Below are 144,179 nucleotides of genomic sequence, written 5' to 3' on the forward strand. Positions count from 1 at the left end.
AGCTTCCATGTGAAACAGTTGTAATATTTATAGTGCTTATTTAAATGCAAGAGTTTCAATCAATGTCAGTGTTTTCTGCCCCTCCCCCAAATATACTGTCATCCTTTTTCCTATATACCCTTCATAGCTCTGTCAGTCCAAAAGCCAGCCTTTTGTTTCTATGGGGGAAATGCTTGCTAAACAGCCAAGAGTAACAAGTAAATGTCTCATGTGGTACATCTTCATTAACCTCCCAGATGGCTCCACTGTCTCATTAGGTATGCCAGAGATGTTTCCTGCGGGAAAAAAGAGCCAACGTGAACAACCTACCATCCTGACATTCAAGAGAACCAAACACAATGTGACTAACTGTGTTAAAAGAATGGAAAACGAAAAGCCCATGTTCCAAAATACACTAGTGTACAATTTTTTACCATATAAAAGGAAGCTCTGATATGGAAAATGATGAACATCCTGCATTTGTTAATTAAAGAAGTATTATATTGAGTTCAATAACAGTAACTTGTTTTAAAGTGATGAGTCAACAATATTCAGTTCCTTCCTGGCCATATTCAGCCAGGTGCAGGGAAAAAAGGACTGTACTGGCAGCTGGACCATCTGTGTCCCAGACCCAGCGAGGTCACGAAGATACTGTTGGAATCTGGGCAAGAAAACAAGGCTGGCTGGACTTCAGCATATCCTCTATCAAACCAGGGGGAAGAGATGAGTGAGCTGGAGAGCACTTCCATTTCAAATTGGCTACAGTTCTGTTCTCTCAAATGACTTATTGAATGATTTGTTCCATTAAATACAAGGCTAATAAGTAGCTTCTTAAATTCCTCCAAAAGGTCATTTTTTCCCCATTGTTCCAAACTGGATCTACTAGATCTAATAGACTCTGAATTTTCTGTAAGTATTTTGTAATAATTAACATACCTATCTCTATTACATTCAAAGAGCTTCAAAGATACGCACAATATCACTGTGATCTCTTTTCATGAAAGTATTTCTTTGTTATTGCTAACCTATGAGACCAAAACATAAACCCTTGAAAATGGTCCTCCTTCTAAACAAATGACAAGATCTACACAGACCCAACTGAATGCTTGCAGTAGGGTTTTGGATCCTTAAATGTGAGATTTCTTAAACTATTTTACATTGTTCTCCTCAACACACATACACACAAATGTTACCAACAAATACCACAGTCGAATTTTTATCTTCTGCCAACTAAGATGGCAGTAAAAACTAGTCTAGATAGTCTTAAATAGCAGAGAGCAATGGGGATGTGCATTTGAGCCGTGTGCTTCATTCTTACAGTTGAATAAAACTATCCCTGGTATTCTGGAAAATGATAACAATATACTTCAAAATGAGTAAATAATGAATATTTCCTAGGAAAAAACAGCCCACAAGAACTAGAAATCATTCTACTTTGTAAATATTTTGGTCCACACCTTGGCAAATGAGATCAGTGGAAAGTGTTTAAAAAGATATCTTTAAGTCCCTGTAATGTGAGGTAAGTGTGATAAAAAGACTGAGTTATTATATATTTATAAAATAATAAATTATTATATTTGTAATTAAAATTATAATTATTAAATATTCATTAAAAATCTTAAAGAAAGGAGCCCTCAAAGGTATCATAATGCCCAAATTCAAGACAGTATTATTACTATCAAATTTATCATCTACAATGCAAGAAATTCATGATGTGGGAAACTCTCATGACTCCCATTGTTCACTCCCAAACTGGTTGGTTACATCCAGTCTCTTACACAGACTTTCAAATTCCATGGTGAAAGCAGAAACAGCTGCACTGGACTTTGTTCCTGTTGGGAAACTGACGTTTCTCTAGCAAGTGCCAAGAGCAGACTCAGAATTACAATATGTCAGACATTATCCAGAAGGAGATGTTCTAATTTTCCTATAACATCCAAATGCTATTCACAAGAAATTGCAAACAATATCCTTAAAGCCATATCACACAAGAGCCCAAGGGGGCAATTATGGCTGTCCAGATATTTGCTTGCTCCAGAATGTTCAGAACAGAATTAATAAAGCAGATGCTAAAATGACTTTTGTTCCATTCCACAATTAGAGTAACATTGTCAGAGTAACACTGGAGGTGGCCTTTTCAGAATTTCACGGCCTATATTGCTGGGGAGGCAGGGTTGCTCAAAGATGGAAGGTTCTCAGAGCAGGAAGAGGAAAAACACTCTGAGAGAGGTGGACAAAATGAGGAATAACCATGGATTCTTGGACATTACGCAGCTCTTTCTTTGGATCCCTGGGGAAGCTATGGGTTCTTGGACTGGATGGGCAGAGCTTGACTCAGGTTCACCATGAACAGACCCACGAGGAAAAGGGGATAAGCAAGTCCAGATGACATGACACCAGGATGTAGTACAGACCACACTCATTGAGGGTAAGCTACAATAAATGGAAAAAACACGCATACAGTAGTAACTATGAAACTGCAAAAATGTGAATGATAAAAAGAGACAGCACCATAAAGGAAGCCCACAAACTCAGCAGATGCAGTAACTAACACCTATAGAAACAGAGTTCATAACAGTCTGAAAAAGACTAGCTTAGATGTCATTCATATTTAGAGATGTGTGTAAGAATGTTTGAATACAGATATTAACATATTCAGATATGTATGTGAAAATAATTGAAGAAGAAAGTACCTAGATGGAAAATCCAGCTGAAGAATTCTACCAGGCCACAAGCAAAAGGACACAGATCTTACAAAATATTTTAAAAGTTTTCAGAAGGAAAACATACAATGATATATATGTGTAGAAATAATGTAAGAAAAGGTAAAATAAAAGCTTTGAGAGCTAAATAAAGATTTTAATCTTCAGATTTAGAGGGTCTCAAAAGTACCAAATTGCTTGAACAGGGAGGAAAAAGATCTTTTAGAGCAGTATTAGTGAAAAATCAGAATTCAAAGGGTAAAGCAAAAAATCCTAAGGTAGGGGGAGTGGGAGGGGGTGGGCATAGAAAAGATATATACAAAGAAATAAAATTCAGATTTCTGCAGACTTCTTAGCACAAAAGTGAAGCCAAAAGATAATGGATCCAAATCTTCAAAGTTATGCATGAAAATAGTTTTGGACTTAACCAAAGCTACTTTCATTTTTTAATATTTTGAACATTTGAAGATTAAAGAACTCAAAAGTCTATTTCTGCAAAAAAAAAAACTCTCTAGAAGATAAAACTAAGAGCTAGTTGTGAAACAGAAATTTTCTTAAAAATCAATGAACATGCCACCCTCCAATAACTATTCCTTCAAAATAAAAAACTTCAATATAACGTTGTTACTGAAAAAACATTAATAACATTCTGGAAATAAAACATAAACCCTCAAGTCAGGTACTGGCTGTGGGATGGGGGATGGAGGGCAGTGAAGGTGATAAGACTCATGTAAATAGGATAAGTAAGTTATTTGGGGGGGGGGGGGGAATAGATCTCAACTGGCTATCCCATGGTAAGAAAATGCAAGTTTTAACTGATATATAGAAATGTAATGGTAATCACTATTACACAAAGAAGAATGTAACTTCCAGAAATAATTGGTAGGGGGAGAAAATGAAGCGAACTTAATTAATTCCAAACAAAGATGGAAAAACTAAGAGTAACAATTATAATAAAGAATAAGAGAACAAGATAGACATAGAAAGATAAAGATGCAAAGAAAGAATTCAAACATATTAGCAATCATAGTAAAATTTAACAAGTTAAATTGGACTATTTAGAATTTAGAAATATTTTAGATGTTTTTTTAAAGTCCACCTATATGCTTCTTATAAGAAATCCACCTAAAATTCAGTGACAACAAGTGTTGAAAATAAGCAGTCAGAGAATTAATTCACTAGGAAAATGCTAATAAAACAAAATAGGCATACCACATAAAATAGAAGGCAAAAAACGATTAAACAGGGCCAAGAAGGGAATATACCGTATTTATAAAATACTCATTTCTAAGCAATAAGTTTTAAAACTGTATCCATTTTTATTTGAATATTTTGACATGAACATTTATATATATAAATTTGTTTACTATTTTCTACTTATATCTAAAGACACATTTACTGTTAAACACCATTTTTAATGCCATTGCATAATCAATGCAAATATCAACCTTGTCTCTAATACTGAACATTTAGGATATTTTCTATGTGTTACTTATACAAATAACAGAATAATAAACCATTCTAGAGATACTTTTTCTAAAATGAAAGAAAGAAAAAGAGGCAATGAACTGATAACCCAAATGATAGATGCACCAACCAACTGAACCTCAGACTCTCAGACCTTCAGACCATCAGACAGAAAGGGAAATGGATGCTGGTAACAGGGGAACTGTCTGATATTGTCCCTCCCAACACAGACACTTCTAAGGATTTTAGAACCACAACGTGCACGCCAACCGATCCACAGCTAACAGTAGACTCTGCTCTCCCCCGTTAAATCATCTCTATGAATGAGTCAAAAATAACCTGTTAATGTGTTGCAAACCTTTGTCTTCCCTCTCAGTATTTCTTTTAGTAAGAATGCTAACTCTGTAAAATAAACACAAGGCAAACATTAGGGAAGAAGAGCTCCTTAACTCAGGTATTTTTTTTTTAATATTTTTAATTAAAGTATAGTTGATATGTTAGTTTCAGGTGTACAGCACAGACATTCAGTATTATAGATTCTCTTCCTTTATAGGTATTACAAAATGTTGAGTATAGTTCCTTGTGCTACACAAATCTCCTTGTTGTTTATCTATTCTATTATATATAGAATAGATATAATATTCTATATATTATATCTATAACCAACCTTCAAAGGTATCTCTCTCCCCACCCCTTTTCCCTTTTGCAGTTTAGGAATTAAAATGAGGTGAAATGATAGCCTACAACCTTCTGGAAGGTCATATTTGGGATTCACAATGGTCCACAGAAAACTTTCCACATTGCGTCCTCACACCTACCCTCCCTCTTCCTTCTATTCAATATTCCTTCCCTTCACAGATTCAGAAATGGCCAGCAGGACTGCATATTTCTAAAATCAGAGGGACACAAATCTTTGTACTTTTGCATAGAGGATAGTCCATAAATAAATCACCACTGGAATAACAGAGCTGTAAGGGTCTTCCAAACAAGGTATGACACAATACTTAAAGCAGAAATGTGCATTCACAGTGATATACTAATTATTCTCTGTAATGAAGGAATGTTTCATAATAATGAAACTGCAATATTAACCAGTGCTACACTCAATATGTCAGCAAATCTGGAAAAATTAAGCAGTGGCCACAGGATTGGAAAAGGTCAGTTTTCATTCCAATCCCAAAGAAGAGCAATTTCAAAGAATGCTCAAACTAGCATATAATTATGCTCATTTCACATGCTAGCAAGGTGATGCTCAAAATCCTTCAAGTTAGGCTTCAGCAGTATGTGAACTGAGAACTTCCAGATGTACAAGCTGGATTTAGAAAAGGAAGAGAAACCAGAGGTAAAATTGCCAACATATATTGGATCATAGAAAAAGCAAAGGAATTCCAGGGGGAAAATAAAACATCTATTTCTGCTTCATAGACTACACTAAAGCCTTTGACAGTGTGGATCACAAAAAACTGGGAAATTCTGAAAGAGATAGGAATACCAGACCGCCTTACCTGTCTCCTGAGAACCCTGTATGCAGATCAAGAAGCAACAGTTAGAACCAGACATGGAACAATGGACTGGTTCAAAATTAGGAAAGGAGTATGTCAAGGCTGTATATTGTCACTCTGCTTATTTAACTTCTATACACTGCGTACGTGTGTGTGTGCATGCACTCAGTCATGTTCGATTCTTTGCACCCTATGGACTGTAGCCCAGCAGGTTACTCTGTCCATGGGATTTTCCAGGCAAGAATACTGGAGTGGATTGCTATTTCCCTTTCCTCTATGCAGAGTATATCAGGCAAAATGCTGGGCTGGATAATGCATGAGCTGGAATCCAAATTGCCAGGAGAAGAATCAGCTACCTCAGATATGCAGATGACACCAGTCTAATGGCAGAAAGCAAAGAGGAACAACAGAGCTTCTTGATGAGGGTGAAAAGAAGAGTGAAAAATCTGGCTTGAAACTCAACAATCAAAAAACTAAGACATGGCAACCAATCTCATCAATTCATGGCAAATAGATGGGGAAAAAATGGAAACAATGACAGATTTTCTTTTCTTGGGCTCCAAAATCACTGTGGATGGTGACTGCTGCCATGAAATTAAAAGATGCTTGCTCCTTAGAAAAAAGCTATAACAAACCTAGACAGCATATTAAAAAGCAGAGACACCACTTTGTCAACAACAGTCCATCCAGTAGACACATTTGGATGTGAGAGTTGGACCATAAAGACAGCTGAGCGCTAAAGAATTGATGCTTTTGAACTGTGGTGCTGGAGAAAACTCTTGAGCATCCCTTGAACAGTAAGGAGATCAAACCAGTCAATCCTAAAGAAACCCTGAATATTCATTGGAAGGACTGATGCTGAATCTGAAGCACCAATACTTTGGCCACCTGGTGCGAAGAGCCGACTTAATGGAAAAGATCCTGATGCTGGGAAAGATTGAGGTGAGGAGGAGAAAGGTGTGACAGGGGATGAGGTGGTTGAATGGCATCAATGGACATGAGTTTGAGCAAGCTCTGGGAGACAGTGAAAGACTGGTGTGCTGCAAACCATGGCACCATGAAGAGAAGGACACAACTTAGCCACTGAACAATACAACAACATTAACCAGGAAGGCAGAAAGTTTATGTTTCTCTGCTTAAATCTGCCCACTCTAGGTTTTTCCCTACTGTTTTCTATTGACCATACATCTCAAGTAATTATTATACTCATCTTACAGCTTCAAATGTTCATTATCCATTTTCTCTAAAATTCAATAAAGTTGTATGTACATACTCACCATTATGGAAACACTCACCTCAGTATCAATGACCTCCTCAGGTTCCAAAGAAGTGCCTCCTCTCACCCACCCCCATACCCTGCTCCTTTATCTCCTTCTGCTTAAGATCATACCCTCCATGAGAGTTACCCTTCCTTGAGATAATCAATCCTTTTACAGTGCCCTTGGCAACATTTCTTCACTGTTTCTCAAAAGATAACATCTGTCTTGATTGGTCTTCATTGTCTAGACTTTTTCTGGTTAGCTTGTGATTGACAGATTTGTGCTCAGCTGGAAACACCACCACCCTCTCTACTTCAGTGACCATTTCTACAGAAGGGCTCCAGGTCCCATATTTGGAAATATTTCCAGCTCTCCCTTCAATAAACCCTCCCTTCCCATCAAGCCCTTAAACAAATCACACCCATTCCCAGTTTTAAGTCTGTTTCACAATATATCTTCATTTGTGAGATACAGACCAGTGCTCAAAGCCCAAGTAATAAACAGCAGAAACTTACAGAAAGGAGGAAAGAAATGCCACTGAAGATCAAGAGCATGTGGGCTTCTGGGAAACCCGCAAGGCTGAGGGATTAAAACAGCTGTCAGCTGGCTGCCCTGACGTCTCCTCTGACTGCCCTGTGCCCGAGCTGCAAGGCTGGTGCCCTGGCTTTTCTGGTTGTTAAACATTCTAAACGTCACTCCTTTTTGCAAGCACATACAAACCTTACAAAAGGAATATGTCCTAAACAGTACACAATGTTTTTAACTATCAAGAATAAATCACATTAAACTGACCTGCACTTTTTTCACTTTTTAAAAAAGAGGTATTGGTGTATAGTTGATTTACAGTGTTGTTACTTCCAGGTGTACAGCATGTGGTTCAATCATACATAGACACATATTCATTCTTTAACAGATGCTTTTCCCATACAGGTTATTACAGAATATTGAGTAGAGTTCCCTGTGCTATACAGTTTGACCTGTACTTTTCTGATAGGTTTGGGCTTCCTCTGTGGCACTAGTGGTAAAGAATCCTCCTACCAATCCAGGAGACATAAGAGACGCGGGTTCAATCGCTGGTCAAGAAGATTCCCCTGGAGGAGGGTACGGCAACCCGTTCCAGTACTCTTGTCTGGAGAATCCCATGGACAGAAGAGCCTATGGACTATGGTCCATAGGGTCACAAAGAGTCAGACACGAATGAACCAACTTAGCATGCACAAGGCTGATATCATGAGAAGACTATACTTATGACAATTCAAAAATGAGAGCAGATAAATGTAGTCTAGATATAAAACTAATCCAATGGTGAGTAACAGTGGCTGCCAACCTGGCAAGAGGTTTCTGGTGAGATATTTTAGAATTTGGCCATGTGTCCTGCCAAGTTGATTGGTTATCTGTAATTTGAGTGAGGAAAATGATGACATGCAAATCAAGTTTCTAGATAAAGAAAAGCTAAAAAAAGATTTCTAACTGATTGAACGGAAGCCTCTGGATAAGATCTCACCTGGATAAATAATGAACCAATCACAATAAGACAAAATTCAAAAGAAATACACAAAAACCCTGGGATCCTAAATTTGGATTGTGGAATGCTTAAAAGGAATCCGTTGGCCTAACAGCAGGAGGGCAGAGCAGACAAAAAGGCCTTAGCTAATGGCAAACTGAAGTCATTTGTGTGAGCTAGCTGCCAAAAATTAGTTTGCTCTTGGGCCACAGTGAGAAAAGAGCAGGGCTACACCCTTTCTATTTAGCAACCAATGGTCAGAAAGAATCAACACTCAGCATGTCCAGGGAAGGTTGACCAGGCTAGAGAAGTAACTGTAGACCATGCAAAAGACAAAGAAAGAAAGAAGCAGTTTTAGAATACCATGTTCCACTTGTCTTCAAATCCTGGCAAGACTGGATTTGAAATGGAAGAGACTTTTTTTGTCCCTGTTACTCCTAGAGCACAGAATTAGGGCCAGTGCATGGACAACCCAAGGAGGAATTTTCAGTTTAACCTAAGAAAATCAGTTTTAATAAATAAGGATGTTTAAAGCTGAAAGTTTCCCATCCTTAACGGTATCTGGCATCAGATCATGTGCTCATTAGTTATGCTATTGGGAGAGATTAAGGCATCAAGCGTCATTAGTATAAACAACGTTTGTATCACAAATGACAATTACTTGTAAGGTAACTTCCAGCCCTATGATTTATGTTGACTATTGCGTGCATCTAAACTGAACCATGCTTCTAGAAGTAGGCTCATGCCACACCTCCTCCATGAAGCAAAGTATGACACAGACCAAATCTTCCCTGGCATCAACCTCCAGCATTAAACCATTTGGAGCCTTACTTTGCTTCCAAACTTATATTTGAAGTAGTTCATCTCCCAATCATACCATAAGCAACCTCAGTCTACCAGGTACCCAGGGAGCCAGGGAGCTTGCTGACTCATCACTCCCTCCCCTACCCCCCACCCACAGCACAGAATCAACATTTTTACAATTATCAGTAGCTCCTTTTTGTGAATGGGAAGAAAGACAATAACAGCTTTCTTGGGAGCTCTTGTCTCCCCTCTGCCCTTTTGATCTATCAAAATTCCTTGTTTTGGCATTTAAAACTTCCCAACACCCTAATAGGGGCTTCCCAGATGGCACAGTGGTAAAGAATCTGCCTGCCAATGCCAGAGACACAGGGTTCCAACCCTGGGTAAGGAAGATCCCCTGGAGTGAGAAATGGCAACCCACTCCAGTATTCTTGCCTGGAAAACTCCTTGGACAGAGGAGTCTGGTGGGCCACAGTCCGTGGGGTCTCAAAGAGTCAGACAAAACGACTGCACAACTGAGCACATGGGCAACTCCCCAATGAGGACAATGATCACAGAAACTGAAGCCCATTCTTGCAGCTTTTGCAGATAATAAAATATGCCTTCTTTCTTTCCCTGTTAGCACACGTGAAGAAATGGCTCTGAGAAAACAACCCCCGGGAGAAAGATTTTAAAAGAAAAAAGGCAAAATTTGAAATTGTCTACAGTAAAAGTAGACTTTATTGATTACACCAAAGCCTTTGACTGTGTGGATCACAACAAACTGTGGGAAATTCTTCAAGAGATGGGAATACCAGACCACCTGACCTGCTTCCTGAGAAATCTATATGCAGGTCGAGAAGCAACAGTTAGAACTGGACATGGAACAACAGACTGGTTCCAAATAGGGAAAGGAGTACGTCAAGGCTGTATATCGTCACCCTGCTCATTTAACTTATATGCAGAGTACATCATGAGAAATGCCAAGCTGGATGAAACACAAGTTGGAATCAGATTGCTGGGAGAAATATCAATAACCTCAGGTATGCCAATGACACCACCCTTATGGGAGAAAGTGAAGAGGAACTAAGGAACCTCTTGATGAAAGTGAAAGAGGAGAGTGAAAAAGGTGGCTTAAAACTCAACATTCAGAAAACGAAGATCATGGCATCTGGCCCCATCACTTCATGGCAAACAGATGAGGAAACAATGGAAACAGTGACAGACTTTATTTTTTAGGGCTCCAAAATCACTGCAGATGGTTCCTGCAGCCATGAAATTAAAAGACACTTGCTTCTTGGAAGAAAAGCTATGACCAACCTAGACAGCATTTTAAAAAGCAGAGACATTACTCTGCCAACAAAGGTCCATCTAGTCAAAGCTATGATTTTTCCAGTAGTCATGTATGAATGTGAGAGTTGGACTATAAAGAAAGCTGAGTGCCAAAGAGTTGATGCTTTTGAACTGTGGTGTTGGAAAAGACTCTTGCAAGTCCCTTGGACTGCAAAGAGATCCAACCAGTCCATCCTAAAAGAAATCAGTCCTGAATATTCACTGGAAGGACTGATGCTGAAGCTGAAACTCCAATACTTTGGCTACCTGATGTGAAGAACTGACTCATTGGTGCTGGGAAAGATTGAAGGTGGGAGAAGGTGATGACAGAGGATGAGATGGCTGGATGACATCACCAACTCAATGAACATGAGTTTGAGTAAACGCGGGGAGGTGGTGATGGACAGGGAGGCCTGGTGTGCTACAGTCCATGGGGTCGCAAAGAGTTGGACACAACTGAGCAACTGAACTGAACTGATGTATGGATATGAGTTGGACTGTAACAAAGGCTGAGCACTGAAGAATTGTTGCTTTTGAACTGTGTTGGAGAAGACTCTTGAGAATCCCTTGGATTGCAAGGAAATCCAACCAGTCAATCCTAAAGGAAATCAGTCCTGAATATTCGCTGGAAGGACCAATGCTGAAGCTGAAACTCCAATACTTTGGCCACCTGATGCGAAGAACTGAGTCATTAGGAAAGACCCTGATGCTGGGAAAGATTGAAGGCAGGAGGAAGAGGGGATGACAGAGGATGAGATGGTTGGATGGCATCACTGACTTGATGCACATGAATTTGAGTAAGCTCCAGGAGTTGATGATGGACAGGGAAGACTGGTGTGCTGCAGTCCATGGGGTTGAAAAGAGTCGGACACGACTGAGCGACTGAACTGAACAGTAAAAGTAGCAGAGTCTTACCCTCTGGAGAAGCAGGGCTAGGATTCTTCTTCCCTGCATTTGAGAAGATGGCAACCCTGTAATAATGGGATTCCTTGAGGACACTGTCTTGAGAAATAGATTGGCCTTGCTTAAGGATTGGCAACACGAAAACAACTATAGAGAGGAAGGAGAAAGAGGCTCTTCTTGCAGCTCTCTTTATGATACACGCTCATCTTTGTGGAAAAGTTGAAGATGGAATGAAGTGGAAAACATGCCCACATTTATTCTTAAAGTCATTAGTATTCGAAGCGTTTGAAAATATGAAATTATAATTGCTTCACTAGTCTTACTTAAACTGTTTTAGGCTCAAGTATGGATAACATGGCAGGTTTCTAGATAGGAGATATGAAATTCAACTTGGCAGCCTTATTCAAGATGATGTAGAAACATTTAAAACACACAAACTCATTGTACTACTCAAGCTTAGCATTTAATGATGTAATAGGTCTGGCCGAAAAATGTCCAATGTGAAATTACACTATCCAGCTAAAAATTTAAAATATTTCGAGGCACAGTTAAGGAAATACAGACGCATGAATGCCTCTCACTAGCCTATATTGGTAACTGGCCAGACATTCACTTAATTAACTAATTGAGAATTAATCAGAGCTCAAAAATATTTACATTTTTTTTCAAGGCTCTGACATGTGTAGTCTAAAAATAATTGATTCTGATTTTCCCAGCGTCTCCATAACTTCCTTCTCTTTTAAGCCATGATCACTTCAATTCAGTTCATCATGGGTTTTTGTTTAGTTTTTGGATAGGTAGACTATGTGCCTAGTCTAAACACTTTGTAGAAACTTACTGATATACATTATACATATAGAGTTCATCACAGTTTTGAGAAGAGCATAGACCCAGGGACCCCCAATAATAAACCTTCAGATTAGTGGGTATGGGAGCAATTAACATATGAAATCAACCATGACACCCTCTTTGAAACACTCTACTGAGAGCAGCAATGTACTAGGGTTAAGAGTTCCGTGATATGATACCAACCCTGACAGACAAAGCAGACGCAGTGAAATTTGCAAAGAGATTGTGAGTCCTGGAGGACAGGGATTGTGTCTCATTTTTGCTGCATCTCTAGGATCTGGCATTAATCCATGGAAAGAGCTGGAAAAATATTTGCCTAGTGGATGAATTAATGCATATCCTATACAGATACATAAAATTCTGGGCTACGGCCACACAAAGGTCTCTAGTTGAGGAGGCAACTGGATACTGAAACCCAGAGTTGCATCTGCCTGGAAACAAAGCAATCTTCTAACTTTCCAAGAGCCAAGAGAGGGAATAGCCAAGCTTCTCAGGTGGTGCTAGTTGTAAAAAATCCCACCTACCAACGCAGGAGATATAAGAGATGCAGGTTTGATCCCTGGGTTGGGAAGATCCCCTAGACCAGAGCATGGCAACCCAACTCCAGTATTCTTGTCTGGAGAATCCCATAGACAAAGGAGCCTGGCAGATTACAGTCCCTAGGGTTGCAGAGAGTCAGACACAACTCTAGTGACTTCACACATGCATGCATAAGATGGACTATCCAGGACCCTGACCAACAAGACCTCTACAATTGCTAAAATCTAGGAGCTCATGACAAACCACCTGCAGCTGCAGGTCGGACCTAAGGACAGTTCCAACTGCACCCAACAACCACTGGGGATTGTGCCATATGGCAAAGAATGCTGGCCTCCCAGACTCCATAATGAGTACTTAAGAGTCACAGGAGTTGCTCTGCAAAGCCTCTGTTGGCACCCCTAGAGCACTGCTAGCTTCAGGAGACACGCTCCCCTGCATCCCCAGCACCCCCAGCACAAAGTGAAGGGTGAAAGTCTGGGTTCACCTCTCCGCCATGACCCAGGCTGCCTGGAGGATATCCTCATCTAATGAAGCAGCAAGCTTTCCACAAGGTAGATATCCAAATCAGACGTGTGAACAAGATCAGAAGTAGCAAGAATATTACACTTGTGGTAATAACTAATTTGAGTACCTCTCCTTGCCAGGCACTGTGTTTAAGAGTTTGTGTGAATTATTCCACTGAACACTCTTGACCACAGCATGAAGTAGGTCCTTTGATCCTCTCTTAACAGATGGGCAAATTAAGCTTTAAAAGGTTAAGAACCATGAACAAGGTCACACAGGTGCAAAGTGGCAGGGCCACGACTACATAACCCCCCAACCCCGATCTCAGCTATAATCCTCAATGGCTTTACAGGATTAGAATACATAATATTCTTTTGGCACTCACAAGGAGTAAGAAAGTGATGTTCTGCTTTTAATAAAAATCACGCCTATCATTTTCACCAGATTTTACTGTCTCTTATTAGTGTGTCTGGTATTTCAAAGCACATCTCACACAAGTGCTTTGTGAATAACAGAAATGTAAATGAATCACATTGTAACATCATTATTTCTCATTTGTATTAGTATTCAAAATTAACATTTCATATGCTTCCTCTAAAAAGCATGTAGTTATGTATTATTTTTTGCATTATAAAGGTAATACATGTGTATTAAAAAATAGAGGAAACAAAGAAAATCAGGAAAGAAAATATCTATCATACTACCTCCAAAATGCAACTGTTAACATTTTGGGAACATACAATTCTGAGCTCAAAAATATAATATGATTACTCATGTAAACATGATTTCACTTATAAACCCATACTTAAGAATAAGAATTTTTTTCCAAGTGTTGAAAAGACCAGTGAATATGTTTTATATAATTCCCATATGGAGGCCAGAAAAGTGTGTTTAGGCATCATGAAAAGGAAAATACAATTTTCTTGAAATAAAAAGATCTGCTATCTCATTATTTCCCATGCACAGTAACATCCATCTTCAGTAAGCATTCAAGAATATTGTTATGGGAGTTTTGGGAATGAATGCTGCATTTCTCCAGAGACTAACTGCCTAAAGGGTTTTACTCAAACTGACTTCACCTCTGAACACAGATGGTCCAAGCTACAACTCTTCACACGATCCATGATGGTCTCAAATGGTGCTTTTCACCAAGAAAAAGAAAATGAAAGAAGACTTTACAATCACACCTACCAAGTCTGTTTTACTACAGGCTTTTCTGATAAGCAACCAATTTAGTAAGTTAGTGGTAGCCTGGGATGAGAAACCAGGTTTCCCATTTCCTGGTCCATAGCCTTCTTGGAAATAATGTATGTCTATTTATTTAGTACTTCATGTACCAATACTATTACTATTATTCAAATGGCAGAATGAAAACAACATATGACTTAGATTGTAGGTCACATTCCACATTGACAAACTTGCCGCCACTAAGTTATAAAAGAGTTTGAATAAGTTTCCATGTGCCTCCATATCTCATCAAGAGTTCTAAGAAACAAATCACCAGTCTAGGTTCGATGCAGGATACAGGATGCTTGGGGCTGGTGCACTGGGATGACCCAGAGGGATGGTATGGGGAGGGAGGTGGGAGGGGGGTTCAGGATGGGGAACACGTGTACACCCGCGGCGGATTCATGTTGATGTATGGCAAAACCAATACAGTATCGTAAAGTAAAAAATAAATAAGTAAATAATTTTTTAAAAAAAGGAAAGATAAAGAAGAAAAAAAAAGAGTTCTGAATCCCACATTTTCTTTTCATCCCTGCTCCCTCCTCATTCCAAAGGGACTTAAGTAGGAAATGTATGAACCACTCTACCTAAGACAGTTACCTTGGCATCTCTGCTCCTCACGAAGCCTCTTTCACTCTCTCTCATTTCAAACCTTAGTCCAGAAGTGCTGGCTAACAAGTGATTTCAACAAAGAAAAGAAAAGGAACTATGAAAGGATGGAAAGGCACTGTCAGAAAAAAAAGGAAAGTTCCCACAGAGTCAGGAGTCAGCCACATTATATTATATTATATTATATTATATTATATTATATTATATTATATATATGCAGGAGTCAGCTGCATTCTCAGGACCTTGGGTTTTTCTCTTCTCCACAGTGCCTCCCTCTGGGCTAACTTCTCCACTTCTTGCCAGAATATAAATTCAAATCAAATTCATCTCCTAATGGACACAGGTTGCTTCCATATCTTGGTTATTTCATATAGTGCTGCTATAATCTGTCAATGAATAAAGATATGGTCTACATACAGAATGGAATAGTAGCCATAAAAAAAATGAAATAATGCCATATGCAGCAACATGGATAGACCTAGAGATTATATACTAAGTGAAGTCAGGCAGAGAAAGACAAAGACCACAGGACACCACTTATATGTCGACTCTAAAAAGCATCATACAATTGAACCTATTTACAGAACAGAAATAGGCCCATAGAAACAAAAACCATGCTTACCATTGCCAAAGGGGGAAAGTGGGGAGGGATAAATCAGGAGTTTGGTATTAACAGATATACACTACTATACATAAAATAGAGAAACAACAAGGACTTACTGTATAGCACAGAGAACTACACTCAATATCTTATAATAACCTATAAAAGAACATATATACCTATATATACACATATATATATTTCATACGTATGCATAACTGAATATTGTGCTGTACACCTTGAACTAACATAATATTGGAAATCAACTACATTTCAGTAATTTTTTAAAAAATCATATTCAGCCCTTTCTAAAGATTAATTCAAGACGTTATGTTAAATGGCTTGAAAAGAAACACGGTGACATGACACAGCATGCCGCGCTTGTTGATTTTCATAAATTTAAATCAAAACTATTTTTGCCTTATACATTTTTTCACTTAAAAACAGGTACAAAGTGCTATTTTTATATAATAAATTTAAAGGAGCTTTCCATTTGAAAAAAGAAAACTGCCAATTGGCTCTCACTAGCCTTACTAAACTGAACAAAGTAACTTCTCTGAATCCCAGGGGACAAACTGGACAGACACTTCACAGTGTGATTATTGGCTGAACACTTGCAAAGAATGTTTCTCCTTTCCTTATCTTTAATATTGTATCTAATTCTGGGTACTGGTGAGTGCCTAGACAACCCCTTGAGTTGGAATCAAACTGCCTCTTCTTAATTCAGTAGAGAAATACAGCAAGGTTTAGCATTTGTAAAACATTCAATACTTTGTTTCATTGAATCACCTATAGATTTGAAAGTTACCATAAAAATATAAAATGTATATTCTGCGTGTTTGTTTTTATTTACCCTCGTTACATAATAAAAATGCAAAAGGCTACATTTCCAAAGAACATATTTAGAAGAACTTCCTATAAAACTCAAACTTCACTAGAAGTTTTTACTTAGAATTTAAAAATAAAATCGAATCAGTTCTTAATCTTTTCTTTTTGACACCAATAACTGTAAAAACAAACAGTTAACAGGTAACATAACACTGCAATCATGGCTACACTGACCTATATCAAAACAAAACAAGTCAAAACAAAAATTAAACAGTGAATCAAACACAAGAACTGGCAGGATTCCCAGAAGGTCACCAAACTTGGACTTGAAAAAACTGTCCATGTTTCCTGAAATTTTCAAAGATACCTCTGAGTTTTTCATTAGTAAAAGCCAAACTGCTAAAGTAATGGCAAAGAGGAAAAACTCAACTAGATCCTTAACCTAGCTACAAAAAACTTATCCTTTTCACAGTGGCTAGCTATATGTTTATTTTCTTACACTTAGCTATGGTGATGTCAGTGAATTTTCATTTAGAAAAGCTTTTCAATAAATAACCCTGAAATCAAACATCAAACTGGGTCAAGGGAGACAGGCAGGTCCATAGGATTCCTAGGGCACTTTATCTGGGATTATGTGCTTCTACCACATTATCTGATTTTTCAGAAGACAAGGCAGTTGAATGAAAAATGTACTGAGCAAAATACAGGAAGCCTGTTGTTATCTGGTGCCACCACCGACTGTTCCCGAGCTTTTAGACAAGAATGAGGTCCCCAAGACTGTTTCCCCATTTCAGTTGGACAAATTATAATATCCCTAAAAACGCTATGAGTGCATAGGGTTCCATATAGACGGGTTACACAGCTTCTCTTTTTCAAAGCACATAACAACTACATTTCACAATAAATTAACCCAACTGATTAACTTCTTAATCAGTTTGGGCATCAACACGCTACAGCTCTGATCTCAGGTGATTCCAATGTTTAGTCCAGTTTGGGACCTAGTGGGTGAAGCAGTCATTCTCCGAGTGTGGTCTCAGGCCCACAGTAGCAGTATCTGGGAACTTTTAGAATGTTGTTCAAAAGTTTGTATTATTTTCCAAGAAAGTTGAAGGACTTCATTTATTCAGAAACAAATTCTCTTCCTAGCTTAAACAGAAAAAGCATCAAATAACATAACCTGAATTAGCACTGCCTTTTCAGGATCTAACTCTCAGAGGTAAAAAGAGAAAAAGAGAGCATCAGCTTAAACCACTAACCTCCAAGGTGGAATGATAGGAAATACTTATTAAGCATTTACTGTTAGTAGAACTTTATGTTCGTTGACTCATTTACTCCTCATGATAACCCCCCTGATGTAAGTACTATTCCCCAATTTTAGGGCTTCCCAGGTGGTACCAGTGGTAAAAAAAAAAAAAAAAAACACCTGCCAAAAGCAGGAGACTTAAGAGGCACAGGTTTGGGCCCTGGGTCAGGAAGGTGTCCTGGAGGAGGGCATGGCAACCCACTCCAGTATTCTTGCCTGGGAAATCCCATGGACAGAGGAGCCTGGGGGGCTACAGTCCATGGGGTCGCAAAGAGTCAGACATGGCTGAAGCGACTTAGTATGCATTCACCCCAATTTTACTAAGGAGGAAACAGAAACAACGAAAGGTTACACAACTGGTCCAAGTTCAAACAACTAGTAAGTGACAGTCAGGACTCAAGGCTTGGCATTGTGGCTGAAAAGTGTATGTCCATAACTGTGAGATGGAGAAGGCTCAGCCACAGAGCCAATTCTCTTTTCATGAGACTGGATCGCTTGCCAGGAATAAATATTTCAACTTGTTTCCCACAAGAATGTTAATGAAACAAACTAAAGAGTTACTACTGCATGCTGAGAAATACAATCCAAAAATAATAAATACAAAATAAAAACTTATATCCCTTTCCTGTGATGTGTTTTGCTCACATGACTTTCCAGGTTGGCCTCAACGGTAAAACCGTCAACTTTGGAACAAAGTGGGCCATCAAAATAAATGGACTGAAATGAAGACAATAAGCACCTTTCTAAGTGAGCCAAGTTATAAAAAATAAAGGCAATTAAGCTCAGTTCTTTATGATTATCTCTGCTCCAGCCCTTGTGCCTGCAAGCGGAGAATCATGAAATCACCGTGGGGTATTAGCATCTTTCCAAACTGGCCACTCACTGGGCTGCCTCATCTTGTCGCTGACTTGCAACATCACAGATGCTCAGCTCTTGAGTTAAATTATCCAGGATACATAATTTGATTATTGAGCCTTTTAATTTGCTTCCACATGCCTTCATTTTCCCCATGAAGAGAAGTGCCTCTGATCTTCCCTTTCCTTGCCCAGAGCCACTCCTCATCTCATACATAGTAAGCCAAAAAGAAAACCCTACTTACATTGTTACAATTACATTTAATTTAATAACATTAAATTCTAATCATATTCAATTTAATAACATTACATTGTAACTTCCAAAGTATCCTAATGAAGACCTGATTTCCTGAATGGAGTAACCAAGATGTTTATGTGCTGAAACCTGTATTATATTTAGTCTTCTAGAAGTCACAGAAGACTGTTAACAGAAAGAGTACAATCTCTTACATTTAAAGATGGAAGATGAGTCCTAAAATTGCATCCTAAGTTGAAAATCTAATAGTCAACTTACCACTAAAATTAAAGGTGAATCGAGATGCATTTCAAAGCACAGAGTCAAGTGGCATATTTTTTGGAATTAATCCCCATTTTTTTTTTATTTACTAGAACTCTTTGGTTCTAAGAGGATCACCCAGATCAGTTCCAATCAAATATTGTAAAAGGAGTTGCTTCTTCTGTGTGTGGTTCTGAAGCACTGTGAAATTATTGCAGCTAAGAAAGAAAAGGACAGTTCAATGGCCTCACCTGCCCTTTCTGCCAGTTGAGGCTTGTCCTTGCTGTGTCCTCAACTTGCTCTCTCTCACATTGTCTTGAACAAACCTTGATGTAACTGGATAGGTTTCATTTTTTCTCTCTCAAGAACCTAGGAAACACCAGGTAGGACTTCTAAACTGATGTTCTTGGAAGCCACAGCATGCCAGGCCTACCATTTGAACTGTCTTTTATAAGGAATGATATTCTGGAGAGCCAGATTTAAGGCTGTTTAAATTTGAATGTGAAGATTATAAATTCCACCAGATGGTAAAACCTTTACTATACACAGTGAGTAGATTAAAAACTAGGCTGTTGACTTGAAGATAATCTACTAGAAAAAATTTTTTTCTAGAAAGTTCTATATAAAACATAGAGTAAAATTAGGAAGATAACTAGAGGATGTCCATATATTCAGATGCTAGTAAGAAGGAAAAACTAAATTCTAAGGGTGAGGCTGACACGTAAATACATGGAAATAAAAAATGTGACCATGTTCTCAACATAGTTTTCATTCGAAGAGTTTGGGGATTAGGTCTTTCTTTTCTTTTTAGTTGGGGTGTGTGTCTGTGTGTGTGCGCACATTTTGGACCAGTAAATATTTCATTGACTATGCTGGAAGCATTATTTCCTTTACCTCTGACAACAGGAGAACGGTGGCAGTGCGCATTTTGCAGATGAGGAAGGTGAGGCTCACAGAGTTATACCCCTGCCCCAGAGCTCAGAGAATCAGAAGAACAGATCTTTAACTTTCAGCTTAGACCTCAGATCGAGGCTCCAACCCCTCACCACAACCTGTATTCCCCCCAGTTCTCTAAACACAAGCTTGGAACCTGCCCGGGAAAGGTCTCTATACTTCATCACAAATTGGCTCTGACAATAGCAGCTTGGAAAGCAACTGTTCTCTGAGCAGTGTTCACCCCAGCACACATGTGCTAGGACCACAGTCACGCCTCTTCTAGCTTTTTTTCCAACATCAGATTTTCAGATCCATTTAAGCCTATTTGCAAAGTCATTCTATTTCTGTACTAAAGACTTAGGAACAGCTGGAATTTTTTTTTTCGCCAAAATTTTGAAATCTCAGATCTCTATTTAAAAAAAAAAAAGAGCCACTCAGAGAATTCAGAGACCTGCAAGGCTGAATTTCCTTGCACTCTGGAGAACTGGCATGAATCCCTGAAACCTCCAGTTGCTCATACCTCATATGAGTCCTGTAACGTGTACTGATGACAGGGATGATAGGGAGCAGCCCCATCAGGGGCCAAGCGTTGGTGTTATTGCAGCCAGGAGATTCTTAGGTGCATATCTTCTTTGGCTTCCTTTCAACTCTTAAAAATAGAAGATGTTTACTACAGGAAAACTAGCTCCAGGTGATGGCTAAGTCTCCGCCCTTTTCAGAATCCTCCAAAAGTCCGCGGCATTTTTTTTTTTTAATATGGGTAGAATCCTACTGATAAATATCTAAGATTTTCAGAAAGGGGGTCTGTTTCCTCCCTTCTCTGGAAGGAGATCCAAAGGCGTCTGCCCTTCCCTCCGCTGAAACCCGACCCAGAGCCCTCTACAGTGAGCCAGCGCTAGCATGACCTACAGGGTCCAGGAACACACAGAGGGCTGGTCCCTACCCCGCAGTTTCAGATGCAGATAGTCTGCGCCTCCCAAGCGGGCCCCCCGAGTTTGCATTTCTGAAAGTTCCCAGGGGAGGCTGCTGCTGCTGCCAAGAGACACCCCTTCCTTGGAGAAGCAGGTCTGTCACCCACTGGTTCCCAAAGCCACACCACCTGGCAGTCACCTGGGACGTGTGTAGCCCACTCCCACAGATTCCGATACAATTGACTGGGTGCTGTCCCGGCCCCGGATTTTTCACGCTCCCCTGATTGAGCCTCCAGGGCCGCAGTCTCAGAGAACCTGCGGGGCACCGCGCACAGCCCGCCACCCCGCGCTCGGCAACACGCTCCCGGCGCCGCACGTGCGGACACCAGAGCCCCTTCTAGAAAGACCGCGGCCCAGAGAGCTGAGCTTAGGGGAGTAAATCACCGCGCACCATCCATTTTCAGAGGCCAGAATGCTCCGAGCAGAAATCAGAGTCCAGAGAAGCTCCGGGGATCATGCGACCACCCAGGAACTTTGCGGGACAGATCCCGGCTCGCAGCCTCCCTCCTGGGCGCCGACTCTGCCTGCGGTTCACCCGCTGCCTCCGCACGCGCGGGAAGAAACTGCACCCCGCAGACGCGGGAGCTCCAGCCGGAGGTCCTCGGTTTGCCGTCACGGCAGGGACAGGGGAGAAGGGGCCGCCTTACCTGGCGCGCGTCCCTGCTCAGGGCTGCTGTCGCGGCAGCGGCGAGCCCCGCGCGGGCCCGGGGGTCCTGCCACCACCTGGGCCGGAGCGGGTCGGCCGCCCTCCCCTCCCGGAGCCCGGAGCCCGTCTGCCCCGGGCGGCCGGTGCGGAGCGCGCGGGACGCTCCCGGCCCCGGAGGCGGAGCCCGAGATAAGGTTCGCGCCCCCACCCGCCCCCTTTCAGCGAGCCGAGGCCAGAGGGTGGGTTTTGGATCCGAATCCCCAGTGCGAGCTGCCGGGGAACCCCGCTAGAAGCCAGAGGAGCTCACGTCCCGCTGGGACTGGGGAGAGGCGGGCCCGGCATTCCCGGGAAGCAGGTCAGGGCAAGGCCGCTCGGAGGTGGAAGGCGCCAGGGCGAAGCGAGGCGCGACCCGAGCGCATCCCTCGCGCGGAGTCAGGGAGCCCCAGGCCCGCCTCCCCGCGCTGCATCAGTCACCTGGTCCAGCGGCTGACCTGTGGACCTGCCTTTGCCCTAAGCCGCCGGAACACCTGAGGGAAGTTCGCGTTCAAATAAATAGGCAGTTACCTTGGAGCACTTAAAGGTGTCAGGAAAAGTCCGAAATAAGGTGCCTGACAAACGGACGGTCTGCGCTCTGCCCCCTTTAGTCCGTCCCACACCGGGCAGCCAGAAAGCCCTTTAACCATCACGGGCGCTCAGACCTGCAAGCGCTCTGGCCCTGGCTGACTCTCTCTCACCCGTCCCTCCTCTGATTGCTCATCCTGCCTGCTCCGCCCAAGACCTTTGTGCCCTCCCTTATCCGCACCACCTGATGCGAAGAACCAACTCGTTAGCAAAGAGCCGGATGCTGGGAAAGATTGGAGGAGAAGGGGAGAAGGGCCGACAGACGACGAGGTGGTTGGATGCCATCATGGGCTCGATCGATGGACATGAGTTTGAGCAAACTCCCGGGGAGATGGTGATGGACAGGAAGCCTGGTGTGCTGCAGGCCATGGAGTCGCAAAGAGTCAGACACGACTGAGCGTCTGAACACCAAACAAATCCACACCGGTGTGTTCTAGTTTCACTCGATTCTTCTTTTGCCTCCAAAGCTCTGCTCCAAGCGTTATCACAGGTGCCTTCATTCAGGTCTCAAAGGTCCCTTCCAGAGAGTCCTTCCTGCATACCCCCTCCAGAGAGAACCACCCAGGACCCCTGACCCTACTTTATCTTCAACAGATCACTATCTGAAGTTTTATGTGTTAGATGCTCAGGTGTCTTGCATTCGTCTCAATGTGAGCCCTTAGAGACAGGGAAGGCTCCTGTCCTCTTGCTCCCAGCTTTATCCCCCTCAGCTAGAACACTATCTGAAATATAGTAAGTGCTCAGTGAATCTGGGCTGAATGAATGCACAAATTAATTTCTCCCCGGGAAGAAATACTCTCATTCAGTAAGTGAGTCCTACTGAATTCAGGTCAAATAGGAAACTTGGAGTTTGGGGATAATCATCATTTCCCTCATTCCCTCCTTCATTTGTTGATCTGTTGATCTCTCTCCTACCATGTTCTATTTTCTCACAAAACACCCTATTGATGGGTCCATCTCCTCGCATCTTAAACTGTTGCTCTAGAATAGCTTGTTTGAACTTACTCTAGGCTCTTCTATCCCAACTCACTATATAATTATGCTCTTACAACCTCCTGAAATGCCCCAGCCAAGTTTACAAACAATCTCTTACACACTTGTCCCTGGGTATTTCCAGGGTCTTCATTCCAGAACCCCAGCAGATACCAAAATCCACGAATTCTCAAGTGCCCTATATAATGGCACATTATTTGCATATAAATATGCACATCCTGCCATATACTTTAACTCATTTATAACTTATAATACATAATACAATAAAATGCTAAGTAAATGTATTATAAATTACCAATGCTAAGTAAATGGGGCTTCTCAGGTGGTACTAGTGATAAAGAACCAGCCCACCAATGCAGGCGACATAAGAGATGTGGGTTCAACCCCTGGCTGGGAAGATCCCTTTGAGGAGACCATGGCAACCCACTCCAATATGCTTCCCTGGAGAACTCCATCCAGAGGAGCCTGGCTGGCTACAGTCCATATGGTCCCAAAGAGTCAGACACGATGGAAACAACTTAGCAGGCATGCACACTAAGAAAATAGTTGCAAACACACAGCAAATTCAAGTTTTGCTTTTTGAAACTTTCTGGATTTAAAAAAAAAAAACATTTCCTCTCTGTGGTTGGTTGAATCCAAGGATGCAGAGCCTATGGATACATAGCCCATGTCTCTACTCAATGGACCAGGGGTGCTTAACCAGACTGATTCAGGATGCTGGCGATGGGGTCTACAGATCCACAGCTTGCAGAAGCTCCTCTGAAGCTGTCCGAGTACATACTTTTTGTTAAGCACTGTTGCAAAGGCTTCACATCACTTCTTTCTTTTCCCTTGTGCTCTCTCATTAGCCTTTCACCTAGTCAGCCCCTACCATGTCCTTGGATAGTTTCTTACCATGCCCTTATCAACCCAGTATCCCATCTGTCCACTGGACGTCTTCATTTGCATGAATGACAGGCAGCTGGAATGAAATGTGGTCAGACTTGCATCCACTGTCTTTCTTGCTCTCCAAGACAATGTGCTCCCCCTTTCTGCTCCCCTGTCTTTCCCAAAGGCACCACCACGCATCCAATGAGGCAAGGTCAGACTTTGCCACTGTCTCTTCTCTGAAGTGCCTCTGACCTTCTTCCCATTGAAATGCTGACTTGGTTCCTACTGCACTTAACATCAGCTCTGAGCTCCTGAACCATCTCCAAGACACTCTCCACCCTCTGGGCTTGCCACTTCCTCCCCACCTCCTCATCCCTTATCACAGATCACAGGAAACTTCTGCTTCCCCAGACCCTCTGTGCCCAACTTCAGAAACTAAAGAAACTGTGATATATTTCATTTGTGTTAGTTTAAGCTGCTAAATTTGTAGCAATTCATTATACAGCAATAGAAAACTAACACAACAACTGTAAGCCCAGCTATTCTAGCAGAGTATGAATTTTCTGAGCTATTTACTTTGATAAATATATTTTAATATCTGATTAATATCATTTAGTTATCATTCCATAAAGATCTTATTTAGGAATTATTTCATTTTTATTTACTAATTTAGTACATTTATTTAATACTTACAACTCAACATTCAGAAAACTAAGATCAAGGAATCCGGTCCTATCACTTCATGGCAAATAGATAGGGAAACAATAGAAACAGTGGCTTTATTTTTTTGGACTCCAAAATCACTGCAGATGGTGTCTGCAGCCATGAAATTAAAAATGCTTGCTCCTTGGAAGAAGTTATGACCAACCTAGACAGCATATTAAAAAGCAGAGACATTACATTGCTGACAAAGTTGTGTCTAGTCAAAGCTATGGTTTTTCCAGGGGTCATGTATGGATGTGAGAGTTGGACTGTGAAGAAAGCTGAGCACCGAAGAACTGATGCTTTTGAACTGTGGTGTTAGAGAAAACTCTCGAGAGTCCCTGGGACTGCAAGGAGATCCAACCAGTCCATCCTAAAGGAGATCAGTCCTGAATTTTCATTGGAAGGACTGATGCTGAAGCTGAGAAACTCCAATACTTTGGCCACCTGATGTGAAGAACTGACTCATTTGAAAAGACCCTGATGCTGGGAAAGATTAAAGGCAGGAGGAGAAGGGGATGACAGAGGATGAGATGGTTGGATGGCATCACCAATTCTATGGATATGAGTTTGAGTAAGCTCTGGGAGTTGGTGATGAACAGTGGGGCCTGGTGTGCTGCAGTCCATGGGGTCGCAAAGAGTCAAACACAACTGAGCGACTGAACTGAACTGCATATTTTCTTTCAGACTGGCATAGAAATATTTAAATTTAATAAATAGAAACTGTGTGCCAAGTTTCCCAATTTTAAAAAAATATGAATTTCATTTTATTTTTATTTTAATATGTATTGATTTATTTGGCTGTGTTAGGTCTTAGTTGCAACACTTGAGATCTTCTGTTGCGCACAGGGGCCTCTCTAGTCGTGGTCCATGAGCTTCTCTCTAGTTGTGGCATGTGGGCCCTAGAACATACGGGCTTAGCTGCCCCATGGCAGGTGGGAATCTTAGTCCCCTGACCAGGGATCAAACCCAGGTACCCTGTATTGAAAGACAGATTCTTAAGCACTGAATGACCAGGCAAATCCCTCAATTTTTGTTTAATATTATTTAGTTATCATGAAAGTGAAAGTGAAAGTCGTTTAGTCGTGTCCAACTCTTTGCAACCCCATGGATTATACAGTCCATGGAATTCTCCAGGCCACAATACTGGTGTGGGGAGCCTTCCCTTCTCCAGGGGATCTTCCCAACCCAGGGATCAAACCAGGTCTCCCGCATTGCAGGCGGATTCTTTACCAGCTGAGCCACAAGGGAAGCCCTTAGTTATCATATCCCTCTGCAAATATTTTATTATTTCATTTTATTCAGTAATTTAATATATTTATTTAATATTTATTATGTTTTCTTTATTAAAACAGGGGTGTAAGCATTTAAATTTAAAAATTAGAAAAGTCTATGTTTGTCAAGTAAAATTTCCTGATTTTTGTTTGAGAACATTATTGTATCCAAATCCACAGTGTGGCCTCTTCCTCCTCAATGACAGAGATCTAAGTCATAGAGCCCAAAATTAGAAAACAAGAAACAGAGTCTCACCTTTGTCTCACCTCAGCTTCATACCAACCCAGGCTGTAGATTTAGGAGTTATGTTACAAAAAGACTGCCTGTAATTGAAATACTGCCATCTTAGGAATACCTTCTGCCTTCTGCCTTGACTCTTCAGGACTCACTTCTGCTTGAGGTCCAGAAAAATAAATCACTATATATTTGCTATATTGTTACATTTTAAGTGTCAACAACTAAAAGCATCTTTCATCCATCTACACCTGCTGAGCCACACACCTACCCCTAGGAGTCAATCTCGTGGAGGGTAAGGGCTGTGTCTATGCTTCTCACCAGCTCATTCCTATGGGAAGAATAAACCAACATTCACTACATGGAGGACTGGACCTAATAAGACAAAGGGTCCTGCAAGCAGGCTTACTTTCAGGTTTTTCCCTTCTGTGAGCCAATAGACCCTTTTTGCTTTCATTAAGCTCCTTTGGCTTGGGTTTCTGTTGCTGTCAACCAGAAGGGCCCTGACTTGAACCCCCAAAGCAACTCTGAAGGTGAAAGACACTTAGGAAAACAGAATGTAAACATAAAACTGTCTTGTGCCTTACGTCTCATCTAACTTTCACTGCTAACTATTAGTGCTGAATATCACAGCTTAGCACCTATAATGGGTATTTTTATAACTTCAGTTAAAAGTGCAAAAGCCCAAGGAAATTTGACATATATTCTAATTTCGCCAGTCTATCGGCAAGTCTTATTTCTGAAGGCTTGTTCTTAGATCCAACGTAAGACCCTCACACTGGCAAATAAAGATACAAAAACAAAAATTACAAGTATATTCAAAAGTGCATCCAAGTATACTCTAAAAGAATTTGGAGATAATTCCTCCATTTGATAGCTTCTTTCTCCCTTAATTTCAGAGTTCCAAGTTTTCCTGGACAAGAGGACACTGAAGGAATTTACGTTCCCCACGGTTTGGGTCACATTTCTTATATTTTTATCTTAGGGCTGAAAGGCAAATTCAACCCTCCTCAGATTTAAACCATAACACAGAAATGAGAAACTAGACTATTTCTAACCTGTGATTTCTTGTGAGGCCTCTTCCCACAGAAATTCTTCAAAAGATGCTTCATTTTGGCTATCCAAGTGGAGAGGGAAGTGGAGACGTGACTGGCCTCTGTGTCGGAGTCATTTATACACAGCCATCTTCAAAAGTAGGAGGAAGATCAATGCTTTGTTGGTTCATCCATCCACGATTGAAATGTATCTGAAGTGAAGACATATTTACTGGTTTTCCTTTGAGTTACGGTTAAAAATTGGAAATAGAGTCTTATCAACTAGGACTTTACAAGGCCCCAAATTCTTTTTAATTCAATGAATCTATTTATTTATTTTTAATTTTTATTTCCTATTGGAATATATTTGATTAACAATGTTATGTTAGTTTCAGTTGTACAGCAAGATGCTTCAGTTATCTGTATATATGTACCTATTTTTTCAAATTCATTTCCATTTAGGTTGTTATAGAATTTTTAGCAGAGTTCTCTGTGCTGTACACTAGTTCTTTGTTGGTTATATATATATTAAATCCAGTAGTATATATCTTAATCCCAACTCCTACTTTACCCCTCCCTCTTTCCCCTTTGGTAACCGTAAGTTTGTTTTCTAAGTCTATGAGTTTGTTTCTGTTTTGTAAATAAGTTCATCTGTATCTCTTTTTAGATTCCCCATATAAGTGATATCGTATGATATGTGTCTCTCTCTTTCTGACTTAATCAGTATGATAATCTCTAGGTCCACCCATGTAGTTGCAGATAGCTCTATTTAATCCTTTTTTATGGCTGAGTAGTATCCCATTGTATATATGTATCACATTTTTATCCATTCATCCATGAATGAACATTTATCCCTGAATTCTTAATAGGAATGGTTAGTAACAGGCTAGGATAGGTAATGAAGAGCTCAATTTCCATTAACTTTGAAGCTAATATATCAATATGTGAGAAAAAAAATTGTTTCAAGCACCAATGGGTGTGTGTGAGAAGGAAAGAGGGATAGAGAGAGAAAAGAAAAAGAGAATGGGAGAGAGGAAAAAGAGAGAGAATGGGAAATATTTAAAGATATTGAAGTTATTTAATATATTTTTTGAAAACTCTAAAAGTCCCAGTTCCTTCAGTTTTCTTAAGTGCTGTATTTTCATTTCTGTAGTCATTTTCTTAGTACCCCTCTGAGATTTCTTCAAGAGCTGCATATGTCCCCAAATCATAATTCATCCAGAAAATCATCAGTGATGACTCGCAGAAGACACCCCACAGTATGCTGCTTACTTTCAAAAACAATAAAAATCGGTCCTATACTATTCAGCTTCACAATTTCATGCTCATAATCCCTTGACTTATTTTCTGTCGTCATCTGACATTTATTATCCAACTTGCATTTTTTCTCCAGGTAAATGACTCAGCACTCAGCCTCTTAAATTTTAATTCTGTTTAATTCCAAATGCTTTTTTCTAAAGGTCACTTAGACCATATTTAAGAGCTATTTCATCATATGTCATATGAAAAATTAGGATAATGGATGAAATGATGTCTCTGTCTTTCCAGATCTAAAGAGCTTGAACTTCTGTTTCCTCTGTGGGGACTGTCACATTAGCGATACAATCATACCTTAGAAACTGCATTTTTTTCTTACTTCCCATGTTCTGTAAATCATAGCTAATTTAACAAACTATCTTCTAGATTGATCACTTTCATTTCAGAGTTTGGTATAAAATCCTTTTTTCCTAAACTTCTAGATTCATCATTGTCTTTCAAAGGGAGAGTGTGTGTGTGTACTTTTGTGGATTTTGTCCCAGAGCCCTGGGAAGATGATTTTTTTTCTTGAAGATGTATGTGCCTTCTTTATTAGAACTTGCGGTCATAAATTAGGCCGCCTGCCTGCATGACATCCTGTTGTAAGGAACAGAGGGAGAAATCTCTCCCTCACACTCTGCCAAGGTCTCCCTGGCTAAAATCATACTTGGGAAGCCTCCTGGGGTGGCGAGGGCGGGGTGGAGACTTGGCAGGCTGCACAGGGCCTCGGAGACGCCAAGTGACTCAGAGGAGCTCTGCCGGGACAGCCAGTCGTCTGCTAGAACCTGTGTACAGGAGAGACGTGGCTTCCCCCTCAGCCCTTCTGAAAGCTCAGGTTTGAGCACCTGCTGGAGCCTGAATTTGAGAAAGCCACAGTGCACCTGCTCACAGCGATCCGCACAGAAGGCCCAGCCCCACACTCACCGCGGCCGGTCCCTGAGAGGGGAGATCTGCACGGGCGCCCCCTACAGGCTGCCTGCAGACCTGCACTGTGAGGAGCCCGGGAGACCCGCTGCGCTCAGCGGAGGGAGACCCTCACCCAAGGCCCCATCCAGTCACAGAAGCGACCTATCTGACGACGCATGGGAGGTGATAATTCTGCGGCCTCCCTAGGAATTTTTTTCTGATTTTTTGAAAAGGAAAAGTTAAGGGCTCAAGAGTATTTTCAGTAGAGACTACTGCATTGGTTGCTGAATAAAGGAATGAGTTTCTCTAGATGGCAACCAGCCTAAGGCCAGGCTAAAATGATTAATGATATTTCTTACATGCAGAATCTAAAAAAAAAAAAAAAGATACAACTGAACTTATTTACAAAAGAGAAACAGACTCAGACTTAGAAAATAAACTTATGGTTCAGTTCAGTTCAGTTCAGTGGCTCAGTCTTGTCCAACTCTTTGCGACCCCATAAATTGCAGCACGCCAGGCCTCCCTGTCCATCACCAACTCCCGGAGTTCACTCAAACCCACGTTCATCGAGTCAGTGATGCCATCCAGCCATCTCATCCTCTGTCGTCCCCTTCTCCTCCTGACCTCAATCTCTCCCAGCATCAGAGTCTTTTCCAATGAGTCAACTCTTCGCATGAGGTGGCCAAAGTACTGGAGTTTCAGCTTTAGCATCATTCCTTCCAAAGAACACCCAGGGCTGATCTCCTTTAGAATGGACTGGTTGGATCTCCTTGCAGTCCAAGGGACTCTCAAGAGTCTTTTACCAATGGGGAAATGTGGTGAGGATGGATAAACTGGGAGATTGGGACTGACATGTACACACTGCTATATTTACAACAGATAACCAACAAGCACCTGCTGTACAGCACAGGGAACTCTGCTCAATATTCTGCAGTAACCCAAATGGGAAAAGAATTTTTGAAAAAGAACAGATATATGTGTATGTATAACTGAGTCACTTTGCTGTACACCTGAAACTAACATATCACTGTAAATCAACTATACTCCAATCTAAAATAAAAATTTTTAAAAACAATTTGTAGTAGATGTATTATATTACATGATACATATTAGGTATGAGGTAATGTGATATACCTTGATGTGCTGTAAAAAATAATAAAATAAAATGATTAAAGTTAATTAATTCAATGGTCTCATAATGCTTTTCAGTCCCAGTCCCTCTAAGACAGGCTGGAACCTAAACTTATGGTCACAAAAGGGGAAAGGTGGGGGGCATAAATTCAGAATTTGGGATTAAAAGATATACACTACTGTATACAAAATAGATAAATAACAAGGTCCTGTTGTATAGTGCTGGGAACTATATTCAATATCTTATAATAACCTATAAGGGAAAATAATCTGAAAAAGAATAAATATATATTATTCTATTTATATAACATATATATAGTACATGTATGAATCACTCCACTGTAGTCCTGAAACATTGTAAATCAACTATATTTCATTAAAAATACATTTTAAAAAATTGGATTCTCTAGAGCATAAATCAGTTTCACATTAGGACAGGTAAAATCTAGACTTAACATTTTGAAGCTTAAATATCCATTCTCCAACCAAATACCGTTACAGTGAGAGTCACTAGGCCCTGGGCATGGGCACAGTTCTATCCTTTTTAGCCCCCACGGGAGTGATACTAACAATGCTTCCCTCTTCATGACATGAGAATGTTCATCAGTAGAAGAAGAGGGTGTGGGCAGATCCAGGTGGAATTTGTAAGGCTGAGCATAAAATCAGTCATGCAAAATATAGGTATATTCATGTAGACCAGCAAAGGAGCCCTCACCTCAGATTTACACAGAATCAGATGCAGACCCTGATGAATCTTTTATTTCTCCTTCTCCAATAGACATTCCTGCTTGCAGTGACTGAGGAGCAGGCACGTTGTTTGAGGTTTCAGTACAGGAAGTGTTAGCAGTCGGGGCTGCGTTGAAAGGAGAGGGGGAAATGATGAAGGATGTGAAACTTACTCCCCAGAAAATCCTCATAACTAGCAAGGCTGGACTTGACTAATATTGCTTCATTATCAAACTGATGATAGTTTAAGACAGGGTGGTACAAAGATTATCTTTCCAAAAGCAAAATCTATGCAACTCTTGTATGCTTCCAGTGGGAGTAAAACTTGTTGGAATTTTCTGGAAAGAAATTGGTATGCATACATCAGGAGCCCTAAAATATTCATACCTCATATTGACAGAGTAATCAGATTTTTAGGAAAATACCTTAACCAGAAAAGTAGGCAAAGATTTCCATCAAAAGATCTCAGTTAAAACATTACTTATAATAGGCAAAATAATAACAAAGAAACAAACAGAAGCCCCCAAATTGTAGACTGATTAAACCAGAAGTCAGCAAAGATTTTTCGGGAATTCTGAAAGAGTATATGTATTAACTTTTGCAGACCGTGCTGTGTCTGTCCCAACTACTTCTCTGTCTTCGTGGCAAGAAAGCAGCCCAGGAAAGAAGTGGACGTGGTTGGGTCCCCATACACATTGCTAGTGGACACTGAAATGTGAATTCATAGAATTTTCAAATAGCAGGATATATTATTCTTTGATTCTTTTCAACAGTTTAAAAATGTACAAATCATTCTTAGCTCAAGGCTTTTACATAAGCAGGTAACCATATTTGCCGACTATGGTGGCTCACAGGTAAAGAATCCACCTGCGATGGAGGAGCTGCAGGGTTCAATCCCTGTGTTGGAAAGATCCCCTGGAAAAGGAAATGGCAACCCACTCCGGTGTTCTTGCCAGCAAATCCCATGGACAGAGGAGCCTGGTGGGCTACGGTCCATGGGGTCATAAAGAGTTAGACATGACTGACCACACACTCAGTTAAGCTATGGTATCATCATGAAAATGCTTTGTTTGATATTCACTATCAGTTAAAACTACACAATTTGAAAACTGAGGAGCCTAACGAGGGGAGAGGAAACTGGAAGATAATATGGTAAAGATTTATAGTATTTTATACTAATGGATTTTTCTAGATTGAAAGATTATGGATGATAAGGATGATCTTTCTCTTCATCTTATTTTTTATATTTTTGGAATTTTCTACAATACATGTTATTTTATGATTAAAAATGATATTTTAAGGGGAAATTTTTTGGCTAAGAAGATGCATTTTTTTCTCATTCTTTTAGACATTACTCAGAAACTCTGGACATGCTGAAATTCTTGACAAAGCTCACACTGTGTTTTAGGAATAACTTTTAAACAACACCACTTTTTTTTCAACAGAAGCTGACAATTCATTTATTTTCAGAGGCCTATGTCTTTTAAATACTTAGATCGTAGCCCCAAAGTCAGCCTGTCTCCCTCACTGTTTCACTTCCCTCCAGCCGTGAGCACCCTTCGCCTCTCCCCAGCGACTTCGCACATGCATGCAACCCCTGCTCCCAGAGAATTAAAATATCCATTCTTCATGCTGATACAATAACTTCACCTCCAACTTCTCACCTTGCCTGCATCCAGCCCAGCACCTCGGTTGCCCTCCTGCAGCCTCAGACTCACTGTTCAAAGACCACGAGCACGCCCCCCGCCCCACTCACCTCCAGATCTCCTACTCCCTACTCACGGTCAGCTAACAAGCAACCCCTTGTTTGCTCTGTCAGTACTGTGGTGTGTGTACCAGATAGCAATTCACTCTGCAGAACCTCTGGAAATAGCTTTATATTTATTTTAAAAGGAGGTTTGGGATCTTGCTATCTTAACTCAGTTGAATAATTAGCTGACGGGCAAACTTCAGGCATCCAAGCCAGCATTCCCCAAGCATATTTCACAAACACTTGTCCTGTGAGATATAGCAAAAGGGAAAAAAATCTGTGTTTAGATCATTTTGAGAGATACTGAATACCATATTCCCTTTTAAAGACTCACAGTTCTTACATATGTGTGTATATATATATATATATATATATACACATGTGTATATATATGTAAGAAAGTTTGGAAAAACCCAAACAAACTTTCTGGCCAACCTGTGTGTGTGTGTGTGTGTGTGTGTGTGTGCGCGCGTGTGTGTGTGTGTGTATGTGATGTTGTGTGCAACTCTTTGTAACCCCATGGACCGTGAGGGGCCCACCAGGCCTCTCTGTCCATGGGATTTCACAGGCAAGAATATTCATGTCAGTGTATGGCAACAACCACTACAATATTGCAATGTAATTAGCCTCCAATTAAAATAAATAAAAACATTTTCAAAAAAAAAAAAACAGAATACTGGAGTGGATTGCCATTTCCTTCTCCAGGGCTTTTTCTCCACCCAGGAATCAAACCCCTTTCTCTGTGTCTCCTGTATTGGCAGGTGGATTCTTCACCACTAGAGCCACCATATATGGCTTTGCAAAGTCCAAAAGTAAAGATTTGTATATAACTTTGTTCAATTCATTGTATCTCCAACTTATTTTCAGCCCCCCTTCACCCCACCTGGCCCCTTGCCCTTTGTTTTGATGGCGAACATATAAACATCCAATACATCCAGCAGAAGCAAGCACTCCCAAGGAACACTCTTGGGGATACTCTGCCCTGGCCAATCAGTTCAGTCGCTCAGTCGTGTCCGACTCTTTGTGACCCCATGGACTGCAGCACACCATCCCAGTCCATCACCAACTCCTGGAGCTTACTCAAACTCATGTCCATCAAGTCAGTGATGCCATCCAACCATCTCATCCTCTGTCATCCCCTTCTCCCGCCTTCAATCTTTCCTAGCATCAGGGTCTTTTCTAGTGGGTCACTTCTTTACATCAAGAAGAATGGCCAAAGTATTGGAGTTTCAGCTTCAGCATCAGTCCTTCCAATGAATATTCAAGAGTGATTTTCTTTAGGATGGACTGGTTGGATATCCTTGCAGTCCAAGGGACTGTCAAGAGTCTTCTCCAACACCACAGTTCAAAAGCATCAATTCTTCAGCACTCAACTTTCTTTATAGTCCAGCTCTCAAATCCATACATGACTACTGAAGAAATTAGCTTTGACTATACAGACCTTTGCTGGCAAAGTAATGTCTCTGCTTTTCAATATGCTGTCTAGGTTGGTCATAGCTTTTCTTCCAAGGAGCAAGTGTCTTTTAATTTCATGGCTGCAGTGACCATCTGCAGTGATTTTCGAGCTCCAAAAAATAAAGTCTGTCACTGTTTCCATTGTTTCCCCAGCTATTTGCCTTGAAGTGATGGGACCAGATGCCATGATCTTAGTTTTCTTAATGTGGAGTTTAAAGCCAAGTTAAAGCCCTGGACAACAGAAGAGCTGATTTGGAAAGGATAGGATAACAGGGTCTAGCATCCCTCAAGCCATTCTGCATAGGACTGTGATGGTCCCAGAGTCTGAGTCAGACCCATCCTGTCCTGGGGTCCACTGCACCCCCGACTACCTGAGGCTGCTGCCATCTGCCTTTCTACCAGGCCCCGAAGTGTCTTCAGCTGCCTCCTTCTCCACCTGCTGCTTTTCCTTCCGTCCGTCTCTGACTCCGCACCACACGAGCCATCTCTCTTGTACATTCCCATCATTGCTGAGGATTCACTCACCAATTGTGCATTTAAATTTAAATGTAAGTCCCCATTTAAGGGAAGCCAAGGCTTCCCTAGGCTGCTGCCAAAAATTAGCATATGTTTTCAGTATTTATGAGACATACACAGCTGACATTTTTAGAAAATTACATTCCATCTGCAAAAACATATGTATCCAACTGTGGTGAGATTAGATGTTCTGCATTTATTTTTCTAAGAATTGAGCACTCCCAATATACAGTGTTCTCTGAATGCACCCCATTGTTTCGTTTTTGGCAGTATCTCTCAACTATCCAATCACCAGGGACAGTTACACATGGACCCTTAAGTGAATTAATAACTTCTTAGAAAAACACGTACTTTCCCCAAAAGCAAGTTTCTCCAAAGGACACAGATGAGAATATTGTTGTTACTTAGGATTGTTTTCACAAAACCAATTTTGTCACATGGCAAATATGTGCCTGTTATAACTAGACTTTAAAGAAACCGATGGCCAGTTCATCATTTGTTCGTCATTTGTTGGTTTCCAAGACACAGTTTGATATCCTGGATTCGTTCTGGGCATTTTCAGGAAAAATCTCTTTATCAAGGAACATAAGCATGACATACGTCCTCACATGAACATTTGGATTCTATCCCAGAGTGTAGGCATGACCCACTGCCATGCCACCACACACACGGTGTGTTTCAAATTCAGCAACAGTGAAAAAGAGTTAGACTCAATAATATTAATAAGAGAGCTGAACAGAAGAATATTATTCAGGAATCTAGGGTTAAGCCAAATTATTTTTTATCCTCCCTCAGGAAATGACTCTATACCTGGTAGAGTTGTTCTTTTGTAACCAAGGACTTAAATCAAAAGATAGTATTAGGTAGAAATAACTCAAAGGAAGTTTATCACAGACAACGTGGAATCTGCAGTGAGGACTTTTAAGAAAGTGGAAGTAGAAGATAATTTTCTTCTCAAAGTAGCCCCTTTTTGGAGTGCAACCTTGCTTTAAATAATGAAAGCAAGTTTTCAAAGTCTATATGAAGTCTTCTGTTTTTTTAAACATCCTTGCCTTGCTTTTTAGAAAATAAGAGTAAACTATAATTCCACCACAAATCCAAAGATCAGCCAGTGGTCTCTGAAGCCACACCTCTCTGACTTGCCTCTGGCAGACTCAGCCTGCCTTGGTCCTGCTGTCGCTCACTCTCACCCCAGGTGTGATCAAAGTCCAGAAGCTAACAGTGCCACCAGGAAGATTCACCGCTGTACTAGTCAGGATAAGCTGGGAGACGCTGCAATAACAAACCAGACCCCAAATGTTGCAGGGCTTAACTCAACAAAGGATTCTTGTTCACATGCCAACCCTTGGAACACATGGTCTCTGATCCCTGTAACAAATGAGGAATGTGGGCTTGACCCTGCCTCGGCCCAGAAGTGACACAGGTCAGCTTTCACACATCACTATACAGAATTGCAAAACTAGGCAAGATCAACTTTACTGTCCTACGAAATGCAAACATGCAAAGAATCACTGCTGAATAAAACAGACATGAACCTTAATTATTAACGTATCCAGTTCCTCAAACCTCTTATCCTCAGGTTCACAAATACAGCGCTGCTTTCTGTCTGGTTTATATGTCCCATGCACTCAACATTTAGGTCCTGGTTTAAATAGGGTTTCTTCTGAGGATCCTTGAAGAACCCACCTTACTTCAACCTAGGCCCTCTTCTCTCATTTACTTTTCCCACAAGAATACTAGCTAGCATTTATCACCTACTCTGTGCCAGGAGGTCCTGTTCTGGGCACTTCTTACAATCCTCACAGTAAGCCACTGAAGTAGTATCCTACTAGTTTAAGTTTCCCTAGAAAACAGCCTGCACCCAGAGCACACCCAGTAGCCTATGCGTACGCTAGTGAAAGCACACTAGCATACACACCGTATTAGATGGGAAATGCCCGGGAAGCAGGAGGGTAAAAGAGGGTGACGGGGCAGGGAAAAGGGGAAACATATGGGGACTGGGATACCGAGTCGGCCACAGCTTACTGACAAGCTGGGTGCTCTCAGGAAATCAAGAGCTACTCAGGGAGACAGAGGAGTACAAATTGCTGTGTCTGTGAAAAGTCTGTCCCAGCTCCAAACAGACCAGGCAGCCGCTCTGCAGGACCCAAGTCTATCAGCAAGGCCACATCCGGGCTCCGTGCCTAACAGAAGAAGATCAGATGTCACCAGGACAGTTCCAGCTAGAAAGCAAGATGAAGCCATGGATCCGGTTGGTTCAGGTAACTGTAATTTACTTGCAGGTTTCGGAGAAAGACGCTGATGCTCAGAAATATAAAACTGAACAAGATGACACAGCTAGAGAGTAACAGGATGTGAACCAGGAAAACTGGCCCCCAAGCATGGAATCTTCAACCGCTAGCCTGCCGCAGGAATGCAAATTCCAGAAGAACAAGGGCTACTTCCGTCCCAGCACCTATCACAAATACAGAGCTCATCACCGTTGACACTCAGTCAACATTCATTGAATGAATGAATGAGCTGTAAATAAATGGCATTTCAAGAAAGCTTAAATAATTCAGTAAGAAGGAGAGATCACATTTTATTGGGGTGTTCTAGAAGGTTTCATGGGAGAAGGGATATCTGTGTCAGATAGTCCAAAGATTTAGAGAAAAGTCTGAAAATGGGACAATGGCCTTATTTGGAGATAGCAGGTTTCCTGAAATAGAGGACCGAGGGAGAAAATGGGAAATAAATCTTCTAAATTACATTGGTATCAAATTCTAGAGGCTTTGCCATCTTCAGGATGGATGGATGCTTAAGGCAGAGAGAAGTTAAGAATTGCATGTGTTTCAAAAGAAAGTTCCACTTGCAGCAATGCCCACAGCCATGGAAACTGAGAACCTTCCCAGGAAGTCCCCAAATCATGGTCCAATTAAGCCATGTGGTATTATGTACTCCAGGAACTCTCCATTGTTCACTCTGTTCTAGGCAAAAGTCCATTTTTTTTTTGTTACCCAAGTTTCTAAAGCTTAGGGTAGAGCTGTATTCTTGTTTTCTATCAGGAGAAATGGAAAACAGCTGCTTACCATTCTCTTTATAATAAGCTTTATACAATTCAAGCAGTCGTTTAAACATTTTCCTGATATTTGATCATTAACCCAGCATGCAGCATGAGAAACTATAAGAAATCAAATGATTGTGTTGGCTTCATAAAGAGAATCACAGACACACAATGATTTTTTAAAAATCTATAAAAGATGAAATTATATTCCTTTATGGGACCATCCTTCTAGTTATAATGTTTCCATTGTAATACATAAAGAATTGTCTTTATGATAAATGAAGTCTCTCTGGAACTGATTATAACACAGATGGAAAGCAAACTGGTGAAATAAATTTTTATTTAGAAGCATGAGCATTCCAGAAAAATCCACAAGTTCATACTGCCTTTATTTGCTTTCACATTTCCACTTAGTTAATGTCCTCCAGCATCTGTAGGAGATATAGAAATAGAATGGCCACAAGTCACCACCCACTACTCACTCCTGGTCCCACTGTTTCCCTCGGACTTTAGCCTCTTGACCACGTTGGAAACAGTCTCCTGGTTTTCCTTCTACCGCTCTGACTGCTTCTCCCCCATCTCCTGGGGATACTATTCCTTTCCACCCACCATTGTCAGAGCTCCTCCAAGGTCAGTTCTAGGCTCTCTCTCCACCTTAGACTGTCTCCCTAAAAGATTTTGTTCACCAGATTCATAAATATATATCTGCTTCAAGACCTGGCCTCTGAAGCACCAGTAACTAGATGCTAATGTAATGTTTCCATCCCAGTGCTTGCAAGAGCATGCAGAGCTCAACATACCTAACTTGAATATACGATAATGAACCCCCAGCCTCGCCCTACTCCGGGGTTCTCCTCTCATCCCTGTCTTCTTTACTCCATACACCTACTCTAGTAATCTACTCCACAGTCATGTCCCCAGCATTTCTAACCTGCCATCCTCTATCCTTCACCACCACCATGAGCCTCATCCAAGACACTGAATCAGGATGCTGAGTGGGACTTTTCTGCTGCCCAGGAATCATCAGTGGTTCCTAATGAATCATTTCCCTTCTCAGCACACAGGGAAGGGAAGGTACTTCTCATCAAGGGAGGGAGAGACTAGGAAAGACTCACTCAGAGTTTGGAGATGCTGACATGATGTGTTTATTTGAGCAGGAGAAGACAGCTGGGGTAAGATGGGGATAAGACAGGACTGGCAATGAAATTATCTTCAGGCTGCTTGGAAAAAGAAGGAATGTGTCATTTATCATGAGTCAAGTGAATGCCCCACAACACCTGATGGGACCGCAGGCAGCAGAAGCTCTGGGCTGCCCTGCCCTGGGCAGGTACCAAGAGGGGAGTTGGAAAACATCGTGAAATCACACAGGCTCCTCATAAGGACCCAGAATATGCTTGCCTTTCACACATGAGTCACCAGAGGCCAGTCAGTGTTGGTCCAAGAAGTGGAATCCAGCATCTCAAGGGCCATAGCAAAGAAACTATCCACTCCCCACCCCCACCCACAGAAAGGCCTGATCCAAGGACAGACAAGTAACCCCATGCCCCTGCAAGCTGAGTGTAAGGTCTAGTTCAAAGACACGTTACATGATCTATGCCAAAACCAATACAGAATTGTAAAGTAAAAAAAAAAATAAAAATAAAAATAAAAATGCTTTGCTGAAAAAAAAAAAAAAAAAAAACAAAGACACGTTACACACGTGAATGCAGGACGTATCATAGTTCCAAATCCCTTTGATGTTGTTTAGTCACTAAGCCATGTCCAGCTCTTTGGCAACTCCATGAATTGTAACTTGCCGGGCTCCTCTGTCCATGGGATTTGAATACTAAAGTGGGTTGTCATTTCCTCCTGCAGGGAATCTTCTTGACCAAGGGACTGCACCGTCATCTCCTGCACTGGCAGATGGGCTCTTTACTGCTGAGCCACCAATGTGAACGTCGCTCAGTTGTGTCCAACTCTGCGACCCCATGGACTATACTGTCCAGGGAATTCTCCAGACCAGAATACTGGAGTGGGGAGCCTTTCCCTTCTCCAGGGGATCTTCCCAACCCAGGGATCAAACCCAGGTCTCCCGCATTGCAGGTGGATTCTTTACCAGCTGAGCCACCAGGGAAGCCCCTAAATCTCTTTACTTAAAAAAAAAACCTCTATATCCAGTGGTTCCTATATGTGGCAGATAACACCATCCTAACTCAGTGAACAGCAGGCCTACTTCCACCTGTATCATTTAATAAGGTCTGTCTGGGCTTCTGCCTGGCACACTGGCTTGTTTTGTATTTTTTCACTCAACTTGTTGATGACAACACTTTAAGAAGCAATCCTCCCCTACATAGTTTGAAAACATGAAATAAAATGATTGATGTTACCTGGAGTCTTACAGTGCAAAACTTTTGAAGTAAGAAAATTAAATTTCATCTGCCAATGAGAAGAAGAGTTAAGCAAATGTATACAGCTAAAGTTTCATTAAAGGTGAGAGAGATGAATTAGGAGGTTGGGATTAACATATACACATTACTACATATAAAATGGTTAATCAACAAGGACCTACTGTATAGCACAGGAAACTCTACTCAATACTCTATAATAATCTAAATGGGAAAAAACATTTGAGAAAGAATTGATATATGTATATAAATAACTAAATCACTTTGCTGTGCACCTTAAACTAACATAACAATGTAAATCAGCTATAATACTGAATAAAAATTGAATTAAAAAATTGTTTCATTAAAGTCTAAATTTAATAAAAAGGGGATCTTCTCTAACAGTCACTTAAGACTTTCTCACAGTGCTTTTAACCAGGCAGTTTGATGCTGGATAACCAATAGCCTTTCCAAGCCTGTGGTTTAGCAAAGCATCTAGTACAATGATGATTTATAGCTTCATCAATGCTGATGACAAAAGATATGGTGAATTAGTCAATGTTATCTTAGGTCATGGTGATGCTTCCCACAAAGAATCAAAGTGAAACTAAAATTCCAAACTCTGTGGAGAGAAATCAACTTCATAAGTGTCATAAACATCTAAATTAAAAAATGTAAGCTTTTTAGAAAGTACTAAACCTGGAGCAGGAAGTCAGTAGACTGCAGCCCAGGAGCCAAATCCCGGCTGCTGTCTGTTTGTAATAAAGCTTTATTGAACGTGGTCCCAAATATTTATTTACATATCATCCACAGATGCTTTCACACCAAAATAGCATAGTAGGGTATTTACATCTGCCAAAGACTGGATGGCCGTCTATGCTTAGAATAGTTACTACCTGGCATTTTATATAAAATGTTTGCTGACTCCTGCTCCAGCTGCAATGCAGAATCTCCAGTTGTGTCCAGTTATGCCACTCTTTTGAAAGAAAAATGACCTAAGCACCTGAACCTTTTCAGGCAAGACTCATTTAGACAGGTAGATACATATATATATAATTACATATCCAATGGCACCCCACTCCAGTACTCTTGCCTGGAAAATCCCATGGACAGAGGAACCTGGTGGGCTGTAGGCCATGGAGTCGCTAGGAGTCAGACACGACTGAGCAACTTCACTTTCACTCTTCACTTTCATGCATTGGAGAAGGAAATGGCAACCCACTCCAGTGTTCTTGCCTGGAGAATCCCAGGGATGGGGGAGCCTGGTGGGCTGCTGTCTCTGGGGTCGCACAGAGTCAGACACGACTGAAGTGACTTAGCAGCAGCAGCAGCAGCAAGATACATACATAGTACACACATACATAGATGACATTCAGTTGCTAAGTGTAGCCCACCAGGCTCCTCTGTCTATGGGATTTCCCAGGCAAGAATGTTGGAGTGAGTTACCATTTCCTTCTCCAGGGGATCTTCCTGACCTGGGAATCGAACCCATGTCTCCTGCATTGGCAGGTAGATTCTTTACCATTGAGCCACCAGGGAAGCCCAAGGATGATAGATACATATATCAGTTCAGCTCAGTTCAGTCGCTCAGTCGTGTCCGGCTCTTTGCGACCCCATGAATCGCAGCACGCCAGGCCTCCCTGTCCATCACCAACTCCCGGAGTTCACTCAGACTCGCGTCTATCGGGTCGGCCATCCAGCCATCTCATCCTGGGTCATCCCCTTCTCTTCCTGCCCCCAATCTCTCCCAGCATCAGAGTCTTTTCCAATGAGTCAACACTTCGCATGAGGTGGCCAAAGTACTGGAGTTTCAGCTTTAGCATCATTCCTTCCAAAGAAATCCCAGGGCTGATCTCCTTCAGAATGGACTGGTTGGATCTCCGTGCAGTCCAGGGGACTCCCAAGAGTCTTCTCCAACACCACAGTTTCAAAGTGTCAATTCTTCGGTGCTCAGCCTTCTTCACAGTCCAACTCTCACATCCATACATGACCACTGGAAAAACCATAGCCTTGACTAGACGGATCTTAGTCGGCAAAGTAATTTCTCTGCTTTTGAATATGCTATCTAGGTTGCTCATAACTTTTCTTCCAAGGAGTAAGCGTCTTTTAATTTCATGGCTGCAGTCACCATCTGCAGTGATTTTGGAGCCCCAAAAAATAAAGTCTGACAGTTTCCCCTGTTTCCCCATCTATTTCCCATGAAGTGATGGGACCAGATGCCATGATCCATTCGTTTTCTGAATGTTGAGCTTTAAGCCAACTTTTTCACTCTCCTCTTTCACTTTCATCAAGAGGCTTTTTAGCTCCTCTTCACTTTCTGCCATACATATGTATATATATATACACACACATCCATCTATATACATATACGTATACACATACATGCATACATAGATGATAGATAAACAAACACATGCACAGATTATAGATACATACAAACATAGGTAGATCATACATGCACACATACAAGATAGACAGATAGATAGAGATACATATGAGGAATTTCTACCCACATGCAATATTTTTATTTGTAGTGTCTAAGAAAATGCATAATAAAGGATAGTGCTTTATTCAACTCAATTTAAGAATCATTTCTATTCCTTAAAGAATGTATTTGGTGAAGATTATCTCCATCAAATTATATCCAAGTAAAGGAAATAACTTCACCGTTGTTTTCCTTTGTGAAGTTCGCTTTCCTAGTTTCTATTGACAGCCATGTCTATATACTTTCTGTAACATACAACCAAGGCCTGAATGTACATATTTACTTCAAAAATACAGTTCGTTAAGCTTGACTTCAGTCTAAGGAACAAGTTATGAGTATCCTCTTCAACTCCTCCTGCAAATAGAGCTCTGGATTACCAATCTTGGCTTTCAATTCAGCACACATTTATATACACAAAAAATGTTTTATCCTTCACATATCCTAAAATATAAAGGTGTTATGAAAGCCACACAATGGCGTTCAAAATAATAAAAGTAATACTAGCCAGCACTGACTAGGCACTAACCATGGGCTGGTGTGGCAAAGACAGCCTGGCTCAGCATCAAACCTGCCTTCTCCTCATCCTAAGGACACAGCCTGAGTTCCAGCCAATGGATCGATCCTGGTCCAGAGAAACCTCTTGTTCATGAGATTTCCTCTTTCCTTTTGCACTGACTTGATGGAGATGAGCCTAGCAACCTTGGGAACCACCGCTGAAGAGGGGGGAACCCCCCAAATGGAAGAAACCTGGGTCCCTAGTCACAATTTGGGCCCTCAATCTTGCCAATCAAGTTTCCCTCTTTCAGACTTTACATGAGTGAGAAATTAACCTCTGTGATGCCTGGCCCATTATACCTCTGGAGACGTGTTTGTTACCACAATTGGCATAACTTTAACAGGCATTCCATTTAATCAAGAGGGTTTTATTATCACTACTGTATGTTACCAGATGCACTAATGATTTCTATTAAGATCAACACAGTAATTTATAAAAATATGCTAAATCATGTGGATACTTCACAACTGTGTAGCAGATTTCTTAAATGTCTTGAAACTCCTTGATCTTAGAAATCCACATGATATTTTTTATTACTTTTTGGGTAAGTCATTTCAGACATTAACTTTCCTTGTTAAAGCTAGAAAATACTAAATAAGTTCAAGATAAACACATGAACTACACCAATGCCAATGATGGTTTGTGAATTCAGGTAAGTTGTGAAGGTGATGAACAAAGCAGAGTCTTATATTTACACACCTGATAAGGGAATGACGTTTGTACTAATTATACAAAGGCAACAGAGATCCTACTCAAATGATTTTCAGTGAATTCTCATGTATTTAAATAATTCTGGTTGAAATGAAAGACCGCTGGAGCATCTTTTCTATGTTGGAGCATGAAAGAATAATGTTGTTCAAAGTGGCAAATTCTGTCCTCTGAGTCTGGATTCTATTTCACAACAATTTTGGATATTTGATGTGGCTTAGATTTCAGTTTTCCTTTGTGCATTTTCCATTTGGCAAACACAAAATTAAACAAGCCTGAGAAGCTTTCATCTTCCCTCCCCATTAGCCTTCTGACCACCACATCCTCCCCCGGGCATTAAGTCTGCCTCTCCACTGATGTGAGCAGGCTAGAATCAATGGAGTGATGTTTGAAAAACCCTGAAACAACTGCCGGGGGGTTACACTTCATGATCTCAGAGAGCCTCCTGGCTGACGTGGGCCTATGAGAAGCCAGAAGGGAGCAAGAGGTATGACGGGAAGGAGGGGGAGGTTGGAGAGGAAGAGAAAGAAGCCCTTTCTGGTAGGGGCATCCTTCCTTGTCCCCTCCGTTCAGGACATGCTGCCTACGGAGGAGCCTGTAGACTCTGCATCCCACTGTCCCCCACGATGGGCCAACTTCCTGATCACACCTGAGCAGCTTTCCCTCCCTGTCCCCCTGCCCCCTTCCTCTAGGTCTGCCCAGTATGAAATATACACACTGCACATGCATACCACTTTGTACATTTCACAGAACAATGAAAAGCGCTTTGCATTTTATAAGAAACCAGATGAAGAAACTAAGGCTGGGGAATGGCAGGGACTCTGCACACATCATGCCTGGGAACCACCTGAGCCTGGGCTAAACCTCCACAGCCCCCTTCTGACACCCGAATACCTTCAGTTCTCTAACCACCTCCTCCCTGGAGATGGCAATAAAATTCTCTGATCTCCCAGTCTTTAGATAGATAGAACATGCGGCAGAATGAAGTTCTCAGCCCTGAGCCAGGGATTCGTGGCAGTAAGAGGAGGGTGAGGGGGATCCCGGGGCTTGTTGGCAGCTCTGCTGGGCGCTGGCACCTCTGCCTGGGCCCCGGCTGTGGTTGGAATTGCCTGGAGCTGCCGCAGGGCCAGGAGTGTCTTTCTCTTGGCAGGGAGGCAGCGGCCGCTCCTCTCTGCTGCAGCCCTCAAGAGAACTATTCTGTGCCTGGTGCCAGATTTTATAACTTGGGGCTTGTGCAGGAAAAACACTGGAAATACTTATAGATGATTCACAAACCTCAGGTGCAAAATAAAAGCTGCACCCATTTAATTGTTTTAAAAATCAAACAAGATTCTCTTATCTCTAATTTCTGCTGATGAACAATGCTGTCTGCAAGCAGGCAGGCTCTCCAGAGACGCTAGCGAGACCAACAAGGGGCCAGGTCTCCATCCACTGGGATAGCTTTGTATCTGGTTATCTGAGTCAGATGAGAATTCTCCCTTTGTCTCTGAGATCACCACCTCGTTCAACAACCTAAATTCACGTTTCACAGCAATGAAAGGAAACCCAGCCTGATAAATCCCTTAGTCCCCTCAATGGTTCATTTAGACATGACACTCCTTCCCTCCTCTTCCCTTCCTTCCCCACCCCAGCCCCCCTCCTCCCTGTTAAACACACACACACATACACACACACAATGCAGGTGACATAAAAATGATTACCAAACTTGTCCTACAGTCCTTACCTTCCAAAGAATCTGTTTTACTTAACTACCAGCCGGAGTTAGCTACAGTCTTCTGTTTACTTAATCACTTTTTCATGGACTTGATGACTGTTTATTCAGAGTCCAACACACTCCAGGCACTCAGCTACGTCCCCTAATCTCCATCCCGCTTACCTTTCCTGTGAGGTTCATGTAAAAACGTTCTTTTTAATATCACTCATTCAACAGATATTGACTAAGCCCCAAACTATTCAGATAAGTTTGAATCAGTGGCACGGGACCAGGTTTTTATTGCTCTGTTCTTTCCAAGTTTCCCAACGCTTCTCCAAATGCCTGATATTATTGTGGATTCTTTTGCACAATTGACTGCATCTCAATGTAACTGCCACTTACAGAGCCTCCGGGTTTCTGCCAGGAACTAAAGTGGTCAGATGAAAAGCAGATCAAAGATAATCTCTGGCCTTGAGGGACTCAGCATTTGAGGTGACTGAATGCTGAATGAAGCCCAGTCAAAGGTCAGGGACACTGAAGGAAAGTGGAAGGGAAACCAATGTGCCTTGCACATTGTATGACCAGGCCAGGACCTAGAATGCATGATCTTACATATGAGAGAGATCATTCTACTGGTGAGGAAACTGAGTTTCAGCGGAGTGAAATAATTTACCCAGTCTCTACAAGGCAAATTTCCCTCCACCTCACCGTATGCTCTCTCCTATGATGCTTGTAACTCAGAGTCCCTGCCCTCTTGTGTTTCCTGCAGCTTTCACAGCCCAGGTGTCCCGGCTGGGAAGACTTCAGACACAAGACCACAGCCTTGCATGGTGAATCCAACAGAAATAAAGAAAAATTGAGACTTCATATATCTTTGAAGATAGTTACCTTTTCATGGATAACAACAACATCAAGTAACAGTTATAAAGTTGCATTTTTACAAAGCCATTTCACCTTTAATGCATACATGTTAAAAACTACTAAGATTTTTTTTAGTAGTGTGGTAATAGGAAAAAGCCTCTTGATGAAACTGAAAAAGGAGAGTGAAAAAGTTGGCTTAAAGCTCAACATTCAGAAAACGAAGATCATGGCATCTGGTCCCATCACTTCATGGGAAATAGATGGGGAAACAGTGGAAACACTGTCAGACTTTATTTTGGGGGACTCCAAAATCACTGTAGATGGTGATTGCAACCATGAAATTAAAAGACGCTTACTCCTTGGAAGAAAAGTTATGACCAACCTAGATAGCATATTCAAAAGCAGAGACATTACTTTGCCAACAAAGGTCCGTCTAGTCAAGGCTATGGTTTTTCCAGTGGTCATGCATGGATGTGAAGAGTTGGACTGTGAAGAAAGCTGAGAGCCAAAGAATTGATGCTTTGGAACTGTGGTGTTGGAGAAGACTCTTGAGAGTCCCTTGGACTGCAAGGAGATCCAACCAGTCCATCCTAAAGGAGATCAGTCCTGGGTGTTCATTGGAAGGACTGATGTTGAAGCTGAAACTCTAGTATTTTGGCCACCTGATGTGAAGAACTGCCTTATTGGAAAAGACCCTGATGCTGGGAGGGATTGAGGACAGGATGATAAGGGGACGAGAAAGGACGAGATGGCTGAATGACATCACTGACTCAATGGACGTGAGTTTGAGTAAACTCCGGGAGTTGTTGATGGACAGGGAGGCCTGGCGTGCTGTGATTCATGGGGTCGCAAAGAGTTGGACATGACTGAGTAACTGAACTGAACTGAATAGGAAAAAGTAAGGAAAAAACTTCATCCCCAATCACCACCAATGGGCTCATGAACCCAAGCAAGCATGTGAGATCTAGACATCAAGAGTGCTTTCAGAGTGTCATAAAACCAAAATGTCCAGTTCTGCTGATATTTTTTCTCATCATAGACAGTGAATGTTTTGCCATAACTGTACTAAGTTATCCATGTCCTTTATCGCAGGTAACCTCCTGCTGCCAACCTGTGGTAGCACCTCTAGGACCTGTAAATTGAGTAACTGCTTCTTGGTTACAGGTTGAAAAAATAATAAATGATAGATCCATAATATTAAGGATGTCCCCAGTCCTTGCACTAATTGAGTGTAGACTATGTGGAAATATAATATGGAAGAACAAATCTGACTCCATGTTATATCTGTTCCTTTTGCTTTAATCTTTATGCTCTGTTGCATGTGCTCACTCTAGCTGGCTCTGAACTTTCTGTAAAAAAAAATGTTGCCTATAGCCTGAAATATACAATATAGCCCATCATTCTCAGGGCTCTGACCTTTAAGGGTCCTTTCATATAAAGACTAAAAAGTTGCAGGACAGACAATAACATTCGTCTTGTTGGAGGTTTATAGGAACATCATGACCTGATCTACATGGACAGCTGCCAGAACACAGGATTCCAGCACCAAGAAGGTTGCAACAACTAGCTCTGCCCCTTCTTCACCTGGCCTTTAAAAGCTGAAACTCTCTGGGGAGTTCAGGTTTTGAGGGGCACAAGCCACCAGTCTCCTTGCATGCCCCCGTAATAAGCCTGCCTCTGCTCCAGACGCTGACAGTTCGGTTTGTGTGGTCTCACTGCATTGGCCACAAGAACTTGCCTTCAGTTACAGAAGGCTAGGCGGCAGTGTGAGCCAGATGGTGCCTAGTCCTGGAAGATAAACCTATAGTGAAATAATTCCCACACCCCAAGAAGAAGTTACAGAAAGATGGAGTAAAAATAGTCTGGGAATTCAAAAAGGAGAAATACTGAATTCTAAAAACTCTTAGAAAATCTTCTTCAACTTTGCTGTTGTTTTGGGAAATGACGTGTCCAGAGTGGGTTTTTAGGATTGCTATTTTCTAAGTGGTAAGTTTCCATTCTAAATATTTTGGAGGAATTCGAAAAGCTCTGGTGCCTTCAAATTACAGTTCCAGTCATGTCAAATAAGGAACTACTGATTGAGGCCATACACAAAAGTCTGGTCCCAGATTGGAGAAGCACCTCAGCAATTTTGGATGCCATCAAAATTTTGGTATTATAGATATCAGTGAGGACTTTGTTGGAACCCTGAAGAAAAGAAGAAAAATACTGGGAAATTTTAAGCTGGAAAAGGGTGAACAAGATACTAATTTCAGTTGGGAAATGGTGGCAAATTTTATTTAGATTTCATTTTCTCCAGCATTATTTTTCCATAATAAGAGAAAATCACTTTAAAGCAAATATTCCCAGGGATAAAAAGAAGATTGCAAACAAAGGTATGAAGACTAGAGCCATTTTTCTATTGTTCTGTTATTACAAAACATGTGTAGCCAGAGAGAAGAGTTCTGGATGCCAGATGCATGGTGAGTGTGTCCAGCACAAGCTCACGGTGGGAAAGCTCCTCTGTGGTCAGAGAAGCGGGCCCCACGTGAAGGCGCACGCCAGATGCACTGTTTGTATGTTGGATTAAATAAACCAGATCCAGACACTTGTTAGTTTCACACAATTTTCAAGGCTTCTCGGGAAATGTATAGGTTTATTTGAATGATCTTTCAGAAAAAGATATTTATTACCTGGACATAAATTACCCAGCTGAGAGGTTATGTTCCTCCAACAAAAATGATTATCCCTTAATCAGTAAGATTCCTTGCCACCCAAAACCATGTCACAAACTTGCTGCTGGGCAACTGAGCTAATAAACTCCAGTTCTTAGAAAATATTTGTCAATCACTCCCTTTATTAGTGTACAAAATAAGAATATGCTGTATCCACTTACTAGGCTACATAATAGCCTATCCCTTTTTTCCCATGGCTGTTTTTTCCCATGGCTTTCTCAGCATAGATGTACTTTTTTTGGATTAGTCCTTTTCATTTAAAACATTTTCAGTGTAGGCCAAAAAAACTTTGATTACCATTAGAGAACATTATGGAGATAAAAAATATATATTCCAACAATCATTGAATGTGCTCAAAATCTTTGATAAGTAATTTAGCAATCTGTGTAAAAGATCTTCCAAGAGAAATGTACATTAAGCCAGTAATCCTCCTTTTAAATAGCTATATGAAGGGAATCAGAATTTGCAAGATTTACATGCAAAGTTCTCAGTGTAGCATTATTTATAAAAAGTGAAAAAGTAAAGTCTAACAAAGGAGCATGAGTCAAAAATGAGTATTAACCCATTTACTGGAGTAATATATTATTATCAAATATTTAATTTCTTTCTTAACAAAGTATTTAATCATGGGAGAGGAAGAATAAAAATGCTTTTGGAAGCCATCTCTAAACTTGACAAAGAAGTATAGGCATGAGCCAAAGGCATACTTAAAACCAATATGCTAACAGTATGAAAGAGGTCTGTTATGAATAATTCTTCTTCAGCTCTTCTACCTTTTATAAGCATTGGGTTGGCCAAAAAGTTCGTTTGGGTATTTCCATAAGATGTTACAGGAAAACCCAAAGTTTATGGCTTACCCATAAACATGTACTATTTTTAGAAAGAAAGACATAGACCACAAGTAAATCATTTCTGTCATTGGTGCTTAGTGATAGAAAAATAGGAATAATGGTTGGTAATAGGTGAGAGGACCACAAATAATCAGTAAGAGCTCTCCACGAGACAAACATATAACACACAACAATGTGAGTAGTCCTCTCTAGGAGGAACCATGGTTTCAAAACACCTTGCTGAAGCGAGTGCCGTAACTCAAAAATGCCAATAAAAAAGATCCAGTCTCAGAACGGCAGGGCAGAACACACACACGCATGCGCGCACGCACACACACCTTCCCAGCTAGAGCAAGCTTGCCAATTATTTTTATTTTCTCAGTCAACAAATAATAAAGCTGTAATTACTAGGATGTGGACGCCTGAAGTTTCTTGTTTCTGTGCTGTGTGCGTGCTCAGTCATGAGCATACTCCCCATGGAGAAGCCACCAGGCTCCTCTGTCCATGGAATTTTCCAAGCAAGAATACTGGAGAGGGTACTGGAGAAGGTTGCCATTTCCTGGGGCTTCCCCGGTAGACAGCTGGTAAAGAATCCACCTGCAATGCAGGAGACCTTGGTTTGATTCCTGGATCAGGAAGATCCCCTGGAGAAGGGATAGGCTACCCACTCCAGTATTCTTGGCCTTCCCTAGTGGCTCAGCTGGTAAAGAATCCACCTGCAATGTAGGAGACCTGGATTTGATCCCTGGGTTGGGAAGATCCCCTGGAGAAGAGAACAGCTACCCATTCCAGTATCCTGGCAGGGAGAATGGTTGCAAAATGTCAGACTTGACTGAGTGACTTTCACTTTCACTTTGCCATTTCCTGCTCCAGGGGATTTTTCCAACTCAGAGATAGAACTCCTGTCGCCAGTATCTCCTGCATTTGCAGGCAGATTCTTTTACCACTGAGCCACCTGGGAAGCCCTGAAGTTTCTTAGTTGATGTTTAAAAGGAATCTTTATACTTGAAAGCATAGTCTGAAAAATCTGTTACTTTGGGATCCTCTTTTTTCCTCATCACCTGCAGCCAGTTGGTTAGCAGGACAGTGTGAGTCTGTCCCACAAGTGTTTACGGAATGTGGCTCTCTGTCTCCATCCCCAGATCCAAAGCTTTTATTCACCTGGACCAGGGCAACAGCGTCTGGCAATGGAGTCGTCCCTCCCCAGCAGCAAGCCCCGCCCAGTCTGGCACTTTCCTTCCAAAGTGTAAATCTCCTGACGTCCCTTCCTTACAATGGTTCTTCCTTGGCTTGCCGGTGGCTGCAGAAGGAAACTCATTACAATGGCAGCCCAAACCATTTAGAAGCTGAACTCCAAATACCTGCCCATCTTCCACCCAGAAGTTCCATCTTCTGGCTGAGATCAGCTCACCCTGCACCTCACCTACTCCAAATCACCTATCCTCCTCCAACTGTGGCTCACTTTTCCAAGTTCCTGGGACCTCAGGAGTTTCTCTCCTCTTTTCTTTGCCTTCAGACTGACTAACTCAGATTCACTCAGGGTGGTATCCAATCATTAATAATTTTTTACGGTCCTAGGTGATTCCAACGTGTAGCCAAACGTTAAGAACCACTGATCTGCTCTCTGTCCACCTCCATTTATTTTTGCATCTGTCTATCTCCCAAACTTTCCTCCCCGCTCCCTCACAAACTGAATCAATCCACTACAGGGACTCAACCAGTGGATATTTACAATGGGCCCTTTACATGCCAAGCATTTGCATCTTCACATCTAACTTCTTCCTTCTCCTCCTTTCTGTCTGCCCAGCACTTAACATAAAGCCTAGCACAGAATAAGAATTCAATTAAAAATATGTTCTACTTATACATGAAACATAAACAGACTCACAGACACAGAGGACAGACTTGTGGTTGCCAAGGGGGAGGAAAGTATTGAACGGCTGGGGTGAGCAGATGCAAACGATCACGAACAGGATGGGGAAATAACAAGGTTTTATACAGCAGAGGGAACTACATTCACTATGCCGTGATAAACCATAGTGGAAAAGAATATGAAAAAAAATGCGCGCGTGTGTGTGTGTGTGTGTGTGTGAATCACTTTGCTGTAGAGCAGAGATTAACTCAACACTGTAAATCAATTATACTTTAGTAAAATAAATTTTAAATGTGTTCTAATTCATTGAAATTGCAAGGGTTTTCCTCCAGCTTTTAGTCATAATCTTAAACACCCTCTTCTTAAAGAGCATCGTTTAGTAAAGATGTCAGGTTCTTGCTTCTTTTCAACATTATCCTAACTTTGTATATTTTAGGTCTGGACAGGATCTTAAAATCAAACGTCAAGGGATGGAATCCTGAGTTTTCTCTGAAGGCAGCATAAGAAATTCACAGTTTTAGAAACTGTAGTTTCCTAGTAGTTTTATCCTTGGCAAATGTCAGGATGAGAATTCTTCACAAATGTTTATATTCATTCATTTTTGGTTAGAACATAAGAAGAAAACAATATGCCAAAAAAGTGACTCTATTAAGTTAGTATAAAGTCTTCTCCGGTACCCATGAGATGTAGTATTTATTTTAGTTTTTTGATGAGGATGAGTGGCTTCCTTAGAGAAAGCTGGGATTATAGGGGCTTAAGAGTTAGCACTGGGGCCCGTCTTCTTGCCAAAGGTGGGTACCACGTTGACCACAGTGCCACTGTATCACACTCACCTCTTTGGCCAGGTAGGTCTTCTTCCCTCCTGTTTGGCCACCCTGTGAGCTGATGTCAGAGGCTCCACCCCACCCCAGGCTGTCTCAACCTCTAGGGCCAACCAGGAGAACGGTTTGAGCTTCTGGAGCGATGCCACGCTACCTGATCTTCAGCCCAGGGACCAGTCATCTCCTGCCAGTCACCTCAAGGGTGTGCCGCTCCCAGGCGTAGACCGCGCACTGCACATGCGCGACTGAACCGCGGCCACCACAGCGGCCGCCACGACGATGGAGGCGAAAGAGCTCATGTGACATCACATTTAGCTACAAATGTCCTCAGCCAGCACCCTCCTGCAGCTCCTTGTTCTATTTCTAAGAAACTCCAAGTGCTCCTCCCAGCCCTTCACCCCCTCCTCAGAGTCACACTACCTCCCTTCCTGGACCTCCTCCCTAGGATGCTTCTCACCGGGCACTCTTTGCAATAAAGCTTACAAATCTCCCAAACACAGCTTGCTTACTCTTTTCTTTCTGCAGTCCTCATCGTTTCATTTTTAACCCTCCCACAGTAAGGAAACAGGAATGCAGATACCTTTCGCTTGTTCCTAAGGCTTTTATGGGCTTCCCTGGTGGCTCAGCGATAAAGAATCTCCTCAATGCAGGAGAAACTGCAGACGCAGGCTCAATCCCTGGTTGGGAAGATCCTCTAGAGGAGGGGATGGCAACCCAGAACAGTATTCTTGCCTGGGAAATCCCATGGAAAAAGGAGCCTGGTGGGCTACGGCCCATGGGGTTGCAAAGAGTCGGACACATCTAAGCGGCTGAGCACACGTGCACACAAGGCTTTTATAGTGACAGTTTATTAACTGCAGATTTCACTAGATCAATCTGCCTCAGGAAACAGAAGAGTCAAAAAGAGCAAAGGACTTAAAGTGTTCCTTGAGAAGTCTTAATTAACTGGCCCATCAGAGATCTTGCTAGTGTTGTGGTTCCTAAATAGCCTGTCATATGATTTTTCCACAAAGTTTAAACAGGGCGTGTTCAAAGCAAGTTAGAGAAGAGGACATTCATGAAAGAGGAGCTGAGAAGTCAGTTTGACTCAAAGTGCATCTACATGCCTGAGTACCCTGCTACCACTGACTTTCAGTTACATGCACGCATCTATGTACTCTGACATGGGCACACATCAATAGCTGCACAACTGCAAACACATACACACATGCTTACACATACTCTCAAAGGTACACACTCATCTGCACACACACAGTGACACACACCCACCCCTGCCTGTGTACCCGTGCACACACACGTACAAGTACATACACTTACATCTTACCTGCCGAACAAGATTCTAGGTTCCATGAGGCTGGTACCATGGTATATTTTCTTGTATATAAGAACTCAATGCCCAGCTTAGTCCATAAGTACTCAACAAATACAAATTAACTCAAAATGCTTACACAGTTTTCTACACTGATATTCAAATAACTTCAGTCCAGTTCAGTCACTCAATCATGTCCAACTCTTTGTGACTCCATGGACTGCAGCACACCAGGCCTCCCTGTCTATCACAAACTCCTGCAGCTTACTCAAACTTATGTCCATCTAGTCAGTGATGCCATCCAACCATCTCATGTTCTGTCGTCCCCTTCTCCTCCCGCCTTCAATCTTTCCCAGTATCAGGATCTTTTCCAATGAGTCAGTTCTTCACATCAAGTGGAAAAAGTATTGAAAGCATCAGTTCTTCAGTGATCAGCTGTCTTTATGGTCCAACTCTCACATCCATACATGACTACTGGAAAAACCACAGCTTTGACTAGATGGACCTTTGTTGCCGCAGTTATGCTCTAGAGGTGGATGAACTTTCAAATGACTTGGCATTTGCTGCCTTTGAAGACACATTACCTGTCTGCACACCAGGCTTACCTGCCCAGGGGCCAGGAGAGAAAAGAGGCAGAGGAAGAGCCAAGAGAACCGCTGAAGCAGCAGCTGCTCACCATGGTCACAGCCACCCCTTCTCTATGGGGGGCCCAGTGTACCATGCAAGCCAAGGGTGGGGGGACTGGGAACCCCCAACGTCTTGGAGGAAATAGAAACCCATGCTCCCAACCCTGGGGGTAATGATGCAGGGCATTATGGGTAGTGATGCGTGTATGCAGGGCATTGTGGGTAGCGATGAAGTACAGGGATGCAGGGCATTATGGGTGTTGGCGAGCAATCCTGTTAAAGCTCCGACGTTGACATCACAGTACCGGTGCCACCACAATTGACACACCACCATTGCTTGGATGGAAATCCTCAGTATTCTTAACGGAATATATGGATGGTTATCATTTTCTGAAGTGACACAAACTCCATTCCTCATAAGCTATGGAACATCGGCATGTTATTGATGGTCTCCAAGTCTTGACTTTAGAGTTAACTAAACTTCCCTCAAAGGATTAAACGTGATATCTAGAGTGCCTAACAAAGCACCTGGCCCACATTAATAATAGAGGTGCAGCCAGTGGAAATTGTTCATTATTAGAATGTCTTCATTCATTCTCCCTGAAGTTAACCAGTCCCTCAATTCTCAAGGATATGAATTGAATACTACACTAGCAGCTAAAAGGAGGCTCATAGAAACTGATCAGCTTTCTCTCCACTTTCTACTGTCATTTTTTGTTACTGAAGTAGAGTCAATGTACAATACTGTCTAAGTTGCTAGTGTACAATATAGTGATTCACAAAGTTTTTTGATGATACTGTATTTATAGTTATTGAAAAATATTGTGTATATTTTATATATTTATCTATTTTTATTTTTATTTTATATATAGATTTATATTTTTATATTTATACATATTCTATCCCATGTTACACAATATATCCTTGTAGCTTATTTTATACCTAATAGTTTGTATCCCTTCCCCCTCCCCCCATTCCCTCCCCCTCCCCCCTTCCCCTCCCCCCCTGGGAATCAGTAATTTGTTCTCCATATCTGCTAATCTGCTTCTTTTTTGTAACTGTCATTCTTGATAGTGACATTAGAATGTTTGCCAACAACACACAGTGGGACAAAGCAAGATTCTGGGAGAATCTTAAGACTGTACACACACTAGCAAGTCTTGCACTACAGTTAACTTGAAAGTGAACTGAAAGTGAAGGTTGCTCAGTCGTGTCTGACTCTGTGACCCCATGAACAATACAGTCCACGGAATTTTCCAGGCCAGAATACTGGAGTCGGTGGCCTTTCCCTTCTCCAGGGGATCTGCCCAACCCAGGGATCGAACCCAGGTCTCTCGAATTGCAGGCGGATTCTTTACCAGCTGAGCCACAAGGGAAGCCCAAGAAAACTGGAGTGGGTAGCCTATCCCTTCACCAGCAGATCTACCTGACCCAGGAATCGAACTGGGGTCTCCTGCATTGCAGGTGGATTCTTTACCAACTGAGTTATGAGGGAGGCCCCTACAGTTAACTTCCAGGACCGAAAAAAGCAAAGCCTGCTTCTTCCCCTAACAAGCACGCTATGGGACTATTTTCTATCTTCTGTGATTGTCTGCAAATACTTTGCTCTCAAATTTTTTGTAGCCTCCAACATCTAGGAAATCCCACAGTAGATGCTCCATCAGTATATTTGAATGAGTAAGTAAACAGAAAACAGATAAAAATGAACTGGGTTGATCTTGCCACATCTTCTCGACCAGGGTTTCTCAACCTTGGCGCTATTAATATAAGGGTGAAATCATCCTTTGTTTGGGGAGTGTCTGTGCATCAGAGGTTGTTCAGAGCACCCCTACCCCACCCCCAATAAAGTCAACCCCTCCCTCCCGACCACCACCACCACTGTAAGAAAAAAAAAAACACTGCTCTAAAGCAGAGGTCTTCAACTTTGGCTGTATATTAGAATCAATTAGGAAGACTTCTGAAAACCCAGTGCTGAGGCCACACCTCAGACCAACTAAATCTGACTCACTGGTGTGGCATCTAGTCATCGGCCATTTCCTAAAGCTCCCAGAAATGTGCGTCTGAGAAACACTTTTGATTAATAGCTGCTTGCTTCTGATACTGTGGTCAGTGCACCCAGCACCTGGGCATCACCTTGAAGCTTGTGAGAAACGCAAAGTCTCAGGCCCTGCTCTGACCCACCTGTATCAGAGTCCAGGCAGGAACCCGAAAGAAACCACACCCGTTATTTGAACAGTGAGCATTTCATACAAAGCATTGTTAACTAGGTATAAGCTTACTAACTAGGTAACTGAAAGAGTAAAAATAAAGCTACAACAAATTAGGAAAACAGCAACCACAGAAAGTAGGAATACAATAAAGGAAAGAGGTTGGACTATGACAGCGAAGCTGCTTGGCTAGCGCCGGGCATCCCTGAAGGGCATAACGAAGTTCATGGCGAGAGCATGGTCAGACCTGGAAATCGGAAGTTGGTGCAACAGGAAAGAGCTGCTGCTGCTGCTGCTGCAGACGGAGGAATCATTGCAGGGTAATGCCCACGATGCCCACAGGAGCCTAACGACACAGGCCCCTGCTCCCCATCTGGTTTGGCAAGCTCCCTCTAGCGCCCCCTACTGGAGAAGCCTAGCTCGGACGCAGTTGGCAAAGCACAAGAGTCCAGCCCAGCCTCCCAAAGCGAGCTTGGCTGGACAGGTTTGGAGTTGCGAAACCATAGTTTAATCACAGGCATGTCCACTGATTCTGAATCCACATTTCAGCAAGATCCCCAGAGATCCCCGTGTACATACTAGAGTCCTGCTTTAGAGACGATCACTTCGTGTACCTACTCTGGCTTCTAGACAAGTTACCACAAGTTAGTCCATAGCTTGGCAGCAACACTGACTTTAATAGCCATTCCTTCCTTAATGCCAAGAATATAAACCATGACTTCACCACGGTTTATCATCTTACACATAAGGAGTATTTTCAGTAGGGGAATGGGGTGAATGCCGTCTCCGTGTTCTCTTAAAAGCTGTGTATGTTCCTGTCTGGTTTTCCCTGCTATTTCAAAGTATGACAAACAAAAGCAACTGTCAGCCCTTTGTTTCTTCACCCTCCTTTAAATGACGGAGTAAAACGAGAAACTTCAGTTGTGAAGTTAGTACCAACAAAACAGGGAACCTCAAGGAGACCTGGGGTCCTTGAACTCGCCAGCGGACCAGTGGTATAAAAATGTAAGTACGCAGGCATCTCAGCTTCTCTCTGAGAAAGCCCAAGGCGGGGGGCCTGCCTCTCCCAGCAGCTGGTGGATGTACCCTTTGGCCACGAGAGAGAGCAGGCGGGTGACCCAGGCCAGGGCTCGGCGCCCACACGGGGCACAGCTGGAGACAGTCCCCGGCCAGAATCGTCCTCCGTGGGAGCCTCAGCCTGTTCCCCTGGCGATGGCGTCACCCTGAGCGCAAGGGCTGGGCTGCTTTTGCGCGTTCCTGGTGCACGTCTGCCTCCTAGTGGACGTCCTGACTCCTAGGCTTACACGTGAATTGTGAAATCTAGCCTTCTCTTTCAAAACAAGTATTTCAGCCTTTCACCATATTAGGCTGTAGGTTTGTCATAAATAGACTTTATTATGTTGGGATACCCACTTTGGTAAGAACTTTGCTCACGGTTGGATGTTGAATTTTATCAAGTGCCTTTTCTGCATCTATTGAGATTGGTTACGTGGTTGTTGTCTTTTATTGACGTGGTATATGTATCACAATGATTTGCATATGCTGTAATTGTTCCTGAAAACTTCCAATCCTTCTACAAGTACATTAAAACTTACTTTAAAATTAAATATAAATATTAACACACCACCCCGTCTGGGCTAGTGTAATTGTATATGCATGCCTGTGTGCATACTAAATTGCTTCACTCATGTCTGATGCTTCGCAGTCCTATGGACTGTGGCCCACGAGGCTCCTCTGTCCATGGAATTCTCCAGGTAAGAATACGCAAGTAGTTTGCGATGCCCTCCTCCAAGGGATCTTCCAGACCCAGGGATCCAAATTATGTCTCTTATGTCGGTTGCATTGGCAGGCAGGTTCTTTGCCACATATTTAATTTTATACGAATGGAAATTTACAGGATATCTTCATGATGAAAGCACAGTTCACAAAAGTGTGAATGAAAACAAAATGACCTTTTTCAAATTTGTGAAGATTCTTCATAGTTTAAAGATATACTGAGAGAAGCGCAGTTCCATATATGTGTACGTGTTGAGTTTTAGTTCCAAACATTAAAAATTCTCTGTCAAGCTGAAGTAAAAATCACTGCAGATGGTGACTGCAGCCATGAAATTAAAAGACGCTTACTCTTTGGAAGAAAAGTTACGACCAACCTAGAGAGCATATTCAAAAGCAGAGACATTACTTTGCCAACTAAGGTCTGTCTAGTCAAGGCTGTGGTTTATCCAGTGGTCATGTATGGATGTGAGAGTTGGACTGTGAAAAAGGCTGAGCACCGAAGAATTGATGCTTTTGAACTGTGGTGTTGGAGAAGACTCCCGAGAGTCCCTTGGACTGCAAGGAGATCCAACCAGTCCATTCTGAAGGAGATCAGCCCTGGGATTTCTTTGAAAGGAATGATGCTAAAGCTGAAACTCCAGTACTTGGGCCACCTCATGAGAAGAGTTGACTCATTAGAAAAGACTCTGATGCTGGGAGGGATTGGGGGCAGGAGGAGAAGGGGACAACAGAGGATGAGATGGCTGGATGGCATCACGGACTTGATGGACGTGAGTCTGAGTGAACTCCGGGAGATGGTGATGGACAGGGAGGCCTGCCGTGCTGCGATTCATGGGGTCCCAAAGAGTCGGACACGACTGAGTGACTGAACTGAACTGAAAAAAAATAACGTAAAAAGTATCAATGATTTTGATTCCACGCTAGGCTTGTGGAAACACCTTGATGTTATCAGATTGTTTTTGTTTGTGTGTAGGGTGATTTCCCACACAAGTTTTATTAAGCATAAATTCTCAGATTTTTCAAGTTTTTTAAAACTACACATGACCTATGACATTTAGAAATCCTTTTATCTGAGTAAATTGGTTGACAAATATGTTAATTAAAATATTATATAACATCTAGGGAACTAGGTGGCTCAGTGATAAAAAAATCTGCCTGCCAATGCAGGAGACCTGGGTTCAATCCCTGGGTCCAGAAGATCCCCTGGAGAAGCGAATGGCTACCCACTCCAGTATTCTTGCCTGGAAAATTCCATGGACAGAGGAGCCTGGTGGTCTACAGTCCATGGGGTCACAGAATCAGACATGACTGAGCAACTAACATACTGGAAAAGAATATAAGAAAGAATGCATGTGTGTGCATAACTGAGCCACTTTGCCGCACTGCAGAAATTAAAACAACATTGTAAGTCAACCATACTTCAATTTTTAAAATAAATTTAAAAATAAGAATTTGGGGCCTCCTTGGTGGCCCAGTGGTAAAGAATTCATCTGCTAATGCAGGAGACACAGATTCACTCCCTGGTCTGGAAGATCCCACATGCTGTGGAACAACTAAGCCCATGCGCCCCAACTGTCGAGCCTGTGCTCTCAAGCCCAGGGGCTACAGCCACTGAAGCCTGCATGAGCTCATGCTCTGCAGCAAGAGAAACCACTGCAGTGAGAAGCCCGCACACCACAACTGCAGGTACCTCCTGTTCTCTGCAACTAGAGGAAAAATTTAAAAATAAATAAATAAAAGTATTTTAAAAAATAATTTAAAGTAAGAAAAAAAATATATGACACTCTTCAGAGAACAATATATGTGTAACTCACGATAACCATACATTTACTATAAAGAAACCAGAAGCCCTATATTGAAAGGAAGAAAATCCCAGTGTTATATCTCATAAATTTATTATTCATTTATGATAATTAATGAAGTAAAACATGAGATTATAGATAACTTCTAAAATTCTCATTTTTTTAAGGCAGCTTCACTCAATTACTAACAAACATAAAAATCCTGCTCTTGATTTAAAAAGGAAAATTGTCAGAAAAATTTAAGAATTGTTAAGAAAAACGTAAAAAGATTAGGAAGACATATGAAAGCAGATTATTTGAATTTTTAATTTTATTAAAATAAGTAAATGATGATAATTTCCAAACAGTTGGCTAATTACACAAAGTGCACTCAGGCATGAGAAACTTCTATAAAAAGGGAAAATGTTTCTATTGAGCTTGAACTATAACAGCTGAAATGTGCTGGCTCCTTTTGGAATTTACTCTGGCTCATTGCAAAGTGCATATGGTGGAAAGTCCATGTGGTGAGTCAAACTTAATTAAAATGAAACCAGGAAATTGATTTGAAATGGCAATTTAGTTGAACCGGAACTGGACCTCAAAGTATTTTGTTACTCTACCAGTCATAATCATTCCAAACTCCTATCTTCACTTTAGTAAGCTAAATAAAGTTATCGGTCCAGTTTATATTTTGATACTGAATCCTACAAGATTGAATTAAGTAGCAAATCTCTGCTATCTTTGTGAGTTTATAGTAATATGTGAGGGTTTATGTTTTTTACCCTTCCAATCAAATTTTTTACTCAATCAATCAATTCCACAGAACTAAAATTTTAAAAGGTCTAGAAAAAAATGCATATCAGATATACGGTTTCCAAACATTTTCTCCCATTTCATAGGAAGATATTAAACATCTTATATATTTTTTTATATTAAATGAGGATTTGTTCAATGGATATAAAAATTTCAGTTAAACTAGATGAATTAGTTCTGGAGATCCACTATATAACAGTGTGCCTATAATTGCTAATTGTATAGTACTGCATGGCATCCGGTCCCATCACTCCATGGGAAATAGATGGGGAAACAGTGGAAACAGTGTCAGACTTTATTGTTTGGGGCTCCAGAATCACTGCAGATGGTGATTGCAGCCATGAAATTAAAAGACGCTTACTCCTTGGAAGAAAAGTTATGACCAACCTAGATAGCATATTCAAAAGCAGAGACATTACTTTGCCAACAAAGGTCCGTCTAGTCAAGGCTATGGTTTTTCCAGTGGTCATGTATGGATGTGAGAGTTGGACTGTGAAGAAAGCTGAGCACTGAAGAATTGATGCTTTTGAACTGAGGTATTGGAGAAGACTCTTGAGAGTCCCCTTGGACTGCAAGGAGATCCAACCAGTCCATTCTGAAGGAGATCAGCCCTGGGATTTCTTTGAAAGGAATGATGCTAAAGCTGAAGCTCCAATACTTTGGCCACCTCATGCGAAGAGTTGACTCATTGGAAAAGACTCTGATGCTGGGAGGGATTGGGGGTAGGAGGAGAAGGGGACGACAGAGGATAAGATGGCTGGATGGCATCACTGACTCGATGGACGTGAGTCTGAGTGAACTCCGGGAGTTGGTGATGGACAGGGAGGCCTGGCATGCTGCCATTCATGGGGTCGCAAAGAGTCGGACATGACTGAGTGATTGAACTGAACTGAACTGTGCACTTCAAACTTTATTTGGAGTGTAGATAGATCTCATGTTGTGTTCTAACCACAAAGGGAGAAAAATGGGATACAAGGAAACTGGGAAGTGTTGGATGTCTATTATCTTGACTGTGGTCACGGCATGGCAAGTGTTGCCTGTGTCCAAACTCACCATGGGTTCATACAGTAAAAGCTATGTTCTTTCAAGTAGTCATGTGCGGATGTGAGAGTTGGGTCATAAAGAAAGCTGAGTGCCAAATAACTGATGCTTTCAAATTGTGGTGCTGGAGAAGACACTTGAGAATCTCTTGGACTGCAAGGTGATCAAGCCAGTCAATCTTAAAGGAATTCAACCCTGAATATTCATTGGAAGGACAGATGCTGATGCTAAAGCTTCAGTACTTTGGCCACCTGATGTAAAGAGCCATCTCATTGGAAAAGACCCTGATGCTGGCAAAGATTGTGGGTAGGAGGAGAAGGGAACGACAGAGGATGAGATGGTTAGATAGCATTACCAACTCAATAGACACGAATTTGAGCAAACTCCGGGAGATAGTAAAGGACAGAGAAGCCTGGCTGCACCATGTTCACGGGGTCACAAAGTCAGACTGAGCAACTGAACAGTAACAACAGCAAACTCACCAAATTGCATATATTAAATATGTGCAGTTCTTTCTATATCAATTATATTTCAGTAAAGTTGTTTTCAGGGGAGCCTGGTGGGCAGCCGTCTATGGGGTCACACAGAGTCGGACACGACTGAAGTAAATTAGCAGCAGCAGCAGCAAAGTTGTTTTAAAAAGGAAATAATACATAATATTCAAAAATTCATAATGCATCTTCAGAAGTCATTTCACACTCTTCCTTTTTAAGTTTACAGAAAATTGAGTAGAAAGTACAGAGAACTTCCATCTACCTCCCCGCTTCCTACCACGATACACACACTCACTCACTCACAGTTTCCACTACTATCAACATGCTGCATCAGTGTGATACCTTTCTTACAACTAGTGCATTATTGGCACATAATTACTATCTATAAAGTCCAGAGTTTACATTAGGGTTCATTATTTGTGTTTTACATTCTATGGGTCTAATAATACATTATGAATAACATGTATCTACCATTACAGTATCATAGGATGAGTTTCACTGCTCTAAAATCCTCTGCCTAGTCATCCCTCCCTGCCCTTGAATCCCTAGAAACCACAGATCCTTCTTCTGTTTCCATAGTTTTTCTTTTTCTAGAATGTCAGAGTTGTAGTCATGTAGTATTTTTAGACTGGCTTGTTTCACATCAGTTCAGTTCAGCCACTCAGTCGTGTCCGACTCTTTGTGACCCCGTGAATCTCAGCACACCAGGCCTCCCTGTCCATCACCATCTCCTGGAGTTCACTCAGACTCACGTCCATCGAGTCAGTGATGCCATCCAGCCATCTCATCCTCTGTCGTCCCCTTTTCCTCCTGCCTCCAATCCCTCCCAACTTCAGAGTCTTTTCTAATGAGTGAACTCTTCGCATGAGGTGGCCAAAGTACTGGAGTTTCAGCTTCAGCATCAGTCCTTCCAATGAACACCCAGGACTGATCTCCTTTAGAATGGACTGGTTGGATCTCTTTGCAGTCCAAGGGACTCTCAAGAGTCTTCTCCAACACCACAGTTCAAAAGCATCAATTCTTCAGTGCTCAGCTTTCTTCACAGTCCAACTCTCACATCCATACATGACCATTGGAAAAACCATAGCCTTGACTAGACGGACCTTTGTTGGCAAAGTAATGTCTCTGCTTTTCAATATGCTCTCTAGGTTGGTCAAACTTTTCTTCCAAGGAGTAAGCGTCTTTTAATTTCATGGTTGCAATCACCATCTACAGTGATTTTGGAGTCCCCCAAAATAAAGTCTGACAGTGTTTCCACTGTTTCCCCATCTATTTCCCATGAAGTGATGGGACCGGATGCCATGATCTTCGTTTTCTGAATGTTGAGCTTTAAGCCAACTTTTTCACTCCTCTTTCACTTCATCAAGAGGCTTTCTGTTTCACATAGCAGTATGCATTTCAGGGCTTCCCAGGTGGCACTAGTGGTAAAGAACATGCTTGTCAGTGCAGGAGACACAAGAGACGTGGATTTGATCCCTGGGCAGGAAGTTTCCCTGGTGGAGGGCGTAGTAATCCACTCCAGTATTCTTGTCTGGAGAATCCTGTGGACAGAGGAGCCTGCCAGGCTATGGTCCATAGGGTCGCAAAGAGTCGGACATGACGGAAGCAACTTAGCATGCACACATGCATGCATTTAAGGCCCCTCTATGTCTTTGCAGCTAGACAGTTCGTTCTATAACTGCATAATATTCTATTGTCTAGATGTATCTCAGTTTATTTATACAGTTATCTAATGGAAAATGTCTTGGTTGCCTCCAAGTTCTGGTAATTATGAATAAAACTGCTGTAAAAACCCACATACAGGTTTTTGTGGGGACATAAATTTTCAACTCCTTTTTAATTAATTACCAAGGAACATGATTACTGACGCATATGGTAAGAGTGGGCTGCCTAGGTGGCACAGCGATAAAGAATCTACCTTCCAATGCAGGAGATAGGGATTCGATCCCTGGGTCAGGAAGGTCCTCTGGAGTAGGACATTTTCCAGAAGTCCTGGAAACTTCCATGGACAGAGGAGCCTGGTGGGCACAAAGGGTTGGCCATGGCTGAGTGACTGAATACACACACACATATGGTAAGAGTATGTTTACTTTTGCGACTCACTGCCAAACTGCCTTCCAAAGAGGCTGTACCATTTTGCATTACTGCCATCAGTGAATTGGTTTCTGTGGCTTCGCATCCTCACCAGCATTTGGTGTCAGTTTTTTGGATTCTGGCCATTTCTAATAGTTATGCAGTGGCTTCTCATTGCTGTTTTAATTTATAGTTCCCTAAATGACATAGGGTGTTGATCATCTCCTCAAATGTTTATTTTTTGGGTAAAATATCTGTTCAGATCTTCCGCTCATTTTTTTTTAATGAAATTGTTTTTCTCACTGGTGAGAATTTAAAGATCTCTGTAAATTTTGGATGCCAGCTCTTTATCAGATATGTGTTTTACGAAGGTTCTCTCCCAATCAGTGGCTTACTTTTTCATTATTTTAAAGGTCCTTCACAAAACAGAAGATTTTAATATTAATGAAGTGCAATTTCAAACTGCTATATTAATTTGCTAACTAATGTGGGCGCCAGACACTTTCTAACTTTCAAAGGGAGAAGGGCATTACAAAGGGCCAAAATGACAACATACTTTGATTTTTTTAAATACTATATATTAAGTTACAATGAACTCAAGTTATGCAGAATGAATAAAACCCAGGATAACTAAAAACTAGTTCCTGTCATTCTCTGCCCTTCAAAGGTTGCTCATTAAGTTCCCCCAAACCTGCGTATCTCAGTCCCCTTCTACTCATCCCCTTGCCTTGTTTACTCTCTCCAGATAAAATCAGGTGAAACTTGAGATTAATTTTCACTGACCTTAAAATGTGAGCAGTAGCCAACTGACCTTGCAAAAATGGGCAGGTCCCTGTATGTGAGCCAACATACATATTTTCACTTTGCTTAATGTTCTGTCATATGGTGAAATTCCAACCTGGAAAAAGTGTAGCCAAGAATAATGAAGATATTTACCATGTTTTTTTCATTGATTGTGATTTCTTTTTATTTGACTTCATGGGCAACTGATTGTTATAACTCTGACCAAAGAAAACCAGTTCTTAGTTTATGATAATTTGAAAGTTAAAAACCTTAAAAAACAAGTGTGATTAATAACGATAATAAAATGACATATTGGAAAGTGGAAACAACTATACACAAAGAAGTTATGGTTCTCAAAAGGTCACAACACAGTGGACTGGTGGTATCTAAATGTCATTATTATGACTCAGAATGAGTCCTTCAAGCAGTTGAACATTAGGGTTTAAAAGTTGAGAGCCTCCTCATCATTAAAAAGTCTATAAGAAATGCTGGAGTGGATGTAAAGAAAAGGGAACCCTTACACACTGTTGGTAGGAATGTGAGTTGGTGCAGCCACTATGGAGAACAGTATGGAAGTTCCTTAGAAAACTAAAATTAGAGCTGATGTGATCCAGCAATTGCACTCCTGGGCATATATCCAAACAAAACTGTAGTTCAAAGATATTCGTGCACCCCTATGTTCAAAGCAGCAGTATTCACGATAACCAAGACATGGAGACAACCTAAACATCCCCCAACAGATAAATAAAGAAGATGTGTATATACATATATAAAACGTGGGATTACTCAGCCGCAAAAGAATAGAATAATGTCATTTTCAGCAACATGAATGGACCTAGAGATTATCATAACAAGTGAAGTAAGACAGAAAAAGACAAATATTATATGATGTCACTCATATGTAGAATCTAAAAAACAGTACAAATGAACTTATATACAAAACAGAAACAGATTCACATACATAGAAAAGAATCTTACGATTACCAAAGGGGGCACAAGGTAGGGAAGGGTAAATTAGGGGTTTGGGATCAGCTGACACAAATTACTGTATAATAATAAACAACCTGGCACAGAGAACTTTGTTTAATATCTTGTAATAAGTTTTCTTGGAAAAAAATCTGAAAAATATGCAGATATATATTTGAATCACCTTACAGTATACCAGAAACTAACTGTACTTCTGAATTAACTGAATTTAATTAACTGTACTTCAATAAAAAGTTGTTTGCTTTGGAAAAACACAAACTAGGACCTCTTCTTATAAATTCATCATCTTAGAGCATGGAGGGATCTTAAAAGTTACACAACTTCCTGAAATAACTTGTGTTCAAAGCTATTTTATTAAAGCACAAATTTATATACCATCATAGTTAACAGAAACAAATAATTTTCATCTGTCACTTGAGATAAAAGCTCATCTTATGTATTAATAATATTTGGCATGGATGCACCCAACATAGAAGGCAATAAAGCTGGCTTTTTGTCTCCAAACTGACACATTTTAACTGTGTGACCTTTAATAACTCATTTAATCCAGAGATCGCAGGGTCCAAACATAGAGCTGAATTAAAAGTGAAAGCGTTAGTCACTCCAGTTCCAGTTCAGTCACTCAGTCGTGTCTGACTCTTTATGACCCCATGAATAACAGCACGCCAGGCCTCCCTGTCCATCACCAACTCCCGGAGATCACTCAAACTCATGTCCATCGAGTCAGTGATGCCATCCAGCTATCTCATCTCTGTCATCCCATTCTCCTCCTGCCCCCAATCCCTCCCAGCATCAGAGTCTTTTCCAAGAGTTAACTCTTCACATGAGGTAGCCAAAGAATTGGAGTTTCAGCTTTAGCATCAGACCTTCCAATGAACACCCAGGACTGATCTACTTTAGAATGGACTTGTTGGATCTCCTTGCAGTCCAAGGGACTCTCAAGAGTCTTCTCCAACACCACAGTTCAAAAGCATCAATTCTTCAGTGCTCAGCTTTCTTCACAGTCCAACTCTCACATCCACACATGACCACTGGAAAAACCATAGCCTTGACAAGACGGACCTTTGTTGGCAAAATAATGTCTCTGCTTTTGAATATGCTATCTAGGTTGGTCATAACTTTTCTTCCAAAGAGTAAGCGTCTTTTAATTTCATGGCTGCAATCACCATCTGCAGTGATCTTGGAGCCCAGAAAAATAAAGTCTGATGCTGTTTCCACTGTTTCTCCATCCAATTACCATGAAGTGATGGGACCAGATGCCATGATCTTCGTTTTCTGAATGTTAAGATTTAAGCCAACTTTTTCACTCTCCTCTTTCACTTTCATCAAGAGGCTTTTTAGTTCCTCTTCACTTTCTGCCATAAGGGTGGTTAGTCACTCAGTCACATCCAGCTGTTTGCAACCCTAAGGACTGTAGCCTGCCACGCTTCTCTGTCCACAGAATTCTCCGGACAAGAAAACTGCACTACAGTATTGGGTTGCCATTTCCTTCTCCAGGAGATCTTCCCAATCCAGGGATCGAACCCAGGTCTCCTGCATTGCAGGTAGATTCTTTAGACTGAATTAGACCTCTATACTATTACAGTAAATATTTTTTAATATAAGTTTATTTATTTCAATTGGAGGCTAATTACTTTACAATATTGTATTGGTTTTGCCATACATCAACATGAATCTGCCATGAGTGTACATGTGTTCCCCATCATGAACCCCCCTCCCACCTCCCTCCCCATCCCATCCTTCAGGGTCATCCCAGTGCACCAGCCCCGAGCATCCTGTATCATGCATGGAACCTGGACTGGCGATTCGTTTCACATATGATATTATACATGGTTCAATGCCATTCTCCCAAATCATCCCACCCTTGCCCTCTCCCACAGAGTCCAAAAGACTGTTCTAGAAATCTGTGTCTCTTTTGCTGTCTTGCATACAGGGTTATCATTACCATCTTTCTAAATTCTATATATATGCGTTAGTATACTGTATTGGTGTTTTTCTTTCTGGATTACTTCACTCTGTATAATGGGCTCCAGTTTCATCCATCTCATTAGAACTGATTCAAATGTATTCTTTTTAACGGCTGAGTAATACTCCATTGTGTATATGTACCACAGCTTTCTTATCCATTCATCTGCTGATGGACATCTAGGTTGCTTCCATGTCCTGGCTATTATAAACAGTGCTGCGATGAACATTGGGGTACACGTGTCTCTTTCAATTCTGGTTTCTTCAGTGTGTGTGCCCAGCAGTGGGATTGTTGGGTGAAAAGGCAGCTCTATTTCCAGTTTTTTAAGGAATCTCCACACTGTTCTCCATAGTGGCTGTACTAGTTTGCATTCCCACCAACAGTGTAAGAGGGTTCCCTTTTCTCCATACCCTCTCCAGCATTTTTTGCTTGTAGACTTTTGGATAGCAGCCATTCTGATTGGCGTGAAATGATACCTCATTGTGGTCTTGATTTTCATTTCTCTGATAATGAGTGATGTTAAGCATCTTTTCATGTATTTGTTAGCCATCTGTATGTCTTCTTTGTCGAAATGTCTGTTTAGTTCTTTGGCCCATTTTTTTATTGGGTCTTTTATTTTTCTGGAATTGAGCTGCAGGAGTTGCTTGTATATTTTTGAGATTAGTTCTTTGTCAGTTGCTTCATTTGCTATTATTTTCTCCCATTCTGAAGGCTGTCTTTTCACCTTGCTTATAGTTTCCTTTATTGTGCAGAAGCTTTTAATTTTAATTAGGTCCCATTTGTTTATTTTTGCTTTTATTTCCAATATTCTGGGAAATGGGTCATAGAGGATCCTGCTGTGATTTATGTCAGAGAGTGTTTTACCTATGTTCTCCTCTAGGAGTTTTATAGTTTCTGGTCTTATGTTTAGATCTTTAATCCATTTTGAGTTTATTTTTGTGTATGGTGTTAGAAAGTGTTCTAGTTTCATTCTTTTACAAGTGGTTGACTGGTTTTCCCAGCACCCCTTGTTAAAGAGATTGTCTTTCCTCCATTGTATATTCTTGCCTTCTTTATCAAAGATAAGGTGTCCATAGGTGCGTGGATTCATCTCTGGGCTTTCTATTTTGTTCCATTGCTCTATATTTATGTCTTTGTGCCAATATCATACTGTCTTGATGACTGGCTTTGTAGTATAGTCTGAAGTCAGGCAGGTTGATTCCTCCAGTTCCATTCTTTCTCAAGATTGCTTTGGCTATTCGAGGTTTTTTTGTATTTCCATACAAATTGTGAAATTATTTGTTCTAGTTCTGTGAAAAATACCATTGGTATCTTGATAGGGATTGCATTGAATCTATAGATTGTTTTAGGTAGTATACTCATTTTCACTATATTGATTCTTCCAATCCATGAACATGGTATATTTCTCCATCTATTAGTGTCCTCTTTGATTTACAGTAAATATTCTATTCAACTAAAAATCATCACCAATCTATGAATGGAACATATACAGAGAAATTTTCTTACTTGTAACAGTGACATGAATTTTAAGCTAGATAAATTTTAGAATGCTAGCTTTAGATTTGAAAAAACAGAAATTGATTTTACTTCTTCCTTCAAATATTTAATTGGTATCCTTATGAATAAAATATTGTGACTCGTGTTCATTGAATGGATAAATTAGCTCTGGTTGATACTTAAAGACAATAACACAGAAAGAAATGGCAGAAAGACAGAGGTAACTGTCAATAGTATTATCACCATCCTCCTTCTCCAATCCAGCTAACCCGGATGAAGGGCCCTTTTATTGATATATTTTATATAAAGAGAAAGGTCATTTATAATCACTATGTACAGACAGAGATGAAAAGATAGTATTCTAATGTCCAAAAGGAGCATTTCATATTTTGATATTTTATGAAACCACATTGTATATGGCTTTATATTTTCTGACCAAACTTTCACATTCAAAAATATCTTGTTTCTCACTTCTACTGGCTTCACCTAATTCTTCCTATGAAAAATTTCCCCTCAAAATAACTCCTAATCCTGGGAGCTCTTTATGTGTCTTACACTGGATTATTTTGTCTTCAGTTCAGTTCAGTTCAGTCGCTCAGTCGTGTCCAACTCTTTGCAATCCCATGAACTGCAGCACGCCAGGCCTCCCTGTCCATCACCAACTCCCGGAGTTCACTCAGACTCACGTCCATCGAGTCAGTGATGCCATCCAGCCATCTCATCCTCGGTCGTCCCCTTCTCCTCCTTCCCCCAATCCCTCCCAGCATCAGAGTCTTTTCCAGTGAGTCAACTCTTCATATGAGGTGGCCAAAGTACTGGAGCTTCAGCTTTAGCATCATTCCTTCCAAAGAATTCCCAGGGTTGATCTCCTTCAGAATGGACTGGTTGGATCTCCTTGCAGTCCAGGGGACTCTCAAGAGTCTTCTCCAACACCACACTTCAAAAGCATCAATTTTTCGGCGCTCAGCCTTCTTCCCAGTCCAACTCTCACATCCATACAGGACTACTGGAAAAACCATAGCCTTGACTGGATGGACCTTTGTTGGCAAAGTAATGTCTCTGCTTTTGAATATGCTATCTAGGTTGGTCATAACTTTTCTTCCAAGGAATAAGCGTCTTTTAATTTCATGGCTGCAATCACCATCTGAAGTGATTTTGGAGCCCAAAAAAATTAAGTCTGACACTGTTTCCACTGTTTCCCCATCTATCTGCCATGAAGTGATGGGACCAGATGCCATGATCTTTGTTTTCTGAATGTTGAGCTTTAAGCCAACTTTTCGCTCTCCTCTTTCACTTTCATCAAGAGGCTTTTGAGTTCCTCTTCACTTTCTGCCATAAGGGTGGTGTCATCTGCATATCTGAGGTTATTGATATTTCTCCTGGCAAACTTGATTCTAGCTTGTGTTTCTTCCAGTCCAGCGTTTCTCATGATGTACTCTGCATAGAAGTTAAATAAGCAGGGTGACAATATACAGCCTTGACGTACTCCTTTTCCTATTTGGAACCACTCTGTTGTCCCATGTCCAGTTCTAACTGTTGCTTCCTGACCTGCATACAGATTTCTCAAGAGGCAGGTCAGGTGGTCTGGTATTCTCATCTCTTTCAGAATTTTCCACAATTTATTGTGATCCAAATCTTACCTTAACATTATTTAACATGTTCCTGAAATGAAAGTAAGCAGAGCTTTGGTTCTCACTCGTATTTCCCCTGTGGTTAAGAGTGCTCCTTAAAATAAAAATATTGTTTTAACACATATGCAATATCATATGGAAATATGTATTTCCACTTTGTAAGCTACTTTCTAAAATATGAATTAAAATAATAGAAAAATTAAACAAGTGTGGCCAACTTAGCTTTTTCTATTTTTAGTTGCCATGCTTTGTCTTTTAGTGCAAAATTCCACATAAGGCAAAGAAAAGACAGTAAATGTCAGCAAGATGATGGAGGAGCCAAAATGTGCAGGAAGCCAGCATGAATAGAAGAAATTCATTAGCAAATCTTCCCAAATGTGTTTATAAATAATTAAATTTTGGAGAAAATGATACAATTCTGGGATTTGCTTGAAAATCGTGAGGGTCAGGGTGGAGGAGGAGGAATGAGCACAGATGGAACCAGCACAGGCCATGGGGAGCCAGCTGTCTAAGCCAGTGATGAGTCCATGGGGTCTATTAGAGGATCCTTTCCACATTTATATACGTTTAAACTTTGTGGATGTAATAATCAAACTGGACATTTTCTCTCCAGATTGTCTTTTCAAAAAAACCTAAATTGCTCCCTCTGACATAAAAGCATAATAAAGTTTCAAAGTAATAAAGTCACACAAAGTTTCATACACTAACTTCCTTCATCAATAATGGCATTAATCTTTAAATATTCTGCTGGCATTTTAAAATGCATCAAGAGATATCCCTCCATCCTCAAAATCATGCAAACAGGCTATGGCTTCCAGGCCCACATTAGCTCAGTACACATTTGTTGTTGTTGCTGTTATTCAGCCACTAAGTTGTGTCTGACTCTTTGCAACCCCATGGATTGTAGCACTCCAGGCTTCCCTGTCCTTCACTATCTCCCGCAGTTTGCTCAAACTCATGTCCATTGAGTCACTGGTACTATCTAAAGATCCCATTCTCTGCTGCCCACTTCTCTTTTTGCCTTCAATCTTTCCCAGCACCAGGGTCTTTTCCAATGTGTTGACTCTTCACCTCAGGTAGCCAAAATATTGGAACTTCAGCTACAGCATCAGTCCTTCCAGTTAATACTCAGGGTTGACTTCCTTTAGGACTGATGGGTTTGATCTCTTTCCAAAACACATAGGTAACCAAAATGAACAGATCAGGGCAGAATTCTTTAGTCTACATTTGATTGGTAATTGATGAGTATTGCTCCAAAATCTGTTCTATGGGTCCACTGATCAACTGATTGGTGACTATTTCAATTCATGAAATTTTCAAAATTAATTTGCTGCATCAGACCCATCTTGGTGCTTCACTCAATCAGCATCTATCAAATACTTCATTCTTTAATTTTTTTGTTTGTCATATTTCATTCTCATTTTAAAATTTAATTATTAGGGTATGTACAATGTTGAATTCAGTTTCTGCTGTGCAACAAAGTGTTTTCAGTTATATATATATATATATATATATAACAACTCTTTTTTAGGTTATTTTCCCATATGGGTCATTACAGAGTATTGTGTAGAGTTCACTGTGCTATACAGTGGGTCTTTATTAGTTTTTTATTTTATGTATAGTAGTGTGTGTATCAGAGAAGGCAATGGCACCCCACTCCAGTACTCTTGCCTGGAAAATCCCATGGATGGAAGAGCCTGGTAGGCTACAGTCCACAGGGTCACCAAGAGTCAGATACGACTGAGCAATTTCACTTTCACTTTTCACTTTCATGCATTGGAGAAAGAAATGGCAACCCACTCTAGTGTTCTTGCCTGGAGAACTCCAGGGATGGGGGAGCCTGGTGGGCTGCCATCTATGGGGTCGCACAGAGTCAGACACAACTGAAGTGACTTAGCAACTTAACAAGTGTGTGTATGCCAATTTCTTTAATCAGCTCATTCCAAGAAACATATTTTGAGCCGCTATGATGTGAAAGCCAGCTTTAACCCAGAGATTAAAATCAGTGAGACTCACCTGCTGCTCTGAATGAAGTAGATAGGAAAACACATGGGAAACCATCTCCCAGGCAACGTGGAATAAGTACCCTGGCAGGGTAGGCTGAATAATGCCCCCTCCCAAAGATATGCACAGCCTAATCCCCAGAACCTGTGAATGTGTTACCTCACATGGCAAAAGACACTGCGAAGTGTGATTAAATGAAGGATTTTGAGTTGAGGAGACTATCTGGACTGTTCAAGTGGGTCCAGTGTTATCAGAAGGATCGTTCTAAGTGAAAGAAGTGCAACTGGGAAGGGTTAATTTTGATTCCATACTCGATCTGTTTCTGTGACTTTAATCCTTGTTTTTTGCTTTTGTAGTATACATAATGCCTTGCCTTGGGGAATCCTGCCCCAGCTCTGCCTGACCCTTAAGCCAAAATGCCTATGTTTACCTCACAGGGAGATAACCTGGTCCTGCCCACTTGTGAAGGACATTCTTAACTTCCTGGTGTGAAGAATGGTGCTGCTGTCCATATGCTGCTTGCCAGCATGGCTCAGAAATTCACATTTTGGGGGAGCCAGGATCACAGATAGCTGTGGCCACTTCACACCACCCATGAAATGTCTGTAAGGAAGTGAAATTAGCACACCCCTCTGCCCAAGGTTTGCTGTTCTAGGAGATATTCGCAAGCATTAAATGGTCTTATTTTGTTTCCTTACCCCTCCCCCATCTCTGGTCCATTAAAGAACCTGGCATCAAGGCCCCGACAAGATGGTTATTTTGAGACTTTAGTCTGCCATCTTCTCAGTCGGCCAGCTCTCCAAATAAAGTTGTAATTCCTTGCCTCAACACCTCGTCTCTTGGACTTACCAGCTTATCATGCAGCAAGCAGAGCGAGCTTGGACTCGGTAACCCAGGGAGGTGAGAATGTCAGGGCCAGAGAGAGATCTGAAGGCCCTACACTGCTGCCTCTGAAGGTAAATGGAGGGGCCACAAGCTCAGGAGCACAGGCGATCCCCAGCAGATGGAAAAGGCAAAGAAGGTTTACTCCTAGGGCCCCTAGAAGGCATGCAGCCCTGCCAACACCCTGCTTCTAGCCTAGAAAGACTCAATTTGAACTTCTGACATCTAGAGACTCCAGACCTAAGAACTTGGGATCTTAAATTTAAATTCTTTTATGCCTCTGTGTTGGTGGTAATTTGTTATAGAAGCACTAGGAAAGCACAGATAGAAACAAGGGTACTTGTAACCAGACAGGTCAGTGTTAGGACCAAACAGGCGCCATGACAGGCTTCAGGGGGCCAAGGTAGGCCTAAGTCTCCCTTACAGAGGGTCTGAGTTATTGCCAAGGAGGAGCTGAGATCATCCTCCACCGGCGCCAGGACTCGACCAATCAGTATACTCCCTGTAGCCTGGTCCAAGCTTATCAGGACAAGGACGAAACCCACTCCCCCCCACCCCCCCGAGAAAGCCCGCGTGCGTGAAAATCTAGCCAATTAGTAGATGCTAAGGAACTCTTGCAACCAATCCGCCCCTGTCAACTCCCTGTCTTTGTCTTAACCTTATAAATACTGCTGTGATTCAGGGCTCGGGGCCCTGTTCCACTCCATTGCGTTGGATGAAACTTGGGTCCTGGCTCAAGCTAGCAATAAATTTCCTTTTTGCGTTTGCATTGCTGTGGATGTCTTGTTCTCTCAATTCTGGGGATTGGGACCTTGGGCATAACAGTCAGGATCCTTTTTAGGGAGCTTAAATGGAGACAAGACAGAGTTCACCATTTCTGCGTCCATTAGATGTGTATGGTCTAGAGACCAACTGCTAACCACAGTGGCTATTTAAATTTAAGCTTCTAAAATAAAATTTTAAATCCACTTTCTCAGTTGTACTAGTCACATGTCAAGAGTTCAACCACTAGAAGTGGCTGATGGATGCTCTGTTGGATAGGATGCTGCTGCTACTGCTGCTAAGTCGCTTCAGTTGTGTCCGACTCTGTGCGACCCCAGAGATGGCAGCCCACCAGGCTCCCCCGTCCCTGGGATTCTCCAGGCAAGAACACTGGAGTGGGGTGCCATAGTGTTAGCTAAAAAAAAAAAAAAGAAAACACAACCTAAAAATTGAGAATTGTGTTTCATTTGGTGAACAAATGTGAGGATTTAAGCCCAGGATATAGCATCTCAAATAACTCTTGAGAGATTGTTCTGAAGAGGGAAAAGAGGAGCCAGGATATATCGATGTTTATGCCCCCAAAACCAGGTAGTCAGAACATCAAATGATTACTGTTAATTGAAGAATATATATCTCAAGTTAAAGAATTTAGCACTTTTCTGTGTCTGGGGAAATGTAAGAGTCTGAGCTCACTGCAATCACTCCTCTGACACGCACCTCAGCTGCCAGGACCAGCACCCTGTGCTCTCTCACCCTGAGTCTCCTCGGGGGCACCACTTGGGACAAGGCTGCAGCTGAATGCTGAATCGTGGACCTTCCCTGTTTGCATTCTGAGTTCCCCAGAGGGAGGGGGCTTCATGTGAGGGTTTGATGGCTGCAACATTCTTTGTTTGCTGATAGAGTGGGTGGCATCTTTAGCTCACAGTAGGCATGGAACAATTCCATCATCATGGAAAATTCTTTCAGGCCACCTGGCTTTAGATACTTAAGAGTGTCACTAATTTCTGTCATCCTCCGGGGATGTGACATCCATTGTACACATCCAGTTGGATGCATCATCCCAGTCAGGGTGGAGGGGACGGGACTGGGGTAGATGCAGAAGCTTCCGCTTGACTTTCAGTTACCTGTTAATCACACTCAGCCTTTCACTATCAGTTCTGCCTGCACTTCAGAATGTACTGGGGAGTTTTAAAAAACTACTAATGTCCACCCAAAGCAACTGACTTAGAATCTCTAGGAGAAACTTTGAATATTAGCATTATTAATGCTCCCTACATAACACCAACATCCATCCAAGAAGCCTGAAAGGCATGTGAAGGTCTGACAAGCAGGGAGACTTACAGAGCAGAAACAAATTTATCACAGTGCAAACTGTTCCCCATTATAATTTAAATAGAACTATTACAGTAATTTTATTTAAATATATGAAATCTGGTATTGGAAAGATCTTTCTTTTTATTCTTTTAAAAGTTACTTGGAGACTATTTACAAATATGTAATTGCAGCCAGAAAAACGTGTCTGACTAGTTAAGTAAGTTTTATGGCACAAACCTTACCATCCAATGCCAGGGGGTATGTCCAGAACAAATGAAGAAATATGTATTTGTTAATATATTTGTGGATTGACTATTACTAATATTTATAATGTTGTTTTAGAACATTTAAAGTACACCTATAAACATATATTTAAAGTATATAGTATGTACTTTTTTTTTTTTTTTTAGCAGAAATCTGCTTGACTGTTTAGCCCATAAGCACACTTTAGGAGTATACATTAAAAACATAGGTTTTTAACCTTGACACAGATGTAGCAAATTAATAGAAACTTAAGTCACAAAAGCCAGGAATAATAAACAGCTATCAACTTTTAAAAGACACGACATGGGTTTAATAATGAAATGCCAGTGTATTTTTAAAATACCATTTCCATAAAAACAAAACTTCCAAAAGTCCTAATGCTAACCCATCAAACAACAGTTCTGTAGAATACAATGGCTCTTTTCCTGGCCAAGATAAAAGCACAAAGATCGTGAGTGAAAAGAATAAACCAGAGAATACAATTCTTGGATTAGTGAGTAGGAACTCATTCCAGGATATGAGCTGCTTTTTTAGAACAATCGTTTGAAAACATGTGTTCCTGATATATTGATGGGAGTGGTCCAGATCAGAGCCGCTGGAAAGGGAAACACTTGGGACCCTGTGGTGCCACCTTCAATATTTTAATGCTTTCTCTAATTCCTCGTGAGATAAACAATGAAAAGGATAAAGAGCACTGAAAAAGATGTTGCTGGGATTCCTTATGGGGATTAAGAAAACAGTCTATTCACGAGCAAATGAGACCTTGACAGAGTAATTTTCCTTCAACTGGATCTCATATTTATGAGTTCTATGGTGTTTTGAAGACAGCAGTTACTTAATGTGGCTGTAGCTGTATTAATATATACATCATACATATATAAATATATGTTATATGTATATCTACACATATGTGTACATATATTAATATATTAATCATAATTATAATTAATGTATCACTAATAGCATTACCTTATATTACTGTTGCTATAATAATATCATATTTAATTAATGCAATTAGAGATTAATTATAATTAACATAAACATATACAGATATGTACGTATCTGTATATATACATATAAGTTTCCCAAAAGTAGAGTGTTTTTAAAAACCTTTGTAAGCAGAAATGGCATAAAGAAGCAACTATTATTAATTCATACAAAAAAAGTTTGAGTGTTCCTAGACCCCCCAAATAACCTACCAATTCATACAAAATAGCACATAAAAGGTAAAATAACACTACCATATAGTAAAAGCGGGAATGATATGAAAAAGAAATACAAAGCAGAAATAACATATACGCTGCGTGATTTCACCCACCAGCATTGGGAGAATAGCCAGCACCCTGGGAGGCTGAGCGGCGCTGATGGCAGGGTGTGAGGCTTACTCCTCGGAGGCTGGGGTGGCGGGAGGTACAGGACACAAGGCACAAGAAAGACAGGAAAAGGTCACCTTTTAACAGCTCACCGTTGTCTGAATCAATCGGGGCAGGCAGGTCGCTAACATGTGCCTGAGTTAAAGCTTGAGGCTCTGTCTGTCATGGCTGGTGTGGCCAGTGTGGACGGCTTGACACAGCACAGGATGCTTCCATGCCTAGCCCCGTGTGTTTTTCTAGCACACGATTCTTTGCATGCACAATAAAACTCCTGCAAACCTCCCTGAACATGCACGCCCTTTCAAAACTAGAGTCAGACTTACCTGCAATCCTTGCATCACTGGCAAGCCCAGCAAAATTGCACAGAGTGGTTCCTTTCTGTCCCTGGAAGACTTCATTTTCGGGCTGTTCACTATTGCTTTTGATTTCAGTTTGTGTCCTTTCCACATACAACTGCATCCGCTCTTCCTCTGTCAGATCTTGGTCAAGCGAGGCCAAAATCTCTTCAACATCACCGCCATTTCTGTTCACGCCAAGTGGAGGAAGAGCACAATTTTTGACAATCAGAAGACACCTATAATCAAGGTTATTTTCTCTATGGTATTTTTCAACACAGGAGCTAATGTATCTACTCATGTGGGGGACCCTTAAACAACAGTGGGGGTGGAGGCACCTAACCTGTTCAATCGAAAGGACAAAAATCCAAGTGAGACTTTATAGCACAGCCTTCAGATCCACAGGTTTACATTCTGCAGAGTCAACCAACATGGGATGATGTAGTATTATAGTAGTATTTACTGAAAAAATCTGCCTGAAAGTGGAGCCCCACAGCTGCTACTAAGACTTTACACCCTAGAGCTGTGTCCACAACAGAAGTCACTGCAAAGAGAAGCCGAGCACAGCAGCTGGAGCGTAGCCCCTGCTCTCTGCAACCACAGAAAGCTTGCATGTAGCAATGAAGACCCAGGGCAGCCAAAAATAAAAAAAATTAAATAATAGAATAAATAGTGGTCCAGAAGATATTGAAACTTAAGAATCTGACATTAAAAGAACCTGCCCTTAAAAACTAAAGTTTGACAAACATTTATTTGGACCTGTTAAGCATTGGGCTGAATTCTGACTCCACGCCCTTTAAGGAGCAAATTTTAAAAACAGATTAAATGGTAGATTAAGGGCAGAGGAATGGTCAGGATTCTGTTAGCACAAAGAAAGGATACTCAGCTTAATGTGACCTCAGGAAGACTTCTTGGAGGGAATGAAAATTCAACTGAGTGTTGAAAAACAAAGAGTTGGTATAGGCATCACTCTGCTGAGTGAAGATTATTGCTGAGGGTTTGAAGGGGTAGTGAGTTGTGGATAGAGAAAAGAGCAAAAAGAACTAACAGAATTATATTTGTAAGCAAAGAATTATTTTAAAAACTTTGCAAACTTGAAACGTGGCATACGCTATAAAGGTGACAGGAAACGAAGCTGGAAAGAAAGGCAATGACTAGATGATAAGGACTGTGTGCACTTTGTTTTAGAAACTGAATGTTCTTCTTTGCACTTGGTCACATTTGCATTTTAGACTATTCAGTCTAGCTGTAGCTGGAAAGATTTAAGTGGATCAGAATGGAAGCAGAGAGATGAGTTAGAAGGTTAATGCAAGCCAGCAATGAAGAAATTATGAACTGAGGTAACGGCAGCAGGGAAGAGAACAAGGGTCAGGCTGTGGTTATTTAGGTGATCGATAAACAGAAATTGGCGACTGATCAGATAAAGAGTGTGTAGAAGAAAAATGCTGGGACTTGTTCCCAGCTTTCTGCGGGGGTGACTGTTGCTATTTCTGGGTTCCTTTGAGTAAGAACATTTAATGAATGAAAACTTCCAAGTTCAGGTGTATAATTAGTATTGAAGTATCTGTTAGTGATACAGACAGATATATCCAGCATATACTCAATACACAGATCAGAAGCTCAGGAGAGGCATCAAGACGCAAAGGAAAGAAAGAGAAAGGTACTTGGAAGGTCTAAGAATATTGGTGGTAATAAAAAGCCAAATAATACATACTACATGAAATTGCCAAGAGAAAAGATCAATAGACAGACACCATTAGGGCACATCAATTTGATCGGGTTCAATCCCTGGGTCAGGAAGATCTCCTGGAGAAGGCAACGGCACCCCACTCCAGTACTCTTGCCTGGAAAATCCCATGGACGGAGGAGCCAGGTGGGCTACAGTCCATGGGGTCGAAAAGAGATGGACACAACTGAGCGACTTCACTTTCACTTTCACTTTCAGGGCACATCAGCCTGCTAACATGCATCTAGAGGAAAGAATGCCCTTGAAGAAATGAGGAAGGAAGAGTCAGGAAGAGACAGACAACAAAAATTGGTATCAGGGACACCTACGGAAGAGGGCTTTTCAAGGAGAGATTTGGCAAAAGCACCAGAGAAGTCAGGAAGGGAGCAGAACCCACATTCATCCATATTAGAAGACGAGGCCCACAGCACGCGCCTCTAACTGCTGTGACTGCCAAGCCAAGCACCGTGAATCTCCATTGGTTTCTCAGGATCAGTCAGGATGGGGTGGGGGAGGTTCAGCTAGGGAACAGCTGGCATGGTCAAAACACAGGGTGGAGGTGGGATGGGGGTAATCTCGGGCTTCAGAGTCACGCAAACCTTGTTTTGATTAGTCATACAACTGGCTCACGGGCAAGAGACTTGGGTCTGATCCTTTTGTCAGCAAGATGCCCTGGAGAAGGGAATGGCTATCCACTCCAGCATTCTTGCCTGGAGAATTCCATGGACAGAGGAGCCTGGTGGGCTAAGGTCCGTGGAGTCGTAAAGAGAAAGACACAACTTCGTGACTAAAGAACAATAACAAAAACAACAAACCCTTACAAAGATAGAAAGTTACCCTCTGATCTTCAGCTTTCAAAATTTGTAAAATTAAAATGAAATAATGAAAGCAGGGTGCCAACATGGTCAAATTCCAATGAGAACTCTTTCGGGATTACATACAGGGCCTTCTAACTATGTGTTAGGCTTCCCAGGTGGCTCAGAGTAAAGAATCTACCTACCAATGCAGGAAGTGTGGGTTCAATCCCTGGGTTGGAAAAATCCCTTGGAGGAGGAAATGGCAACCCACTCCAGTATTCTTGCCTGGGAAATCCCATGGACAGAGGAGCTTGGTGGGCTGCAGTCCATGGAGTTGTGTAGAGTTGGACACGACTGAGCATGCGTGCAACCAGCTGCCCTAGCATGGCAGAGCTCTCCCCCCTTCTCTTAAGGGCCCCACCCTTAGACCTCCCACCATTATGACCTCACTTAACATTAGTTACCTCTTTACAGGCCTATCTCCAGATATAGTCACACTGGGGATTAGGGCTTCAACATATAAATTGGTACAACAGGGACACAATTCAATCCATATCACAGCCATTCAGATCCCTGACTTGTACCAGCCAAGTTACCTTTGTAATCTGTTCACTGAGTAAGAAAGAGGACCTGAGGTCAGAAACGTGGAGAGAGACATTCTTATAGACCCTCCCCCACTTGCCTCTACCCTATTCGGCCCATTTTCTCCTCCTTTCCTGCTTTGCAAAGAAAATGCTCTGGAATCAATAAAGAAGGTAGTGTTTTAAAACTATTTTTCTTTTTCCTTAAAGAGAAAGAACATATATCCTCCTCTCCCTTAAAATAATGAATGGATTAATTTTCTTTTTTAATGTTCAGTTCAGTTCAGTTCAGTTGCCCAGTTGTGTCTGACTCTTTGCGACCCCATGAATTACAGCACGCCAGGCCTCCCTGTCCATCACCAACTCCCGGAGTTTACTCAAACTCATGTCCATCGAGTCAGTGATGCCATGTAGCCATCTCATCCTCTGTCGTCCCCTTCTTTTCCTGCCCCCAATCCCTCCCAGCGTCAGGGTCTTTTCCAATGAGTCAACTCTTCGCACGAGGTGGCCAAAGTATTGGAATTTCAGCTCCAACATCAGTCCTTCCAATGAACACCCAGGACTGATCTCCTTTAGAATGGACCGGCTGGATCTCCTTACAGTCCAAGGGACTCTCAAAAGTCTTCTCCAACACCACAGTTCAAAAGCATCAATTCTTCGGCGCTCAGCATTCTTCACAGTCCAACTCTCACATCCATACATGACCACTGAGAAAACCATAGCCTTGACTAGACGGACCTTTGTTGGCAAAGTAATGTCTCTGCTTTCCAATATGCTGTCTAAGTTGGTCATAACTTGCCTTCCAAGGAGTAAGCGTCTTTTAATTTCATGGCTGCAATCACTATCTGCAGTGATACCTTTTTTCTTGATAGCACCTTCAGCCTGCATATTAGGCTCTCTTCCTATTGAATAAGTGTGATGTACGATCTGGGTTGGACTTCCCAGGTGGCTCAGTGGTAAAGAATCTGCCTGCAATGCAGGAGACCCAGGTTTGATCCCTGGGTGGGGGAGATCTCCTAGAGGAGGGCCTAGCAACCCACTCCAGAATTCTTGCCTGGAGAATCCTGTGGACAGAGGAGCCTGGAGGGCTACAGTCCATGGGGTCACAAAGAGTTGGACACGACTGAAGTGACTTAGCATGCACATGATGTGGGTTCTGTAAAGAAAGATTCCCCGCCTGGGAGGGAGGAAGCTTCAATTCTAAGCTAAGTTCTATTGTAAATTATCTGCAGTAGACCAAGATTCTTCAAGCTTGGAGCTTGTTTTCTCATTGTAAAATGACCGGTTTGGATTCAACTGTCTTAAGATTTGTCCCCTTCCTTACCGTAATATAATTCTAACAACACTGACAAGCATTTCAGATTCAAAACACTCTGCTTCCATTGTCTTCAACACAGGATCTTCTATTAAAGTCTGATGGGCCTAACTTGTGACTTTCCTAGGTAAGACCTACATAGATATTGTTATATTATGGCACCTGGTGCATTCTCTAAATTGAAGAAAAGCAGTTTCGTTTCTAACTTGAAATGAGAGCAAAAGGCCGCTTTCTGTACGTGGCAGCGAAGTAACTGCAATCCCAAGAACACACCACTAGAGGGCAGTGCAGTGACAGCGATCCTCCGGTACTTGGTATTTCGTCCTACAGCGCATCACCAGTACACACGGTGTAATGGTCATCAGAGTATCTGAGCACTAGCTGTATTATGTGGTGTCCCTGCAACCATAGACTATATAACTAAAAAAAAAAAAATCAGTGCTTCTAGGAATTATTTAAAACCAGCATGATAACTGTTGTAGACATTTTGACTGCCTATAAACAAGGTAAACGCCTGAACAGTAAATTCCCTCAATTGACTTGTTTTCTTTCCCTCCAGATGTCTGATGATACAATACAGAAAAGCTCTGTTCTGTTTCTCTTTGAGGGCTTTTGCTTCACAAGGGCACTCCGCTATTCTCTGTGCAGGGAACCTTTGTCCTATAAAGCCCTGCCCCCTCCTCAGGCCCACCCTCCTGCCTCTTGGTTGGAATCCAGGACAGCAGATAACTCACAGAGGGGCCAAACAACCTGGAGAAACCTTGATACAAAGTTCCACTCAAACATGGCAAGGGAGACTGGCTGCACCAATGAGATGCTCTGGTTCTGAAATCTTCATTTAGAATTATGGTGTCATCCAGTTGATGGCAGGAATAGATATAAAATAAGAAAATGCAGTGATGATCTCTGGTTTCTTATCCTGATGACCCTTAGAAAGGCGCATCTTGGGACTTGCCTGGTGGTGCAGTGATTAAGAGTCCACCTCCCAACGCAGGGGAGAGGGGTTTGATCCCTGGTCAAGGGACTAAGATCCCAAGTGCCATGGGGCAATTAAGCCTGCGTGCTGCAAACTACAGGGTCCATGTGCCACAACCAACACCAACGCAGCCAAATAAATATAGAAGTAAATAGCTTTTTTTAAGGCCTATCCTTAGATCTGTGTTGGGCTTCCCTTGTAGCTCAGCTGGTAAAGAATCCGCCTGCAATGCGGGAGACCTGGGTTTGATCCCTGGATTGGGAAGATCCCCTAGAGAAGGGAAAGGCTACCCACTCCAGTATTCTGGCCTGAGAATTACACGGACTGTATAGTCCATTGGGTTGCAAAGAGTCGGACACGACAAAATGACTTTCACTTCCTTAGGTCTAGGTTGCATCTGGAATCTTTCCCACTTGCAAACTACTGTCCCTATTCCTCTCTAGAGCTGTACCTACCTTTGTTTACGATTTCTCTTCCCCTCCCTCTTCCCCTTTCTCCTCCCTTCTACCTCTTAATCCTCCCCACTCTGTTCTTGCATGAGGATCTGGTCAATTATCTGAGTTAGACCTAATGAATCATTTTCCCTTCCCCCCAAAAAAGATGCTTTAAAAATACACACATGGGACTCACGTTGCTAGAACCAATTTTCATGCTACATGTGGTCCGTTAAAGTGTTATTCTATTGCCACGGCAGGTCCTTGAATTGCGATGGAGTCTAGTGATAGCTATAACATTCTTGCATTTTCAAACAGGTTATTATTTTTCTGAATTATAGTTTTATAAAAAATACCAAGAGATTTGACATGAAGAGATCTGAGCAGGGGACTGGATTACAGAGTGTCCAAGTTTCAAGCCAAGTCTATTCACAGGGGCCCTAGCTTCTCCAGAAATGTCATCTAGGAGATAAAGACTACAGCCCCCAGATGTTTCTCACTTTCACGCTAGTCCACACTCCACCTCTAGGGAGTCATCATCTAAGGGTTCTTACCCTCATGGTTCTGGTGGCCTCTGCTTCAGGTAAGCAGATCCCAGCCATGACTGTCTGAATTCCCCTCTCCTGATCTCAGGACGGCAGTTTGTCCTGCAAATTCTGTACTCTGATGGATCAAGAAAAGCCACTGAAATTCAGCAATCGCACTCTGTGGCATATATCCAGAGAAAACCATAATTTAAAAAGATACATGCACACCAATGTTCATTGCAACACTATTTACAATAGCCAAGAAACAACTAAGTGTTCACCAACAGAGGAATGGATAAAGAAGACGCGGTGCCTAACCTCAGACGTGGAGAGGACACCCCCCTGATGGCAGAAAGTGAAGAGGAGCTAAAGAGCCTCTTGATGAAGGTGAAAGAGAGTGAAAAAGCTGACTCAAAACTCAGCATTCAAAAGACTAAAATCATGTATCCGGTCCCCTCAGTTCAGTTCAGTTCAGTTCAGTCGCTCAGTCGTGTCCGACTCCTTGCGACCCCATGAATCCCAGCACGCCAGGCCTCCCTGTCCATCACCAACTCCTGGAGTTCACTCAGACTCATGTCCATTGAATCAGTGAAGCCATCGAGCCATCTCATCCTCTGTCGTCCCCTTCTCCTCCTGCCCCTAATCCCTCCCAGCATCAGAGTCTTTTCCAATGAGTCAACTCTTCGCAAGAGGTGGCCAAAGTACTGGAGCTTCAGCTTTAGCATCAGTCCTTCCAGAGAAATCCCAGGGCTGATCTCCTTCAGAATGGACTGGTTGGATCTCCTTGCAGTCCAAGGGACTCTCAAGGGTCTTCTCCAACACCACAGTTCAAAAGCATCAATTCTTTGGCGCTTAGCCTTCTTCACAGTCCAACTCTCACATCCATATATGATCATTGGAAAAACCATAGCCTTGACTAGACAGACCTTAGTCGGCAAAGTAATGTCTCTGCTTCTGAATATACTATCCAGGTTGGTCATAACTTTTCTTCCAAGGAGTAAGCGTCTTTTAATTTCATGGCTGCAATCACCATCTGCAGTGATTTTGGAGCCCCCCAAAATAAAGTCTGACACTGATTCCACTGTTTCCCCATCTATTTGCCATGAAGTGATGGGACCAGATGCCATGATCTTTGTTTTCTGAATGTTGAGCTTTAAGTCAACTTTTTCACTCTCCACTTTCACTTTCATCAAGAGGCTTTTTAGCTCCTCTTCACTTTCTGCCATAAGGGTGGTGTCATCTGCATGTCTAAGGTTATTGATATTTCTCCTGGTAATCTTGATTCCAGCTTGTGTTTCTTCCAGTCCAGCATTTCTCATTATGTACTCTGCATATAAGTTAAATAAACAGGGTGACAATATACAGCCTTGACGTACTCCTTTTCCTATTTAGAACCAGTCTGTTGTTCCATGTCCAGTTCTAACTGTTGCTTCCTGACCTGCATACAGATTTCTCAAGAGACAGGTCAGGTGGTCTGGTATTCCCATCTCTCTCAGAATTGTCCACAGTTTCTTGTGATCCACACAGTCAAAGGCTTTGGCATAGTCAATAAAGCAGAAATAGATGTTTTTCTGGAACTCTCTTGCTTTTTCCATGATCCAGCGGATGTTGGCAATTGGATCTCTGGTTCCTCTGCCTTTTCTAAAACCAGCTTGAACATCAGAGAGTTCACGGTTCACATATTGCTGAAGACTGGCTTGGAGAATTTTGAGCATGACTTTACTAGCATGTGAGATGGGTGCAATTGTGCGGTAGTTTGAGCATTCTTTGGCATTGCCTTTCTTTGGGATTGGAATGAAAACTGACCTTTTCCAGTCCTGTGGCCACTGCTGAGTTTTTCAAATGTGCTGGCATATTGAGTGCAGCACTTTCACAGCATCATCTTTCAAGATTTGAAACAGCTCAACTGGGATTCCATCACCTCCACTAGCTTTGTTCGTAGTGATGCTTTCTAAGGCCCACTTGGCTTCACATTCCAGGATGTCTGGCTCTAGATTAGAGATCACACCATCATGATTATCTGGGTTGTGAAGAACTTTTTTGTACAGTTCTTCTGTGTATTCTTGCCACCTCTTCTTAATATCTTCTGCTTCTGTTAGGTCCATACCATTTCTGTCCTTTATCGAGCCCATCTTTACATGAAATGTTCCCTTGGTATCGCTAGTTTTCTTGAAGAGATCTCTAGTCTTTCCCATTCTGTTCTTTTCCTCTATTTCTTTTCATTGATCACTGAAGAAGGCTTTCTTATCTCTTCTTGCTATTCTCTGGAACTCTGCATTCAGAGGCTTATATCTTTCCTTTTCTCCTTTGCTTTTTACCTCTCTTCTTTTCACAGCTATTTGTAAGGCCTCCCCAGACAGCCATTTTGCTTTTTTGCATTTCTTTTCCATGGGGATGGTCTTGATCCCTGTCTCCTGTACAATGTCACAAACCTCATTCCATAGTTCATCAGGCACTGTGTCTATCAGATCTAGGACCTTAAATCTATTTCTCACTTCCACTGTATAATCATAAGGGATTTGATTTAGGTCATACCTGAATGGTCTAGCAGTTTTCCCTACTTTCTTCAATTTGAGTCTGAATTTGGTAATAAGGAGTTCATGATCTGAGCCACAGTCAGCCCCTGGTCTTGTTTTGGTTGACTGTATAGAGCTTCTCTGGTCCCATCACTTCATGGCAAATGGATGGGGAAAAATTGGAAACAGTAACAGCCTTTATTTGCAGGAGCTCCAAAATCACTGCAGATGGTAACTGCAGCCATCTAATTAAAGATGCTTGCTCCTTGCAAGGAATGTTATAACAAACCTAAACAGTGCCTTAAAAAGCAGAGGTATCAATTTGCTGACAAAGGTCCTTATAGTCAAAGCTATGGTTTTTCCAGTAGTCATGTGCAGATGTAAGAGTTGGACCATAAAGAAGGCTGAGCAATGAAGAATTGATGCTTTCCAACTGTGGTGTCAGAGAAGACTCTTCAGAGTCTCTTGGACTGCAAGGAAATCAAACCAGTCAACCCTAAAGGAAATCAACCCTGAATATACATTAGAAAGTCTGCTACTGAAGCTGAAGCTCCAACACTTTAGCCACCTTGTATGAAGAGCCAACTTACTGGCAAAGGCCCTGATGCTAGGAAAGATTGAGGGCAAGAGGAGAAGGGAATGACATGGATGAGATGGCTGGATGGCATCTTCGACTCAATGGACATGAGTTTGGACAAATTCTGGGAGATAGTGAAGGACAGGAAAGCCTGGTGTGCTGCCATCCATGGGGTCACAGAGTTGGACACAACTGAGAGACTGAACAACAACGACATTTATACACAATGGAATATTACTCAGCCATAAAAAAGAACGAAATAATATCATTTGCAGCAATATGGAGGGGGTCCCAGGTGGTACTAGTGGTAAAGAATCTGCCTGCCAGTGCAGGAGACACAAGAGAGACAGGTTCAGTTCCTGGGTCGGGAAGATCCCCTGAGGTGGGAAATGGCAACACATTCCAGTACTCTTGCCTGGAAAATTCCATGGACAGAGGAGCTTGGTGGGCTACATACTTTCCATGGGGTCACAGAGGTGGACACAAATGAGTGTACACACACACACACACACACACATGCACACCACAACATGGATGGGCCTAAAGATTATCGTATGAAGTGAAATAAATCAAAGACAAATATCATATGACATCACTCATACATGAACTACAATTTTTTTCAAAACCACAATGAGGTTCCATTTCACACCAGTCAGAATGGCTGCGATCCAAAAGTCTACAAGCAATAAATGCTGGAGAGGGTGTGGAGAAAAGGGAACCCTCTTACACTGTTGGTGGGAATGCAAACTAGTACAGCCACTATGGAGAACAGTGTGGCGATTCCTTAAAAAACTGGAAATAGAACTGCCTTATGACCCAGCAATCCCACTGCTGGGCATACACACCGAGGAAACCAGAATTGAAAGAGACACGTGTACCCCAGTGTTCATCGCAGCACTGTTTATAATAGCCAGGACATGGAAGCAACCTAGACGTCCATCAGCAGATGAATGGATAAGAAAGCTGTGGTACCTATACACAATGGAGTATTACTCAGCCATTAAAAAGAATACATTTGAATCAGTTCTGATGAGGTGGATGAAACTGGAGCCTATTATACAAAGTGAAGTAAGCCAGAAAGAAAAACACCAATACAGTATACTAACACATATATATGGAATTTAGAAAGATGGTAATGATAACCCTGTATGCGAGACAGCAAAAGAGACACAGATGTATAGAACAGTCTTATGGACTCTGTGGGAGAGGGCGAGGGTGGGATGATTTGGGAGAATGGCATTGAAACATGTATAATATCATATAAGAAACGAATCACCAGTCCAGGTTCGATGCAGGATACAGGATGCTTGGGGCTGGTGCACTGGGATGACCCAGAGGGATGGTACGGGGAGGGAGGAGGGAAGGGGGTTCAGGATTGGGAACACATGTACACCCATGGCAGATTCATGTTGATGTATGACAAAATCAATACAATAATGTAAAGTAAAAAAAAAAAAAAAACCTTCCAAAAAATATATCAAATGACATCACTCATACATGAAATATAATTTTTTTAATGATACAAACATATTTACAAAACAGAAACAGGTTTACAGATATCAAAAACAAACTTATGACTACCAAAAGGGATGTGTAGAGGGGAGGGATAAATCAGGAGCTTGGGATTAACACACACATAAAACTGTATATAAGACAGATAACCAACAAGGACCTACTGTAGAGTACAGGGAACTCCATTCAGTATTCTAAAATAACTTCTATGAGAATAGAAACTGAAAAATAATTAATATATACCTGCAACTCAATCATTTTGCCGTACATCTGAAACTAACACAACAACGTAGGTAACGATACTCCAATAATTTTTTTTTTAAGAGAGAAAAGCCATTGATTTTTGATTGTTCAGGTTTCTCCTGTTGCAAGAGGAGAGTAATGACTTCCAAGCTCTTTACAGCCAAGAACAAAAAATGATTTATTGAACACTCACTATGTGCCTGGCAAAGTGTCTCCTAAGTTTCCATAGCTTTAATTCTCCCCAAAGCGCCCCAGCAAACCACCCACTAGTGTAAGCCCAGCAGTGCCTCCTCAGGAGCAGCGCCTCAGCAACAGACCCCTCGATGGGCCCTCCTCATTTTAGGAAGATTTTAGTTCCTTACACACCAGTTAGTCCTGTCATAACTTGGAGAAATTTCAAAGCCCATGTGGATGACTCATCCAATACTCCAGACTCTTCACTCCTTGACCTCTCCCCCCTCAGCTGACCACTTCCGTTCTACTCTCAAGGCCCTCCACCCCCAAGGCCACATCAAAGGCACGCTTGCCATTGCAGATACTAATCTCTCCATCATCTCAATTTCAAACACTGCATTTCCTGGCCAGCCCCTCTCCAGCTCAACCCTCTAGTTCTTCTGCCCCCAAAACACTTCAGGGAGTATATGTGAACAATCCATTCATCTTCTCGCTCTCTCTCTCTCTCTGTCTCTTTCTCTCTCAAACATTACCTGGTACTTATTTCTCTTCCCCTCACTCCATCCACTGAAGCCAAACAGCCTCCCTATTACCTTACAATTCCTATAACTCGCCAATCAGGACCCGTCTCTAGGTTTCACATCTTCTGTTTCCTTTACTTGGAAATCTTTTTCCTTTAATATCCACATGGCTTGTACCTTCATTTCTTTCAGATTTCTGCTCAACTGTCACCTTTGAAAAGCCTTCAAAGTTTGCTAACTTTTCTAGAGAGCAATGCACTCTCCCCCAACACTCCACCCAGTTCTCTCCCTCTTCTCTGCTTTTTTTTTTTTTCCAGGGCATGAACATCTTTGAGTCATGCTGTACTTTTTATTTCTTTTTAATTATCAATATACACCCGTGAAATGTAAACTCTCTTAAAGTGGGGACTTTGGCCTGCTTTATTTATTGCCTTATTTCAAGTGCTACAACCATGCCTGGACAAAGGGATAATTCAATAAATATTAGCTGAAAGAAGACTAAATTTTACAGATGAGAAAACCAAATTTTATAGACTGCATATAAAATGGCTCATCAACTATGGGTACAGAACTGATTGAAGCTGCAAAACTTCTCGTTAAACATGGATCGTCATCACGACATAGTTAGGACTCAGCTGAATGGGCCTCTTGTGTTTCTGCATATCTTAACAAGCAAAGGCACCGGCTATCCGTTGTCCCAGACTCTTTTCAAAGATATCTGTATACTGATTAGTCGAGAAATTAGAGGTCCTATCTCCCTCCAGAACAAAGGGCAGGCATCCTTGTTGCCTACTATAAAACGTTTGGATTCCCTAAGTTCAGAGTTTCTCTCCTGTAATGAAACCTACCACACGTACAGGCACAATCTGGACCTAATGCATTGGTGCCTTGGAACTTTGGGCAACGGAATCTATGGCAGTAACTTGAGCGTGCTGCTTGCCATGCTGTGAGTTATAAAGTCCATTGTCTCTGAGCAGGAAGTCGTGTCTGTCGCCATCAGCAAAACTTGGCAAGCTGACTTGTGAGCTCACAAATGGCTCTCAGCCCAACAAAGTTATTAACAAGCCACATATTGCTGATTCCAAGCGCCCCACGTGCATCAAAGCAGTTTCTAGTATTGACTCTTAGAAACCTAAATTAACCAGATTAAATTTACCTGAATAAATAAGCCTAAGTTTACCATTTACTAAAATGGAATCCAACCCCTTGTTGGATTGGCTATAGATGAAAGGTTTGACCCTTTGCCTACGTGTATATTTAAGCCAAGGTGTCAGGTGGACCCCCAGCAATGTGTTGAGACACAGGTAAGTTTCATTCCTGACAGATAGTCCAAGGTGACCCTTGCACACTCACTGGACCACAGGAGAAGGGCAACTGGGCCCTGGTTCAGGCGTGTGCCATGGTGGCTGAAGACCTTCTGTCCTCATCCTGTTCGCCACATCCTTCTCAACATGGGATCTTTTTTTTCTGGTCCAGGGGCAGGAAAGCTCACTCTGCAAGCTCACTTCTAAATCCCTCTAGAATGGAAGAAGCTGGCACCTTTGTTTTCTGCCTGGCACTTTCCTCAGTGTAGTAGGGACTGAGCACAGATTGCTTGAGTTAAAGGAGGAAACCCTCAGAGATGAAATGGTCATGAACTGAGGGTTTCCTCCTTTATCCCAGTCAGCCTCTGGCTCATAGACTGGGGCAGAGTGAGGGCAGTGCATCACTTAGCAAGGCTCTAAGAGGACAAGCTCTCCATCCCCTGGCCCTGAGCAGGAGGCACGAGAGAGCCTAGCCACCTGGCCAGGAGAGTGGCATGGAGCAGAGGCCACGGCCACACCTGGAAAGGGGCAGTGAGACAGAACAGGTGTCCCACCACATCCAGACAACCGTGGGTGAGTGGCCCACCCACCTCTATCACAGTGATGTACTAATGCAGACCCCCTCTATATCTACGTCATTCTCCCAACAGACATCAAATGAACATTATTGTGACAACTGACAAAAACTGTAACAGAAAGCAAGAGTAATCTGGGGAAACTCGTGCTTCTGTTTTAATAGCACACTGGATTACATATGTTGCCTTTCATAATTAAAGTTCTTTACACATTTTAATGAAGTGCTTATATACAACACGAAAATATAATTAAGTCTTGAAACCCTGTGGATCTTTCTGAAAGTAACCAATGGCAATAACTTTGAAAAGTTGGATTTTTCAGTTAGCTTACATTTGTTATATTAAACTATAATTTTTAGTTCACACATAAGAATTTAAGCAACCTGGGAAATCATAAAAGCGCATTGAGTAGGAAACAACAGGATAACCACAGCTCTCTAAGTCAGAGCACAGCTGCAACAGCAGCCATGTAGTCCAAACACATCCATTGTTTCTCCCTTACATAAAATTTCCGCTTTCCTAATTTCATCAGGCTCTCAAGTACTGCCAGAGGAAGGATTCTAAAAGCTACACTAATTATAACTTAGTGGCATCACATCACAATGATCACAGTATAATATCACAAATCAAATGACAACCCTGTTTTTCTTGCTGATTGATAATCTTACATGAAGATCAGTTAAGACAATCCATGCTGCTGCTGCTAAGTCGCTTCAGTCATGTCCAACTCTGTGCGACCCCATAGACAGAAGCCCACCAGGCTCCCCTGTCCCCAGGATTCTCCAGGCAAGAACACTGGAGACAATCCATAGAATCCTTCAAAACATTTATTACTAGCAAAGTAATTATTTTGATTGTTAGGAAATTCTGAAGAACTCTTAATAAAATAACTCATCTGTTCAGTTAAAAGCACATCTTGATGTCTACTTGACCAGGTCAGGAGTGATGGTATGCAACAGAGGTCTGATTTAGTACTAAAATAGAGACTAGACAAGCACCCCTAAATTTATCCCCAGAGTTTCTGCCACTGGGCACCTGGAAACTCAACCCAGTGGTTATTAACAATATAGAAATGCATCGAACCTACTGGTCACATCATTAAGCTAGTAATTCATTTTCTATGACTCATAACTAACAATCAATGGAAAGAAATAGAGGAAAACAATAGAATGGGAAAGACAAGAAATCTCTTCAAGAAAATTAGAGACACCAAGGGAACATTTCATGCAAAGATGAGCACAATAAAAAAACAAAAATGGTATGGACCTAACAGAAACAGAAGATATTAAGAAGAGGTGGCAAGAATACATAGAAGAACTGTACAAAAAAGACCTTCATGACCCAGATAACCATATGGTGTGATCACACGCCTAGAGCACATTCCTACATCCTGGAATGCAAAGTCAAGGGGGCCTTAGGAAGCATCACCATGAAGAAAGCTAGTGGAGGTGATGGAATTCCAGTTAGCTATTTCAATTCCTAAAAGATGATGCTGTGAAAGTGCTTCACTTTGTATGTCAGCAAATTTGGAAAATTCAATAGTGGCCACAGGACTGGAAAATGTCAGTTTTCATTCCAATCCCAAAGAAAGGCAGTGCCAAAGAATGTTCAAACTACTGCACAATTGCACTCATCTCACACACTAGTAAAGTAATGACCCAAATTCTCCAAGCCAGGCTTCAAAAGTACATGATCCATGAACTTCCAGATGTTCAAGCTGGATTTAGAAAAGGCAGAGGAACCAGAGATCAAATTACCAACATCTGCTGGATCATCAAAAAAGCAAGAGAATTCCAGAAAAACATCTACCTTTGCTCTATTGACTATACCAAAGACTTTGACTGTATGGATCACAATAAACTATGGAAAATTCTGAAAGAGATGGGCATACCAGACCACCTGAGCTGCCTCCTGAGAAATCTGTATGCAGGTCAAGAAGCAACAGTTAAAACTGGACATGGAACAACAGACTGGTTCCAAATAGGAAAAGGAGTATGTCAAGGCTATATATTGTCACCCTGCTTATTTAACTTCTATGCAGAGTACATCATGAGAAATGCTGGGCTGGATGAAGCACAAGCCGGAATCAAGATTGCTGGGAGAAATATCAATAACCTCAGATGTGCAAATGACACCACCCTTGATGCAGAAAGCGAAGAACTAAAGAGCCTCTTCATGAAAGTGAAAGAGGAGAGTGAAAAAGCTGGCTTAAAGCTCAACATTCAAAAAACAAACATCATGGCACCTGGTCCCATCACTTCATGGCAAATAGATGGGGAGACAATGGAAACAATGACAGACTTTATTTTCTTGGGCTCCAAAATCACTGCAGATGGGAACTGCAGCTAGAAATTAAAAGACGTTTGCTCCTTAGAAGAAAAGCTATGACCAACCTAGACAGCATATTAAAAAGCAGAGACATTACTTTGTTGACAATGTTCCATCTAATCAAAGCTATGGTTTTCCAGTAGCCATGTATGGATGTGAGAGCTGGACTATAAAGAAAGCTGAGCCCTGAAGAATTGATGCTTTTGAACTGTGGTGTTGGAGAAGACTCTTGGGAGTCCTTTGAACTACAAGGAGATCCAACCAGTCCATCCTCAAGGAAATCAGTCCTGAATATTCATTGGAAGGACTGATGCTGAAGTGGAAACTCCAATACTCTGGCCACCTGATGTGAAGAACTGACTCACTGGAAAAGACCCTGATGCTGGGAAAGATTGAAGGCAGGAGGAGAAGTGGATGACAGAGGATGAGATGGTTGGATGGCATCACCGACTCGATGGACCTGAGTTTGAGTAAGCTCTGGGAGCTGGTGATGGACAGGGAAGTCTGCCATGCTACAGTCCATGGGATTGCAGAGTCGGACATGACTGAGCGAATGAACTGAACTGAATGACTCACAATCACGTGATTTCTAGAAAGTGACTTCAGGAGTACTATGAATCATCCTTGCTAACATCCCTAACTTTACGTAATGTCTTTAAGTCCTATTTTGTCTGCATTAAGCTGATTCATTGCTTTCCAGATGTCAGAACCCCTTCCTCCACTGAAGTCTGGAACATTTTCTCATTACATCCTCTATCCTCTGAAAACCGCTCAGCCTAAGCCACTAGCTTTAATGACTTCTCATCTAGAAAGACAGCTTCATGCCTTTCTCACATAGACTAAGCTCTGCTTCAGAGCAAACTTTGCAAAATGTTTCTGTTTATCTACTATGTATGAAAATTTTCTCTCCTACCCACCAATTTCAATATCAAATATGGAAAATAATTGAATAGCTGCAGACACTTGACATTCTGATTCAAAGTGTAACTTATGTTCTACCTTTAGGAGAAAATATGTTAATGTTTATTTTAGGGGTTTCACAATCTACCTCCCCCTCAAATTATTAAATTATTTCTAGATCTTTCAATAAATAGTAGGAAAAAATGGTAGTTATATAAGCAAGGTATATAAACTTCTCTTCACAGTAACAGCTGTAGTTTTATAATCAACTATTTTTAAAAATATGAGTTCTTTTCAATGAAAGTCTCAAGTATTTTTTGATCTATCGCAATTCAAATTTTGATACAACAATAGCATACTAAATGCTAGGTACAACACAAAATAGATTTTGCATGACAAAATTCCATGTGCAATTGTCTTTTCATTTGCCATCGGTTTTAAGACATTCCCAATCACAAGAGTGGTGCGGCATAATACAGCATTAATACTTCACCTACTCTAGACAACTCATAGGTGCTACAATTTATCAATCATTTGCTGCTTACAGATTTGTCTTTCACACTGCAGAAAAGAAATCACATAGAAACTCTACTTGTCATAGTTTTAAAAATTCTCAGCTGAGGAAATACTGAAATACTGAACGAATGTCAAGTCATACTGAAGCATTAATATGAATCACAGAACAATCAGACTTTCTTCAATTTGATGAAAGCTATATATCTGCAAACATATCAAAGGCAGAAATACTTTCGAGTCTAACAAAATCAATTTGCAGAACTGATGGCAGCTCTAAAAATTTTGGAATTATTTCCTTTAAATTTTTCAAATTCTTAAGAAAAAGTAGTTACTTTGTAAATATTGATCTCTATTATTTAAGAACATTTCCCCACCTGCTGTTTTCAGATATTGAACTGAAAAGCATGTTCTCAAATGTTAAGGAGGAAGAAAAATACTCACCAGCAAACTCTGCTCGCTGAGCCCACAGCCTATGTTTGCAGAAGGACAGCTACTCCACCATGATCATTTGGCCGGCTGAATCCAAATCCTCAGCAACAGCAAGAGTCTGTATTCAGGGAAATAATTCCAAAAACGAAGGGCTATTATAGTTCACAGTCTTGGATTAGGGGAAGAACAAACCTAGGTTCAGATCCCAGCCAGGTGGCCTAGAGCAAGTGATGGAACCTCTCTAATCTCAGCTTTCTCATCTTTTTTTTTTTTTCATATCCTATTTTTTTTTAATTTTACTTTATTTTACTTTACAATATTGTATTGGTTTTGCCATACAACAACATGAATCTGCCACGGGTGTACATGAGTTCCCAATCCTGAACCCCCCCTCCCTCCTCCCTCCCCATACCATCTCTCTGGGTCATCCCAGTGCAAGCAACATCTATCTACAAATTGCTCATAATATTAATAGCATCGGGCACAAAGTACTAGGCTCAATTATGAGAGCTATTTTCCAGGACTAAATGACTGCCTTTCAAATTTCTTTAACTTTAATGACTACTTAAAAATACTTTAAAAATGAAAAATGAACCTATCTAAAAAAACAGAAACAGATTCACAGACATAGAGAACAGGCTTGTGGTTCCAATCTAGATCTTTTTATTCAGTCCAAATTGAACAATCCAATTTTGAATAAAGTAGTGAAAGTGGTTTATGACTGATCTTTGGCTTATGACTGATCTTTGGGTCAATCAGTCTTTCTCTACTTAATATTATGTTATCTGTTTTTGTTTTGTTGTTGTTGTTGTTGTTGTTTCATAGATGCAGCTTATTGGATTCAGAGAATTTAATTCTATTCCTATTTTTTGAACATTTTTATCAGGAATGGATGTTAAATACTTTCAAATACTTTTTTCTGTGTCTGAGAGGATAACTTGATTTTTCTTTTTTAGTTTAATAATTTGGCAAATAACACTGATTGGTTTTCTAATGTTGAACCATATAGTCGTGATACATTTTCCTTTTTGTAAGTTGTTGCATTTAATTTGCTAAAATTTTGCATAAATGTTTACTTCTATGTCTATAAGGAATTTTAGTTTATAGTTTTCTTTTCTTATTATATCTTCATCTGGTTTTGGTATCAGGGTAATTCTGGTTGAGTTGGGTGAAAGAATAATTTGGAATATTTTAACCCTCTTCTGCATTCTCAGGAAGATTGGGTAAAATTAGGTATTATTTCTGCCTTAAATTTTTCTAGGATTCATTTGTGAAACTACTTAGACCTGAAGTTTTCAATGTAGGTAGGTTTTTAACTATAAGTTCAATACTTTTGAAGATATAATAAGGCTAGTCAGGGTATCTATTTCTTCTTGAGTGATCTTTATTGGAAACTTCAGAGAAACTGTTCATTTCATCCAAGCTGTTGAATTAATTGAAATAAAATTGTCCATAATATCTCTTTATTATCCTTTTGATATCTGTACTCTGTAGCTTCTATTAGGCTGTCACAGCTCTTATTTTTAACATGGGTCATATGTATCTCCTTTCTGTTTATCTTGATCAGTGTGGCTAAAATTTCATCAACTTTATTCAACTTCTCAACGAACTGGTTTTGGTTTTCATTCACTTTTCTTCATTGTTTAGTTTTCTATTTCATTGATTTCTACTCTGACATTTATTAGTCCCTATTTTTACTTAATGTGGATTTGCTTTTCTCTTCTCTTAATTTCTTAAGGTAGAAACTGAGGTCACAGACTTCAGACTTTCCTTCTTTTCTAGTATATGTACTTAGTGCTATGAAATTCACCACAAAGTACTGTTTTGGCAGCATCCCGTGAATTTTGATATACTGTTTTTATTTTCATTTAGTTCAAAATGCTGTTTAATTACAGTTTTATTATTTTGACCAATGAGTTATTCAAAGTATGTCATTTCATTTCTAAATATTTAGGGATTTTTGAGAGCTATCATGTTATTGATTTATAATTTAATTCCATTGCAGTTAGATAACATACTTTGAATGATTCAAATGCTTTTAAATTTATTAAGACTTCTTTCATGACTCATAATACAATCTATATTGTCAAATGTTCCATATGCACTTGAAAATAATATGTATCCTGCTATTGTTCAATAGAGTATCCTATACATGTCATTCTGATCTAGTTGATAGTCTTATTCAAAACTTTTCTATCCATTTCTGTCTATCTGTACTGTCAATTATTAAGAAATAGGTATTAAATTTTCTGCAGTTCTATCGGTTATATTTTGAAGCTCTGTTAGGTACACAAACTTTTAGAATTATTATGTCCTCTTTGTTCCACCTATTTTTCATTTCTGCCTTGTCTTTTTCTTGTTGTTTGATTTTCCTTTATGTTGTTGATTAGTTAAATGCTTTTTAAATTATTTTAGTCATTGCTGTAGTGTTTATAGTGTACTCCTTTAACTTATTACTATCTATTTTCAAATGATATACCACTTAAATCATGTAAGAATCTTGAAATAGTATACCTCTATTTCAATCCTCTCACATTTGTATATATTTTTTAATTATTTCAAGCGTTTTACTTAAATTTTAATATATAACATTACTTTACATAAAAGCCTTGCTATATATTACTTTATTGTTGTTTACCTAACCAATTATCTCTTGAAGATATTTTACAAGCAAAAAAATATATATATATAGCCCTTAAGAGCTAAATGAATTCAAATCGAGTTACATACTCCAAAAGCATTTAAGAATAAGTGATGGCTCTTCCACAAAAACCTGTTCCTTCTCCTTGGTGAGTTTCTTTTATAAAAACAGTTGATTTCCATTGTTGTGTTAATTTCTGAACAAAGCAATTCATACATATATACTCATATACATATTCTTACTCATATTGTTTCCATTGTGGTTTATCACAGGATACTGAACATACTGTGCTCTACAGCAGGGCCTTGTTTATCCATCCGATATATGATAGCTTGCATCTTGCTGTTTTCTATGTCAGTAATGGTATCATAATCAGCTAGCCTCCCAAGTGAGAACTCATATAATTTACTTAAGACACTCTCTGCCACACCTCCGCCCCTCACATGTAATGGAACACAGCCCTGTCCATTTATGAACAGTTTATGAACTGTCGGCCTCTGCCTTGAGCGCACACACACAGGGTGGGGTCATAACAGGAGCCCATGTGGGCCCCACAAGTTTAAGAAGGCTCTATCTGCCTGGCCTTTCACAGAGCAGCTTTGCCAGCCTCTAACCTGAACTCACAACAGCCACTCCGCCACCAGACCTCAGGCTCCTCTGTTCTAGATCTCCGGGTCCACTCCACAGACTCCCGAGCCTCCCTCCAGGCCGTGCTGTTCCCGCAGCGTCTGGCTCTCTCTCCCCACAGAAGCCTCCACAGCAGGGCCTCCTCCCCGTGTCCTCCCGGGCTCCCTGCCCTGCACATCCAGCCCCCAAGGCGCTCTCCCCACACCTGAGGTTTGCACGCTACTGACCTTTGACCAGCACTCCTTCTCCCCAGTAAACTTCCCCAGCCACACTCTGTCTGCTAAGAAAGTGCCTGCTTATTCTTTAAGGCATAGATAAAATCTCAGTCACCCACCGCCTGGGGTGTTTACTGTACCTATTCATTTACTTCCATCACCTGATATAATGTGAATTCCCCAGGATTAGGCACCATCTATTATCATTTCCAGTCTTTCCACCGGTCGGATGTTTGGCACTCTGCAGGTACTAAATTGCCATTTTTGAGTGAGTGAAATGTATACTAATTAGCTCATGGATTAGTGAATTCTACCCAGGAAAATATGTACGTGAATTGTAAAGACAGAAAGGCACTTGCGAGGCAAAGGAATAGACCCTATGGTAAAGAAAAAATGTTGAAAAGTTATCAAAAATAATCTTAGAGAGATAAACTGGAACAAAAGTATAAAAGACTATGAATGGTATCTTGTAATCAAAGTGAATTTAAAAAAAAATTATTTCCTGGCATTAAATCAAATGCTATTTCCTAGAGCAATTTTACATTATAAACTAAACATTAATGTAACCAAAAGTCATCACAAAAATATAGTCATGGTATGAAAAAATCAACAGTTATTTAGATACCTATTGTGTTGGCCAAAAAATTCATTTGAGTTTTTCACAAACTGTTTTAGAAAAACCCAAAGGAACTTTTCGGCCACACTGATATTTGTGCTCAGAAATTCTTGTAGACTTATATTCTTGCCTGGAAAATCCCATAGACGGAAGAGCCTGGTAGGCTACAGTCCATGGGGTCACAAAGAGTTGGACACGACTGAGCGACTTCACTTAGCACTTAGTACTTTGACAATTAAGGTGTAAGTCTCCCTCTCTTTTCAAACTTTATCTCCTGTCACCTTTATCCTCAGTATCAGAAGGCTTTGGCTTATAATTCACAAGGAGGCTTTCTGATATAAGATCTCACAACTTCAACCCTCTCCTCACGCTTAACAAACACATCCTCAAGTCTACCTGGTCTTCATCCATCTTCATCTGGGTAAAAAGTGGAACTTCCTCTTGTCCAGTGATAATCTCTCCATTCATATTTTAAGTCCCAACTCTTCTCAATTTGTCAAGGACCTTCCTCTGTCAATCAAGTGATTTGCTTCCTGAGCCTCCAGCCTTTTCCCTTCCTCTTGGCTCCACATGGTAGGTGTAAGGGGAGGAAGAGACACCTGTGCTTGGAGCGTTAACAGGATGGGATGTAAAATGTCGGTTTGGGAATGGAGATCTGAAAGACTTCATTTACAATCATGCAAATGGAAAAGGAGTTAGTGAGTGCAACACGGAACTGAGAACTTGGAGCAGATCCTGCTGTGCACCCACTGCTAGAGAATAAAGAAGGCAGAGGGGAAAGTAAAACAAATAAAAGGCAACCAGCCAAGAACATGAAATCCAACGGTGGAGAGCTTCCAGAAGGCTGGTTGGTCCCCAGTGCCAAACAACACAGAGAGATTTTAAATGAAGGAAGTAAAGGCAACCCAGGAGAAGAGAAGCTACTTATATCTATGAATCCTGACAACATTCAGATGTAAACTCCAGTTACAAATTCTTCACTGTCATGATTCCCGGCTGTGAGTTAGCTTCTCAGTACACGCGTGCTCAGTTGTTCAGTCGTCTCCAACTGTTTGCGACCCCATGGACTGTAGCCCGCCCACCAGGCTCCTTCTGTCCATGGAATTTTCCAGGCAAGAATACTGGAGTGGGTTGCCATTTCTGGCTCCAAACATTTTTTAAAAGTGCCAGAGAAGCATCACCGTACTCCAAGAGCCCAGTTTCAGCAGAGTCATCAGACCTCAAAGGACTGCAGTAAGTTGCTTACTGAGAACGGCCCTTTCTCTACACGATCAAATTTGGATCTTCTCTACTGTTTGCAGAATTACTCACATTTTCTAATCCTTTTTCTCTCTTAGAACATGGGTCTCGAAGTCCTGCCACCATTGCCTCAGCAGCATTTCCATCATTTGTGAACTCTAAGAGTTTAAATAATCTCAGCCTGGCTAACTAGGAAACTCATTAACATGTGTAGTTCAGTTCAGTTCAGTCTCTCTGTTGAAACCGACTCTTTGCAGCCCCATGGACTGCAGCACGCCAAGTTTCCCTGTCCATCACCAACTCCCAGAGTTTACTCAAACTCATGTCCATCGAGTCAGTGATGCCATCCAGCCATCTCATCCTCTGTCATCCCCTTCTCCTCCTGCCTTCAATCTTTCCCAGCATCAGGGTCTTTTCCAGTGAGTCAGTTCTTCATATCAGGTGGCCAAAGTATCGGAGTTTCAGCTTCAGTATCAGTCCTTTCAATAAATATTCAGGACTGATTTCCTTGAGAATGGACTGGCTGGATCTCTTTGCAGTCCAAGGTACTCTCAAGAATTTTCTTCAACACCACAGTTCAAAAGCATCAATTCTTCAGCTCTCAGCTTTCTTTATAGTCCAACTCTCACATTCATACATGACTACTGGAAAAACCATAGCTTTGACTAGACAGACCTTTGTCAGCAAAGTAATGCCTCTGCTTTTTAATATGCTATCTAGGTTGGTCATAGCTTTTCTTCCAAGGAGCAAGCGTCTTTTAATTTCATGACTGCAATCACCATCTGCAGTGATTTTGGAGCCCAAGAAAATAAAGTCTCTCACTGTTTCCATTGTCTCCCCATCTATTTGCCATGAAAGTGATGAGACTGGATGCCATGATGCTTGTTTTTTGAATGTTGAGTTTTAAGCCAGCTTTTTCACTCTCCTCTTTCACTTTCATTAAGAAATTGTTTAGTTCCTCTTCACTTTCTTCCAAAGGGGTGGTATCATCTGCGTATCTGAGGTTATTGATATTTCTCCCAGCAATCTTGATTCCAGCTGTGTTTCATCCAGTTCAGCATTTCGCATGATGTACTCTGTATATAAGTTAAAATAAGCAGGGTGACGATATACAGTTTGACGTACTCCTTTCCATATTTGGAACCAGTCTGTTGTTCCATGTCCAGTTCTAACTGTTGCTTCTTGACCTGCATACAAATTTCTCAGGAGGCAGGTCAGGTAGTCTGGTATCCCCATCTCTTGAATTTTCCACAGTGTGTGGTGATCTACAAAGTCAAAGGCTTTGGCCTATAAAGCAGAAATAGATGTTTTCTGGAACTCTCTTGCTTTTCCTATGATCCACCAGATGTTGGCAATTTGATCTCTGGTTCCTCTGCCTTGTCGAAATCCAACTTGAACATCTGGAAGTTCATAATTCATGTACTGTTGAAGCCTGGCTTGGAGAATTTTGAGCATTACTTTGCTAACAGATAAGTGAAATTGTGCAGTAGTTTGAGCATCCTTTGACGTTGCCTTTCTTTGAGATTGGAATGAAAACTGACTTTTTCCAGTCCTGTGGCCACTGCTGAGTTCTCCAAATTTGTGGCATACTGAACGCAGCACTTTAACAGCATCATCTTCTCATACGTGAACTCCACAATTGCAATTCACTGCTGAATAACCATTGACAGGAGAATGTTGGGTCCCACCAAAAAAAGATACCCCACATCCAAGGGCAAATGAGAAGCCCCAGCAAGATGGCAGGAGGGGCAAAGTTGCATTTAGAATCAAATCCCATACCTGCCAGAGACGCTCGGAGGGTTCAAACAAAACATTGTCACGCCAGGACCCAGGGACCCCACAGAAACTGAGCCAGACTTTAATCTCCTGCAGAGGTACAGGTCAGCAGTCACTGGTTGCAGGGGCAGGGGCTCTGGATGCAGCTACCTGGGTCACCCAGCCTGTGGCATAAGCCCTTTTGGAGGAGGTCGCCATTAATCCCACCATAGAGCCGCCGAGCAGACAACCCACAAACTGTAGAACAATTATACCAAAGAAATTCTCACACTGTTAAGAAAGTTCTAGGGCCCTTTGGCAGACCTGGGGATCTGCCAAAGGGACTGAGAACCCACAGGGAACTTGACTTTGGAGGCAAGTGGGATTTGATTACAGAACCTCCACAGGACCAGGAAAGCAGACTCTTGGAGGGCAAAACAAAACCATGTGTGCACCAGAACCCAGGAGAAAGGAGCAGTGACCCCACAGGAGACTGACCCAGACTTGCTGTGAGTGTCCAGGAGTCTCTGGCAGAGGCGTGGGTCATCGGTGGACCGCTGCAGGGTCCGGAACACTGAGTGCCGCAGGGCACACGTGAGACTTTTTGAAGGAGGTTGCCATTATCTTCATCACCTCCACCATAGTTTGGTCTCAGGCCAAACAACAGGGAGGCAACAGATCCCCGCCCATAGACAGAAAATTGGAATAAAGATTTCCTGAACATGGCCCCGCTGATCAGAACAGGACCCAGTTTCCCCCTCAGTCAGTCTCTCCCATCAGGAAGCTTCCATAAGCCTCTTATCCTTATTTATCAGAGGGCTGACACAATGAAAACCATAATCACAGAAAACTAGTCAAACTGATCACTTGGATCACAGCCTTGTCTAACTCAATGAAACTGTGAGCCACGCCGTGTAGGGCCACCCGAGAGGGACAGGTCACGGTGGAGAGTCTGACAAAACGTGGTCCACTGGAGAAGGGAATGGCAGACCACTTCAGTATTCTTGCCCTGAGAACCATGAACAGTAGGAACAGCATGTGTAGTGAAGTGAAGTCGCTCAGTCATATCCGACTCTTTGCGACCACATGGATTGTAGCCTACCAGGCTCCTCTGTCCATGGAATTTTCCAGGCAAGAGTACTGGAGTGGATTGCCATTTCCTTCTCCAGGGGATCTTCCTGACCCAGGGATCGAACCCAGGTCTCCCGCATTGTGGAGAGACGCTTTACCATCTGAGCCACCAGGGAAGTCAGGAGAGAGCAAAATTAACCAAGATGGTGTGTAGAGGCTCTCCTGCCCCACGTTTTGTAAATAATGACTGTGTAACTCACCAAGACAGCATGATAAACATTTTACCCACCTGTGACACTACGATTAAGACAAGAACGGCATCTTTGGTCCCCATCCATATTTCTTGCATAAAGCTCCTAAATCCTTGAGATGAGAGTGACATAAATGTTTTTGTTATGTGACCTTGAGGAGGCACCTAAGGATGGGGGCTGGTTGCCAGAAGAAGCAACAATGTGATTAGAGCACTGGCACTTCATAGTCCCCTCCCCGACCTCCATGGAGGAGAAGCGGGCAGGATGTTGGGTCATTCGCCAAAGGCCAGTGATTTAATCAATCATGCCTATGCAATGAAGCCTCCATAAAACCCCAGGAGGACGGGGCTTGGGAGCTTCTGGTTGATGGACACATGGGTACCTGGAGAGGACATGCGATCTCTGAACCCTTTCCCCATACCGTGCCTTGTGCCTCTCTGTCTGACTGTTCTGGAGTTATAACCCTTTACGATAAACCAGTAATCCAATAAGTAAAATGTTTGAGTTCTGGGAAGTGCTCTAGCAAAATGATCACCCCCATGAGAGGGTCATGGGACCCTCTGATTTACAGTCAGTCAGAAGTACAAGTAACAATCTGGACTTTGAATGGGCATTCGAATTCCAAGGAGGGGCTGAGAATCTGTAGTTGGTGTGTCAGAAGTGCAGGTAACAATCTGGGCTTTCAACTGGCCATAGAAATGCCTGTGGCAAAGCAGTCTTGTAGGGCTAAGCCCTTCACTTCTGGATATGATGCTCTCTCCTGGTAGACTGGGTCAGGATTGACCACAACCCAGCTGTGGTTCCTGGAATCGTTGGTTAATGTGGAGAAACCCACCCTTGCATTCATAGGAAATGAATGATAAAACTGTTGATCTCTGGACAGTATTGCTATGTAAGGAGACAAAGTGAAATGCCATACGTAAAACATTTTTTTAACCTATTAACCTGATACTCAAGGAAAACATAATAATTTTGAGTTACAGTCAGCCTTATTACTTCTAGACCTTGATTCGGTGGCTTCAGGGAGCTGTACAGAGCAAGAAAATTGTGAGTTAAACAGAACCTACGATGAAGTTGAGTTGCTACCCTTGGAAGAATGTCCGCATGGCCAACAAGAAGCTTGTCATGCAGCATCAGCTTATCATTTGGTAAATGATAGAATCTATTCCTCAGTTTCGTAGGCTCAGCCGGATTTGCTGATGTGCCAAGAGTGGGTCATTTCCTGGTACAGAGTAGCGCCAACCAGGCTCGCCAGTAACTGACTCAGAAATGAGCCCGTCTGAGAGTTGTAATAAAGATCGCAAGCCCCACATGGGTTGGAATACAAGTCAGTGCGATCAGGACCTCTTCTCCCTGCAAAGTGTCTCAGCATCTTCTGCTGAAGATAAAATGGAAAACAACCAGCCCTTTAGATAAATCTGAACTTGAATGTTGACCCACAGCCTGCAGCCATCTGCCTGGGAGGCCAAACACGATATCTACAATCAGCAGCCCAGGAAACCAGCCTGCCCTGAGTCAAACCTGCAGGAAAACCCAGACTGCTATCGCTAGGGACAATGCAGGAAGCCAAACAATAACTTTGGTAACAACCAGCCCCAAATGGCCAGACTTATTTAAGAACTGGTAGCTTTCAATCCCAGACCAACCAAAGAAAGATAAATACACTCCGTAACCAATCACACAGGATGCCCTGCGTCTAGCAAGCCTGCCTACAGCTTCCCCTTGCCCCAGCCTCCAACCAGGGCACACCTGAAGCCTTCCCCTGTTCCCACCGTGAAGCACGACAGCTCCTCTGTCTGCCCTTGAGTCTCTGCCAAGATGTTGGTGGCTGACTCCTTTGCTACCGTGAGATCAGAATAAACCAGATTCACTTTTCTCATTTGGTTGGTCTTAGTTTATTTCCACAGCTTTATGGATAAGCCAGGTGAGCTGCCCATAATGATGTCTGCCAGGATACCTGGTCCAGTCTGTTCCAAATTGCTCAGGAATGCTGAAAGATGCCTCCATTCTGGAGTCCTAAGAATAAAATAACAATTTCATCTTAACCACAGAGTTTAGAGACTGCCTGGTTGTTGATTCCTTCCATTGTCTATTTGATCATGATGACAGTGATGACAGTGATGAGGGCAACAGGGATGATAGCTGCTGCTGCTGCTGCTGCTAAGTCACTTCAGTCGTGTCCGACTCTGTGCGGCCCCATAGACGGCAGCCCACCGGCTCCTCCGTCCATGGGACTTTCCAGGCAAGAGTACTGGAGTGGAGTGTCATTGCTTTCTCCGGGGATGATAGCAGCTGCTGCTGCTAAGTTGCTTCAGTCATGTCCAACTCTGTGTGACCCCATAGACGGGAGCCCACCAGGCTCCGACGTCCCTGGGATTCTCCAGGCAAGAATGCTAGAGTGGGTTGCCATTTCCTTCTCCAATGCATGAAAGTGAAAAGTGAAAGTGAAGTTCTTCGGTCGTGTCTGACTCTTCGTGACACCATGGATTGCAGCCCACCAGGCTCCTCTGTCCATAGGATTTTCCAGGCAAGAGGGGGTGATAGCTAGCATCTATCAAATGCTCTTAGGTCCTCTGATGGGCACTTGCATCACATAATTAGCTCTTAAAGTGCTTCAGTCCCACCTGAGGACACGTGAAATACAAGCTCTCTGCTCCCTCTGCTGACTGACTCACTCTCCGGCTGATTCTGATGCCGCTGAAGTGTATTCTTTACAAATGACTCCATTTTGTTCCCTTCTACGGCTGAGTAATATTCCTTTGTGTGTGTGTGTGTGTATATATATACAGTTCAGTTCAGTCGCTCAGTCGTGTCTGACTGTTTGCAACCCCATGAACTGCAGCACGCCAGGCCTCCCTGTCCATCACCAACTCCTGGAGTTCACTCAAACTCACGTCCATTGAGTCGGTGATGCCATCCAGCCATCTCATCCTCTCTCGTCCCCTTCTCCTCCTGCCCCCAATCCCTCCCAGCATCAGAGTCTTTTCCAATGACTCAACTCTTCACATGAGGTAGCCAAAGTACTGGAGCTTCAGCTTTAGCATCATTCCTTCCAAAGAAATCCCAGGGCTGATCTCCTTCAGAATGGACTGGTTGGATCTCCTTGCAGTCCAAGGGACTCTCAAGAGTCTTCTCCAACACCACACTTCAAAAGCATCAATTCTTTGGCGCTCAGCCTTCTTCACAGTCCAACTCTCACATCCATATATGATCACTGGAAAAACAATAGCCTTGACTAGACAGACCTTAGTCGGCAAAGTAATGTCTCTGCTTCTAAATATACTATCTAGGTTGGTCATAACTTTTCTTCCAAGGAGTAAGCGTCTTTTAATTTCATGGCTGCAGTCACCATCTGCAGTGATTTTGGAGCCCCCAAAAATAAAGTCTGACACTGTTTCCACTGTTTCCCCGTCTATTTCCCATGAAGTGATGGGACCGGATGCCATGATCTTCCTTTTCTGAATGTTGAGCTTTAAGCCAACTTTTTCACCCTCCTCTTTCACTTTCATCAAGAGGCTTTTGAGTTCCTCTTCACTTTCTGCCATAAGGATGGTGTCATCTGCATATCTGAGGTTATTGATACTTCTCCCGGCAATCTTGATTCTAGCTTGTGTTGCTTCCAGTCCAGCGTTTCTCATGATGTACTCTGCATAGAAGTTAAATAAGCAGGGTGACAATATACAGCCTTGACGCACTTCTTTTCCTATGTGGAACCAGTCTGTTCTTCCATGTCCAGTCCTAACTGTTGCTTCCTGACCTGCATACAGATTTCTCAAGAGACAGGTCAGGTGGTCTGGTATTCCCATCTCTTTCAGAATTTTCCACAGTTTCTTGTGATCCACACAGTCAAAGGCTTTGGCATAGTCAATAAAGCAGAAATAGATGTTTTTCTGGAACTCTCCTGCTTTTTCCGTGATCCAGCGGATGTTGGCAATTGGATCTCTGGTTCCTCTGCCTTTTCTAAAACCAGCTTGAACATCTGGGAGTTCACGGTTCACATATTGTTGAAGCTTGGCTTGGAGAAATTTGAGCATTACTTTACTAGCGTGTAAGATGAGTGCAATTGTGCAGTAGTTTGAGCATTCTTTGGCATTGCCTTTCTTTGGGATTGGAATGAAAACTGACCTTTTCCAGTCCTGTGGCCACTACTGAGTTTTCCAAATTTGCTGGCGTATTGAGTGCAGCACTTTTACAGCATCATCTTTCAGGATTTGAAACAGCTCAACTGGAATTCCATCACCTCCACTAGCTTTGTTCGTAGTGATGCTTTCTAAGGCCCACTTGACTTCACATTCCAGGATGTCTGGCTCTAGATGAGTGATCACACCATCGTGATTATCCAGGTCATGAAGATCTTTTTTGTACAATTCTTCTGTGTATTCTTGCCACCTCTTCTTAATATCTTCTGCTTCTGTTACGTCCAGACCATTTCTGTCCTTTATCGAGCCCATCTTTGCATGAAATGTTCCCTTAGTATCTCTAATTTTCTTGACGAGATCTCTAGTCTTTCCGATTCTGTTGTTTTCCTCTATTTCTTTGCATTGATCACTGAAGAAGGCTTTCTCATCTCTTCTTGCTATTCTTTGGAACTCTGCATTCAGATGCTTATGTCTTTCCTTTTCTCCTTTGCTTTTCACCTCTCTTCTTTTCACAGCTATTTGTAAGGCCTCCCCAGACAGCCATGTTGCTTTTTTGCATTTCTTTTCCATGGGGATGGTCTTGATCTCTGTCTCCTGTACTATGTCACATACCTCATTCCATAGTTCATCAGGCACTCTATCTATCAGATCTAGGCCCTTAAATCTATTTCTCACTTCCACTGTATAATCATAAGGGATTTGATTTAGGTCATACCTGAATGGTCTAGCAGTTTTCCCTACTTTCTTCAATTTAAGTCTGAATTTGGCAATAAGGAGTTCATGATTGAGCCACAATCAGCTCCTGGTCTTGTTTTTGCTGACTGTATAGAGCTTCTCCATCTTTGGCTGCAGAGAATATAATCAATCTGATTTCGGTGTTGACCATCTGGTGATGTCCATGTGTAGAGTCTTCTCTTGTGTTGTTGGAAGAGGGTGTTTGCTATGACCAGTTCATTTTCTTGGCAAAACTCTATGAGCCTTTGCCCTGCTTCATTCTGCATTCCAAGGCCAAATTTGCCTGTTACTCCAGGTGTTTCTTGACTTCCTACTTTTGCATTCCAGTCCCCTAAAATGAAAAGGACATCTTTTTTGGGTGTTAGTTCTACAAGGTCTTGTAGGTCTTCATAGAACCGTTCAACTTCAGCTTCTTCAGCATTACTAGTTGGGACATAGACTTGGATTATGGTGATATTTAATGGTTTGCCTTGGAAATGAACTGAGATCATTCTGTCGTTTTTGAGATTGCATCCAAGTACTGCATTTTGGACTCTTTTGTTGACCATGATGGCTACTCCATTTCTTCTAAGGGATTCCTGCCCACAGTAGTAGATATAATGGTCATCTGAGTTAAATTCACCCATTCCAGTCCATTTTAGTTTTCTGATTCCTAGAATGTCAACGTTCACTCTTGCCATCTCTTGTTTGACCACTTCCAATTTGCCTTGATTCATGGACCTGACATTCCAAGTTCCTATGCAATATTGCTCTTTACAGCATCGGACCTTGTTTCTATCACTAGTCACATCCACAGCTGGGTATTGTTTTTGCTTTGGCTTCATTCCCTCATTCTTTCTGGAGTTACTTCTCCACTGATCTCCAGCAGCATATTGGGCACCTAATGACCTGGGGAGTTCCTCGTTCAGTATCCTATTATTTTGCCTTTTCATACTGTTCATGGGGTTCTCAAGGCAAGAATACTGAAGTGGTTTGCTATTCCCTTCTCCAGTGGACCACATTCTGTCAGACCTCTCCACCATGACCCACCCGTCTTGGGTTGTCCCGCGGGCATGGCTTGGTTTCATTGAGTTAGACAAGGCTGTGGTCCTAGTGTGATTAGATTGACTAGTTTTCTGTGAGTATGGTTTCAGTGTGTCTGCCTTCTGATGCTCTCTTGCAACATCTACCATCTTACTTGGGTTTCTCTTACCTTGGGCATGGGGTATCTCTTCACGGCTGCTCCAGCAAAGCACAGCCGCTGCTCCTTACCTTGGATGAAGGGTATCTCCTCACTGCCGCCCTTCCTGACCTTCAATGTGGGATAGCTCCTCGAGGCCCTCCTGCGCCAGCACAGCCACCGCTCCTTGGACGTGGGTTGATCTTCGCGGTCGCTGCCCCTGGCCTCGGACGCAGGGTGGCTGCTCTCAGCCCCCAACCCTGGCCTCGAACGCGGGGTGGCTCCTCCAGACCGTTGCCCCTGACCTCGGTAGCGGGGTGGCTCCTCTCCGCCGCGCTGAGTGCGTCGGCTGTCGCAGCCGCTTATCACATCTTCTTTATCCATTTCTTTGCTGATGGACACTTAGATTGCTTCCACATCCTGGCTACTGTAAACAATGCTGCAACGAACATTCGTAGACGTGTGGATGGACCGAGAGACTGTCATACAAAGTGAAGTCAGAAAGAGAAAAACAACTATTGTATATTAATGCATATATGTAGAATCTAGAAAGATGGTTTAGATAGTCTTCACAAAACAGAAATAGAGACACAGATGTAGAGAAAAGTGTATGGACACGCAGGGTGGCAGGGGTGGGATGAATCAGGAGACTGAGGTTGATGCATATACGCCACTGTGTCAAATAGATTAACGAGAACCTACTTTATAGCTCAGGGAACTTCATACTGTGTATATATACACTTCATAAAACCTATATGAAGTATAAACTTTATACTTTACAGATCAGCTTTTCCTAATGGAAAGGAAATCCAAAAGAAGCAGGAATATATGCATGTGAATTCTTTCTTTCTTAACTGTGCCACACAGCACCCGCTATCTTAGTTCCCTGACCAGGGATCCGACCTAGGCCCATCAGTGAGACTGTAAAGTCTTAACCATTGGACCACCAGGGAATTTCTTACCATGAATTCATTTTAATTCATATTATTCTCAAATGAAAACACTGAGGCACAGGGCAACTAAGTAACTCGCCCAAACTCCTACATTCAGAAAGGGATAAAGGCTGAATTCCCACCCCGGCCATCAGATTCTCTAGTTATGCAGAAAGATATAAAATTTTTTCCACTTTTCTTAAATAAATCTATGTGAACACTATTCCCTGTGTGAGATTTTAAGAAATTAAAATAGCAGAAGGGTAAATACAAGAGGAAAATATTCTATTAAAGATTTTTTTCCCCCAGAGCCCTGAAGAAGCCTCAGGGATTGTTTACATTGACTTTGCCCATTTTCCCCCTCAAGGCTCTATAGCAGTGAATTACTGAAAAACACAAATTGAGATCAGTCTCAACCAAATGAGGTCACTCATGGGAAGATACTTTGTAAGGAGTCCTGAAGATTCAAGTTACTGCCATTATTGTTAGCAGAACCAATAAAAGCATCTGTAAAGTGATCTCCCTGTGACTGATGCTGCATCTGCTCAGTGCCAGGAGGCTGGTCGAGGCGGGAGAAAGAAGTCTGTCAAGCCAGTCATTTGGTTCTGTCTAGTCCAAAACAATGGATAGATCATTTTTCATCCAATTATTTCAGCAAAACTCAGATGGCCTCCATTGCTTTGTCTGGATGTTTCTGTGTGTATATCTCTGTGCCTGTTTCCATATTTAAGTTTTCCAGGCATCCTCCCCAGCTTCCTTAACTGTTTCGTGGAACTGTTCTGAGTTTGATCTGAGCTTTTTTAAGAGGTTTGTCTCATTTCATCTTCTCTCTCAAGCATGCTTAACAAATATTTTTTAAACATTCTTGGATGTTTTTCCTGACCCAATTGTGAGTAGATGTGGCAGTACTGGGCATCCACAGTTTGCAAAATGTCCTGGGCAGTGAACCTCTTTGTTATTTAGGATGAGCTTCTCCGGGGCTCTACTGAATTAATAATAGAAATAGCATAGCATTAACATTTATGTGAAAATTTGACAGTGCATATAACACTATCTCACATTTCATGTACTTTAAGCATGTATTTTGTCCAATTCTATCCTAAATGAGTGTGTATAATATTGCATTGGCCAAACACTTCATTAGGGTTTCCCCATAATATGTTATGGAAAAACCAGAGTGGACTTTTTTTGCCCAAACCAATGTAATATGTAATGTGCTATATAGTTCACACATTTTTGAGTAAAACTTTTGAAATTAAAAACTAACAATAACAATAACAGCTACAACAACTGATTGAAGGTCTGAGATGTTCCAAGATCTTCCAGCCCTTGCTTCTACCCTGTAAGGCTACAGGATGGAAGGGTTCTATTAAAAATAAGACAACAGGCCCAAAATGGAGTCACTTATGCTATGCCCAAGGCCGACAAACTGAGACTTAATTACAGTTTTGGTTCTCCCAAAAATGGAATCTTAAACCAGTCAATCAGAAATCACTCCATCAGTTCCAGTGAGGTAACCCTCTGATAGACCCTGCTGTTTTTTGTTGTTGTTTTTTTTTTTGTCTAGTGTAACTTTCTTGTTCCCCCTTCCTTCTGCCAGAATTGAGCTCTATCTAGACCACCTCAGTGTTGGTTATTTTACTTCAACTTATCCTAACATCTGTATTATTAATCCCATTGACCTGAGGATGAAACTCAGCCACGCACCCTGCAGTCAACTGCTCCATGGAAGCAAGCAGAGGAATCCTGGGAGGAGAGAGTTAAGCTAACTCACTGGTGAGCTGACCACTTGGATACCACACTGACAAGATAAAATCAGTGCACACGCCTTGTGTTTCCCTCTATAAAATATTTCACATGTATAAGAATTTACTTAGCAACTACACAACAATAGCAACAATAAGATTTTTGCCATCCAGCATATGTATCATTTTACAGATGGGAAAACACTCCAGTGTGGCTTGGCAGTAAATACGGTAGGTAGAAAATAGAAACTTAAAATTAACATTGCTGTCTCCTTTTAGTGAAAAAAGAAATGGAGACACAGGAACTTTGCATGAGTCAGACAAATATCATATGATATCACTTATATGCGGAATCTAAAAAAAGATACAAATGAGCTTATGTACAAAACAGAGACTCACAGTCATAGAAAATGCTATGGTTACCAAAGGAGAAAGTGGGAGGAGGGATAAATTAAGAGTTTGGGATCAACATATATGCACTACTATATATAAACTAATGGTAAAAGAACCTGCCTGCCAGTGCAGGAGACATAAGAGACACGGGTTCGATCCCTGGGTTGGGAAGATCCCCTAGAGGCGGTCATGGCAACCCACTCCAGTATTCTCACCTGGAGAATCCCATGGACAGAGGAGCCTGGAGGGCTACAGTCCATAGGGTTGCAGAATCGAACACAACTGAAGCAACTTAGCACACACACATATATAAAATAGATAATCAACAAAGACCTACTGTATAGCACAAGGAACTACGCTCAATACCCTGTAATAACCTAAATGGGAAAATAACATGATACAGAGTAGATATATGTATAATCGTATCACTTTGGTGCAAACCTGAAACTAACACAATATTGTAAATCAACTATACTGCAATATAAAACTTCTTAAAAGAATAGAAATAAATAAATTTTAAAAAATTAAAATTAAAAAAATGATACTTTGTAAAATCAAATCTTCTGCAAGTTAACGAGAGCAGTGGAACAGTGATCTGAATCTCCTATCTTCCACCGGCATAATTTTGCCAACACACCACACTGAGAGGCCTGCACCCCTGGGATTCCTATTTTCAACTCTCTGTACATGTGAACCAGGAATCCTGGAGAATGTTTCCAATTATAACCTTCCTGGGATCCAAATCAGTTCCTCAGCAGGAAAGAGGTTCTCCTGAAGCCTGGGACTGTGGGACCCACTGCAGACAGTCTAGCCTAGAGCTGGCAACTGGGATGGCTTCTCAAGACAACAGGAAAGTGATGCTGCCCTTCTGTAGACTCACCTAGGAAGCATCTCCAAGGCTAAAAGGAAGGATTTCCTTTGAAAGTAATCATCATCAGGGCCACCCAGAGAGACAGGGAAGGCACTTCAGTTAAAGTCACTAGATGTCTGTATCTGATCTTTGAGATCTACAATTCTGGGAGTTCTATAATGCTTTCTGTCTTGAGGAGTGGAGGGTCACTGGTGCCAGGCAAGAATCAAGTGCCTTCTTAGTCTGTCATGCTAATAACCTCCAGAACCCCTGATTACAATTAATGCCAAGCTTTGAAAAATTGTACTTTGCTTGCATATGGAAGCAATAACCGTCAGCTTCCATCACAATTTAAATGCTGATGCTTAACTCTATCTTTGACTACATTCTGTTCTTTCTCTTTTCGTTCACCTGCTTTTGCCTGCGACTCTTAACTCCTTTGCTGGGATGGAGGTAAGATGGCCTTGGCCCACCTCAGGTGCTTCTCTCTGATTCAGGAGCAAAGTCAACTTCACAATAATAACCAATGAGAGACACTCACACTGGACTGTTGATTTCAGCCAGTTTTCATAATGAAGAGTAACTCCAATTTCAGAGTTCAAATTTGTTGTCAAAGTTCTCCTACATTTTAATTTTGTAGCTCAAATTTTTCAAGCAAAATACATTACTCAATATTATAGACATAAAAATTATTTTTTCTGTACTCATTGGCATGGAACAACTGAGTTCAATGTCTTTATTGTGTATTTCATCAATGCAGTGTGCCAGCCATCATATAATAGTGATGTGTGTGTTAGTCACTCAGTTATGTCTGACTCTTTGTGACTGCATGGACTATAGCCTGCCAGGTTCCTCTATCCATGGAATTCTCCAGGCAAGAATACTGGAGTGGGTTGCCATTCCCTCCTCCAAGGGATCTTCCTGGCCCAGAGATTGAACCCAGTTATCCTGCATTGCAGGTGAACTCTTTCCCATCTGAGCCACCATAATAGTGATAGTTTCTTAAAACTTACTATTATAATGAAAACATGAAACTCTGTTTCCAGAACTAGTGTTTCCAACTAATTCCAATTACAATTTTTTCTATTTTCTTTCTTGGCTGTGCTATACAGATAAGAAAAAGGAATGTTTCAAGAGAAAATGCCATGTAAAAATGTTCATAAAACTAAATTCTTCAGATACTTAAGTAAAATCTAAGTAATATTCATCTAACTACAAAACAAGCTTTTCTTAACATTAATGATTAACAATGTGTTACCGTATGTATATTTACATAACACACTAAGAATCCTATAGTTTGTTTATAGTAAGTTGTACTAGAGATTATTTGTTAAGCAAATTTCAAACCCATTCATTTATCCCACACATATTTTTTGAATATTACCAGATGCCAGGTACTGTTCTGACTCTTGGGATACAGCCAAGAACAAAAAAATTCCTCCTTTAGGAAGCCTGTTCCACTGAAGCCTATTTTTAATGTTGTCCTTTGCTTTTTAAATTTCTAGCCTCTTTCTTCCAGTCCAGAAGCCCCTCCAAAGCTGGTGTTTCAAAGGCTCTGCAGTGGGCTGCTTTTTCACACAGTTCAAGAGGGTACACAAACTCAGATGCCAACTAAGCCTCTGTAGTTGTACAACCCATTAGTCCTCCAGGTGGAATCAAGCGTAGAAGAGCCCACCATTGTGCTGGAAGTGTATGGACTGGGATCTACCTAATTCTTGTGCCAGCATCTGATGCCCACCTCCCAACTGGCTTCAGTGATCCTCACTTCCTGGTATCCAAGACCTTGGGTCAGTGGCTTTCACACTGTGATCCATAGAATGTGAAATTAAAAGACTCTTGCTCCTTGGAAGAAAAGTTATGACCAACCTAGACAGCATATTAAAAGGCAGAGACATTACTTTGCTAACAAATGTTCAATCTAGTCAAAGTTAAGGTTTCTCCAGTAGTCATGTATGGATGTGAGAGCTGGACTATAAAGAAAGCTGAACACGAAAGAATTGATGCTTTTGAACTGTGGTGTTGGAGAAGACTCTTGAGAGTCCCTTGGACTGCAAGGAGATCCAACCAGTCCATCCTAAAGGAAATCAGTCCTGAATGTTCATTTGAAGGACTGATGCTAAAGCTGAAACTCCAATACTTTGACACCTAATGTGAAGAACTGACTCATTTGAAAAGAACCTGATTCTGGAAAAGATTGAAGGCAGGAGGAGAAGGGAAAACAGAGGACGAGATGGTTGGATGGCATCACTGACTCAATGGACATGAGTCTGGGTAAACTCTGGGAGTTGGTGATGGACGGGGAGGCCTGGCATGCTGCAGTCCATGGGGTCACAAAGAGTCGGACACGACTGAGCGACTGAACTGAACTGATGGCATGACTTCCAAGGCTGGATCATGAAAGCATTGCAGCTTCTGCCTGGTTCCTTGAAATTCTCACTCTGGGAAGCCAGTCACCTTGATGTGAGGACACTTAAGCAGCCCTGGGGAGAAGCCACATGGAGGCGAACTAGCCCCTGCCTCTCCCACTGAGAGCCACGACTAAGCTGACAGCCGTGAGCACCTTGAAAGTGGAACCTCACCCTGGGCCCAGCTTTCAGATGATGGCAAGCCATTGTGACACCTAACAGCAACTTCATAAGAGTCTCAAGTCTGAACCATGCAACCAAACTGCTCTCAAATTGTGAGCTCTCACTGTCATGAGGGATAATGAATCATTTATTACTGTGTTATGCCACTGGATTTGGGGGAGGCTTTTACACAACAGTAGATAACTAAGACCCAGGGTTAGTATTGGTCCTGAACGCTCCCATTTTCCCTCCCCCAATGAAACCTCTGTTGAAGTGTATCTTCTCCCCAAGAGAGCAGGAGATGCTGTCTGGTGTTAATAAAGAGTTGATACCATAAAAAAATTGATATCAATCCTAAAGGAAATCAGCCCTGAATACTCATTGGAGGGACTGATGCTGAAGCTGAAGCTCCAATACTTTGGCCACCTGATGTGAACAGCCGACTAATTGGAAAAGACCCTGATGCTGGGAAAGATCGAGGGCAAGAGGAGAAGGGGACGACACAGGATGAGATGTTTGGATGGCATCACCGATTCAATGGACGTGAGTTTGAGCGAGCTCTGGGAGTCGGTGAAGGACAGGGAGGCCTGGTGTGCTGCCCTTCATGTTATCACAGAAAGCTGCATACCACTTAGTGACTGAACAACAGTGAAAACAGTCATAGGCTAATAGAGGTTGTTCAGCTCAGTTCAGTTCAGTCGCTCAGTCATGTCCGACTGTTTGCAACCCCATGCCAGGCCTCCCTGTCCATCACCAACTCCTGGAGTTCACTCAGACTCATGTCCATCGAGTCGGTGATGCCATCCAGCCATCTCTTCCTCTGTCGTCCCCTTCTCCTCCTGCCCCCAATCCCTCCCAGCATCAGAGTCTTTTCCAATGACTCAACTCTTCACACGAGGTGGCCAAAGTACTGGACCTTCAGCTTTAGCATCATTCCATTCAAAGAACACCCAGGACTGATCTCCTTTAGGATGGACTGGTTGGATCTCCTTGCAGTCCAAGGGACTCTCAGGAGTCTTCTCCAACACCACACTTCAAAAGCATCAATTCTTCAGCGCTCAGCTTTCTTCACAGTCCAGCTCTCACATCCATGCATGACCACCGGAAAAACCGTAGCCTTGACTAGATGGACCTTTGTTGGCAAAATAATGTCTCTGCTTTTCAACATGCTATCTCGGTTGGTCATAACTTTTCTTCCAAGGAGTAAGCGTCTTTTAATTTCATGGCTGCAATCACCATCTGCAGTGATCTTGGAGCCCCAAAAAATAAAGTCTGGCATTGTTTCCACTGTTTCCCCATCTATTTCCCATGAGGTGATGGGACCGGATGCCATGATCTTCGTTTTCTGAATGTTGAGCTTTAAGCCAACTTTTTCGCTCTCCTCTTTCACTTTCATCAAGAGGCTTTTGAGTTCCTCTTCACTTTCTGCCATAAGGATGGTGTCATCTGCATATCTGAGGTTATTGATATTTCTCCCGGCAATCTTGATTCCAGCTTGTGTTTCTTCCAGTCCAGCGTTTCTCATGATGTACTCTGCACATAAGTTAAATAAGCAGGGTGACAATATACAGCCTTGACATACTCCTTTTCCTATTCGTAACCAGTCTGTTGTTCCATGTCCAGTTCTAACTGTCGCTTCCTGACGTGCATATAGGTTTCTCAAGAGGCAGGTTAGGTGGTCTCTTTCAGAATTGTCCACAGTTTCTTGTGATCCACACAGTCAAAGGCTTTGGCATAGTCAATAAAGCAGAAATAGATGTTTTTCTGGAACTCTCTTGCTTTTTCCATGTTCCAGTGGATGTTGGCAGTTTGATCTTTGGTTCCTCTGCCTTTTCTAAAACCAATTGAACCCACTCTAAAGTGTGCTAAAGCATATTCATACTATATATTTTTCTAATAAAACACTTAGGTTTCTTTTTCTTTTTCTTTTTTTTTTTTTTGGCCACACCACTTGACAGGTGTAATCTTAGTTCCTGACCAGAGATTAAACCTCCACCCCCTACAATGGAAGCCTGGAGTCAATCACTGGACCAGCAGGGAAGTCGTGCAACATCAGTATCCTTAAAGAAATCTTTCAAGTTAACAAGCATTAGTTGTCTCCCTGTATAAGTCACCGGGCTGGCCCTTCTCCAGGGTGCCCAGTGAACTTAAAAGGGCTCTTCCGTTTAGCACCTTATAAAGTAATGAGGGAGACAAAACGCCTGAGCTGAGGCTGATAGCACTTGAGGAGGGAGCAGAGAGAGGAAGAAAAGTGAGAACAAGCCCAGTCACATGAACTGAAGCCCATGCCCGGTGCTGCTATTCGGTGGGTGGTCTTTTGCAATCCTCTGATAACAATAAGCACTCATTTGTGGAAAGTCTACCATATGCCAAACACTTATATTTGACCCAGTTTAATCTTCACAGCCCAACCTGTCATCCTTTGGGCAGACGAAGAAACAAAGGTTCTGAAAGACGAAGCAAGTTTCCCAAGATCACCTCGAAAAGAAAAGGCAGAGTTGGGTTCTGAACTCACACCTCTGTGATGTTGAACCCAACACTATCCCCACAGCACCTTGATGAAAAGGAGCAAATTTCCCCGGGACTGAGAGCCTGCACAGGCCTGATCCTGCCTCTTCCAGGGCCACTGAGGTCACCAATCTTGCCTCCAAATAATGCCATTAGGATGTATTTTGACAGCTTAGTTTTTATTTCAAAGGAACCAGTGTGTCTTTAGACAAATCAATTCCAGGAAGAGAGTTTTGGGAAAATGTTATGGTAACATAATGGCATCTAAAACTTTCCAAGGGAGAGAGAAACAGTCAGAGGAGGCCTGGGGGCCTTTTGGTGAAAACACATTTTTCTGTGGCTCACGTCTACCCTCCGTCTTCTCTCTGACTGACTGAGTCAACTCCGGGCAGATTCGAGCACCATGTGTGTTTTTATCCAGCACCATTTACTTTTCAACACTTTGATTTATATTTCAATAATTTAGCCGAAGCATTTGGGTGAAAAATGAGTAGGACTGTTTTCTTTATCTACCGCCTACTTCTTTATACAACCTTGGACAACTCAGATGCCCTGGATACACCAAGCTGAGGGGTGACGGGCCTGAGGTGCCTCCTTCTGCCCCAGGCACTTGGTCCCCTTCCTGGATTGAAATATTCGCAGCACGCTGAGTACAAGTATGCCCTACAGGGCTCGGCATTCCCCTGTGAACCACTTAAGGAGCTAGAAATCCCACACCAGGTTTGATTCCTGATCCAAAAAGCCCATGCAGACGTTTGAAGGCCAAGCACAGCCAAAAATAAATAAATGAAAGTTTAGACTGGTTAGGTCAATTGCAAAGATTCTACCCATGCCTCGGGGCTTCCCTGGTGGCACAGATGTAAAGAATCTGCCTGCAGTGCAGGAGTCCCAGGTTCAATCCCTGGGTCAGGAAGATCCCCTGGAGAAGAGAATGGCAACCCACTCCAGTATTCTTGCCTGGAGAATCCCATGGACAGAGGAGCCTGGAGAGCTATAGTCCATGGGGTCAAAAAAGTCAGACATGACTGAGTAACTGCCGGAGTCCAGCCCTGGTGGATCCAGGGTGATTCGAAAGTGGGGACGTAGTTGGCATCCTTGGAAATAACTTATTTAATTACAGATAGAGAGGGATTAGAAAATTAGCAGAGAAAAAGAGGCTGAATAACTTGGTTTACATGGAATACCAATCACCACCTACGTAGGCCGCAGGTGTCTTCCCATTCTCCCGAAGGAGAAGAGGCACTGAGCACCCCCCACCCCGGTCTGATCTTAGAAGCCCAGGCAAAATTAGCAGGCTTGGTGAGTACCCATGCACCAGATGGGAATTTGGCCAGAAAACAGTAGGAGAGAAAAAGATGCTGAATAACTTGGTTTATGTGGGATACCAATAAAATTCCAAGACAAGGAATTTGCACCATCTACTTTGGGCCACCAGCGCCACTTGAATATCAGAAGCTGCCCCTCCTTGGGCTCCTTCTTGCGTGGGCTTGAAAGCTGGGACAAGTAAGTAGACATGGCAGGCACCCACGCTCCAGATGGGAATTCAGCCAGAAAAACAGGGAGCAAGAAAGAACGACATGGGGGAATCAGTCTTTCCGGAAACTGATCCGAATTTTTTATTTTTAGGTTTGCTTGTATACCTTTTGTTACACATAGGGATGAGTACAGAGTCACGTGGGAGTCAGCAGTCCTGACCTTTATCAAAATCAGGTGCTTTACATAAAAAAAGGGCTTAGGGATTTTACATCATCTTCTGGCCATGAGGCCTGCTTACATTTATGACCCTTTCTTTCTGATAACCAAAAAACTTATTTTTTCCAAGGGTGTTTTTTCTTAAACCAGGCACCACCCTCCAAATAAAGTTGCATTCCTATAGGGTGAGGGTGTAGTGAGTTACAATCAAGAAAGGAATTTATTTAACCCAAGGTTAACATGATTAGTCTTAAAGGTTAATACTTATTTCTCCTATATGCTAGTTATATTCATTATAAGAGCAGGGAATATGGAGATTTAGCAGCAAACATCAGCCCAACAGATGAAAACCCTTCACCAATGTTCCCCTTAAGATCTATTTAGTCTTAAGATAGTGATAAAGTTACATTTTTACATAACAAGGACACAGTGATTTATAACAAAGTATAGTGATCTATTACAAAAGAGAAAATTCATTAACTCAAAAAGTCTAGTATTGCTAACCTTAAAAACTACTATATTTCCTTTTCTATATTCCAAATACATTGATTAATATAGATGGGAATACCAGACCCCCAACCTGCCTCTTGAGAAATCTGTATGCAGGTCAGGAAGCAACAGTTAGAACTGGACATGGAACAACAGACTGGTTCCAAATAGGAAAAGGAGTATGTCAAGGCTGTATATTGTCACCCTGCTTATTTAACTTATGTGCAGAGTACATCATGAGAAACAGTGGACTGGAAGAAACACAAGCCAGAATCAAGACTGCCGGGAGAAATATCAATAACCTCAGACATGCAGATGACACCACCCTTATGGCAGAAAGTGAAGAGGAACTAAAAAGCCTCTTGATGAAAGTGAAAGAGGAGAGCAAAAAAGTTGGCTTAAAGCTCAACATTCAGAAAACGAAGATCATGGCATCCAGTCCCATCACTTCATGGGAAATAGATGGGGAAACAGTGGAAACAATGTCAGACTTTATATTTTTGGGCTCCAAGATCACTGCAGATGGTGACTGCAGCCATGAAATTAAAAGACAGTTACTCCTTGGAAGAAGTTATGACCAACCTAGATAGCATATTCGAAAGCAGAGACATTACATTGCCGACTAAGGTCCCTCTAGTCAAGGCTATGGTTTTTCCAGTGGTCATGTATGGATGTGAGAGTTGGACTGTGAAGAAGGCTGAGTGCCAAAGAATTGATGCTTTTGAACTGTGGTGTTGGAGAAGACCCTTGAGAGTCCCTTGGACTGCAAGGAGATCCAACCAGTCCATTCTGAAGGAGATCAGCCCTGGGATTTCTTTGGAAGGAACGATGCTAAAGCTGAAGCTCCAGTACTTTGGCCACCTCATGTGAACAGTTGACTCATTGGAAAAGACTCTGATGCTGGGAAGGATTGGGGGCAGGAGGGGAAGGGGACGACCGAGGATGAGATGGCTGGATGGCATCACGGACTCAATGGACATGAGTCTGGGTGAACTCTGGGAGATGGTGTTGAACAGAGAGGCCTGGCTTGCTGCGATTCACGGGGTCGCAAAGAGTCAGACACGACTGAGCGACTGAACTGAACTGAACTGAGGTGCCTAAGGATATGGAGGCCTGGCGGCAATCATTGACTCAACAATGAGAAAAGCCCTATGCTAATTAAGATTCTCAAAATACTCCAAACTCTCTGTGCTGTTTATGGTTGAGAGGTAGTAAATAATCATGTGCATAGTGGCAGGAGAATGGATAATCCTGTCACACAAGCTAGTTGTCAGCAGAGAGGTTTGACTTGAGACACCCTTGTCACACCCAGGGCAGGGAATTAGCAGCAATTATTGGCACAACAAATGAAAAACCCTTCACCAATATAATTCCTAACCAACCCACTATACTAATAATTTCTAACTCCCCAAAAGAATTTGCCTTTAGTAAGTCTAAAACATCTCGTGCCTCGCAGGTTGGGAGGCTGTAAACAATCACATGTGGCCAGATGAACCTATACAGGTGGGCTAGATAACCTTCAGAGGAGTTCATAAGTTGAAACACTCTCGTCACACCCAGGAATTTTTATTGACTTGGAGCTCAAGTTAACTCCTTCTCCGAGAGAAATGGTGCTGGAGGAGAAACTCCCGTAAAGTCAGAGGTGTAGGTGAGAGCATAAAACAGACTCTGGTTTGGGGGGTACATGCTCGGAAACAGGGGGTTTCCTGAGGCTTGATCACACCTTTGCGTATGCCAAGCCTCCTTCCTTATGACCTTTGCCATAGGTGGAGTTCCTCAGGCTGGCTCCTGGCAAGTAACCAACACACACACCCATGCCTCTATCACTAAGAGAGGAAAGACAAATAAGAGTTTTCATTTATAGTGTTCCTTCAGGAGAAAAAAGTGCCCTGCAGCAGAGAAAAGGTCAAGGAATCTCGTCTGAAGAAAAGAAGTTAAAAACACTCTATTTCTAATCCTTGGCTAGAGCACTAAAAAAACAAGCCTTAGACAATAATCCATTGCCTTGATAATTACCCTTTTAGTAAGACAGGAACTCTCCTGTTGAGAACCTTAATATTAAATACCCAGAGAGAGTAAAATGGATTGAGGTAAAAAAGGAACTATAGTGCCTTGAATTTCATGCTTTTTGAAGACAGAGCTTGGTAATCCACGAAGACCAGTCCCCCACCAAAGTTAACCACGGAGACTGAGCAGCCGAGTCATCATAAATCAAAATAACCTTCAGAAAACAAACTCAGTGCCTAAAGCCATAATTATCTCAAGTTGCATTCTTGCCAGCAAATGGTTTTTGACCAAAGAAATTGGAGATGCTAAGGGTTATCCTCAAAGTGCCAAAAGATATTCTTATAGGATTAAAATTTTCAATCATCAATCAGAAATAAAATAACTGAAAATTTCAGGACAATTTTTTTTTTTTTTAGCTGCACAGGCCTTCTTTGGTTGTGGTGAGTAGGGCTCCTCTCTAGCTGTGGTACACGAGGTTCTCACCGTGGTGCCTTCTCATGTTGCAGATCACGGACTCTAGGTGCATGCATTTTAGTAGCTGTGGCACACGGGCTTAGTTGCTCTGAGTCTCATGAAATCTTCCCGGACTAGGGATGAAACCTGTGTCCCCTGCATTGACAGGCAGATTCTTTACTAGTGAGCCACCACGGAAGTCCAGGATAGTTTTTTAACTTTCATATTTAAAAATGTGGAGAGGGGGAGCATAGTGATCATTTAGCTGAAGTGCAAAATTAATATGCCATCTTCCGAATTAACCCATCATATTTTACATTATTGTTTATATTTCGATTTAGCTTGTATTTCATTTTGTGTTTTTTTTTTTTCCATTTTTTTTCCATTCTAATCAAGAAGCATTTCAGTGTTAAACAACCCAGAAATCCACTCGAGTTGGCACTAACAGGCATTTTATCGTAAGGAATTAGACGTCTTCTGGAATCGGGGACTGGCTGGGGTGACACTGGGAACTAAGTAAGACTCTCTCCGTCTCTCGGGACCAACTTGGACTCTTTCCTCAGGTCCTCTCTTCCTTCTCTTCTTTCTTTCCGCCATGTAGACAAGACACTTCCCGTACTACTCAGCCACCGGCCCTCAAAGTCTGCTCAAAATGACAGTTCCCCATCTGAGGACACATGGGCACAGAAGCCTCGCCAATTCAGAACTTGGTCCCAAATTCAGAATCATCAAGAGAGGGAGTCAGACTGGCCTGCTAGGTCCTGAATGCACTTCTGCTCCACTGTGGACTGGGGGGCTGGACGGGATGCCCTGGAGCCCCCGGCCCACCCCCAGCCTAGCAGGGATAAGACATGCGATGAACATACAGACAGGTGGGAGGGTCCTGAGAAGGGCCGGCCATGGAGATGGAGTAAGGGCCGTCAGCCCACAAGAGCGCTTGGCTGGCAGAACATCAGCTGGCCGTGGAGCAGTGACCGTAGTTTTCTCAAGAAGTGCTTGTTTTTATCGCTCACAGTGTGCCACATGCCGCCTCTCACAACACAGACACTGAGCAATGGATACTGAATGGACAAACAGAAAAAGAAGCTAGAAACATTTCAGGGAAACACTGCCCAACAAGAACACTGCTAATGTTTCATTTTAGTTTGTCTTCTGGACCTTTCTCAAAGGGCTTTAAGATCTCAAAGCTCTCCCCCAGATGTGCTCAATTAACATCTAGAAGAAGAGGTTGTAAACAGGACAGGACATGGACCAGAACTGTATTCAGAGTTCCCCCCAGTTGGGCTCAGTTTCTACAAGTTAGTAGCCTGGACCAGAGAGGCTGGCACGGGGCCAGATGGTTGGTGGGGAGGTGGGGGTCAGGGGTATTCCTGCTTTGTTCTCACATCTGGGACATCTAGCCAGAGCCCACCTGGGTCCAGATTTCTTTCTTGGACAACAGACATACTTGCCTAATGTCGTATTAATTTATTAATAAATTTTAAAACTTTGGAAATATAATTTTCTATAGTCAGAAACAGAGTCACAGACATTGAAAACATACTTATGGTTATCAAAGGGGAAAGTGGGGTGAGGGACAGATAAATTAGGAGTTTGGTATTCATAGACACACACTGCTATATATAAAATAGATAAACAACAAGGACCTGTTGTATAGCACATGGAACTATACTCAATATTCTATAATAACCTATATGGGAAAATAATCTGTAAAAGTATAGCTATTTCTCTCTCTCTCTCTTTCTAGATATATATATATATATATATACACACACACATATATATGTATATATTTATATATAAATTTGTGTGTGTATCTGAATCTCTGAATTGTATACCTGGAACTAATACAACATTATAAATCAACCATATTCCAATATAAAATAAAAAAATTTTTTAATGACACAGTGTGATATTGGCCATGAAACGTTCACTCTTGCCATCTCCTGCTTGACTACATCCAGTTTACCCTGATTCATGGACCTAACATTCCAGGTTCCTGTGCAATATTGTTCTTTACAGGAGCAGACTTGACTTTCACCACCACACATCCACAACCAAGCATAATTTCTGCTTTGGCCTAGCTGCTTCATTCTTTCTGGAGCTACTAGTAACTGCTCACTGCTTTTCACCAGTAGCATTTGCTGGTGTTCATATCTCTTTGCCTTTTCGTACAGCTCATGGGGTTCCTGCATCATGCATACTGGAGTAGTTTGCCATACCCTTCTCCAGTGGATCACGTTTTGTCAGAACTCTTCACTATGCCCTGTCTGTCTTGGGTGGCCCTGTATGGCATGGCTCATAGTTTTATGGAGTTATGCAAGCCCCTTTGCCATGACAAGGCTGTAATCCATGAAGATGGTCAATACTGAAACCAGATTGATGATACTCTTCGCAGCTGAAGATGGAGAAGCTCTATATAGTCAGCAAAATCAAGACCTGGTGCCAGGAGCCAGCATGGGGAACCCCGCCCGTGACAAAGGTCATGAGGAAGGGGCCTGACATGCAAAGGCAGGAACAGGCCTCAGGGGTCCCCCTTGGACTTTCTCGAGCATCTACCCCCAAAAAACCAGAGTGCCTGTCTTACTGCATTATACTTTTCACTCACTCTTCTGACATTAACAGGGGCTATCCCCAACCACCTTTCTCTGGAAAAAGTTAACTTAGAGCTCCAGTTAACAGTCTCCTGCATATAAAAGGAGTGTTTCAGCTCAAACCCCTCTGATGGCTCTCTAACTTGCCTTACCCGGACTTTTACAACTATGTACATGATTGTTTACAGCCCCTCAACTGTGAGAGGCACGGGAAGCCTAAAACATAGAGCCTTTCAAAGAGTTAAAAGTTATTAGAATAGCGCTGGTGTAAGATTTCACTGTTGAGCCAATACTTGTTTCTAAGTTCCCATATCCCTTATCCACGGTGCACCTGGGAGTGCATTAGTTAACATAGTTGGAATGTAAGAAAAACAACAGTAGCCTTGAATTTAGCCACATCAGACCTTTGAGCTAATTGGTTCTTTCTTGTAACTCACTGCACCTTTACTCTGTGAGAAATGTAACTCTGTTTGGCATTTTCTGAGGCTGACATAGATTAGAAATATAAAGAAAAAACACTTTGAGGGAAAATAAGTTTTGTAGTTGAGCAGCCTTTATCAAAAGAGGGTCATAAAATGCTCACAGGCCTCCAAGGCCAGAAGATAATGTAGACAACATCATTTGTGGGAAAGGTTTGCAGAAAAAATCCTGGTTTCGATAAGGGCAAAACTGCTGGAATGTTTGGGCTGACTCTGTATGACCTTGCATCTTTCATTTCCCTCTATGTATAAGGCAAGGTATAAAAGTACCTTTTGAAAAATAAAGTGTTGGGCCTCACTCGCCAAAGAAGCTTGGTCACCCGTGTCCTTTTTTTCTTTCTTACTCTTTTTTTCAGGCTGATCCCTTGGAGCATAGAGGCTCCCTGCGTTCACTTATCTGCCCGGGTTTCTAAGACCTGAATGGGAAGACGTTCTGCGTCTTCACTCACTCGGGAAACCGGGAGGGCACCTGTGGCCTCCATGAACAGGGCAAGCTCCTTGTCTCAGAGTTTTATTGGCTTTCTATGTAAACCAAGGAATATCAGCCTCTTTCTCTCCTCTATTTTCTTATCTACAATATTCTTTCCTTATCTCTCTCTAAATCATCCACTGATGCCATTTCTCCTTTGGGTTTCCCTGGATCCTGCGGGGGCTGGATCCCAACAACCTGGAGCTGACTGTGGCTCAGATCATCACTCCACACTACAAAATTCAAGCTTAAATTGAAGGAAGTAACGAAAACCACTAGACTAGGCTATTCAGGTATGATCTAAATCAAATCCCTTATGATTATATAGTGGAGGTGATGAATAGATTTAAGGGATTAGATCTAGTAGCTAGAGTGTCTGAAGAACTATGGATGGAGGTTCTTAACATTTTACAGAAGGCAGTGACCAAAACCACCCCAAAGAAAAAGAAATGCAAAAAGGCAAATTGGTTGTCTGAGAAGCTTTACAAATAGCTGAGAAAAGAAGAGAAGTGAAAGGCAAGGCAGAACTCAACTGAATGTTCAACTCAACTGAATGCTCAACTCAGCTGAATGCAGAGTTCCAGAGAACAGCAAGGAGATGTTAGAAGGACTTCTTAAATGAACAATGCAAAGAAATGGAGGAAAACAATAGCATGGGAAAGACTAGAGCTATCAAGGAAAGATTTCATGCAAGGATGGGCATTAAAAAGGACAGAAATGGTAAGGATCTAACAAAAGCAGAAGCGATTAAGAAGAAGTGTCAAGAAAACACAGAAGAACTATACTAAAAGGGTCTTAATGATTGACATAATCACAAAGGTGTGGTCACTCACCTAGAGTGAGACATCCTGGAGTGTGAAGTCAAAAGGACATTAGGAACCATTAAAACAAACAAAGCTAGTGGAGGTGATGGAATTCCAGTTGAGCTATTTCAAATCCTGAAAGATGATGCTGTGAATGTGCTGCACTCAATATGCCATCAAATTTGGAAAACTCAGCAGTGGCCAGAAAACTGGAAAAGGTCAGTTTTGGTTCTAATCCCAAAAAGGGCAATGACAAACTGTGCTCAAACTACCACACAATTGTGCTCATTTCACATGCTAGCAAGGTAATGATCAAAATGGCTTCAAGCTAGGCTTTAAAAACTTCCAGATGTACAAGTTTGGTTTGGAAAAGGCAGAGGAACCAGAGATCAATTTGCCAACATTCGTTGGATCATATAGAAAGCAAGGGAATTCCAGAAAAAAACATCTACTTCTGCTTCATTGACTACCCTAAAGTCTTTGACTGTGTGGATCACAACAAACTGTGGAAAATTCTTAAAGAGATGGGAATACCAGACCACCTTACTTGTCTCCTGAGAAACCTGTATGCAGGTCAAGAAGTAATAGTGAGAAGTGGACAACTGACTGGTTCCAAGTTGATAAAGGAGTACGTCAAGATTTTATATTCTTACCCTGATTATTTAACTTATATGCCGAGTACATCACGCAGTGTACCAGGTTGGATAAATCACAAACTGGAATCCAGATTGCCAGGAGAAATATCAACATCCTCAGATATACAGATAATACCCCTCTATGGCAAAGTGAAGGGAAACTAAAGAGTCTCTTGATGAGGGTAAAAGAGGAGAGTGAAGAAACTGACTTGAAACTCAACATAAAAAAGTAAGATCATGGTACCTGGTCCCATCACTTCATGGCAAATAGAACGGGACAAAGTGGAAGCATTGACAGATTTTATTTTCTTGGGCTCCAAAATCACTAGGGACAGTAACTGCAGCCAGGAAATTAAAAGATGCTTGCTCCCTGGAAGGAAAGCTATGACAAACCTAGATAGCATGTTAAAAAGCAGAGGCATCACTTGGCCCACAAAAGTCTCTAGAGTCAAAACTATGGATTTTCCAGTGGTCAGGTCCCAACGTGAGAGCTGGACCATCACATCGACTGAACACTGAAGAATTGATGCTTTTGAATTGTGGTGCTGGAGAAACTCTTGAGTGTCCCTTAGACTGCAAGGAGATCAAGCCAGTCAATCCTAAAGGAAATCAACTCTGTTCATTGGAAGGACTGATACTGAAGCTGAAGTTCCAATACTTTGGCCACCAGATGCAAAGAGCCAACTCATTGGAAAAAATCCTGATGCGGCAAAAGATTAAAGACAGAAAAAGAAGTGGACAGCAGAGGATGAGATGGTTAGATAGCATCACTTGAGCAAACTCTGGGAGAGAGTATAGCACCCAGGAGCCTGGAGTGCTACAGTCCATAGGGTCGCAAAGAGTCTGATACAACTTAGCAACTGTACAACAACAATAATAATAATTTTGTGTAGTCAAACTTTAAATGGCTATGGAACTGAAATTCATTACTTCAACATTCAAAAAATATTTACCTAATATCCACGCTGTCCCTACTGGTGGCTCAGATGGTAAAGAATCTGCCTGCTATGCAGGAGACTGAGTTTGGTCCCTGGATTGGGAGGATCCCCTGGAGAAAGGAATGGCTACTCACTCCAGTACTCTTGCTTGGAGAATTCCATGGACAGAGGAATGTGGGGGCTACAGTCCATAGAGTTGCAAAGAGTCAGACACGAACAAGCGGCTAACACACAATACCCACCCCGCACCCAATTAACCACACACCACCTGTCAGAAACGCATCCATGACAGCACAGGCATGCAGCTGATATCGTAGCAGGGATCACGGATTCTACACGAAGAGCCAGCTGCCCAGTTCTACATAGAGAGCTGATGTGTGATGCAACTTTAGAAGCTGTCCTAAATTCCCTTGGGGGTTTATTGTATTCGCTGAAGACCACTGCAAAAGAAAGTGATCCACTTCATAATTATTTTTGTAGTGCAGTGACTGATGCTAAGAAAAATACAGGAAAAAATATTCTGAAATGAGGATGGGGGAAATTTATGTCATTTTATCATTTCTCTTGTCTTTTGCAGCCCCTCCTGAGGGTTGGCCCAGTCACTTACAACTGCATAACCCACAGGAAAATAAAACTGAGAAAATCTCATCTTTCTGAATAGAAAAAAAAAAAAAAACAGTCAACGGGGAGCTGGGAGCTGGAGAGTGTGGCTGAAATCTGAGGGAGGAACCCTCTCATTTTGTACATGAGCTGACTTGAGAAAAAGAGTATACCAGCCCTCGATAATTAAGGCATACATCTAAGGAATCATTTCAATAAGCCCAGATTCTTGCCTCTTCCCATATATAGAAAGGCACTGAAATCATTAACTTGAAATAATTGGTTTTTTGTGTGATTGTAATCTTTGACATTTGACTATATGGGATTTTTTTTTCCCCCAGCAAAAAACTTGCATATCTTGGCTCCTCTCTTACCTCCTTGGACCAGCCCCTCAGAGCTCTGAGAGGCTGTACCCAGCCTATAATCCTCAGTAAGGTCCCGAATAAAGCATAGTTCTCAACTTTGAGATTATGCTTCTTTTCTTCAGTCAACACCCTGAACTCGAGCTCTATCCATGACCTGGCTGAAGTTGGGTTTTTCATTTCCTGGGATTCTTTATTTTACCTAAGAGAGCCAGTGTGTGAGGACACAATAGTGAGCAAACCAAACCACAGTCCTGTCTTCAAGGAGCTTGAAGGACAAGGTGGAGACAGGTAAGGAAGTGTAGTTGACTTCAGGCTGTGTTTTCTCCATGCAGACAGTGCTAGGAGCCACGGGAGAGGTGCCGGGAGGGCTTTCCAGAAGGGAAGCTAACAGACCATTAGGGTCTGGACCAGGGAATCTCAGCCTCAGCGCCATCTACACTGGCTGCTTGACATTTCCGTGTTGTGAGGCTGTTTTGTGACTTACAGTGTTGTCCAACCCAAGTTCGTACACCCAACACACAATAAGCAGAGAAAGGTTTGGCACAGGGCCCATCAAGAATGGGCAGTTCATGCTCTAACAACCTGAACTCCCCAGTGGGTTTCAGGAAAATATTTTTAAAGGCCAGGCGAGGGAAGAGGGCATCCCAGAGTGTGTGATCAGCTCATGCACAATTCTCCGAACAATCGATGGTGAGGTCTCAGGGCCATGTCACAGGAGTTAACGTTATTGATCCTCAGGCTCCAGTAGGTCTGGGGGCTACATGTTCACGGTCATCAGTTAGTTAATTTCTTCCTTTCGGTGAGGGTTTTAGGATTTATAAAGCAACTCAGGATGAGCATCCGATCCTTGGTACTTTCAGCGGGAGCTAAAGATTCTGTGACTGCCGTGTGGCTGACTTACTGTTTAAATTCTTACCGGTTCTTCTGTCCCATCTGTTGTTTTTGTTACTATATGTTCACATCCTTTCCATCATTGATTCTTAAGCCAGGCTTTTGTGACTTAGAGGAGGCCTGGGAGACTACAGCTTTTCTGCAAACAAGGGGCAAGCCGAGGTCATGCGGGAGGGGTCTGTCCTCGGAAGGCCCCACGGGGTCCTACTTGGTTACAGGGGGGCAGTCAGCAGCATCTTGTTCTCTGTCCACTAGAGGGCAACAGCACCGCCAGCACCACCACCGTGAAAATCAAAATTGCCCACAAACACTGCCAAGTGTCCCCCAGGGAATAAAGACATATTGCTTCTATAGGAGTCTTCACAATGAGAAGCAAGGGCTGAGCTGCATGGAATGTGCCCATATAAAACAACCGCTTTGTGGAGTAATAATGCAATTTCCTCATAAAAGGTATCCTTCGAGGCCAGAGGTTAGCAGCTAGCACTCCTCAAGCAGTACCTTGGAACCACAGCAGGAAATGTGTTGACACGTTCTTATGTCAATGGGATGGTTTCCTAAGGCACCAAGTCCTACTATGAACCACTTCTTTTTAAAATTTTGTTGCAGTATAGTCGATTTACATCGTTGTGTTAATACCTGCTGTACAGCACAGTGATTCATTTATATACTTAAGCATATGTATTAGTATATATAATACATAGATGTGTAAATATATTTTTTTCTGTTTTGATTTATCACAGGATAAGGAATATAGTTCCCTGTGCTATGTGGCAAGACCTTGTTGTTTATCCATTCTGTATATAATAGCTTGCATCTGTTAAACCCAAACTCTTGACCCACCCCTACCCCACCATCCCCTTGGTTACCGTCAGTGTGCTCTCTCTGTCTGTGGGTCTGTTTCTGTTTCACAGGTAAGTTAATTTGTGTCGTATTTTGGATTCCACATGTAAGTGATAACATATATTTGTCTTTCTCTTTCTGAGTTCTGTCCTTCTCTTACTTCACTTAGTAGTTTCACTTAGTAGGACAATCTCTAGGTCTATTCATGTTCCTGCAGATCGGTTCATTCTTTTTTAAGGCTGAGTAATATTCCACTGTATATATGTACTACATCGTCTTTATCCATTCATCTGTCAATGGACATTTAGGCTGCGTCCATGTCTTGGCTATTGTGAAGAGTTCTGTTACGAACCAAACGTGATCCAGAAGCACTCATGGCAACTTTGATGATTTTATTTCAGGATTCAGTGGGAAAATCTTATGGAACACCTCTTTATTTGCCTTTCAGAATCACAATCAAAGGCTGCTTATTTTTTATCAGAGATTTCACAAACTCTGCAGCATGGTATGAAAATTTTCTGGGCCCTCTGAACATGTCACTCACAATAAGCATGTCTCTTTGTAAACAGGGTACCTGACATCAGATGGGGTGAACTGATCCAACCACTTTTCATTGCTTCTGGTTACTTCAAGGCAACTATCCTTCTTATAAAGTCTATTTTATGAGTTTTTAAATCTTCCTTCAAGGCTCTAGCTTCACGTATTGATCAGTAAGTCAGAGAAAACAATCCCTACCTCATAGGGGTATAATAAGGACCAAAGGGTACTAAACCATATGTTACTGATTTGGAAAAGCAAGATTTCCCCATGTCTGAGCATCACAGAATGGAAACGCACCTCACGATCTACAGTATCTTAGGTCACCACTGGGGAGGGAGCAGCCACAATCCAGCTGGCATTGCCTGTCCACACATAGATTTGCTGTTAACCCTCGTAGCATAACTGGTAACTCAATCTCCAGTTAAAAGACCACCTCAGAACCATCTGAGAAAGGAATGTGGGTCCCAGCTCTTCTCTGATCACCTTCTGCCGACACTTAAGAAAGCACCACGCCAAACCTCGCTGAATAGGTGTCATCATCATGGAAGGAATTTCCAGGGGTCATAAGGAAGCCTCTCCGAAGAAATGCTGAGTCATCCACATGCTCAAAGGTACAGAAGACAGTATCAGATAGAGAAGCAAGAACCTCAGTTACTCAGAGTAAAAGGTGACTCAATAAAAATGAACTCTGAATGCAAAAAGCAAAGAAAATAAAACTTTTAGAAACTCCTTATCCCACTGAATTTGATTGTATTTTCCTTCTTAGATGTACACAAGAGCGAAATGACTCAATGTTCAGCTAAGTTCAAAACAACTCTTTCAACATTCACACAGCAAAAACTCTATGTGATAATAATACATTTAGTAATGCTTGAATTGCACATTTGTTTCTTTCTTGGTGACACATAAAATGATGGTTTATATCATCTTTATCTTTGATTTGAAGGAACAGAATACAGGGGCAGCCACGACAGTGCCGCAGAACCCGGTCGACTCTCAGCAAACCGTCGCGGTGGCTGCTGTGAGGGGTCCACGGCTGTCAAACCTGGCTGAATCTAGGGGCAGAACTTAAAGACCATCTGCACGTTTATTATGTAAAAAAAATCCCCCAAATCAAGTGTGGCACAGATGATGTATATTACAACTTACATGTTAATGTCCTTTCAAAGCTATTGATTTCATTATTGAACTTGAACCCTCAAGTCATGATGACTCCAAAGGGTATTTGAACCCCTTTCTCCCTTACCCTCTCTCCCTGGTTATCTGGTCTACCTGGTAGGGACCACACAGCATCAGGAGGCAGGCAGAGCAGGAGAATTAAAACCAAAGCAGTTCTAACCCTGTACAGCTCTTACATACCCGTGACTCAGCCTGGTATGTTGTTAAGCATTAGCACTTTTGATTTCATCTCACTGAAATTTTAAGGAATTAGAAAAAAAAGAACAACATCTGAGTATAAAATGCCCCCAAACATAGTCCCATGTCAGGAAAGATAAACAAGGTATATAAATTAAGGAAGAAAAGAAAATATCTAAAATTTCCAAATATTCTGGGGAAAGAAATGATATTTATTAATATTATTCTACATTGCATGAAAATACCTGTTATGGCCAAATGGAAACATGTGGAGAAGGTCTATTTTATACAAACAGGGCAATGTAGAGTGTTTTCCCATCTGAATGACAAAATAGTTTTACAACGGATGTTTACCTAAAGCAAAGCACGTTTTATTTTCACTCGATATTAAAGTTACTTCCCAGGTGGCGCTAGTGGTAAAGAACCTGTCAGTCAATGCAGGAGATATAAGGCTTCGATCCCTGGATCGGGAAGATCCCTTGGAGATGGGCATGCCAACCTACTCCAATATTCTTGCCTGGAGAATCCCATAGACAGAGAAGCCTGGTGGGTTATAGTCCACAGGGTTGCAGAGCCAGACATGACTGAAGCAACTTAGCATGCATGTACCTATGAATAATTTTATTAAAATTTTGATAGACTTTGAGAAGAATTTTAATTGATTATCAATTCCAAAATATAATTTTCTGCCAAAGTTTATCATAGAATGTATCAGCTCATTCCACATCAAAGTTGCTCTGTGGGAGAATTTTCCTGATAATATTTTCTTAAAACTAGTTGGAAAAGCCACTGAGCCAGGTCTGTGTTATGGAGACAATCAACCACGAGGGGACAGCAAAGCACCTCATAATACATAATCTGGATTCATCAAATGAGCTCCTGGAATCAGTGTTTATTTTTCTGCTTTCTTGTTTTGTAAGTCTTTTAAAAGACTTATTGATATTAATCAATAGAGTTACTTTTTATAATCTAAAAATACGAGGTATTAGAACACTTGTCATTGATTTTTCTAAAAACTATGTCTGAGCACGTTCTCAAATTTTTCTTCCTGAGTCATGTCCCATTTTTCCATAGTGCTTGGAATTGACATATTACTCAAGATGAAAGATAAAGGCTCCCAGTCCCAACCAAGCAGCCTATTAAATTAAACCTGGTGATTTTGGCAGAGAGATACTTTGCAAGATGGATGTTCCATTATGTGAGTCTGAGAAGCAAGACAAAGAATTGTCAGCACTTTGAAGTCCTATCCGAATCCCTCATCAAGGGAAGTGGAATTCTTCCTTAATCTAATCAGTGATCCTTTCTGAATATAAAGTCACTGAAAATAGACAAACAGAAAGCTACTGAGATGTAATTTGCTCAGAAAACCACAGAGAAATAATTTTATTTTGACTGCGATAAATCACTTAAACAAAAGAATGCTTGTCAATTATCCTAAAAAGAATGACAGGTGGGGGTGTTGCAGTGTTGATGTTTTCATAGGATTCTAGGTCACCCTCCTGGAACTGGAGGTCCTCACAGACACCAGTGATGTGTGCAGAAGGCAGGAAGCTGTTGCCTCCTGCATCCAACCAGCATCCTTCGCAGGTCACACAGGGAGACACATAGGCCACTTTGATGTCGCAGTGGCAGGAAGCAGCAGGGTTCACACCGCAATGTCAGGGAGAACAGAGGCGGCAGGCAACAAAGTTAGGGATATGCTTGAGATTATTGCAAGCCAGATGACAGACATGGAAATTGACCCTGTACTAAGTTAAAAAAGAACTGCCTGACACAGTAAGTGTTCTGAACCTGAACACTAACTCGGGGAGGTGACAGCAGAGGTCACAGGAACAAAATGAAATAGCAGAAGGCAAGACCAGGCAACACACAGGTGAAAAGTGTCTTGGCCAAAACTTGGCCGCACGAATACAAAAGGCATTGAAAAAGGCTTAAAATTAAAATGGCATGAGTTGAAGAGAACAGATAAATACCCCTGGTGACTTCTCAAGACACCATTCCTCAGAAATAAATGGAAATATATTTGAATAGCAAAAACATATTGTTATAGGCCTCAGATAGAATATGGGAATTATTGGCAGCAACCTCCACTTTCTTCTGTTATTATTTTATTTTTTACATCTGAGACTACTGAATTTGAACACTAAACAGATCAAGGATACAAGACAGGAAGTCAGACACCTGCAGTTTGTATTTGCTTGTAATTGGAACAGGTAGTTTAGCTTTGCTCTCAATTTCCTACAGTAAAAAAGAGGGTTAGATTAAACTACTTCCCTCAGAAGCAGAGCCAGAGGTGCTTCCATCTCTGGAGCTTCTCCTAGTCTGTGCTCTGTCTCACACATGAATGACCAGGGCGTTTATTAATCATGATTTTGTGTGCAGGTTACAGAATTATTTGCTTAACTTTATTTTTAACACCACAAACATTGTTTGAAAACAAGTCCAAAGTTGTAAATAAGCAAAATGTCCAATGACATGAAGTTCTTTTCCATTATTCTGATATATTCAGTGGACAGGTCTTCCCAGGTGGCACTAGAGGTAAAGAAGCTGCCTGCCAATACAAGAAACAAATTAGCCGCAGGTTCGATCCCTGGGCTGGAAGATCCCCTGGAGGAGGGCAGGGCAACGCACTCCAGTATGCTTGCCTGGAAAACCCCATGGACAGAGGAACCTGGCGGGCTACAGCCCATGGGGTTGCAAAGAGTCACACACGACTGAAGTGACTTGGCACACACACACACACACACACACACACAAATCCAGTGGATAACCAAGCATCCATTGGAAATGATGTAGATCACCTAGTACTTGGGGTAAAGTGTTCATAGGAGTTTGTTACAGAGAGAAAAAGAAGCTGCAAACAGAAGGATCACACTTTTTTTTACAAATAAATAAGGACACCTCAATGTTGACAGTGTTCATCACCAGAGACATGTCATTTTAAATTAAGAACAAAAGATGAAAGCACAAAAATTTAAAAAGGAATAGCAGTTCTTTTTTGTGGGAGTGATTTTCATGTCTTGTGTGCATGTGTGTGTGTGCGCACGTGCACGCCTGTGCTTTGCCCCAGCATAAATAAAACAAAGACCATGATATCTTTTTGAAGGCTCTGAAAGTCCCAGCTGTCTTGAAGCCTGAGCCAGGAAGCATAGCAGGGGCCTGTGGTTCTTGCAGGAGGGCCCTGGGCATTGTTTTCAAGCAGACGTAAGCTTTTCCTCTGGCTCCCTGGCCCTTTGGCATCCCATCAGGAACAGCCGACTTCCCGGTCCCCAGGCGGATGTGAACCAGGTCTCCAGGTCAAGGGCACACAATGAGCACTTTCCCCTGGAAATGCACGCCCCGCCCCCCCTGCCCCAACCCCCGCACCGCCTACCAGCTCACATTACCCAGAGAACCCTCCAGCTCACCAGATGACCAAACAGAGGCAAATTCGGCCCAACTGGAAGGACAGAGTCTTGCAAGCAACTCTGTGTCACTTGAAAAAAGCGTCTCAAGTGTCATGCTAGTCTTTTTTTTTTTTTTTGTAAACTTACATGTCAGTAGTAACACGTGAAGGAAATTCACCAAAATGTTTTTCATGGTTCTCCCTCTGTGGGCCTGTAAGTGCCTTAAATGTTCTTCTTTTTGCTTTTCTCTGTTTTCTAAATTTTCTACAAGAAATGGGTTAAAAAATGAATGAAAGTTACGTCCAACTCTTTGCGACCCCATGGACTGTAGCCCTCCCAGGCTCCTCTGTCCATGGGATTCTCCAGGCCAGAATACTGGAGTGGGTTACCACTTCCTTCTCCAGGGCATCTTCCCAACCCAATGATCAAATCTGGGTTTCCTGCATTGCAGGTAGATTCTTTATCCTCTGAGCCACCAGGGTTAGTACAAGAATTGGGTTATCACTTCGCAATTTTAAATAAAATGAATGAGGTAGTTTGTCAATTTAAAGATAAACTCTGTCTCTCTCCCTTTTCCTCTGAAATTTCTCTGCCCTGAATCTCCACCAGGGCCAGGCAGGACCGACCACCAGAGGAGACTAGACCAGCAGTAATTCCCTGGAGAATTATTTCATGTTTTGTGCAGGCTTGAATGGAGAGACAGAGTGTCTTCCCTAAACTAATAAATGAATGCGTGCTTCAGGAGATCCTTGATCTTCTGGAGACCAGGCTTCAGCCTCTTTTTCTAAGTCAGGGTCCCAGAGAGCAGGAGCCTAGGCCGTGTAGGCACAATTAACACCATGTGATCAAACATTGATCATCTGTTTTAATGCTCATAGCTGTGCAAGATGGGCTTTTATACCTTCATTTTATTGACCTAGACATCAGGGCTTCAGATGTTAAGACAGCTGGTGTAAGTCACACCACTAGCAAATATTAGAGACTTCAATATATGTGTTTTTGGCTTAATACAAGGTGACCCCTGTTGTATCACAGTTCAGTCTGAGAGATATTTTGAAGTTGGGGTATTTGCTTACCATGGACTTAAGTGGACCCTAGGAGGACCTAACCTGGGTCTGAAAGATAGATATCAGGCAGTATTTCTTATCAGGGACGTTCTGGTGATGCAGTTCTTGCTTGTATAGGTCTATATTACAGGTTTCAGGGTTATTAGCATCCGTGACCTCTGCCTACTAAAATCTGATTGGGACAGTCCAAAATGCACCCACACATTTCCACACCCCCTGGGGGCATTTTGCCTTCCCAGGATTGAGAACTAGAGCAAGAATCTGAGAACCTCTGATTTAAAAGCAATGCCCAGGGAATTCCCTGGTGGTCTAATACTTCCACTGCAGGGGGCGTGGGTTTGACCCCTGGTGGAAGAGCTAACATCTCATATGCCACATGGCATAGTCAAAAACAAAAATAAAAAATCCCACCTTCTAGGGTGGTGCTGTTAAAAGAAATGGCCATATCCTAATAACTGACAAGTCAGAATAATTAGATCAAAAGGAAAATAATTCCTGGCCAGGGCAGATCGTTTGCGCTGGACGGACCTGGCCTCACTCAGAGCTTATACTGAACATGAGTCGATGGCTGATGTAGTCAGCAAGCATTCCCTCAGTCAGCGGCCAAGATAAATGCATTATGAGCGTAACGAGGCTGTATGGTTTCGCTAGAATGGAAAGAACAAGCATCGACATCTTTGACAAAGCGCGTGTCTCTCCCAGTTGTCCCCTGAATCGGCGATGATGAGCCCTTCAGGGTCCCAGACCCTCATTAAAGGTGAAATTCTTTCGAACTGGCAAAGGGAACCATTGAGACAGTACTAATGGACCCTGGCAGAAGTAGCCAAGTTAGATACTGTAAATGAGAAATTCTAAGCAGCGACCTTTCAGAAAAGAGAATTAGAAGTCCCAGTGACTCCTCCACCTCCATGGGAACAAGGAGCTCCTTTCACCGGCACATAAATGCTTTTGCCCAGATACCATCTTCAAGGGCCATTTTCTCCTGGATATTGTTAACAGATGAATGACTCTCCTGTTTGACCAGGAGAAGGGATTGTGTTTTAGACTCTTTGGGGAGACCCCACCCATAAATCTAACTTATCTCCATGCAGAGCAAAGCCATCTGAATCCCAGGGCAGCTGCTGGGAGGGCTGTGTGCTTCCCCGCTTTCCCACCACGAGCCCTGCCTGGTTCTCAGACAGCTGAGCCCGCTGCCTCTCAGTTTCTCTTGGACGGCTTTGGGGCTACAATTTGCTTTTCCCTGGGTAAAGATTACACAGCAAAAGCGGCTCTGAATTTATTCTACCCAAGTTGCTAGATGTTATCTCTCTCTTTAAAGAATCCAGGAAAAAAAAGACTCAGAAATTCAAGTGGTCTGCTGTCTCATGCCCAAGGCACAGTCTCACCACAGCTGTTATTGGGCACCTTTTTCAGGCTTATACAAGCACTATACAAGTTTCAAGAAAGTATTTGATTCCATTTTCGTCTTTGAGTCACTGGCAAACTGAATGCTTGAACAGCCAATGCCCCACCCCAGGGCGGCACGGGGAGGAGGGGAATTGTGTAAAGCACCTTCCCCAAGAGAGGATGCCAAGGGGCCTGGGTCATCTCCGTAACCTTGCTCCTGGATAATGCTCCAGAAAACACTTTTTCAGGTTTTTAAAATAGATTCAGTTGCCTCCTTTAATCTCAGGAATCCTAAACAGTCAGGAGTCAAATTTATCAGGAAGAAACAATTACAGCTCACCACAAAATTCTCTGTCCCCAAACTGCTCAAATCTCTAATAATTTTAAGTAGCTATTCCTCTCCAGGAATAAATTATCTTTTCTTATGTATTTTCACTGTTCCCCAAATAAAGTCCGACATGACATATTCCTTCCTGAGTCGAAAGCTAGGTTTCTTTCTCCTTATGGATGATCAAGGAAGATCACGAGAACTGTGTACCTCTCACCTGCTTTTTGATTCTGAGGTCAGAACTAAGTTTTATGCTCCAAAGAATAGTTTAATGTAAATAATTTTCTGGCATATCCTTACCCTATAAATAAATTCTTGGTTCTTAAATCATTTTATTTCTCTTGTTTTAATGGTTTCATTATTTTATTGCTTGAGTTTTTTTTTTAATTTTGTCAAAATATAGTTGACTTAAAAAATTGTGTTAGCTTCATGAGTACAGCAAAGATACTCAGTTAAAAACATATGTGTGTGCTCACTCGCTTCAGTTGTGTTCGACTCTGTGACCCCATAGACCTTCCAGGCTCCTCTGTCCATGGGATTTTCCTGGCAAGAATACTGGAGTGGATTGCCATTTTCTACTCCAGAGGATCTTCCCAACCCAGGGACTGAACTCACATCTCTTGCATTGCAGGCAGATTCATTACCAATGAATCACCAGGAAAACCCTAAACATATATATATATATATATAAACATATATACAAATATATATGCTTTTTTAACATTCTCTTCCATTATAGGTTATTACGAGATGTTGAGTACAGTTTCCAGTGCAGTTTCACAGTAGGTCCTTGTTGTTTATTTTATATACAGTAGTGTGTGTATGTTAATCTTAAACTCCTAATTTATCCCTCCCCCCACCTAACCATGTTTGTTTTCTATCTGTGAGTCTATTTCTCATTTATAAATAAGTTCATTTGCATCATTTTTTTAGATTCCACATTTAGGTGATATCATATTTGTCTTTCACTGTCTGACATTTCATTTAGTATGATTATCTCTAGGTCCACACATATTGCCACAGAAGGCATTATTTCAGTCTTTTTATGGCTGAGCAACATTCCATTGTTTATACTTCACATCTTCCTTAATGTAAGCTGCCTCCCCGCTGCTTTGACTGTAGGTAGGACATGAATACAGTGTTTAGGATTTTCTAAGGTATTTCTAATGTAAAATTTATCCCCAATAGTCTGGTTTGCTAATAAAGCCAGAGGACCACTCAAGGTCATAGCCCATGATTTCCAACGTGGTTCTCACTTGTCAAAGCCTCACAGGTGGGTAGGGTGCAGAGCTGTTTCATTGATCTGAGACTTGGACTCTGACCCTTTATATCATCTGTAATAATCATTTCTTTCCCAGTCTGTTTTCAGTTCACCAGAGCCCCTTCACTCTTACCGAACCATCTCAGTACATGGGGCTGTTGCAGGAAGGCAGATCCCTTCCAGGGCCCAAAACTGGGCTCTTGTCTAACACTCGGAAGTGAATTGTCCGAGGAGACACATGTGCTGACAAAGCAAGAGATTTTATTGGGAAAGGGCACCCGGGTGGAGAGCAGTAGGGTAAGGAACCCAGGAGAACTGCTCTGCCCCGTGGCTCGCAATGTCGGGTTTTATGGTGATGGGACTAGTTTCCGGGTGGTCTTTGACCAATCATTCTAATTCAGAGTCTTTCCTGGTGGCACACGCATCGCTCAGCCAAGATGGATGCTAGCGAGAGGGATTCTGGGAAGTGGACAGACACGCAATGTCTCCTTTAGACCTTTCCCAAACTCTTCCGGTTGGTGGTGGCTTATTAGTTCCATATTCCTTATCAGGATCTCCTGTCATAAAACAACTCATGCAAATGGTTACTATGGTACCTGGCCAGGATGGGCTGTTTCAATCAGTGTGCTTCCCCTAACAGGAGGATTTCAAGGTCCCAGGAAAATTTCCAATCCCTCAAAAGAAAGGGGAAAAAAAAAAAAAAAAAACAAGAAAGAAAGAAAACCTTTTTTTACTGACTTTTATTGAAGACTAAAATGTCACAATTAGACATGAATCCTTTGACTTAGAGATCTGTCTCAGTTGAAAATGCAAGGGAAGGATGAATGCAAATGTGTCTCTAACCTTGTAGCATTTATCCTTGTATGTTGAGTTTATTGGATTCCTGTTCTGAGATTACATTGGGATAGAACAAAAAGAGATTAAAAAAAAAAAAAAGAATGAAAGATAGGAAAGGTGCAATGAGAGGAAACATGAAAATGCAAAAGCACTAAAAGGTAAGTCTGACTCAGAGGCAAAATCTTGAGTGCAGCCCAGCC

Source organism: Oryx dammah, unplaced genomic scaffold (genome assembly GCF_014754425.2).
Source record: "Oryx dammah isolate SB20612 unplaced genomic scaffold, SCBI_Odam_1.1 HiC_scaffold_11, whole genome shotgun sequence".
NCBI classification, from domain to species: domain Eukaryota; kingdom Metazoa; phylum Chordata; class Mammalia; order Artiodactyla; family Bovidae; genus Oryx; species Oryx dammah.